Source organism: Ursus arctos, unplaced genomic scaffold, assembly GCF_023065955.2.
Source record: "Ursus arctos isolate Adak ecotype North America unplaced genomic scaffold, UrsArc2.0 scaffold_10, whole genome shotgun sequence".
NCBI lineage: Eukaryota > Metazoa > Chordata > Mammalia > Carnivora > Ursidae > Ursus > Ursus arctos.
This window is the reverse complement of record NW_026622764.1, coordinates 42,168,389-42,312,567: the sequence shown is the minus strand read 5'-3', so window position 1 is coordinate 42,312,567 and position 144,179 is coordinate 42,168,389. Positions and strand designations below refer to the sequence as shown.

Sequence of the window (144,179 nt, the reverse complement as noted above, 5' to 3'; positions counted from 1 at the left end):
TGTCTTGATTATCACTAAAATATTATTCATGCCCCAGAATAGTCTGTAGTTTCCACATTCTTTAACTTCTGCCCATCTCTCCATAATCTGGAACTATACTTTGGTTGGCTAATCAAAAACTGAATACTCATTCTTCTCTATTAGTTTTCACTGTAGTGAGGAAATAAGGTTTTACTACTCAGCCATGATCTCTTTTGGTTTAGTTAGGCTTTTCTGAGCTCTCTAAAGATAAGGAAAGAATAGTCTTTTTTTGTATCTGTTATTCCCCAGCCACTTTCAATCGTGTAAATATGTCACTTTGAGGAAATTTGCCAATAGATTGTAGCATACAAGGTGCTCCTACTCAGGTTTGCCCGAGAGATTGTTAGTATGTGATGGCAAGGAAAGTGACAATAAATTCTCTAAGAGAGTTAAGAGAAATTATGTATTTAATAGTTATGAAATTTTAAAAATAGACATTTCACAACCAAATTGACTTAAATTTTAAGTAAGAGAAAAATATATTAGATGTGTTTCTTGGAGCTATAGACTACTCTTTCATTGTGAGGTCATAATTACATTTAATTAATTTTACATGGTTGTGTTGTTTCTTTTAATCTTGGATGCACCAGAAAGTACAGATTACATTGAGAGATAATATAGGTAAAGACTTTTCAAATATGCCAGGCTGTAATGTTTATTAAAAATGGAGCTATTGACAAAAAACTTAACTTGAAAATTTTCAGATTGAATTTGATAGGACATATTTGCCAATAAAAGAATGTGAATAACCCCAGGATAAAAAAAAAAAAGGTAGCTGTTGATTTTAAATGAAGTAATAAATTCTTTATCAGTTGCTAAAGTAGAAAATTTAATTCATGGCCCAAGAGAGAAGTCTATTAAATATACAAGTTACATTTTTGCTTTTGTTTGATTGCTTTCCATTTGACCAGTCATCTTCTAAAATGTTCTCTCCAACAAGGTGCTATTCCATATTTTCCAAAGATTTTATTATTTAATAAATGTGTGTTTGTATGTGTGGGTATGTGGATATATGGGGATATATAGGGAGAGATAGATAGATAGGTAGGTAATAGATAATGAAACCACAAGGGAAATAACTTGATCATCTTTAATAGTCTTGGGCTATTGATTTCAACAACAAAGATCACTTTTTAGTTTGTCCTGCATGATCACTCATGAGGTAAAAAGTCTGGATACTTAATTGTGGTCTAGCAAGAGTTTTAATTTTATTTTAGTTTTATTCATTCTAGCCACAAGTTGATCACATACAACTCTCCATAATTAGCAGCTCTTCAGACTAGACTGGAACATCAAGATTCACTGTGGAATCTTTCCTTTTGGAATAACTTGACACTAAAATACCCCATCTACCTGATGGAGTATATATTCTCAATCAAACTAGAACTCAAAAATTTTCAAAATAAGAAGAACGGTTCATTTGTGGCAGCAATAGTTTTTTTTTCTTATAAAACAATTTAAAATACTTAAAACATATATTTATCTATGTATAATTTAAAATATTATATTTGTGTTGTCTATTGTTGATTAATAACACTAACTATCCTAAAACATTAGTAGCTTAAAAACAGTATTTTTCTGTAGCAGTTCTGTGGCTTGACTAGGCTCAGATAGGTAGTTCTCTCTTTCATGTGATTGTAGTCAGAAAGCTGTCGGGATGGAAATGTCTGGAGACTCAGCTGGACCAGATTTACAAGATGGCTTGCTCACATGGATGACAGTTGATGCTGCTTGTCATCAGAGACACAGCTGTGGCTGTCTACAGCACCCTACGCACATAGTCTCCTCAGATGTTTTAGGCTCCTTACAGCAAGACAGTTGAGTTCCAAGAGTGAGTAATTTGAAAGGCAGGAAATGGAAGCTGCCAATCTTGTAAAGCCTGGGAACAGAAACTCAGTCATCATCATTTCCACCATGGTCTGTTGGTCAAAATGGACACATTCCCAGGGAGAGGATATTAACCTCACTTTTCCATGGTAGGAGTAAAAAGAATTTGTGGCCAATTTTATTTCCCCATAATATTTTGTTTCTAAATAATTTCAGTAATGTACTATAGCCTTGCTTTTTGTGAAAACAAAGAAAGTACTATCTATGTTTCCCAGTTCCATTCTGTTCCCTTGATAAATCATTTTATTCTGGTAACTTGATTTGCATAACTTGAATAAAATTTTCATAAATACTTTTCTATGAGAAAGACTTAGGAAATACATTCTGCAAATAATAAATGACTAATTATCAGTCTGAATCCAGTGATCAATCTATGATCTAAATTAAACTGTTAAAGGTTTTAGAATGATTGAGCCAAAATTCCATATAAATGTATTGCATTATGACTCTCTGGTAGATAGGTACAAATTAACAGAATAAATTATAAAGAACTTTCAACTTTTAAATGCTTAGTGACTTTTAAATTATTTTGTCTCATTGACTTTATGACAGTTCATTATGGTTTTTTCAGTAAGGGTGAGGAAGATTTTAGTTATTCTTTTCATATCTGAAAATCATCATATCAAATGTCTACGGATTGGTAGATTCTGATCCGTAGTCAGACGCGTTATCCATTGCGCCACTGGCCCACACGTGGATTGGTAGATTCTGAAGAGTAATAATTTGGGAGTGAGCCAAGGGTAAAGTCAAAAGCTATATAAACATTTCAGAATAGATCACTTCTGAAAATTGGTACTTTTTCCCTTCTCTTTTGACATTTGTTTATTATTGTCTTCAATGCATTTCTCTTTGAACACTTTTTTAAAATAAATTTTTAAATTTTTTTAGGTAGACTCCATGCCCAAAGTGGGGCTCAGACTCATGACTCTGAAATCACAGTCACATGCTCTACCAACAGCCAGCTAGGAGCCCCTAAACGCTGGTTGTTTTTTTTTTTTATCCCTTTAACTATCTGTTTCACTGGTACAATAATTATATCATTATAATATAAATGTTTGCATAGTAAATATGATAGATTATTCTAGCAAAAATATTGAAAAGGGAAATTAATATTTTACATTTTTTCTGAAAATAAGAATTTATGTATTTGTGGTTATTTACCTTTTATGAACATATGTAGCTATCAATTTGTATTTAAAATGAGTAGAATGTATATAAAAGGTGATGATTAAATATAATATTAAAAAATCCTCTTGTTAGACATGATACCCACCGAAAAAATTTAAATGAAACAGCAGCAATGTCAGATACCTGCAGTGAGCCATGCCTCCTTTCTTGTTAAATAACCCTATATGTAGCAAATTAGATAATATTTTTTTTTCAATTGACTCCAAATTGTAGAATGTCATAGTACCTGAGCTAACTTTAAGAGTTTCCTTTGGTCGGTTTCCCTGAAGTGATAATTTTCAGAGTCTGTGGGTGAAATGTAATGATAGTTTTTGTAAGTCTCCGCTATAAGAACAGACAACAGAAGAACATGTAAGAAGAACATGTGCTAATTCTAGGCTGCCATGCTATTCCTAGTGTTGATACTTTTTCTCCCTTAGTATTTTGGAACATCAATGATGGTCTCATCTCAAATTCATAACCCATTTTTGCAAGCATAATTAAATCCTTATTATTATAAAAAGAATGTCATAACCTCTTAAAAAGTTTTACAAATGAAACCTTTCAAACATCTATTTGGAGCCATATCCTCCTAAACTATGGCTTTCATGGCCTAATTTAGGTGCAAACTTCTTTGTTATTAAGATATTATATTTTCATATCATTTGAGAAAAAGATTTTGCTTACTGTAGAAAGAAGAATCCTGGACAAAAATTATTGCATAAGACATTACCATAAATCATATCAAATTCATTGTTAAAAGAGAGTTAAAATTTCAACAATTGTGAAATTTTCAAATTTTATCCTACTTGCAAGCTAATAAATTAGACTGCTATAGTTTCATGGATGGTGGTAGAAGACACAAGCACAAGACTCCTGGGTCAGAGACGAAGGACAGTTTATTGTCCATAGCAAGAGCAAGACACAGAGTGTCATCATTTTGTACCAATTTCCGAAACTCCAACTGTCATACAGAAACTGAGCCACCCAGGCACCCTTCTATGTTGGAAGATTTTAAACAAGCCTGTCCTTTCATACTTTTCACTATACAAACATCCTTAAAAAGACAATGTGGATCAAAGAGTAGTCAGTGCTTTACTTTGCTAGATGAGCAGAAATAGAAGAAACCCATGGAGAATTTTTTCTCAACAGTAAAATGTACAATATAAGTGTCCTAAATCAAATGTAAGAAATACATATTAGCAGCATAACATATTGGCTGTTCACTCATAATGCCTCAATTGACTGTCTAATTGAGTAGCAACTTTTCGAGTTTTTTATTTTTACAAGATATTCAAATAGTAAGTTTTAGGAAAATATCAGTCATTTTGACTTTTTCTACAAAATCTAAAAGTGAACAAATGGTACCTCATTTTTGCAAATTTATGCTAGACATTATGGCAGTACCAAAAAATTACATGCTCTGAAATGATTTATGATTTCTTTGGAGAGACATAATGTCCATATAGGAAGCAAACTAGGGAAAAACTTATTGTAGTATATATTGAAATACTAGGTTGTGGACATAGAATTAATATCCTATTGATTAAATTTATAAACCATTTTAGCATATATTGCCTCATTTTGTATCCATGCCTCATTTGTATTATGATATTTTATTGATTTTGCAATTTAAAATTTTTATCATCTCTGAAATAACCATGGATCTTATATTTGATGGCATCTTACAAATAAAATAGGAGTATTTTCTGAGTGGTACAGACAATAATGGTACCTTTTTCATCATTTGAAATGCATCATTTCCATTTGGAGGGAAAGTGAAGCTCAAAAATATTATTTTTCCAGGATAACACAGCCAATAGATGTGACGACATAATTCTAATCTAGGGTCTTTTTATTCTAACACTGTTTAACAAGAAGTGCTTTCTGCCTCATGGCTTAACACCTTACACTATTTCATTATTGATAGCCTTGAGAGTTTCAAAAGAATAATATTTGCTCAGATTAGCTTAATACCAAACAGATCTTTTGTTTCAGTCCCACTGAGAATATCTTCAAAGAGTTAAAAGGTTAAATACAATAGGCCTACTGAGAAAATGAAGCAAAACACTATCTGCTTGCCTGCGACCATCTGATTTGTGTTTCTCTTTCTCTTTACATCTTTTTCTGTATTAGTAACATAAAAACTGTCATAAGTATTTAAAATATTTTTCCATTTTTTAATTTTTGTTTAGTTTTATGCTCTGTCTTTTGCTAAACTGAAATAGTCTGTATTTCAAGTCTTCAATGTAAATTCATAAACTTTTACATAATTGTTTATGCTCTCTTTCAGATGTGTGGTTTGTTTTTATTCTCATTTTTGATGTTGATATTTTTGCTTTTATTATTTATTTGCTTGTTTATTTTAATGAATCACTCTTTTCAGTTTCTTTCATAATTGTTTGAAGATTTGTGAGTCTGAATAAGGTAAGATAGATCACAAAGTAGTCTAGTTTTAAGGATTGGTGAGGTTACTTGGACTCACCATAGGCGACTTTTACTAAATTTATAAGTTAGCATTGCAATACTACAAACGTTTCTATATGAAACATATGAGTGTCAGGATCCTTGATGGATGCCACAACCTGGGCCCCCCCTTCTTCCTCTTGCAGATACTCCAAAAGTTTGGTCTGAATGTGGATGGAGATTCAAGAGTAGTTTGAAGGAAGTTCCTCACTGACAGTACTTTTTAGTAGAAATTGCGGCACAGTGGTAACCCATGTTGCTTAAACCTAATGCACAGATCCCAAATTTTTGCCATTGCAGAGCTATATATTCTAGTTATAGAATGCTTACAAACTCACTATTTTCATATTTTATTTGAGAATTCATCTCCACAGGCCCAGTTATGGTCTCCTACAGTAGGATACTAGGGGGAAGTTAATTATAGGTCTGTGCTTAAGAGAAAGTCTGTAAGTATAAACAAGCCAAAGATATGTGGCCTTTTTGGGGGATTCCTGGGGCCTGATGACTCATAGAAGTACAGGCCATGCTATTGGTCTCTGTAGTCTCCCAGGTAACTCATATTTTTATGCTCTTTTCTTAAAAGGTAGGAAGTAAGAGAAATTCTCCTTAGCTTCATACCTTAAGAAATAGGACTTTTTAATTTTAATTTTTTTCTCTCATTTTTAGATTCGATTTTCATTTTTCTTTTCTTGTTTTGGTGCAGACAGTACCACAGAACCCATATCATGTCATTTCCTAATCACTACTCTCAAAACTAAACACCATATTGACTTTGATTACTATTAATGTCTTGTAAAATTATCTGGAAAGAGAAAGGTCACAGCTTCTTGTTCTCAAACGGATCTATAACCCCCCAAAATTAACTAACATTTTTCTGATAGTGTAATCATTATGATACTATAGTGAATTATTGAAAGAAAGGATTGTGAAAAAGAGCCTCATATTAGAACCACTTAGTTTTAACTTCGTGTATAATACCAGGTACGGCATACTATAAAAATGTAGCAAGCAGGAGGAGGAGGATCTAGAAAAATGAAAGGTATTGATCACCTACTATGTCAGGCATTATAATTGTATTATTTCTAGTTTGGTGATTACTGTGATGCATTTCAGATTCCCAAGACAGTATTTAGAGACATTGTGAAAGACAGCAATTAGGGGCATCTGGATTGCCTTGGGCATGACTGAAACATTTTTATCTGTCCTTTCCGTTTTAGCGAGAGTAGCATCTAACCCTGACTGCCTAGGTAAGAACATTACCAAGAACAATACCAAAATTACAGAGTCTTCATTGCTGTACTTTTTACAGTTGACATTCATTATTTCTGTTGAAATTTCTTAAGTCTTTCTATTTATGCAATATGCTGAGAATTTGTTTTTAGAAGACGGATTTCTTGCCTTAAAATAATCTAGTAATTTCCTCTACAATTCTTCAACCTGGGTGTTTCAACTTGGGTTCATGGACTTTGAGGGGAACTAGAAATGGGTAGACCTTAGGATCTATCATGACTTCCTTGCTTTTATTTATAGTTTAAAAAAGCATGTGTCCATAAACACTCTACTTCAGTTTTTCCTGCTTCTTTTTGTTCTTTACATGACTATAATCATTTAGTATATATTATTTTTTTTGTGTAGCTTAATATTATGAGATTCTTCCATATTGTCATTTTTTTTTTACAAAAAATTATACATTCAGATGAGGCCTTAGTAGTATCCCATGATACTAACTAGCATTTCTCTGAATATTTTCCATCTACATAATCTTCATAACTGTAAGCTTATTGCAAATTATGCTGTTGTTTAATAAAAGAAAGGAAAAAATAAGCATGATGAATAAAGAAAAAAGAGAAAGAAGAGAAAAGAAAAGGAAAAAGAGAAAAAGCAAATTTAGTGATTTACAATAACAAAAGTGTATTTTTCATACATGGTGCTTGGTCATCTTGAGTTGGCTGTGACTCTCCTCCACAGGTTCTACGCTCTAGGACCTAAGCTGATGAAGAAGCCTCATTGTGACCATCGCTTGTCTCATGCCAAATGGGAAAGAGAACCTGGTAGGTACACCCCATGGATGAAAGCTTTTACTCAGAAGTGGCACATGTCATTTTCGCTAATATTTCATTGGCCAAAGCAATTTTCATGGTGAAATCTTTTATCAGTGGAACAAAGAAGAGTGTGAAATTTTGTAAAATAATATAATCTATCAAGTCCTCTTTTGTGAGCTTCAAATCACTTATCCATTTTTCTCCTTGATCAGTTTTACCCCTAACTTATTAGTGCTTTTATTTTGGTTTTGTTGATCTTCCATTGTTTTTTTTTTTCTATTTTATTAGTTCCTTATTTTATCTTTGTTATTTATTTATTATGATCTTTAGTATGTCTTTCATATATTGACTTCTTATGATGCACATTTGGCTTATTATCAACATTCTTGTTTTTAATATATACATTTAACAGTATATATTTCCCTCTGATTTAAGTTGTACTCCACAAGTTTTAACATGTGCTATTTTCATTAACATGCATTTAAAATACTTTAAAAAAATTAAATCATGACTTTTTTCTTTAATCTTTAAAGTTTCCAAACCCTTGAGATTTCCTCATAATCTTTTCTCATTCGTTTTTTAGCTAAATTGTGATCATAGAAATACTTTGTATGGTTTCCATCTCTTCGCTTTAATTGACAAGAATAGGGAAGTCATATAATGAGTGTTCTCTATGTAGAAAAAGGTATATTGTAGTTAATAGTAGGGGAAATGGCCTGCCTGCACATTCTTATAAGATCAATGTACTAAACTCTTTGGTTCAGTATAATATATCAAGTGGTTTGGAAAGCTCAAGCCAGCTTTCCTGAGCCTAATGTGCCTATCTTTTCTGACGTTGGGGTTAATGACAGATGTGGGGAGCTTGAAATCTGCCATGGTGGGAGAAGTAATGCCACAAAAATTAGAAAATACTATAAACCAGGGCTTTCATCCTTAACCAGTTATTACACATTTACCAGCACCATTGGCTATATTCTTATGTGTATGGATGTGCATACATACTACCAGTCATTGAGAGTAAGTATGTTAAAATTTCCCCCAAGATCATGTATAGATATATTCCTGGTAGGTTTGTGAGTGGTTATAGACTTTGAAGCTACATCATTCTAAATTTTAAATTGTTACATCTGACTGCTGAATTGAACCTTTTATAACAATGAACTGTCCTTCTTTAGTGATAGTTTTGCTTTATAGTCTACTTTGAAATTAACAGCAATATCAGAGTTAAAATATTAGATTTTCCATGGAATAAATCTTTCTATTCTTTGCTTTCCATCCTGAATAATTATGTTTAAATATGTCTCTTAAAAATAGTACATAATTGAGGTTTTATTTTTTATCCACTTAACAATCTTGTCTCATAAATGAAGCATTTAGATGATTTACATTTAATATTGTTACTCACATATTTCAGTTTAAATCTCCCAATTTATTAAGTGATTTGTCTTTGCTTCATCTGTGCTATGTCTTGCTTTTTTTGGAAGTGATTGTGTGAATGTTATTGTTTCATTTTTCTTTTCTTCCAACTTAGGAATATTCTTTAAAATTCACTTTCAAGTGAATATGCATATAGGTGTGTGTGTATGTGTATTCAGAAAAACAAAAATTGAAAGAATGTTGTGTCTACTTTAATACAGAGAGAGAGAGAGAGGTGTATTATAATGTTTAGGGAACATTTAATTTTCAAGCTTATAAAAAGAAAAATAAAATGCACACTATCATTCCTGAAAGATACAAGCAAGGTGAAAAAAAAGCATAGGTAAAGCAAAGAGAAATCACTTAATAAAATGGTACACGTAAGTAAAAACATCAAAAGCAAGTAAACTAAATGTCCCATTTGGTTTATATTGATATGAAAGACCAGATTATATTGAATGAAATTTTTCAATTATATTCTGTTTGCAATAGGTTTTACAATTTTTTTTTAAGTCTTTTGCTAATAACTCCAGTATCTGTAGTGCCCATAGGTCTGTTTCTATTTTCTGTTGTTTCTCTGGGTTTTGTTAATTTGTTTCATTTACTTGAATTTCAGATTATTTTTATAGTGTGTTAGACACTGAATTTGCAATATTGTTTATGGAAATATTTGTCTGCTTGGCATGATATTATTCTTCTATGAAGGATTTACAGTTGTTTCTGCCAGTCAGCCTTAGAAAATAACCATCCAGAATCACAGCAATCAGTTTCATATATTGAGTTAGTTGGAAGCTGAGTTGAAGTCTTAGTAGTAGCCTGTCATTTCTTGTTCAGATTTATGCTAAATTTCAGCCCTTTGTTAGTTCAGCCAAAGCAAAGATATTCATTAAGGACCTTTTAAAGAGTCCTTTGATTACACCTCTGTAGCCCTGAGTGCCCTAGTCCATTAAATTATCTCTCAGCATCTCAGCTTCTCAGTTTCTCTCTCTTCAATGGAGGGTTCCAATTTCTTTTCTTACTTCTCAGGGCCTATGTCTTTCTCTTCATCAATTCTTATCAGTTCTTTACCTTATGATATTTTTAAAGTTATCTTTAACACTTGAGAACTTAAAAAATATTTTTCCCGCAGAATACTTGATCCAGTTTTAGTCTATCATTACTGGAAAGTAAGCCCTTAATGTCATGGGAATTTATTTTAATAGCATGATGACAAAAATATATTATCTTTTAAGGCCTTTTCTTTTTTAACAGCTGTTCCAGTCTTTATGAAATCCCTTTTAAGTTGTTGAAGTACAGAAAGGAATTATCTCCATTTTACACATGACATAATTAAGACATAGGATATGAGGCATAAAAATGTTAGTTTATTGTATATCTCACTAACATAGGCATAGAGTTGGGGATTTGAGTAGTTACCTTCTTTCTTAATAAGTAGCATTAGCAATGATAAAGGATCCTGGCTGCAGCTACAGTAGGAGAAATGGCCATATTAAGATTTCTCCTTTTTATTCTACCTACCAAATGGCTGACCTTAAGAATAACACACCTTCCCTAGGCTTATGTCTTACTTAAGTGAAAAGTGGTTGTCATGTAGTAAACACTCAACAAACTTGCTAAAATGGATGTGATTTAATTGCAGTAGATCTTATTTTTTAAAAAATTAATAACCTGTATCCTTTCTAGCATTGTTCTATTGAAACGAAATTCTTTAGGATATCTTTTTTTTTTTCCTTTTTGCACATTAATGATGTTTCATGATATATTCTATAAGAAACAGTTGGATTTCTGGTTACATAAAATATAATACTTTCTATGTGGAACATAAAAATATAAAAGCATCTGCTCATTCATTTATCTGTGGCAACACATTTCACTTGGATATATGTGACAGAGAATGATATTTTAATATGGTTGAGGTTAAGATTTATTTTGAAAGATTAAGAAAAAGCATTTCACAATTGTATAACCTATCTATGGGATCCTAGTTGATGTATGTTACCCACCATAGGTCTTTCCTCACTTGTCATAGCTTGCATTCCCAGAGCTGTACAATAGGGCACTGCTCATATTTCTAGACAATGTTCATCTGGATGAAATCAGGACAGAATTTTTTTCTCGAAAATTACATAGTAATTAAACCTAATCTGGGGAATTTACAACTTCTGTATGTGCAGCAAATTTATCTCCTCCACTAGGTTTGGTAAAATGAAATGAAAACCTGTAATAATGAGATTAACGTATGAATTATTATACATGATTATAGCCATCAGAAGGGAATTGGATATGCATAAACAGATGCACGTTCTAGTCATCCTGAGGGTCATCATATTCTGGGACGTTGCAAAATATTGGTAATGTGATTGGAGTCACTTCATGAGAGTTTTCCCTGTCATATTGAATTTGTCAAAATTTTATAATAAAACTAGTCTAGGAAAGACAAGGAGAAATGAGAAGTCATCTTCTTACTTGTTTCTCTTACTCTCTAATCTGTCCTCCCTTTCCTCAAAGGGAATTCTGACAGGGCTGTCAAAGTGATATAAAAATTACAAATAGCAGCCCAACAGGAAGAAAAATGTAATAACATAGTAGTAATGTAGTATGAATGAAGCAAGAGGTATTGCTACTTTTTGATCTAATTCCATAAAAGAAGGTAATCGCTACTTCCCTGTGCTGTGCGATTATAGAAATGTCAGTACCATTTTAAGGTTTTATATAGCCCATGGGTTTTTAACTTAAATTAGATCCAGCAAGAATAGAAAAGATTTAAAGAAAAGCCAAGAAATAGTCATTTAGTGTGGTAATCAAAGAGGATTCTGCTAAAACTAGAAATCGTAGGAGTAGGATGAAAAATATTTATGTCATTTCCAGTTTAGTGATTAACCAATAATTCACAAAAGGAACCTACTAACATCAGATATTTTCCAAATTTTATGGAGTTTTTTCTGAATAACCTGATAGATGGTGGCTTTTACTGTTCATGTTGCATTTTAGATTCCAAAGGCAGTATTTTAGAGATTTTTACGGGAGAGAGACAGCAATTAGGGACATCTGGATTGCTCCGGGCATGACCCAGACATTTTCTACTTGTCCCCTCCTCTTCAATGAGAATAATGATATTTAACCCTGAGTGCCTTGGTGAGAACTTTGCCAAGAGCAGTAATGAAATTACAAAGTATCTTTTTACAATTAAAATTTAATATCACTATGGAAATTTATTTACTATTTATGCAACATGTTGAGAATTTAGAAGATGGTCTTATTGCCTCTATAATAATCTAATCATTTCTTCCAGTGTAGAATTCTTTTATCAGGGTCCATGGATTTTGTGGGGATTTATAAATGCGATGGACCTCAGGAACGAGAAGCACAGTTTTCTGGAGTTCATGGCTTCTTCACATTCTCGAAGGAATCTTCATTCTCCAAAAGCTAACACTCATTTGGGAGTGAGATCCTTATATTACTACATAGCATTTTGAAAGAAAGCACACAACGAAGAGCCATATCCTAGGATGGTATATTTATAATTAGCACATAAAACACTTTTACAGTGATTAGGGCATTTAAATGCAGATTATTAAAGCCTAGTGAACAGGAAGAGAAGGGTCTAGGTAAATAAAATGCATCAGTTGCCTAGTATATATGTCAGGCATTATATTGTGTCCGTCGTACAGATTTCGTTCTTGTAGAATGTGTTGTATAGAATGTGACGACTCTCTGGAATAAAACTAGTTTTTAAGGTCAACATTAATTATACTTAAATGGAAGTCATTGGATTTGGCAGAAGCTAATGATGGGTGGCCCTCAACCTTTGCTGCATATTAGAATCACCCTGGGAATTTTTAAAGAACCCCAGAACATAGGTCTCACCCAGATTATTTACATCAAAAACTCAGGAGGAAGGGTGTGTGTACTGGCATTATAAAATATCTCCTCAGGTGACTCCATTGTTCAGAGGCTGTTGAGAACCAGTGCTCAACTATTTAAATGAATAATACCTAATTATATCGTCCAAGCAGTAAGTGCGTTCAAGCACAATTTTACTTAATTTATCCTGACAAACTAACAATTCATTCATTCATTATTCATTAAATATACATTTATAGAATGCCTGCTGACAGGTGAGCACTTTGTAAGATGTTGACAATTAGTGATAAATGTTTGGGTTTTATTCTCAAGGACATTACAGACATAAAAGGAAAATGATTATTCTATTTGGGCTTGAATTACCATTCACAGAAAGTTGTTCAAGTAGTTTTGAGAGAAAAGCGGTTTTAAAAAATTCTTTGTGGTTTTGATATCGTGAGGTTTTTCAAATAGACTTCAGACATTATTTTTGTAGTTTTCATTGTTCATTTCATCCAACTGTCAAAAATTTAGCACAGTTTTATAATACTTCCTACACAGGCAACTGAACTCAAATGGAGTAAAACACTTTACCTTTTATCTCTAAATGCAAGACTCTAAAATCTTCTTTGAGTGTTCAGAAGAGACCAGCAGTTCTACTTTATTTACCTGTAAACTAACTTCTAAATTTTTCTCACAGGTTAGAACTAACAAATGAATTCAACCATATTGCAAGCTCACAAATCAATATGCAAAATCAGTTATATTCTATACACTAGCAGTAAACAGTATGAACATGAGAGTAAGAAAACAATCCAATGTAAAATAAGGACCGGAGGAGGGAGGGGGGTGAAATGGGCTTGGGTTTCTTTGTGAGGTGATGACAATGTTCTAAAATTGATTGTGTAGCTGGTTGCAAAATTCTGTTAACATACTAGAAAATGACTGAATTGTACACTTAAAATAGTGGACTTTATTTTAATAATTTCATTAATAAATTCCATTATAAGACTATCACATGTCATCTCTTCTCCCGACAACACCACCTCTATAGTCTTCATTTTTAGCCTAACTCTGGCCTCTTGATTCGAAAGAAAGAAAGAAAGAAAGAAAGAAAGAAAGAAAGAAAGAGAGGGAAGGAGGGAGAGAGGAAAGAAAGAAAGAAAGAAAGAAAGAAAGAAAGAAAGAAAGAAAGAAAGAAAGAAAAAGAAAGAAAGAAAGAAACTCAAGAGCAGTAAAAATGCACCCCTTATTTTCTGTCCTTCATCCCATCTCCTATTGCCTCCTCTGGGTTCTTTGTGGTTTCCTATTCCCCCTGAGATCTCTGCAACGGCATTCTAGATTCCATCCAAGGAACTCCATATATATACCGAATTCCTAGGTAATCACAACCAGTCTCATGACATTTAATACTCTCCGTATACTAATGAATTCCATGTGTATCTCTAGCTTAGTGTCTGTCTGAAACTCGGGAGCTGTCTGTTCCAGCTGCCAGTTCAACATCGAAAACTTCATTTCCAGTGCTCAACTCCTTATTCCATATACTTCCCAAACCTTTATCTTCCTCCGTGCTCTTCCCTGTCTCAGCCAATGGCAACTTTAGACTTCTTTGTGTTTAGACCCAAACCTGTGGAATCCTTCTTGACTTCTTCTCTCACTAAATCTTGCAGATGACTTTTTATTTCCTATGTGGCTACCGTCCTAGTTTCCACCACCATGATAATATTAAGCCTTATTCTGGTGCTCCAGGTGTCAAGTGGGGAAAGGGTGCTTGGGGTATTAACATTCAGAGTTTATTTTTTACTTAATCTCCCTGATTTCAGGACAGCACCTCTGTTCCTAGTGTGGCATATATTCTGTAATACATAAGCCCTGTCGTGCAACCACTGGAAAGTACTCTTCTAGTCTTCTGTGTTGGAGTAGCAGTCCTCCATCTGAGCAAAGACGGAGAGGAAATTTAGGGACCTACTTCCTTTTTATATTATTTCAACCCATATCTCTATACTCAATCCAAAAACTTTCAAAAACACCTGGTCCTATTCGGTAGTGCACTGTTTGAGAGTTTTTGCCCATGGTCAGCAGAATTTTCAGTTTTCCCAGATCTGCTCATTCACTTGCCACTTTTTCAACTTTTTTTCTATATCTAAAATTTTGTAACTGTTAACTTCCTCTCAGACTCTCTCTCTCGATGTTTTTTTCCTTAAATTTTTTTTTTTGTTTTTCTGTCATTGAAGTGCAGTGTCTGGAGAATCAGCAAAAAACAGAGTTTTTAAAACTTGTGTTTGCTCATATACCCATTATCTTTTTAATTCATTTCAATTAAATTTTCATCTTTAATACTCCACTTAAGCTGTTCTTTTCATGGCCCAAAATATTTCAGTTTGCTAATCCAGTGGTCAACATCTCAACCACTTTTAACAAAATTGTTTACTCATCTCATCTTGAAATACCATTAACACTTGGTTTTCACAACACCATTTTTCCCACTCCTTTATGGTTTTGCTTCCACTTCAGGGGACACACCATCCATATTGGTTTTCTTTGCCGGCTCCTATTTCTCTTTTAGGCCTTGATGTATTGGTGAATAGGTTCTGGTCTTAGATTTCTTTTTTCTATCTATATTTTTTAAAATAAGTTCATTTATTTACCGTGGACCTAAAAATTGTTTAAATGCATAACTCCAAGATTTATATACAATCGTGACCTCTTCCTTAAGATTCAAAGCTGATCATATACTTACCTTGTCTACTTAAAAGGCATCCTCATTTCAACATATTCAAAACACATGTCTTAAATCTTCAACACCCCAAATGTTCCACAAGTTCTCTCTTCTAGCGTGGTTAATGACATCACATTCATTAATCCTTTACTTAAATACTTCCTATTGCTTCTCACCATGTTTGTAATAAGAACTAAAGTCTTACCATAACTTGCTTGTATCTTGTTTGTCCAACCACTGCATTCCTTTTTTAATCTCATGCCCTTCTCTTCCCATATCACCTCACCTTCATTATTTGCATGGACATATTCAGGTCAGTTGCCTTGGGCCGTAGGCCTTAGGGCTTTCCCATTTTCTACTCCTTCTAAATGAAGCACTCAAATCATCTCATCGCTGCTCTTTACTTTAACTCATGTGTCAGCACAACAGTTCCTCCCCCAGTATTTCTCTTCATTCTCAGTCAATCTTCTTTTATCCTTTTGGATTTTGCTTATCCCAAACCTCATTTTCTCATGCTTGTCATCCATCTCAGTCAGGATAGTTTCTTCATTATATTGCTTACTTATTTGCTTTCTTCTAAAATTTCAGTCTCTCATCCCTACATTGTATGGTTGAAAGAAAGAATTAATGAATATATCATACAATGAAGGAAGAACATAGTGTTTAAAGAGATGGTGTTTGACACTGAGTCACCTAAATAGCATGGTGTTAACATTAAGATAGCTGCTTAACCTTAGTTTTGTTTTTCTCAAAATTTAACATGCAGCCAATTAGGAAAAAAACAAAAACAACAATGGTCAGTGTTAGTTAATAAGGAGTGATCAGGAAGTTAGTAATACCTGTGAAAGCATGCCGTCATAGGAATCCATAAAGAAATTTCCAAAAAGAGGACATGTCCAACAAGTGTCAGGTCATGCTAAGATGTTAAGTTAGATATGGAATGAAGAGGGGCTTCCTAGATGATGCAAGGGACAAAATGAGAACTGAGTATATTGATTTTCTTGGGTGGTTTTGTTTTGTTTTGTTTTGTTAATGAAAGAAGGTAGAAAGATGGTGGGATATTGGCTGTGAGGGAGTAGTACTCTGACTAAACTCATCTGATAAGGGAAGAGCAGTCAGCATTTGGGGACAGAGGAATAGCTGCCCACTTTCGTCAGTGGGATAAACCTTGGTTGCTTGAGTTCAGTGATAAATATCATAAAACTATACAATATCTTTCTAATAAATTTTAGATAGCCTGCCTGGTACCCCAAACTGGTTTTTCCGTGGTACAGATTCCTTCATTATTTGCTTTCATTCAGTTCTATCTGCCTTGTGTTTATTGGCTAAGCATCCCATATTTTGGCATTAGGTTGCCCTTTACATTTAGTTTTCAGAGTTATGTACTCTGATCATTTTTCTATATATGTGTAGGCATTTCAGTTGGAAGGTTACAGAGATGATTATATTCAGAAGCTACATTAATGCAGAAGTCTGTCAACACTTTCATAAGGTGTCTTGTATTTTTTGTTCTTCAAGTTCTCCCTATTTCTAGTTAGATCATAAAAAATTATGTATGGCAAGTATATTATTTAATACGTATATAAAGTATTATTGCTTACAAAAATGCCTTATCTTCCCTGTTTGTGGAGAGTTGACATAAAAGATATCCATTTGATAATATTTGCTGTGCTTTGGCAAATTATTTGATAAATACATTGGCAAGTATGCACTCTATTGTATAGTAAAATACTGTAACAAGGGAAAAAGATATGTAATAGGACTTCAGGAGTGATCCTCTTCTGATCTTAAGTAGAACATTGTCCATCCAGCTAATGAATATTGTGTTAGAGAAGAATTCCAATCTATTTAGAGGTGCTGTAAACCAAAGAACTTCATGGAGCTCGTTCTCTTATTCACGTTGAACAAGCTATCACACCTCCTCTCAGGAAATGAAGCATGTATCAGAATTGTAAGCATAGAGCAATGCATATGTTTTTAAGATAACTTCTAGCAAAATATATATAATTCCACCTAAGGACTCTACCAGGAAACTCAGAACTAATAAATGAGTTCGGGGAAGTTGCAGGATGCAATCAAGATAGAAAAATCGCTTACATTTCTATACACCAACAACAAACTATCTGAAAGAAAAACAAAACAGTGCTATTCACAATAGCATCAAAATTGAAAGACTTAGGAATAAATTCAACCAAGAAGGTGAAAGATTTATACTAAAAAGAGTAAGACATTGATGAAAGAAATTGAAGAAAACACCATTAAAATAAAAGGTACTCCATGTTCATGGATTGGAAAAATGACTATTTCTTAAATTTCTCTACTACCTAAAGTCATCTATAGATTCAACATAATCCCCATCAAAATATTAATGGCAAGGTTTACAGAGATAGAAACAAACCTAAAATTTTATGGAACCACAAGGATTCCAAGTAGCCAAAGCAATCCTGAGAATGAAGAACAAAGCTGGAGGCATCATGACACTCCTATTTCAAAATATATTACAAAGCAATAGTAATAAAAAAGTATGGCACTGACATTTAAACACACACAGATGAATAGAACAGAATCAAGAACTCAGAAAGAAATCCTCACATATTTGGTCAACTAACATTTGACAAAGGAGTCAAGAATACTCAGAACAGGATAGTTTCTTCAAAAAAGGGTGGTAGGATAATTGGATATTCACATACATAAGAATGAAACTGAACCCCTGTCTTATAACACTCACAAAAATTACCTTGAAATGGATTCAAGATACAAGTGTAAGACCTGACACTGTAAGACTTCTAGAAAAAAAAATAGGGAAAAATTCCTTAACAGTCTTAGCAACAACATTTTTTAAATGACATGAAAAGCACAAACAAAATAGAAAATAAGCAAGTGGAACTACATCGAACTAAAAGCCTTCTGCACAGCAAAGGATGTTATCAACAGAATGAAAAGGCAACCAAAGGAATGAGAGAAAGTATTGCCAAAACATAAATGTAACAAGAAGTTAATATGCAAAATGCATAAGGAAGTCCTAAAACTCAATAGCAAAAAACCCAAATAATCCAATTAAAAAATGGGCAGAGGATCCAAACAGAAGTTTTTTTTCCAAGAAGAAATATAAATGCCCAACAGGTACCTGAAAAGATGCTCGACATCACTAATTATCTGTGAAAAACAAATCCAAACCACAGTAAGCTATCCCCTCACATCTGTCAGAATGGCTGTTGTCAAGACCTTACCTCAAAGACAAGAGGTAGCAAATGTTGGCAAGGAGGTGATGAAAAAGGAACCCTGGTGCAATGATGGTGGGAATGTAAATTAGTGCTACCACTATGAAAACCATATCGATGTTCCTTAAAAAAATAATATAGAACTACCATCTGTTCTTAGCAATCCCACTTCTGGATATACATCTGTAGGAAATGAGATTATTTATCTTGAAGAGAGAATCTGCATCACCATATTTATTGTAGCATTATTCACAATAGCCAAACATGGAAATAATTTGAGTGTCCATCAATGGATGAATGGATAAAGAAAGTGTGGTGGTATGTGTGTGCGTGTAGTATACAATGAAATATTTAGTCATAAAAAGATGGAAATCTTGTCTTTGCTTCAACATATATGGACCTTGAGGGCATTATGCTACATGAAATATGTCAGACAGAGAAAGTCAAATACTGTATGATACCATTTATACGTGAAATCTAAAAGAGCCCAACCTGTAGAAATAGAGTGTAGACTAGTGGTTGAAAGGGCCTAGGGGTTGGGGAATATAGGGAGATGTTGGCCTAAGTATTTAAACTTCCAGTTATAAGATGAATTAGTTCTGGGAATCTAATGTACAGTATGATGACTATAGTTAACAATACTGTATTATATATTCCAAAGTTGATAAGTAAAAGTAGATCTTAAATATTACACACACACACACACACACACACACAGAGGTAATTACGTGAAGGGATGGACATTTTAACTACTCTTATTGTGGTATTCATTTCACAATAATGTGCACATATCAAACCATCACATTATATACCTTTAGCTTACACAATTAAATCAATTATATCTCAAAAAATCTGGAAAAAAAAGTATGTGTTTGTTCTGAAATTGACTTGGAATATCTTTTAAAAATTCTAAGGATTAAGAAATACCAAATAAGAAGGAATAAAACTAAAATGCCAATTTCAGAAATTATTATAAAAATGAAACTGTCCAAAGAGTAAAATGTCAAAAATTACTTAAAGAGATAGAAGATAGATTATTATAAATGATCTGCGGAGTGCAGCGCCATGTTCCTGCTAGAAGAGCACAAGATGTAAGTACTGGGAGGTAATACTCCAAAATGCTTGCTCTGTATCTGTTATGGGTAAACCCAATTATGAAGAATTAAAAAAAAGTCTCAGAATAAATATTCTAAATCATCAAAACATTAGAAAAAAGCCCAGTTTTTTACTGTGACGTTATAACACAACTGAAGACCTTCTTGATAGAACTAAATGATTTCTTTGAATCAGAATTACTGCCGCTTTGAAAATTTTTTACTTTTCTTTTTTTTAGGAAAATAAGCTCAATTTTTTAAAAGATTTTATTTATTCGAGAGAGAGCATGAGTGGGGAGGAGAGGGAGATGCAGACTCCCCACTGAGCAGAGAGCCCGATATGGAGCCTGAGATGGAGATCCCAGGACGCTGGGAACATGACCTGAGCTGAAGGCTGACACTTAACTGACTGAGCCCCCCAGGTGCTGCAATAAGCTCACATTTTTATATTGAAAATGCCAGGTAAACACTTGCCTTAGATTGTATTTGTTATTCCTAAGTCCAGTGGCATGTGCTCCAATAAAAGGCTAAAGTAAATGACCACCTACCTTGAGAAGTAAGGGTGACTGACATTAAAATAATTCAAAGCCAGATTTCTAAAGTGATGTTATTAAATATTAAGCATCATTATAATAATAGTTTAATATAATTCACCAGTTCTATTTCATGTAAAATTAGAAAAATGATTTTTTTTGGATAAAAAGGCAAGAAAGAGCATTATTTTAATCTAGACTTCATGTCATTTATTTAATTGATTCAATTATAGACATATTTCAAGTGATCTTCTGTGAAGGAAATATTAATGCTCATGAAAAGACAAACAAGTGATTGTAGGTAGTGTGCACTATATGCTATTTAAGAGACATATAAAGAAATACACCATTACTTTAGTATGTTCTAATTCAATTACACAGAGACTGACAGGTCCTGGACAGACCGTGGTGGTGCTGAGGGCAAACTCCGGTTCTGTCAAGAGACTCAGACCTGGGGCCCATTTGTGACATAGAGGCATCAGGACGCTCCATAAATGTGAATCTGTCCTGCTTCTATTCCTGGCTCAAATGGAAGCCAGATCTCCCAGTTGGCCACCTGCCACTACTGGTACATCTTCCTGTGTGTGAGGAGTGTGTGTGTGTGTGTGTGTGTGTGTGTGTGTGTGTGTGTGCATGTGTCTTCTATATAACATTCTCCTTTAATCCATACCAAAGATCTGAGAAAAATTTTGTTAGAGAATCACATCAGTCTCTCACAGAACACAGCCTACTTTCCACGTTGCTGTAATACTGAACAAGCATAGATCTCCTCCAGAAAACACGAGCAACAGAAAGCATATCCTACAAAAAACATGCTGCTGATAAAACGCATGTGGCAACCAGATCTCTGGAGATTTGGAGACGCTGCCTTCCTTTAAAATAGATTTAAACTTACAAACAGAAAACAGTGTGAGTTCTGTTCTCCATGTGAACGAAGACATTGCACTTGTAAATAGAATATCTAGGGAGTATTCTTAGGAATGGTTTGCACATTTCAATTCAATTTAATTTTAAGACCCTTTTATAGTGCTTATTCTGTGTCAGGCATTTTTTTTTTTTTGAGTCATGCACTGTTAATTCCTGAAAACAAACTAGGTAAGAAGATATTTTTACTCAATTTTACAGATGAGGTGTATAGAGTACTTTTTTAAAGTGGTTATTATGGTTGTCGTGAGAAGGCATCCAGTATTCTGCTGCTACAGAGAATGCAGCTGAACGAGGGATCTAGGTACTGTACTTTGAAATCCATCCCCGTGTTTGTGCCAAGGCTGCACCTCACGCAGGCCGCTCTAGGACAATGACTTAGTCGGTGAGATCCTAAGGCAAACTGGTTTCTGGCAGACACGTGGCTGACTTTGCCAGACATTCCTGAGACTACCGCTTGAATGGTGGTGCAAGATGCTTCCACTCAACCTTTTCTTTCTTTCTTTCCTTTTAAGATTTATTTATTTATTTATTTGAGAGAGAGAGAGCAGGGGCGGGAGCAGAGGAAAGAATCTCAAGCAGACTCCTCACTGAGCATGGAGCCTGATGCAGGGCTCAGTCTCACAACCCTGAGATGATGACCTGAGCCAAAATCAAGAGTTAGACACTTAACTGACTGAGCAGCCAGGCACCCCTCCACTCAAACTTTTCCAAGCTTAATTTGGCCTAACTGTTCCAAAGGATGAACTGCATGGAAGTGTTTCATTTCGAGATTTTAGTTTGTCCCTGAATTGTGAAAGGTTTTAAAGAATGCAGTGTATGAAGAAAAACCAAATAAAATAAATAAATAAATAAATAAATAAATAAGTAAATAAAATTAATTTCCATTGTATTCAATTTCACTTATGAATGTAAGTGCAGAATCCTAATTAATATGCCTGAAAATAATTCAATACCATATTCAAGAAAAAGCAGAAATGAGTATCAATAGTGTCTTAAAAAATAAGAGATACTACCTCACACCTGTCAGAATCGCTAAAATTGACAACACAGGAAGCAACAGATGTTGGTCAGGATGTGGAGAAAGGAGAACCCTCCTACACTGTTAGTGGGAATGCAAACTGGTGTAACCACTCTGGAAAACAGTATGGAGGTTACTCAAAAAGTTAAAAATAGAACTACCCTGTGACCCAGCAATTGTATTACTAGGTATATACCTGAGGGATACAAAGGGGCACATGCACCCCAATGTTTATAGCAGCATTATCAACGATAGCCAAATTATGCAAAGAACCCAAATCCCCATCAACTGATGAATGGATAAAAAAAAAAGTGTGTGTGTGTGTGTGTGTGTGTGTGTGTATATATATATATATATATATATATATATATATATATATAAAATATCAACCATCAAAAAGAATAAAATCTTGTCATTTGCAAATATGTGGATGGAGCTAGAGTGTATTATGCTAAGCAAAATAAGTCAGAGAAAGACAAATCCCATATGATTTCACTTATGTGGAATTTAAGAAACAAAACATGAACATAGGGAAGAGGGAAAAAAGAGAAGCAAACCATAAGAGACTCTCAACTATAGAGAACAAACTGAGGGTAGGGTTGCTGGAGGGGAAGTGGGTGAGGGGAACGGCTAGATGGGTAGTGGGTATTAAGGGAGGCACTTGTGATGAGCCCTGGGAGTGGTAAGTGATGAATCACTAAATTCTACTTTTGAAGCCAATATTACACTATATGTCAACTAACTAGAATTTAAGTAAAAATTTGAAAAAAATGTGGTGCTGAAACATATTTGCTAATACTCAAAATTCATTCTTCCAAAGAAATTAGACTGGTAGTGTGAGATTACTTTTTTAAATGATAAATAAAACTATCTCATATTGTATTAAGATTTAACATCTTTCTTTTAAATTTGTAAATGGGACAAATCATTTTTCAAAAATAACTGTTAAAATTGCCAGACCTATAAATAGAAGACATAAAATTAATGTAAAAACTGAGGGAAAGTGAGTTTTTAAAATTTTTAATGTAAAGGTATTAAACATTAGCTTAGTTTTTCTAACTGAAGAAAAATCTGTAAATGCAAAACAATTTATCCTTGAGTTATCAAAAGTCCTAAATTTTAAAAGACCATTATATGAAAGCACCTAACATTACCTGATGAGAATGCCTGCAAATTCTAAGTGCTTTTTTTTTCTGTTAAGAAGAAAGAAACCCAATCTTTTGAAAACTGAGATGAAATTCTGGATTTTTTAAATGATTAAAAATCATAATTCAAGTGATAAAATATAAAAGTAATTATTAAGTTACATTATATCATTACATATTCATATGAGAGTTTATAATATGAAATGTGTAAATATATAACATTATTTTGTCATTTTATGCTAGCTTTTAAAAAGTCTCTAAATTCTAGAATGTTTTAAGTAAAATATAGTGCTCATAAAAAAATGTTAGGATTGAGCCATATATTATTTCATTTATTAGAAGTAAGATTTTAGTGCCGTCAAGGTCTTGTGCATGAGTCAACTAACTCTGACTTAGAGCTGCATTCCAAGCCACAGATAGCCTTTTGCAAATACAGTCTATTCAGTTGTCTTCATACTAGATTATAGATGATTTGAGTATAAGAGCCAATATTTAATCCCTTTGGTGTTCCAGTCAAGAGGGAACCAGATATGAAACTGGTTTCTTGAATGAAAATCTGTGTAATACATATTGTATTTATTGAAACTTAGGTGTCATTGATTATAACATGTAGAGCTAAGACAGCAAAAACAGTGCCAATTCCAAGTGTGAAATCCATCTCTATTTTGGAGATGATAAATGTACAAAATTTTGCCTCTTAGAATTCATGAGATACGATACTGCCACCTTTACTATCGATTCTGGAATCCTCCATGGAGCTTTAAAAGAAATGCCCATGGTCTCGAGCCTTGGTCCTCTTGCTTAAGCTCTTGAATTCAGCCAAACCATAATCAGTACCTTTCAGGACTGGAGTAAAAATATTCACAGACTTTGATCCCTTGTGTAACTTAATCTACAAGTAAACCCTGAGTGTTTCGAGTATCTTCTTCTCCCAAATTCCCAGCTCCTATTCTCTATGGGACTATCAGGAGTAATTTTGTTCATCTTAAACCCACCATTTTGTATTTTCATGGTCTACATTCTAGATGCATGCCTCTTCAATCATCTGTTCAACTCATATTGTCTTTTCTTTTGAGCCAGTTTCCCACTCCATCTGTCTCCTAGTTTTTTAACTTGCCTGACCCAAACTCTATTGTGTTTGTGGCAGGTAACATATTTTACTGTTTATATGTTCACATGGTGAAAATGTAACTGTATTTTTCTATAACTCAATTTAACTTTTATTTTAAACATCACTCCACTCAGTAATGGAAAACTTAATCTTGCCAATCAAAGTAAATTTAGTCAAACTTGTTATTTATGTTTAATATGGATTTATAATACAATCATGTTAAAATTTAAATGTACTTCCTTACCCTCCCATAATGAGGAAAATTATAAGTCCTTCTATGCACACCTGTTGCTAGAGGGTCATTGTGGACATAGGACTCTGTAGATTCTTCAGGATATAAAATAGAGCTGAGGTCTTATGCTTGGGCATAAGAATGGTGAGCTGAATGACATTAAAATATATTATTCCATTTCCAATTTGCCTTCTGCTGCTAATGACCCACTAATACATGAGCTATAGCTTCATAGAATTTCCAGTGGGGATGGTCCAGGCTGTACTGGGAAAACCATTTCATGGCAGGCCCAATAGCTCTCTCGCAGTGACCTTCTGTATGTTGTTTGGAGACAGAGCGTTCAGGTTCCAGACAGCATGAGTGATTGCTAGACATCAGAAGCCTTCAAATACTGTACATTTCCTTAATGAGAGTTCTCGTCTCCAGCACCAGGTTTTTTTGTTTCCTTAAGTCCTGACACTCTCTGGGTTACTTCATCATCCAGGTAGTTGATCCAGGCACTACTGTAGTATTGGGGTATTGCCTTCTATCCAGTGACCCTCTTACCCGCACTGTGTAAGCCTCCACCTGCCCTGGGCACACTTTGGACGATGCATTTGGCCAGAACTGCTCCACTTCTAAAATAAGAAATACATTGTTTTGTCTGACCACAACCTTCTAATCTACTCTTTTAGTTTAAATAACTCAATTCGTCCACCTTATTATGTATTCTTAACCTATGGCGTCTTCTGCTTTCTCTGTCTCAGCTCTCTCATCAGAATTGCTTAATGTCTTTCTTAGGTTTTAGTGTTATGTCTACTTCAACCACCCTAGTATCTTCTAGTATCTTCATCTCCTTTGCCCCATTTTTTCTTGTCATCACTCCTATCTCTTAAAATCTGTCTCGGTTGAGATTCCTAGGTCCCCTTTCTCCATGCTGGTGTCTGTGTACATGAAGAGGGATTTAGAAGATCACAATATCATGCCAATTCATGATAAAGCATCCATTGCTGTCCTTTCCATAATTAGCTCCTTTTTCTTTTCCGAAAGTAGTTATTTCAGACATCCTCCACTCTCCACAAACTTCTAACTCTCCCATCTCCCCTTAATTCTCAACAGATGATTTCATCTTTCTACTTCTTTGTACTTCACAGAGAGAATAGGTAATTACTCCTTTAAGTTCCTTCAACCAACTTATAATTTCACCCATTCTACAATTTCACCCATCTTTGGCCTCTACCTCTTCTTTGGATAACATGCTCTCCTGAATTATCTTTGACTTGAGCTCCTGATTCTTCTCTATTTTCTCCTTCTACATCTCCCTTCATATTAATTCCACTGCATCCGATGTTTTTCACAGGAGGCAGGAAGAAAGAAAACCTCCAATCATATACTGCTCTTTGACTTTGCCTTCTATTTCCCCTCTCTCTCAAAGCCACATTCCTTGAAGGGAATTGTCTGCCCCTAGTTTCTGACCGCTCTAAAGTCTGCAATTTTGTCTTCCCTCACACCATGCATTGACACTCCCCTTGTCAAGGCCACAGTGACCTCTTTGCTGCTAAGTCAAATCTAGCATTTTAGAATATACAATTATTTTCACCTGCCTGCTTTTCTTTTAGTATTATTTCAACCTCATAGTATTATCTACATTTTCTGAATAAGAAACTGATACTCTGAAAGCTAATTTGGTCAACATCACAAACATAGCTGTAGCTGGCAAAAGTTGAGCTTGAATCAAGGGCTTCTGACTCAGGATCCTGTATTTTGCAACTATAAAATAAAGTGAATCAATTATATTCTCATATTCGTTATTCCATAGATATTTACAATTTATTTTTTACTTAATATCCTATATTCCCATGGCCTACATTGATAGCAGATGCCGCAGCATCTGAAGTTATTAATAATTTAGTTGACCCAGAAATTTCAGGGAAAAGGGGAAGCTAATGAGAACAGTTTTGCCTCATGAATTTCTGAGCAAACATAAAGACACTGAACATGTTAGAGACAGACTATTCCTCCTATGTAAATTGACTCAAGCAAAAATCTAAAAAAAACAAAAACAAAACAGTGAAAGAGTAAAATCTCACCCATTGTAAGAAACTAGATTGGGCTTAAAAACCAAATATTGAATGAAAGATCTCTGATCTGATTGGGAAAAAAATGTCCTATCTTTTCTTTTTTTCTTTATAAATCTCTTTCCATTGAGAAACTTCTATTTTGGTGATAAGAAAATCATGCAGAATAGTTATAATCCACAAGAATTTTCCGTGCATTGCTATCGTATTGGTCTGTGTGAAATGCCCCGTAAGCAGAAGAAAATAAGCTCTCAAGAGCAGGCTTTTCAGAAAAAATGGCACTCGAGCTAAGACTTAATGGATTGCAGATGTTTTTTCAGGTGGATAAGAGAGGAAAGGCATCTAAGCAGAGGGACCAGCATGTGCAAAATGCAGAAACATAGATGTCCTGTTGTGTTTAGAGAACTACAACCAGTTGTCCCAATGAAGTATTAGTCAAGGCTTTAAAAAATATAATTACCAGGGTGACGATTCAAAATAGTTTGGAGGACTAAAATCAGCAGTGTGGGTTTATTGTTCACACAGTGGAAAGTCTCCAGAGTGGCTGGTTGCAAGCACAGATGGATGGGAGGATTTAAAAGATGCCATCAGTTTTCTGTTCTGTTTCCCTCTCCTGTCTTTCTCCCTTTCCTTCCTCCCTCCCTCCCTCTCCCTCCTTCCCTTCTGTGTTAGCCTGATCCTCATACAGGCTCTTACCACAGAGAAATCAAAACTGCTACCAGCAGTGCTAAGCTAAACGCATTCCCATATTCCTGGATCACAAAGTGTGTATTCATTTTATGACTACTGTCCTGTGCATGAATGCAAATTGCTTGATAATGTGTCCCCTACTGGCCTGTCCCACTTTATTTTCTATTGTCTACCCCTATTTCATTTATACATGGACCAGGTTAAGGAAGCCAGTTCTAGATGAATAGGGAGCCTTTGTCAGGGGTGTAATAAATTCATATGTGAGAAAAACAAGATGACTCTAGTAATTTTAGAGATAATACAGGGAGACAAAAAAATCACTATGGCATTTGTGACAATTCAGACAATTATTGTCTTTACTATGTTTATGTCATAATCTAACCAATTATATATTCATGTAAATATAGGGTATTTTCATTACTATTAAACTCTGCAAAATGTGTGCTCATACACCCAAGTTCGAAGCTATTTTCTTTGGTTATCTTTTTAGAAGCGGAGTGCAAAGGAGAAAAAAAATGCGCAATTTAGAATGTATACATATTGGCCAATAGCCTTCCACAAAATAATTCCCATTTTTTTACTTGCATCCGCAATCTACTTGTTTGAATTTTCCAGCAGCATAGACTCCTTGAAATCATGTACCTTTGCAATTGTCAATATGATATTACAATTCTATTAGAAGAGAATTTCTTTGTGTGTATTTTCACAAAGTAGTGAAAATCTGTCTGTAATTATCTTTATGTGTCCATTTATGGTTTGGTTAGTAAAAGGTGAAAGAGATGGTTGTCTTAGCACGTTTACTGTCTGGTGACTTAATTTTTTTTTTTTAAGATTTTATTTATTTATTTGACACAGAGAGAGGCAGCCAGCGAGAGAGGGAACACAAGCAGGGGGAGTGGGAGAGGAAGAAGCAGGCTCATAGCGGAGGAGCCTGATGTGGGGCTCGATCCCAGAACGCCGGGATCACGTCCCGAGCCGAAGGCAGACGCTCAACGACTGAGCCATCCAGGAGCCCCTTAATTTTTAATCATAAATATGCCAGTGTATCCACCTCAAGCGTATGACAGGTGTGAGAAGGAATTGACAAATCCAACATTTTTACAAAAACAATAGGTTAGCAGTGCAGATTAGAGAGAAAGGAGCCAAATGAAGATGGCATATATTACTGGCACCGTGTCTCAGATGGAAGGGCCAGGAAAACAAATGAGAGAACCATTTGGATGTAATTAGGAAGCAGGAGGCAGGAAAAAGAAAGAAGAGTCTTGTAAACTAAGGAGCAGATGATGCCTCTATAGCCAAACTCCCCAAATCTTTCAGCTCGCCTTTCCTGCTCGTTCTGCTATAACAATGTATGTGGACTCTCACTGAAATGTACTCAGCCTTGAGATTATTAATAATTTTGAAACTGAAACCAGCTGCATACAAAATACTATAGGCCAAATGCTTCAATTGATTCTCCTGGCTTTATGCATCCCCTAGTAAGACATTTATCTCATTAAATTGCAGTTTTATTTTCAGTGTCCTTAACTAAACTCTGAGCTCCAAAGTTCCGATAGTACATGTGAAGAGTATCTCTGTACGTGCCGCATCCTAGATGCTTAATGAGAGTTTTCAGTAAATTAATTTATGAGTCAATTTTCATATGTCTTCATGGGTTTCCCTCCCAACCCCCATTCAAAGCAACTGAAACTCAGCATAAAACCCACCACCTTTTTAGGTTATTTGTCCATTTCAACCAAATATTTAGTGCTAGGTCCTGAGGATTTGAAAATTGGCCTTGGAAATTTCTGTGCCCTTGATGTGTCATACTTTAAATAAGGTGGGGTGGGCAAAAGGGAAGTAAAAAGGAACTAATATTTAAACTGTGTACAAGACCTAGTGTTCTGCACTTACATGCATTATGTCCAATCCTCAGAACAAGATCACGGGCATCCTCCTGTGCGCACTTGGGGAACACGGGGCTCGTAGATACTTATGAAATGTCCTTAAGGTTTTAATACCGGCAGTTGGAAGATCCAGGATTAGTAAATGCCTATTTTCTTTACTTCGTTCAATGTTGCTGATCCTTATTTACTTTCTGGAGCTAGACAGTATTTTTCCATTTCTTTTCAGCCACACAAAATGAGAGGATGAATACTGAGCTTGTCATCAGCACCTCTTTCATTCCCAACAATTAAAATTGATAGTAATTCCATTTTTGTCGCCCTCAGATTTTCATGCCTAAAATAGATTTTCTATATTTTTCTCCTATTCTTCCTTACTAAATACCTCTAATATTGGTAGTTGAAATGGGGTTTCCAGATCCTGGAAAAGACAGCCTCCTGAATAATTACTTTTTTTTTTTTTTTGCCCCAGTGGCCATACATGAGACTTCTCTTACCCACTCCCTCGCTTTTGCATGAGCCAGAACATAAGGTCTGTACGATGATGGCGCAGATCATACCTGTTCTCCCCGCAGACCCTCCTTAGAGTAGCACTCCCAGGCGTAGCTCCTCATCTCTGCTAAATTGTCTTTTAAAGTCAAGATACGATAGTTTTCTTCTGAAGTGCATAATTATTCTAATGTATGTGTGAGGACCACATGCCATTCTTGCTTTCATTCTTTCCACAAATGTTTGTATGAGTCTCTTCTGGGTAGAAGACATTATTTAGGTTCTAGAACCACAGCTTTTTATTTTTAAGACAAAATTGCTGTGCACATCAGGCTTCTATTCCAATAACTGTCCTAGACCAAAATTTCCAGAAGGTATGAGCAGGCATACTAGTTATCATTCTAGCTACTTTGCCTGCTTTTGATGATGATGATGACAACATTCTGATGGGAAAAAAAAAAAAAAGACCTGATTCATGCTAATTTATAGGTTCAGTCTTTAGGGAGTGTTTGAAATTGCGTCTTTTTTAATAGCAGGTTTGGAGAGGATGCCAGTGATGGAATAAATCCCAAATTAGCTGGATTTTAAAGTATCAAGTAAAAATGGCAAATTACAGGAATAACGGGACAACCTGGTGATTCTCAAACTTTGTTTCACATTCAGGTCACCTGGGAGCTTTTTAAAAATCTTGATTCCCATCCTACACCCCATACCCCTTCAATCAGAAAGTTGGTGGGTGGGACCTAGGTATCAGGTGGTTGTTGGTTTTTTTTGCTTTTTGTTTTAACTCCCTGGGTTATTTCAGCATGAAATAAGCTTGAGAGCCAATGATCCAAACACATTTTTATCAACCTTTAATGTACATGCAAATCAACTGGGGACCTTATTAAATACAGATTCTGGTAATAGATCTGGGGGGGGGGTGCTAAGTTCTTCATGTCCCAGGAGCAACCAGATGTGGCTACTGCTGATGTACATAGCACATATCGAGAGGCAAGGCTCTAACCAACATGTCTCAGCTTATCAGGGCTGGAAGAGCTCTGGAGCTAGCCACTAGCCCTGCTCTGGGCAGTGGTTAACACCGTTCAGGACAGTGGGGGCATGTCAGTCTTCCGTGACAAAAACAGCTTAAAAAACTATCAGGGAAGAGATTGTGATGTCATAGGTTTTCTCACAAGTTTGAAAACCTCTCCTTCCCATCCCAAGCCTGAGCAGGAACTGCTGGGACCTACATCTGCAGGTGCTGATCTCCTTCAGGGTCTTTGGGAAATACCGTCATAGGACACGTGGCTCACGTTTACCCAACGGCCAAACCTCCAGAAGAGAAGAAGCAGCCAGGCTTTTCATCTACATGTAAAACTCAGTTCTAGAGCTTCTGCCTGTTCTAAGTGTGTTTTATAAGTGAATAACCCGACTACAAATTGTTCCACAACCTAGTGGGTGGTTAGACAGATGATGGTAGGAAAGACCTGTTCCTTTTGTGGAAGTATAACTTAAAATTGGGAAACTTTTAGAAATGAGCTATTTAGCCCCATGAGTGATCACCCCAGTTTCTTACAAAAATGTGTTCTAACTGATCACATACGGTCCCTTGTCTCTCCACCTCGATTCTTTTTTCTTAACTACGTGGAAATTCTATTCTTGGAATATGTTTTTATTTTAAAATTTTTTAATGTTTGAATTTCAAACATTTCTACATCCATGATCTTATTTGATTACCCCTATAAAGCCATGAGGTATACATGTGTATATATATATATATATATATACATATACCAGTGTCCCCAATTTTTTTCTTAGATTAGAGTTTAGAACAAAAACCCTACAATCATCAAAAATGGCTGACATACAAAATGAAAGAGAAATGTACACATTTAAGAAAGGGACCTTTTTGCCAAATGAAGGATAATGCGACGGCATTTTAACCTTTCAGTCACAGGAGTCCTGATAGGAATCCAAAATATTTGACTGTATTTGCAAAATACTATCATTCTACCAGTACAAAATGTATTCTATAATATAATCCTATTGGACTATTATGTATTGGTTATGCCAATAATAAATGCCCAATAAAACTCAGTGCACACTAAATCAATGATTCTAATGAACTTCATCTTCTGTGAATTTATTGTATAGAGTTAAGCAGCTTTTGAATAGGAAGTGGAGTTGGTAGAAAAGTAGAATAAGAATGTGTGTTTTTTTTAAAAAAAAAAAACCTCCCAAAGTGCTTGTTTTCAAAGAATTAAAGATTACAAGTCACTTCAAATGATCCATCGATTAGAGAGACTCATCCATTAGAAAGGCTCTTTTGTCTGCAATAACAAAAGAAAGATACATTTTAACATGCATCTTTTTTTAAATCAGAGCAACCTTTTACATATGCAATCATAACACATCCACCCACAGTATATCTCAATTACAAATATCAGCCATTCAGTTCATCTCATCCCAAACGGTGTGAGATGAATTCCGCAATTCTGCACTGTTCATTCCAGCTCTAGTCAACCGAGAAAATCCTTTATGGAAATAAAAACACCTCTGGTTTTCTGTTTATTTATGTAACTTCGTAAAAGTAAAATGAACATAGAGTCTAACTGGCAGGGTTTCGCTGACTGGAGCACAATAGGTTCACAATACATGATTTCATTTTCCATATATATTTTTATTGATTATTCTAAGATTTGGGTTTTTTTTTACTTAGAATTAGGTACTTAACGCTCTTGTAAAGGAAAATTCAAACATCTATTGTAAAAGTTGCCCAAAATACAACCAGATTTTGTTATATTCGGTCAACTAAACTCAGCCTTTAATGGATCTGTAATGCATTTTTCAGGATACAGTAGTAATTTCTATTACTGCCTTAACAAATTACCCCAAAATTAGCAGCTCAGATTAACACCCATTTATTAACTCCCATTCCTCTAGTCAGAAGTCTCAGTACAGAGGAGCTCAGTCAGTGCTCTGCTTGGTCTTTGCAGTCCAGAAATCAATGTGTCATCAGGGTTGTATGACTTTCTGAAAGCTCTGTGGATGAATCCACTTCCAAGCTCGTTCAGGTTGTTTGTAAATTCAGTTCTATATGATTATAGGACTGAAGCCCTATTTTCTTGTTGACTGTGACTTAGGAGTCTTTCTATTTCCTTAAGTCCAGATATCTCCCTATTTTAAGATCCATAATGTCAATTACATTTGCAAGCCCCCTTTCTCTATGTTACGTAACATAGCCATAGATTCCATGCACGAAGGCATAGTATCTTTGGGGCACTATTCTCCTTACAGATAGGCTAATAGAGGCATTCTGAGTATTGAGCTTCCCTTATGAAACCCTGACAGGATGGTTGATTATGATCAAGGAAGCTCAAAGGGGAAGAAAACATGGATGTCTGAAGATTCCTTCCGGTTCAATGAGACAGATATTTTGTGAGTTTTTGTATATATTTTACCTGTCTTTTCCAATATGTACCTTCACCACTAAGGGCTTTTAGAAATCATCTCTGGCTGGGCTAATTGACAATCCCCGCCCAGCGGTTTGAATGAGACTGTGGTTATGTCATTGCACCTCACACTGCGTGGCCTGAGTCAAGCAGAAAGCACAAAAAAGAAATTAATCAGATCCACTTAAGTTGTATTGAATCTCTTATTTCAAAGAATCTTACAAGGCAACTTATACTCAGTTATTCTTCACAGAAATCTGTACTTTAAATTGCTAACCACGTTCATAAATGAGATGGGGAAAATGGTATGTTCTCTAGTGCTTTTTGTAGGATAAAGTCTTTTGTGGACTAGATGGAGAAATCAGACACAGGCAGGGTGGTTGGCTTTGCTAAATTTGAATGTTTAGATGGCTCCCTGTAAGTATTTTAAAGATAAGGTAAATACCTGTTATTGAAATTCCTCTCCTTGCAGTGAATGTTAACTGCTATTTACAAAAAAATCTGTAAATAAAATGGAGTTTTTTACTGTCGAAAAATGAAAGGATCATAAATTGAAAGCTGTCTCAAAGCAATAGTGTTTTTTAGCACCTGTTTTATGGTTAGTATTGCCCACATTTATTTGGACTCTGAAAACGTTTAGGATCTTATAATTTAACTACAAAAATGTGAAGGAAACTGATTTCCCCAGTTAATAAGGCAGTGTGGGGGGGGGCGGTGTATGGTGAGGAGGAAGGTGGATGATGTTTTTCAAAGGGAAAATAACTTTTAAGTAATTCAAATTTTTTTTTAGAATTTTAAAATTATTATTCACTTAAATTTTTCTTCCTCTGCCCATCCCACTCTACCTTTAAAATACAATGTTTTTTCCCATGAATTTTTTAGAGTTACCTTCTCCAGAGTATTTTTTCTTCATAATGAAATGGAGAATTCAGAATGTATGTGCAGTAATTTTTATATATTAACATTAAAATGTCCTCTCATCATACATTTCATCAGATCTCATAACTTTGAAAAATACTGTTACATAGTATTATTTGAAATATTTACATAACAATTCCCAAAGTACATTTTACACTCCCATTAAATCAAATTGCCAAGAAAGCACCTTAAGAAAGCTTATTAACACAAAACTATGAATTTGAGATGATTTGAAGTATATTTGCAAAATAGAAATCAGTGCTATTTGTGAAACATGGTGGCAGGTTGCTTGTACATATGTAGAATCAATGAATATCATAGTTACATTTTAATTATTCTAAAATCTAAAATTTATGATCTTTCTGAGAGGAGTAACTGGTTTACAATGCCTATTGCCTTTATTTCTTTAATTTTTTAAGTGAAAGTTTCCTTTGAGAGTTATAGGGAATTCTGATTTTCAAAATGAGCAAAAGAAATATATGTTGTTAAATTCTTTAAATTTGTCTATTCTATTCACAAAACAATTTCTATTTATTAATTCATATACATTGCAAAGATGATATTCCTCCAATAATTTTTATGTTCCCCTTATTAGCTATAGATATCCTGCGTATCTCTCGTTAGCACTCTGATCTGCTATCATGACCTTTGTCTGTCTGGTAGAGGGACATAGGTAAGAGGCACAGGTGATGAGTAGATGGGAGAAGCAACATGTTCATTTCCATATTTGTGTGGTTTACATTAGTTTTTCCCAAACTGGGGAGTAATCTTTTTGAGGATGGAAGAAGACCCTTGTGCCTAGCACAATGTCTTGCTTGTAATAAGCATTGGCTAATATGTTCAGTTAATGTGTTTAGTAAATAAATAATGATAACAATTTTTATCTTCGTTGAAGATTCAGGATATTGTACCTAAATCTATAAGGAGAAGGACAGTAATCCAAAGTTCCTTTGAGGTTGTAAATGAGTTCCTAACATCCAGTCTTTCTGGGTTTACCTTCATCTGCCTTACTATGTATGTCAGCCTGGTCATCTTCACTTTCTTTCTTTTGTTTCTTTTTCTTTTTTAGGGGGGTGGAGGGACAGAGGGAGAAGGAGAGAGAAAATCCCAAGCAGGCTCCATGCCCAGTGCAGAGCCCAATGTGGGGCTTGATCTCACATCCCTGATATCATGACCTGAGCCAAAATCAAGAGTCCGTTGCTTAACCGACTGAGCCACCCAGGTGTCCCAATTCATTGTCAAATCAATCACATCCCTGTATCCACACTTGGACTTACATTTTCTATAATATATTACATGAATTTTACATAAGTAAATATTCATTTCCACATTTTAAGTCAAGTTTATTCCTTCTATATTTCTGTAGGGTTCATAAAATTGTCCTTGATTATTCTCCCTTATTCTCTAGTCTCTTAAAGTTTTACGTTTTCTTACTATTTTATTGCAATTATTATATTTGTCAAATACATAATTGTAGGGGCACCTGGATGGCTCAGTTGGTTAAGCATCTGCCTTTGGCTTAGGTCATGATCCCAGGGTCCTGATCAGAGCCCAGCATCCATTAGGCTCCCTGCTCAGCTGGGAGCCTGCTTCTCCCTCTGCCCCTCCCCACTGCTCATGCTCTCTCTCTCTCTCTCTCTCACTCACTTACTTTCTCTCTCTCAAATAAATAAAATCTTTTAAAAATTATAAAAATAAAAAATATGTATTTGTGTAATTTTCTGTATTTTTCTCTTTATGAGGAGTAACTTTATCTTTATAATTGTGTTTATTTTTTTCTCCCAGTGCATGCAGGGAAAATCATAAATCTTGATAATTCAAATGAATATATTAGTTTTGATTGACTTCATGTTTAGCTGAGATTTCGTCTCAGAGGTTTTTTTATTTTAATTTTTGGTATTGTCTTTATAACACTTTGGTTAACTTTGATGAAAGTAAAATTAAAGTATATGTTTTAAGGGAAATATTTGAAGGAAAAGTTGGATTTTGTTTTCAGTAGGGTTTTGAATATTTTTCCCTTCATGATTCCTGTTTTTTCCTCTAATCCCCTACAATGTCAATTTTTTTTTTCTAGCTATTCTATCTCTTAGTTTCTTCAGCTGCAAAATGAGAGGGTTGGACTACATTATCTCTAAAGTTCCGTGGTCTGACAATTTAAATCAAAGTCCTGGCCTTCATGAGATTTCCAAATGAAAAAGAATATATGAATTCATTGTAAGGAAAAAGGGGGGAAAAGTCAAAGGGCTTAAGAAATGGATAAGTATATTAGATTGCTTTGAGCATATGGGCCTTCAGTCTAAAACAGTATCAGTTTTATGGATTTTTGTTGTGTAGTAAAGATGTTGATTCAGTGAATTTGATGGAAGCATGAGTGAAAACACTGCTAAGACAATTTCATGGCACACTAGTTAATTCCAAAAGCAATACTAATAGCTACTTTTTGTGGAGTACTTCATTTGTGTGGAATATTTTGCATGAATTAATTTATTTGATTGTCAAAATTTCATGAGGAGATAGAGCAAGTTCATCATTTCCATGCAGATGGGTCTTAGGAGGGGCAATTTTTTGGAAGAGAGGACAAATGACTTTTTTCTTGAAGCTAGGACTGCATACGATACTGTTTTTACATCTGCTATATGTTTATTTAGCCTGCGTTTGAAACTTCCACCAGTAAGTACTAGATACTAGTAAATTATTCATTTGCACAAGATAAACTGAGGCATAAGATACGCTGAATGACTTCTTTCATCCAAAAGTGATGTTAAACCTCAAGACCTATGTATTTCTTGGCTATAACTACCCATTTCACCTGCCCTAGTTCCTGGATCTTGGTCAGAATTGCCTGCAACAGACGTATCACTGTTTCTTGATATGCACACAACACTTGAAATTATATTCGCATCTTATATTGTCCATTTGACATTTTGTTGCCTTTTTTCTTAAATTTTTAGTCTGACTCTTCTGCCTGTGGAGATATTTAGTGCAACCACAGGCAAAATATTGCAAATGGGTAAAATATTCTTCATGAGGTCAATGTCATGTTGGAATAGCTACCACATGGGCACACAATAATGTTTGTTAAATTGAATAGAATTGACAGGCATAAATATGAAATAAACTGGGTAAATTAGTGCCCTTTATAATTCCATCTGCATCATAAAACCCAACATTAGAAAGGGGACTATGGCTCCAATGCTTTCATTGCTCATTTAATGTTTCGTAAATGATTTCCCTATCCTTATCAAATTTGTAAAATAGGCTTGAAAGCCAATTATGAAAATTGTGAATTTTCTGGTCTCTCACATGTGGATTTTTAATTTTTAATCACAAGTTTATAGCTTTAGTGTATAGCTTTATCAACTATAAATTATTTACCTGCTGTATTCCATACTGTAATATCTCTCGTTCATATTCCCCGGTTTAAAGCCCAACCTTTCCCTTGAATTATCACTACTACCTTGTCGTGAGTCTTGAGAATCTTTTTCAACAGAAGCTTCATACATGGCCAAAATGATCTTTTTAAAACACAAATTCCCTGGGATAGAATTGCAACCTCCAAGTTTGACAATGAGTCCCTTCGTTATTTGCAGTACACCTACAGTTCCAAGCTCCTATTCATTCTCTTCATCCCTTTGGCCACAAATATGATTCTTCAGTCGTGACATGCTCACTCTCGCCTGCGTGCTTGTACGTTATTTCCTCTTCCTTGAATGCCCGTCTCTCTCCTCTGCCAACTTCCCCTGGCTAAGTTTTTCAATTAGACATCACCTCTTTTGAGAGGGCCCAAATTAGAAATCAGCCCCTTTGGGAAGCCTTCTCCAGTACTTTCTAAGACTGGGTTAGGTCCTATTCACTTGACATCCTGGGAGTAGGCATTTATCCCACACAGTGTTTTGAGATTGATGGGTTTTCTTATTGGCCTTTTGCACCATAATCTAAAGTCTTTAAGGGCCAAAGACTCAGTCTTGCTCTCAGGTAAGTCCCTGGTAATTAAGAGTACTAAAATAATACGAATGGAATGAATGACTGTTGTTGTTGTTTTTTAATCATCCCATGATTAAATATAATACTTTAATACATGATTAGATTTAATACTTCTTGACATTAGTGGGTTAAGGCTTAAAGTTCATCCAGTTTTGTTCTATACCCATAAAGGAATACGTTCCCAATTTAGGGGTTTATCAGAGAAAAAAAATGCTACCATTTTAAAAACAATTTTGTACAATGACTGACATTTAGAATATTATTATAGACTATTTGCATGTATGTATATATTGATCTGAAAAATATGTATTATCTTTTATCAGATGTAGAGACATGTAGAAAAGATATTACAGGGGGTCGTTTTTCTGAGAGATGACCAATTTAAAAATAATTTTTTCCTGGTCCGAGTCTATTTGCATGACTGTCATTTCTCTACCTTTTAATAAAGATTTATTTATAATTCACTCTGTGAAGGCACATGGTGAGGCAGAGATTCACAAGTCAGCAAAATGGTATTTTGCAGTAATTGACTGCTTTCTTGACATGAGCAAATCTACCTAGAGGGAAGAAGATGCTTCGATATCTTAGTCTCTGGCCTCTGTAAGCTGAGACTGCCCAGTGTGGAGTTGAAAAGCACCATATGTTCAGTACTGTCTTTCCTTACATTCTCCATGGTCTATCGAAGGTCAGGACCCCACAGAATCTTCACTTCTCCAACAAGAGATTAGAACCTGAGTCGCCATTGACTCAGGAGAGGATTGCATAGTTCCTCCTTTTACAATTGTTAATTGAGACATTTTCTGGGAGCACAAATTGAAATCCTTAAGAGGTATCTTACTGAAATCAGGTCAACTTCATACCATCCCTAATATTGCTTCAGTGATGTTTTTCATAGCACGATTATGCCCGTTGTCTTCATAAAACACACGCAGAACACCGGAAACACGACGGATTTGGATATTATTTTCATTGTACTCGTACTACTAAAATTGTTTTAAAAGAAGGATCTATTTTTTTTTCCTTTTTAACCACCATTGATAGAAGCATAATTGCCAAGACTTTTTTTTTTTTTTTAAATAGGGTCAGGGAATCTACTCTGAAGACTCAAGTAACCGTAAATTGTTTTTTCTCCTGTAGCTGAAATTGCTATGTTGCTTTTAAATTTCCCAATCCAAATTAATGAACAGTTTTCTCTGTAGTATAAGAATGGCTTTGGCAGTGCAAATATCAGAGCAATCTCTTCTTCATTAAATTGGGCAAAGAGGATTCACTGGTTCTCAAACTGTTAAATGGATATTAGGGTTTTTAATGAATGGAACATTTATTTTTGTGCCAGCTCAACTAACAACATTGACATGATTAGCATACATTTTGGCAACTGTTCTAGCACAAGGTGTTAGTAAAAAGGGGCTTTTATCTTTGAGCTTAATTTACTTTAACTTTCCTTGTTATAAATGCTTTTAATGTGAATGAGATGCTTTTGTAAAAGAAATCCTGGCACAACAAGTTATTCAGAAATATGTCTTTTTATTAATGTTTTAGGCATTTCTCATGCTAGAGACGAAGCCTATACCCCGAAACACATGAACTTTCTTCAAATTTAGAAATAAATAGAATATTTTGTTACTTATGGTGAAATCACTGCACTTAGGAGGATTTTTTTAAATTAATGGTGCTACGTATTTCATATGTAGTTCCTTCCTTTAAAAAAGGGAAAGAGGATACAAAAATGACTGGTAGGGGATGGTTTCCTCCAGGGCTCTACATCAGTTATGAATGAAAAGTTTTGGGGGTTAAATGATCTTAGTTTCTTAGCTCAGGTGCCTCTCATACAAAAGGAATTTCCAATAAAAATATATTTCCTTTTTGTAACATACAGTACTGCCTCCCACACTTATTTTATTTATTCAAATTGTCAAACCAAAGAAAACAAGAAAAATGAGTTAATACAAATTCAAAAGGTCCTGGGTGTTTGCATTCAATTTTTTTTTTTTTTTGCAGTGTATTTTTAAAATGTATTGAAAGCTATTGTAACACAGCTAACAAGGGACTTGTCAGAAGTATGTAGTAAAATGAATGTTTATAGTTGATACTAAGCCAAAAATTAATATGCATGTGTACATGCATGGGTATAAATTTTCATCTGAACTCCTGTCAAACATCTAGGAGTGCTCTCTATTATATTTATATATGTCTCTATCTACACACATATTCAATGATTTACCCAATGTTTAATTGAGTAATGAATTAGTTTAATATAAACTTTAGCAAACAGAATATTTACACTTTAGCCACATTTACCTCTAAAAGCAAACAAATACCAGTAACAGGCACTTCAGTGAAAGAACACACCCACGTTCAAGTATAAATGGTAAAAATGAGAAAGAAATTATGAAAATATATACCTTTAATTTGCAGACATATAAACACGTTTGGTACAGTACAGACACATGAGGCTGAAAAAAGTAGAATGATCCAGCTTAAGCTAACACATTCCTTGTTTATACAGATATTTTGCTATAGCTCTCATATAAAATGAAATTCCCAGCTCAACAGAATGAAGTGAAAGAGATCAATCACTAAGGAACCAGCTCGCTTCATTGCAAAGGATTCAGTAAAAGCTATCAAAGAAATCTGCTGCTGGGCTTACAAATAAACTCTTGGACCTAATCCAAAGCCAAAGAAAGGAAGCCAGAAATGGTAGCCAACAAACCCAAACAACAACAAAAAGATAAGTATAACTTTTATATAAAGGGCCCAACTAAAACAACCAGTAGTGTACACGAGCTTCTAGAATAATTCCATTTTAATATGATTTTTATTTTCTCAGGTAATAAATGAGTTCAAGCACATAAAAGCCTAATATAGAACCCAAGTATGAAGTACTACTGACAAGTTGTCAAAGCACCAAAATGTCGTGAACACCTATGAAGCGACTAAGGATTGAAACAGGTCTTTGCTCCTGGCTGTTTTCCTTGGACGCAATTTCCAGTTACAATGTCTGTAAGGGAGAATATACACATTTCCCCTGTGGTAATAGCAAGTGCAGTGGTAAAGGGAACAGAAAGCATCTGAGTACACACAAAGTGAAACACTGTTCAGCAGGTCAACTCTGTCGCACATGGCTGTGTTTTCACCCTTGCTAAAAAGAAATAGCGCTTCTTTGTAAGGCCTTCGCTTTCACACTACACATGATGTACTTGTGAGGTAATAAACATTCTGTTTACAAATGCATTTCTTTTCTTTCATATCATACATTGAAGTGTGGTGAAATTCAATTTATTTCAATTTCATATCTCTTAAATGTTAAAAACAATATATTTAAAATATACTCTCTCATTAATTTCATGTACAACAACTGTCCTGTACAATACCTCAAAACAGTTCCCTGCAAAGGAGCAGCTGATGCCCTCTTGTGGTTAAAGGACTTTTTAGACCAAAAAATGCAATGTACCATTTTCTTACCTTATTCCCAGCTTCTATCAATCTGCTTGGTGAATGAAAGCTGCAAATCATGTCCAAGCTTTTTTATAACAGTTCTGTTAGTACTGATTTTCATTAAAAAATGCTGTACACATTTTATAACCTCTGATTTTGAATTTAAAAACCTGTAAACAGCTTATTTACAATATAGTACAAGTTATAAATTAGTCGTCCTTCATTGGAACTGTCGTCTACACACTCTTGTTTAGGTGATGAAGACTACCCAAAGTCAGCTAAAACAGCTCTGGGTTATTCCACAATGAAATATCAAATATTAGAAATAGCCATTGGTTTCCTTTCTCTCATATGCAAGTCAATTTTTCCTTTGAGTGGAATTTGTACTTCCAAATTTTCGTCTTCCCTGTGATGCTTTTTCCCCCTCCTTAAACAGATGTATATGCCCATCCCTGTTACAAGTGTGATAGAGCCCAAGCTTATCACAGACAGAGCTACTAGAGTGGGCACACAGGACACAGACTCGACTTTCCTATGAGTTGGTTCTATTGAGATCTGTGGTTCTTTCTCCTCTATATTGATTTCTGGTTCCTTTCTTAAAAGACTCTCAATGTAGCTCTCATTACTGACAGTGTCATTGACAAACAGGTTCACCATGACCGTGGAATGGAGAGGTTCAGGATAACCATGGTCACTCACTTTCACCAGTAAACGATGGAGTCCATAGTCTGTCTGCAGCAATGCCTCTTCCAAAGTAATGTTGCCAGTTTTAGGGTCAATCCTAAAGGACTCAGGCCTAGGACCTCTTCTTCCTATGATGCTGTAAGCTATGACGGCGTTCATGCCTGTGTCTTTGTCAACAGCATAGACCTCTGTAACAGGGGAACCGGGGAGAGTAGAAGGCAGTACCAACAGGTAGGACATGTTGGACTGAGGAAATAAAACCAGAGGAGGGTTGTCATTGATATCTAGAAGGAGAATTGTGATTTTTGCAGTCGAAGAGAGGGCAGGCTCACCCCCATCAACAGCTTCGACCCACAAAGTGTAGGAGCTTTGCTGCTCTCTGTCCAAAGAGACTTTAGCTCTTAACATGCCCTTTCCTGTGTCTATGACAAAAATATCACTCTGGTTCACCACCGAGAGGGCAACCCATCCATTTCGTCCAGCATCGGCATCTGTGACACTAATGACCCCAATTTCACCATATCCTGGAAAGTTTTCTGGCACAAAAAAGCTGAAGTCCTTGTTGATGAACCTAGGGCTGTTGTCATTTTTATCCAGCACGGTGAGAGCCACAGTGGCCACTGATTCTCTGGGTGGCTTCCCAGAGTCAATAGCTCTGACTGTGTACCTGTACTTTTCTTTCTCTTCTCGGTCCAGCTGAGTGGAAACTGTCAGAATTCCTGTGACACTGTCTAAGGAAAAATAAGAGGGGGCATCAGGTCCCAGGAAATAGGAAACCTGGCCTCTCTCTCCACTGTCAGCATCCGTCGCATACAGCTTAGTTAAAAAGGCATTGGGCGCGTTGTTTTCTTCAATGGTTAGTTCCAGCAAGGGTTGCAGGAAAATGGGAGCATTGTCATTGTCATCTAAAAGTTGCACTTTAATAATTTTTTTGACATGGAACCCCTCAGAGTTCCAGGCCACCACCACTATTTCATAGAACTGCTGTAGCTCATAGTCCATCGGTTTTGTGGTTTCCAGCAAATATTCGTTATTGTATGGTTTGTACGGTGATAACCTAAATGGTCCTTCACCGTCCAGGTAGCAGTTCACCTTGTATTTACCTTCTGGATCTCTTATGGTGAAGAATGCAATTGGAGTGTTAATGGGTTCCAGTTCTTTCAGGTAAACAATACCATCTACCTCATTTGCTATATAACGAGGAACAATTTCAGGTGGTCTGAAAATGACTTTGATAATGGTCACCAGGGCCGTGGTCACAGCGGGGATGCAGCCTGGCCCGTTAGCAAGGATGGTGAGCTTGTGCGTTTGCAGAACACTTCCCCCAATCTTACTGAAAAGTTTGATGACTCCCGTGGTTTCATCCAGATGGAATAAATCCTTGGATGCTTGTGGAACTTTCTGGCTGTAAGCGTAGGTGATCTGAGCATTGGTTCCCAAGTCTCTGTCCACAGCCTGGACAGCTGCAACCGGTGTGCCCACTGTAGCATTCCCAAACACAGTGACATTGATTTGTGAGTCTGCGAAGAGAGGGCAATTGTCATTAATGTCAGTTATGCCGATGGTGAGGGTGGCGCTGCCCAGCAGTGGTGGAGACCCACCGTCCTCCGCTATGATGATGCTCACGTACTGGTCCTGGGTCTCCCTATCCAACAGTCCCATGACAATTAGGTAGGGAGTGCGCTCCCCATTCTCATTCTCCTCCACGTCCAGGGTGAACATGCGATGGTAGTCCAGTAAGCGGTAGGTCTGCACCCCATTAGTGCCTATATCTGGGTCCATGGCAGGATGCTCTATGGCGAGCCGGGTGTTTATAGGTGCATTTTCCGGGACCCAAACCGAGATTTGGGGAACGGGGAACTGCGGGGCATTGTCATTGATGTCCCGGATAGCGATTTTCACCTTCACAAACCTAAAGTATTCCTGAGGCAGGACCAGTACATCCAAAAGCAAAAGACAAGAATCAGAGGAAGGGGAGGAGGCGATGGAAATGCTGCCGCCCCAGGCGGCTCCTCCACCTCCTTCAAGACACAGGGCCTCCCGGTCGATCTCCTGGGCAGAAGTGTGCAGCTCGCCGGAGCGGTTGTCCAGGGTCACGTACTGGCCGCTAAGTCCCCGAGAGGCCAGGCTGAAGGAGAGAGGGGGGTCCCGCTCAGCGACGGTGCGCTCCGGCAGCTGCGACAGCTGGTCCTGCCTCCCGGCGGCGCGGGGCACCAGCCGCAGGTCCTCGGCCAAGCTGCCGATGAGCACCCCCGCGGGCAGTCCCTCGTTCAGGCTGTACAGAAGCTCCGTGGCCCGGCTGTAACTCGCGAGGCAGTTGAAGGGTCCCACGAAGAGGAAAAACAGAAACAGATGCTGAAAGTGGGGGGAGGGGAGAGGCTCGTTACACACCCGCGGGAACACGGAGACTGGAGTCAGAAACCAGGGCTACAAGGTCATATTTGCCCCCATCCCCATTACCAAAGGCAAACCCTCTAGTCAGGGAGGAAGAGGAAACTTGCTGCGAAGAAGAGATCTATGGGGCAACATTGTCGCCAAAACTTAATATTTCTGTTCACTTTCTACGCTTCCCCTCCTTTCCCCGCCCCCCCCCATCAGCGCCCTTATTCAGTTAATAATCGGAATCCCAAGCCATAAAGCATCCCTGGAAACACACGCCAGAGTGGAGAGCACTCAACTCAGGACTGCGCAACGCCTCAGGGAAACCACCGGGGTAGGTTATGGAGAGGGAGGAGGTTCGTATTGGAGAGGACTGAGCGATGATGGGCAATTCATCCATTTATTTCCCATTGAAATGTTTCTATCACTAAGGTCCCCGGAACGAGAAATGTGTCACATCTCTTATTATGAGAATACCACCAACAACAATATCAATAATAATAATAATATTAATAATAATATGGAAAACATACTGACATTTTCCCTTCGGAACCCCCCCCCCCCAATTAAACACTTTAGGTCAGAGAAGTGATTTTCATTTTAGCTCTCATCTAGTGTCAAATCGAAAGGATCTGGATCTCCACTTCCTATTAAGCCCTCCCTAATCCCCCTCCCCTAAGGAAAAAGAAGTAAACGCAGAAAAATGCTTACGCAAAAACAATTTCTCAATTACAATGGACAGTCCTAGCAGGTGCTGACAGCGGGAAAGAATCTCCGCACCCCAGTATATCAAGCGGATCGAGCCCCCCCCCCCCATCTGCCTACATTTCTATTTCAGAAACTTACTCTCCCAACCCACGGACTTGCCTATTCCTTGCTAAAATGAAGACATCTTATCCCAAACTCCCTTTCTCTCCCCCAACCTTCCCGTAAAGTTTGGATTAAAGGAAAAGGTTTTAAAAACCATCAGGAGTAGGAACTGCCTCACAGCACTGCAACTTGTCGGGGCTGCAGGGCTCCTGGACCCCAACCCTTACCGGCAGGTTTCTGTGGCTGGTGCTGCTCCTGGGACGACTTAGACGCCCCATATCCGGGCGCGGGTGCCAGGTCGCCGGGCGCCAGCTCACTGCCAGGGCCCGCGAGCTGCGCGCATTCCCTCGGCCGCGCATTCCCAGGAAGGCTGCAGTCAGCGCGCTCCTGACGGGAGGGCGGCAGAAGACACTCCCTCTCTGTTCATGCAAATCGCTGGGGGAACTTCAGCCAATAGTCATTGGCTCGTCAATTAAGGACGGGAGCAAAAGAGGGGCAGAAAGGCGCGGGGCAGAAGGGCACGGTCATGATTTGCTGCCCCGGACGCAGCTAAGTCCAGACCCCGCCGGAGGAGCCGGAACAGGGGACTTGCCTCTGAAGACTGAGACGAGGCGCCACCCGGTCGGGCACCGGAGCGCGTGCCCACCAGCCTCCCTCCTCGCCGCACCAGTCAGAACCCAAGTGCACAGGTTGCGAGCGCGCGAGAGAGATTAGAATCAAGAAACGAGCCTGCGTGTACATCTGAATCTCGAGAGAGAGGAAGTGGGCGCTACAGAGCAGCCACGGGAGCGTTCCCAAACGCTCGCTTTGCCACCCGTTCTTCGCAGAGACTTGCGTCCAGCAGTGTGTGCACAGAGAAAGAAAAGCCACTCTTCTCCGCGGAGGGAAGGAATTTCAAACTCTTTTTAAGGTGGTTTGAGCCGGAAAAGCAAATCTACGAATTCGGTGAGGGTTTTGACCTGCTCTCACGTTGACTCTTGGCTGCTGGTGGTGGCAGAGCTTCTGCTAGTTTCCTAGCTGGAGGCGCAAGGGTCTCTGGGTGTCTGCCTTGTGGTCTTACTTGAGAGGCAGTTGTGGCTTCTGGCCAAGGGAAAGAGCCAAGCGGGAAAGTGGAAACAATTGTGTGGTAACTAACGCAAGTAGTTCTGCCTGCTGGCAATTTTAACATACTTCTCGAAGGGGGGCATTTTCTTTTTTCACTCACTGAAGCCTAGGTTTAAAAATTGGTTACTTTTCAAATTACCGCTTTTTTCTTTCTCTTGGAATGCTTACTGGGAAAGTGGCCTTTCAGAAAGGAATCCTGGAGGGGTGTGGTGCAAAAATGCTTGGCTGTTTCCTTTGACTCTCCCACTAAATGGCCATGTGACCTGTTTCTTCATTTATAAAATCAGGGCTGCTGAGAGACTCCCATGCATTAAGTCTGTGAAACACTGTTTGATCTGCAGGGTGCCATATAAATAATGGAAAAGACCATTGGCCTTTCCCTGAGTAGACATTTCTCTTCATCACTGGGTTTCCAGGTAGCCTCTGCACTGCCCTGAACATAAAATCCTCCCCACTGCATATTTAGTGACTGAGCCCAGAATAGAAAAATCTTCCCCTTGGGTCAGAGAAAGATCTGACATCCTGTGCTTTCCATAGGAACCTTTGGAAATTTTCCTCTTCTACCTTATACTCACTAGAATCTAAATTGGTTGGCTGAACTAATTGTTTGGCTCCTTCCTATTTTCTCTTCATCTCTGCTAATTCTAAGACGTGGAGTCCTAAATATTGACAACATACTACATCAAAACACCTGGTGTGTGTCTAACAGTTGCTCGTTGCGCAAATGGGGCCATACACGGAGCACACAAACAAAACTCCCTGTAATACGTATCTGGCATATGATACAGATCTGATTTATAAAATTAGCTCCTTTGAGCTCTTTAGAATGAAACTGGAGCACTGGCGAAGAGGTGAGCGCACGGAGGAACATGTACCCGTGGGTGTGAAGCCATTATCAGCTGATAAACAAAGCACAGTCAGGGAAGGATGATATGTCTCCCCTTCAGCTGCTAATGCTGCCCTCCAGCTGAACTTTTACCGTAATTGGTAAATATTTAGGGGGGGATTTGTAGTTGAAACACGTCCGACTCCAAAAGTCAGTACCAAGCTGCTTCTGAAATGTGTTTAATTTATGTCTTCGCCCAATACCCACAGCTTCTGGAAGTTTGGGGCACGTGGCCAGAAGCAGGCAATAGGTTGGCTGTGAGAGTACATGCAGGCTGGACCCACAGTCTGAATGAATTTTACATTTGTACAGACAGCAACCGTGATAGCCAGTATATCCCCTCACAGTTCATGCCCTCTCCCATAGGTTACAATCGCTCACCTTTTATTTTGATGAAAACACAGGCATCTCTTTCCTTAATTTGTCCTTTGTTTACAATGACACTACACAGGAGCTGTCATTTATGGAGACAATCCAGTTGAAGTGACATCGCCTCTTTATAATTATTTTGTTGACTGTCTTTAATTTTCCCTGGACTCTTAAGCTCTTTCTTTCTCCACTCTGCAGCGGATACTTCTGGCACAGATGCACCATTTTCGAGTGCCCCCATACCACCTCCCAGCAGAGTTTTGGTTCTGACCATACCACCCAGCTGATCTCTATGGAAAAGGTTAGTGCTTCTCCTCCCCTTCATTAAGTAGGCAAGAAATTAAATCTTAATATTCTAGAAGACGTAGATTTAGCATTAATTTTTCTAGAGTACTCTGTTTCTGAAAAGCATGACCATATGAAATATAATGTAAGTTGAAACACAGAAGTTAAACATTCTGGAGATCATGTTTGGAATGACAGTGATAACTCCCATTGCTTTGTGACTGCAAAGGCCCTGGATGGAAGTTTGTCATCAAAACTGGAAGGACTTGGCACAGTTTGAAGTAAAACCTTCATGTCACAATCCAAACTGTTAACTGAGCTACTTGTTACTATCTTTCCTTTTTGAAGATCTAAGCAGAGGTTTCATACGGGTTACACTGTAATTGGGCCTCAGGAAAAAAAAAAAAAAAAGGCCAAATACCCTTCTTTCTTCTTCTATGCCTTCATCTTGGGTACAGTGAAAACATTCCCAAACTCCTGTTGCTTATGATGTGAGCCCTGTGACCTACCATCTGCTGTCACATATTTCTTTCTAAAGATGACCTGGAGGGCTTCTGTGCTATTCCTCCCTTGAAAATAATAGTTATGAATGTTTCAGATGTCTCAGTTGCCCTGGGCCTGCTTCCCAGGTGTTTTGTAAAAATTGATCTAGAAGAATTGTTAGATTATATGCCTCCCAAGCCTACTTTTTCCATAGACAGGGAAAACAATTTGATACAATAGATGGTAGACTGAGCAGAGCCAGGATATTTGGATTCTCTTCTCTAGGTTGCTGCTAGGTTACTGTGTGACTTTAGGTAAGTAATCACACCTCTCTGTTTCAAATTTCCTATAAATACACCCATACATACTACATGGACTTATATGCATTAAATGGCTTTCCTAATGTCTGTCATTAACAGACACTGAATAATGATACACAGGTTACTTTGATAATTATTTACTGCATGATATCACTGAAGGTTAATAATAATTTGTATTTACTGCAAGGCTTCCCTCCTTGTAGTCTTATCTCTTTATAAATTGTGAGCATGCTTGTAAGTGTCAGTCTTCAAACTTCGTACATGTATCAAACATGCCCTAAAGCTTTAAAAATCTTTGAAGTGCTGTGTTTACCAGGCAACTTCTATAATTGAGCCATTTAAAGTATTTTAATAACAGTATGGCATCCTCAGGTTTCATGTAATTAATACATACACAGATACTTGAACCTATTTTGAATCATAGTTCTATAAATGTTTTAATTAATTGAAGATTGTAAAGTATAAATTTAGAATATGACCTTATTTTAAGGTTACTCCATTTTTGCTTGTTAATATATGAAATTAGCGATCCTTCTAGATGGCTTAGATGTATGTGTATATATTTATGATGTATGTATTATATATGTAAATGTAAATAATAGAAAATATAGGAATATAATATATAATATAAAATAATTATAAATATGTAATTAATATGTTTTTATATATAACATATTTTTTAAAAATATATTCTTTTGTAAATATAAATTATATGTTAATACACATTACATAATATATATAAGAAATGTATGTATGTATACACACACACACACACACACACACATTCTTCTTCTGATCCAACAATCAAGACCGAGAGATGATCATATCTATAAAACCATTACAGTACTTGAAAATAATAATATCAACCATTTATTGAGTGTCACTTATGTTTTGAACATGCTATTGGGTGCTTTATGTGTTGTTGTTTTTTTTTTGCTTACTCTTCCTAACAGTTTTATAATGTAGGTATTATTATTTCAATTTTACAGCCGTAAGTTACGTGCTTGTCAGTATCCGTGGCCCCGATCCTTGGCCTCCAAAGCACATGCTCTTTCTACTCTGGTACACCCTTCTCACCTGAATGGATGCATGTAGGGCCTATATACGTTTCAATGTATTTCAAGCCAACAAACATTTATCACTCATCTACAGTAGGAAAAACACTGGAGGCATAGATTTGCTATATGATGCCTTTTTGAAACAAAAACTTCTTTAGTCAATTACTATGTTCTAGACAGATATACATACAGAAACACAAACTCCTCTGTTTGGCCAGCTTCGCTCTTCTTATGACTTATAGACTTAGAATATATTATGTGTGTAGATTTATTGTGTGTACTTGAAAGTCCTGAAAAGTTCTAAGTAATTTTATGGATTGCCTCGTTACCCTCATTTTATATATTAGTTGAGAGCAAGAGAAGTGGTACATAACTAATTCAAATCTTAAGAACACTCCTATTTCTTGGAGTAGATTTTGGCCTCGGGATTGGATCTGATGTTAGAGGATAACTTAGAAAAAGAGCAGTTATTTTCTTATCATCTATGACTTCCAAAAGCCTTGATCTTAAGCGTTGCCATAAGTCCCAGTTAGTTACTTTATATTATTTTATTTTTCCAAGTTACAAATATGTTTAAGAAACAGTACTGCAGGGACGCCTGGGTGGCTCAGTTGGTTTAGTGTCTGGCTTTGGCTGGGGTCATGATCTCGGGGTCCTAGGATTGAGTCCAATGTTGGGCTCCCTGCTCAGTGGGAAGCCTGCTTCTCCCTCTGCCTGCCACTCCCCTTGCTTGTGCTCTCTCTCTCTCTCTCTGACAAATCAATAAAATCTTAAAAGAAAAAAAAAGAAAGAAACAGTACTGCAGGAGCTCCCCCTTATTTGCAGGGCAGACATTCCAAGACCTCCAGGGATGCCTGAAAGCCCACATTGTACTGAACACTGTTTTTCCTATACATACAGACCTATGAGAAAGCTTAATTTATAAGTGAGGTACAGTAAGAGAAGAACAAAAACTAACAATAAAGTAGAACAATTTTAACAATACACTGTAATAAAAGTTATGTGAATGTGGCCTTTCTCTCTGTCTCAGAACATCTCACTGCACTGTATACTCACCCTTCTCGTGATGACGTGAGATGAGGTGATGACATGAGGTGAAGGGAACGACACGGGCACTGTGACTAGCATCAGGCTACTATTGACCTTCTGACAACATGTCAGAAGGAGGATCACCTGCTTCTAGACCACAGTTGTCTGTGGGTAACTGAAACCCCTGGAAGCAAAACTGAGGAAAACGTGGGTGGGGTGGGGGCGACTGTAATTTCGGTAAATCGTTGTTCAAGTATATCAAACTTTAAAAAAAAAAAAAAGCCTACATTGCATTTTCCGTACACAACTCAGAGATTGTGAGGCTATTAGAAAGTTAGCGTATTGGTTCTTTTGCTAAAAAAGCTGTATAATTTGCTTTAGTAAATAAGTATACTATTTATACTAGTACAAAAGGACACAATTAAGATAATTTACTATAGTACAAACTTGTGTTCTAGAACGTTTAACGCTGAACTGTGCAATTTATGTGACTTTAGTCTATACTAACCAGTACGTTCTCTTTGTTTTAGAAAACTGTGTGTAAATGGATCTCACATTTCTCCTCTTTCCACACATATTCCAATAGAAAGGGGAGAGGAGGGTAGAACAGCTCAGTAAGGTAGAACAGTTCTTTTATTTTCAGAACTTAATTAGCTTCACTTTAACAGGGGTAAGTATAGCTGGGCAAAGTCATCAGAAAACCCCAGGCCTAATTTTAGCTCACATTTTCAACTTTCTCTCCTGATCCTCAAAATAAATTTTAAAAGTCATTTCCAACTCATTTAAATTTCACATTCTTTCTTCTCACTTCTGGTAGAGGTGATAATGAGCAGTGAAATCATCAAAAGAAAGGTAGTAGGATTGAGGAGGAGACAAAATGAAAGGCGTGGAAAATCCACAAAGTGGATCAGCAGTCGCTGAATAATGAACAGTTAACTGAATGCAGTTTATTGATGACACGTACGCCTGACTTCCTGGAGTCAGACCCTGGAAGACTTGAAAGAAGGGAGAGGTATGGGCTGTGAGAGGATAAAGTAATCACAAGCCCTGCAAATTAGCATAGAAATTAGGTCAGGGGCAAAACAAATCCACTGAAGGAGAGAAATCATTTTACGTTTGATTGTGTGGGGCACTGATCCCGTGCCCTGTGTTCTTCAGACACGAGTTCTCCACTCGCAAGCTGAAGTGTTACATTCGGAGAAGCTTCATGACAATTTGTGCTCAGGTAGTGTTTTTACACAGATGGACAGATTTTTTGCCTCGCTTTATAACATCTTTTTTTATCTGACTCTTTGAATCCAAGGTAGGATTGTTAAAACCTGCGTGACCGTTCTGATCTCAGTGTGTGTGTATATGAAAGCGCGGAACTAGTATTACAGGGTCAACGAAAGGCTCTTTCAGTGACGTAAAAAGTCAACATCTTCACGGTGTAGAACTCTGATCACTAGCTTCTGCTTTCTGGGTATCTTTTTAGGAAGAGGGGAGAGATTGCTGACCTCAATTTCATTTACTGCTAACATCTACCAATTACTGAGCACGTAACTTTTGCCAGGTGCACGGGGAGCATTAGCTCTGATCTTCGCAAGGACCCTGCAAGTTAATGATGACCCCATCTTAAAGATAAAGAATCTGGGAATTTCAGCGGGGATGTAGGTTGCCTGAGGTTACACAGCTGGGAAGTGGCCAACCCAGGATTGAACAAGAAAAATTTGAGGTAGTTTATTGTGATGTTGGTGAATCTTTCTCCTATATATTCCCCGAAATAAGCACACATACTTAATATTGTATATGTGCACATTATAAACAATGCATAGAATGTGATAGCAACAGAATCATTAAAAAATACCAAACTTGTAGAAAAATTGAACAATTATTGACAAAATGTAAATGTCATATCTATGAAATAACACATATTTCCTTCTTTATTTGGATTATCAAGAAAAGGAAGTAGATTTTATAAATGAATTTTCATTAATGGTTTGGAGTAATATGCCAATAAGACATTTATTTAGTGAAAGTAATATGCTTCTTGATAATGAAATCATAAATATCCTAAAGGCTATCTAATTCTTAATTATAGATATTTAAATCTGATCAAGTTGGTATCGACTTTATTTAAAATACAATATTTATAAATATAGTTTTTTCTCCTCTTTATGGATAAATTCTCCATTAATTAGATTTTAATGAAGCATCACTAATAATAATTAGCTTTTAATGACAAAATTGTATTATTAACCTTATTTTAAATATTTCTATGTGCCTTTAGTATTTAAAATAAGACAAATGTAGAGAAGGTGACTATTACTAGATTAATATTTGTCCTTACCCAGAATTTAGATTTTGTGCTATTTAACACTCATAAAGGAGAAAAGAAAGCTGGAAAGAAGAAAAGCATAAAAAGAAGAAAAAAAAAGATCAATTTGTGTGGGAAGCAAACTTTTTCTATGGTATTTTTCTCTAAATGGAAAGGATTAAAAATGCCTCGAATGTGCCATAAGCATGACATATATTCTCTATAGAAGCAATTTTTTAAAATTCTAAATGAGGAAATTTATGACGTGTTTTCTTGAAACAACAACAACAAAAAATTGCCACTTCCATATTCCGATACATTTAAAAAAACAACACCCAAATCTATTAGAGTCCTGTCAGCTTGTTAAGCGATTAAGTAATGATTGTAAAAGACATTTGACACACAACCTATACTAGTCATAAAGCTGAGAGACCTAAGATGGCCTTACTAGCTGCGAGTGTGAATATTTTAGCATTTTTGTGGTATTTCTGGATCGAGATTGATTCCAGGTGCCATCTCCACATACCGTATACATGTAAGAGAAGCTCTTCTCGGCTAGACATGGAGGGATCCTTGGAACCTGCATCACTGTCAGTCTGGCTCTCTGAGGCCAGTGATACCACAGCTTACACTTAACCTCTTACTAGTCATCAAAGCAGCAGTGACTTTTTTTTTTTTGTAAAAGGACAGATTTTCACTTCCACTTCCTGTTAATCAAAAAATATTAGCTATCTTGAGTCACCTTTATATTTTCACCCCCAATAGATTTTGGCAAGTAGACAGTGTATCCCCGAGACATCATCAGATGCTGAAGGATAGCAGAAACAACATAGAAGGTGCTAGACTCTTTCTATTGTTGCTTTTGCGTATTTATAGCCCACATTCCTTAACTTTACATGCTCATTCTCCCTTTTCCTGACTCTGTGACACTACGCTTAAGTATGTTTTATATCTAATACCTCTGACCTGCATTGACACTGTTGGATTTCCTCTTCTCACCGTTTAACTATAGGTTTCTCCAAAGATTCTATTTCCTTCTAGTCATTCATTGGGGAGCCCTTCCATTACGATTCTAGTCATCTCTTTCTGTATTTAGGCTTCCCAATGCCCCTAAATTCTACACATCCAAGACTTTTCCTGTCACCAGAAGTCATCTGCAGTTGAAAATGCCTTTCTCTCAGGTGACACCAAAGTTCCTCCCTCAGGATTACTTGCTCCTTCTTATTCAAAGTGGCCCATTCTAGGTCAAATAATGTAACATGTGATAGTGCTCCTAGCACAGAACAGAAGTATCCATGCTTATAAACATACCAATTACTGAAGGGTAGTTATAAATACTATGAAACTAATAACTACTCTTGCTGTTTGTTGAGGGAAGGCAGACTGAGGTGCCCAGTTTTGTTTTCACCTGTCAGTACAGACAGACCTGACTGTTGCTGAAACATAGCAGGTACAGAGTGTGAAGAAGTCACACAGCGGTACAGAGCGTTGTTGCCCGGGGAGAGTCAGCAGCCTGCCTCACAAGAGGCCCCAGAGAGCTGAATTAGAGCAGTAAGGAAATAATAACAGCCACCACTGGACTAACTACACAGTTGAGCCTGAATCAAGACAGGGGTTAGGGGGCTGACCCTCCATGCCGTCAGAAATCCACATGTAACTTTTCACTCCCCCAAAACTTAACTAATGGCCTTACCAGTAAGCATAAAAAATCTACTAACACACATTTTGTATGTGTATTACATACTGTATTCTTACAATAAAGTAAGAGAATAAAATGTCATTAAGAAAATCATAAGAGAAAATGCATTCTATACTCTACTGTAGTGTATTTATTGAAAAAATCTGCATATAAGTGGACCTATGCTGTTCAAACCTGTGATGTTAAAGGGTCAGCTGTTTATGCATATGTGCATATTTACATATATAGACACACACATTTATATGTGTATATGTGCATATGTGTGTGTTGTACATGAATTCTCACAGTAACCCTATCAAATAGGAATTATTGTTTCCAATTTAAAAATGGGGACATTACGGCTTAAAGCTTTATGTACATTATCCAAGATCACACAGCCACATTTAAAGAATTTTTCTTTTGTTTTTAAGTAATCTCTACACCCAATATGGGGCTTGAACTTATGACCCCGAGATCAAGAGTTGCATGCATGCTGTAGTGACTGAACCAGCCAGGGACTCCCCCACAGCCATATTAAAAACCTTCCAAGCATTACCTTAAATCAGGGACTATATATTACTAGGCTATATAGCACTATTCAACACAGGCTGAAAAATCTAATTTTGGGAAGGAGGGGAGACAGAGTATTTTAAAATCTCAGGCTTAACTCCTATTGACCCAGCCTGACTATATGTCCCAATTTCCTAAGTCTGTTTTAGCCTATTGTCTCAGGGCACTGATAATACCCTCTTTCACTCTAAAATACTGTGGTTTAGATAATGAAATATAAGGCTAACTTAAGTGAGCCATATTTACAAGATTGTTGCAGAAACTTGATGTGCAATGAAAATATAACTGTTCACAAAGACGTTCATACTTCTGCGACATGGTCACTGCATTCTTTTCTGAAACAGATCTGAGTGGGAAGCAAAAGAACTAGGAGAATCAAACCATAAAGTGAATCAAATGTGTATTCATGGCAGGCTGAGTCTAGGACTGTGCAGCCAATGGAAATGGGATACTCACAGCCATTTGGCTTCAGTTCCAGGTCACGCATGGCTCAGTAGTTCGATGCCTACGTTCTGGGATGCTCCTTTTGTTGTTTCCAAAGCTGGTTGGTCTCTCTGCTAATGAACACATGCTTTAAAAAAAAAAAAAAACCCATAAATACCTTACTCAGGGTACAACGAGAAGCCTGATGTCTGGGAACCATTCTATTTTCATTAGTGAGTAGTTTTGTGCTTCTGCTCTGATTGTGTGATTGGCGAGAGGGCGTTTTCCTTATGGCCAAGGTACAGAAGGGCATGTCTCTGTAGGAGGGACAAGGGGACCGCATTGTGCCTTTGAGCTTAGACTTTGCGGTCAGACAACCTGGCTTCCATTTCCCCCATTCTCCAAGTTACCGGTGGTATACCTTTGAGTTTTACTAGGAGTTTTGAAGACTCCATTTTTCCATTTGATAAAAATGGTTGAAAGTTATCCACACTTGCCATTTGCCAGGCACTGTCACAGGAACATTACCCATATCAAAGCATTTAACCTTCATGCCAGTCTTATAAGCAGGGGACTGTTAACTGTCGCTATTCTAGTAGGCGGTATGAAGAGGCTCGGTAACTTGCCCAAGATCTCACAGCCAGTGGTGGAGGAGCTGAGATTGGGAACGAGGCAGTGTGCCTCCAGAACCTGCCTCCCCAACCTCCCGGACTTCGTCCGGTAACACCGGAGTGAGAGTTCTTACCTACTAGTGATACATATTTAAATGAGGGGGTGCGTTGAAAGCATGCCATGGTGCCTGGCATGGAGTGAGGCTCGATCAGTGCTAACTGTAAACATTGTAGTTCCAGGTAGTCCTTTCCCTCTCCTTCCCAGCCTCCATTTGCACTCAAGTCAGACCACAGTTATCTTTATTTCCCACACCACATAATTACTGCTGTTTCTATACCTCTTTCTTTAATTAGAGAGACCTATATTGTGTGCTTCGCTTTTTCAAAACATGCTTATTCTTCACAGTCCAGCGCATGGGACCTTTATCATCCTACTTTTTTGGTGCCTTCATCCACATCAGTTTTGATTCTTAAGAGTTTTATTGTAATTAGATTGTTGGAATAAGAAGTCTATATTGTTTTTGGACAGAACAGAATTTACTCATATAGGTTTGCCATGTAGATATACACATTTCACTTATTTCAATATTTCATATTAATATCTTTTCAGTGAGGCATCCTTTATCCACAACTTTGCAAATATTTATGATTATTTAGTATGTTAGTAAGTGTTGGATATGTGTTTTATTTTATTTTTTTTTAATATTTTATTTATTTATTTGTCAGAGAGAGAGAGAGCACGAGCAGGGAGAGCTGCAGGCAGAGGGAGAAGCAGGCTCCTGGAGCCTGATGCGGGGCTCCATCCCAGGACCCTGGGATCATGACCTGAGCTGAAGGCAGATGCTTAACCAACTGAGCCACCCAGATGCCCCTGGATGTGTGTTTTAAATGGGATGTAAAATGTAAGGTTTTCTGGTATGTTTCAGTAAATATATCTCAAGAATTGTTTGATAGTTTGTAATGGCACTTGTAGTATACGAGGGCACTCATTTGTCTGCGGTGATATCACTACTAGATAACATATATTTTTTATTTACTTCCAATATGATAGTTCCAAATAGCATATATTGTTGTTTTTATTGGAATAATTTGAGAGAATAGAAAATTTCTTTTATGTTTTTCATTGTGGGGGGGAATTAGTAGTTTTTCTTATTGCTTTATAGATTTTATTATACAATAGGGGTCATGTTGCCATTTTTTTTCTTTCAAATGTTTGGTAAATTTCTTAATTGTTTGCTCTGTCTTGACTTGTATTTCCCCAATTAAATAATAAGCTCTGTATATATCATGGTTCACACACAGCAAATAGTTAATGTTCAACTAATTTTAAATTCCGAAAGTAGTAATCGCTTAGATTTTAATTATTTATTAGATATTTTAAAATGTCTTTAAGTTTCACTAGCAGCACAGATAATAAATTTCTAAACACAGGAGACTCTGCCTGTTTATGCAGTACTTGCACAGCACTATTTATTTAATTTTAATGAATATAATGTGTATTAACATTAATGTACTTTGACTATAATATGTATTATGTAGTACTCTAATGTGAGCATACACGGTGTAATTAATATTCCTTTACCAGAGTTAAAGTGTAATGTGGCTAACTTTGTTTATTGAAGGAATATGAAATTCTTTCCTTCCAAATTCAATATAGGAAATGTCATATTCCCATTTTCATCTCTGCTGGATGGGACCTCCTAGCATCCAGAGATGGTTGGTCCCGTGAGATCTGCTAATCCTTTCCTTGGTCAATAAATTCTTCCCTAGAGTTCAGCAAAATGACAATAATGTAAAGATAATTTGCTTCTCCAGGAAAAATGTTTCCTTTTTTTCTTTGCTTTGATACACTGTTCTTTTCATTTTTGGCTCTAGTTTAAAACATGAAGGAGAGCAGTAAATGACCAACTGAATGAAAATGAAAACTTAAGAGTTGCTACCCCAGTAGAGTAAATGCCTTTCGGTAAGGAGTGACTCTCTTTTATTCTTCCTGTGGTCTATGGTATATTTTTCTTATCTGCAAAATACAGAAAATAATACTTTTCTCTCATGTCGTGCAGATTAACTAAAACTGTGTCTATAAAGAGCTTAAATTTCTGAAGCAAAAAAAAAAAGGTCCTTTTTTCACTCTTAGGGTTCAAGTAGTCTTCCACCCCAAATCTTGATAAATAAAGCTATCGTCAGAGCATTACAGAAGAATCCTGCAGTAATCTTTTGTACTGCGCTGTCGATTAGTCTTCACTATTGTCTCTGTCTACCCTCCCCTACTTCTCCCTTTTATCTGGCTTATATTTCCGCTGTATAATAGAAAAAATGTATTGTTTCTAAAAATCAAAGGTATCATTAGGAAGTCAGTAACTGGGATATTTCAGTCAACATACAGATATTTCACATAACAAAAGTATTCTATATCCTAGTAGAGCTATTTTCTATTACAGCAGAATTTGAGACTTTGATTTTTTAATTTGAGATGATAGGCATTGCAGAAATGTGAACTCACTGCTGGCTAAATCTGGACTTTATGACAGGTAATATGTTATATAATTTAAAATCTATTAAGTGAGGGTGTATATGAAATACTACTATTGGTAGGAATGAAAAAACTGTATTGATCGGGGCGCCTGGGTGGCTCAGTCAATTAAGCGTCTGCCTTCACCTCAGGTCATGATCTCAGGGTCCTGGGATTGAGCCTCACATTGGGCTCCCTGCTCAGTGGGGAGTCTGCTTCTCCTTCTCCTTAGTCCGTTCCTCACCCCCTCCCCCAACTTGTGCTCTCTTTCTCTCTCTCAAATAAATAAATAAAATATTTTAAAAAAAACCCGAAAAACTGATTTGATCTTATCCTTCAATAAAGTCTTGTTGACAATCATAGAAATAATTAGATGCTGTTATTATTCCAGTTACAGATAAGGAAACTGAGACACAGTGACTATATTAGCCATATTAGGCAAGGTCATGCTGCAGTAACAAATTAATTCCAAAGCTCTCAGCAGCTTCACACAACGAAGATTTATTTCTTGTCTATATTACATGCCCACTGTTGGTCTCCATGTACTCTCACTCAGGACCAAGTTGATGGAATTTCCATTGCTTGTGACCCCTCCATCCCATTTCTTAACTTTGAGGGACACTATATGGGGAAGGAGAAAACCTGGAGAACATATGCTGATCTCTGCCCCACTATACATGTATTTTTTCCACTCATAGGCCATTGGCCAGAACTCATCACATCTCTTCATCTGTAAGAGATAGAGAAATATAGTCCTCCCTTGTGCTTAGGAAGGAGAGGGGAATCAGATTTAAAACCTTAGAATAATTTCAACAGAAAGTTGAAGTCGCTTGTCCAAGGTCCAATAACTGGTAAATAATGGAACTGGGATTTAAATCCAGACAGACCAGCTCCAGACCCTGTACTCTTAACAGCCTCACAGTTGTTGAGATCTGATAACACCTGACGTCATTTTATGACGTCATTCTTGCTCCAAATTATATACTTATTGACTTATTTTGGAATCATTTATTCCGAATATCCATTGCTTTAAAAAACAATAAAGAAATGGCTTCTTAAAAAATCATAGATTTACTCTTATCTAACATACCTCCTCAGTATAGCTATTGAGCGTGTTCTTGATAAATATGATATACATTTAAATTTTGTATATAAGTATCAGATATAATCAACATATAAATATATATGATATTTACAACAAACAACAATAACGGAGACTGTTCCAATGTCTGTCTGGTTTACCAGGCATTTTAAAGAGGTGTACCTTAATTGCTCATTCTCTTCGGATTCTTAAATATCAAACTATATCTGTTACTTTGTAAGGTTACTAATCAAGAAGGAGGACAAAGCATTCAGGACAGTCTACCCATATCCTGGGACTAACAAGATTCTTTTTTTCTCAGTCTACAAAGGAAACAGTATTTTAGTAACTCTAAGCCTGGGCAAACTCTGTCCTAGTGTCCTAAGTAAACAGCAGATGAATTTCATATTTGCTTTATTATAATTTACATAGACTCTGCAAAAGCTATAAATGCTGAGATTGGATTTTCCTACCCATACCTTTAGTCTAGTCAAGGAAAACAAAAAACTAAACACACATTAGATTTCAGAATATCTTCTTGTTATTGCCTGCTCAACAGCAAATAATATGAGGATCATAAAGTCTTGAAGAAGATGCTGAATTTCTGTGGGAATGGATAAAAGTGCTCCCTAGTGTGTTAAATTCATTCTAAAGAGTGCTTACTGGGGAAAGAAAGACATTTTATTGTCAAAGGAATTTAGGTGTGCATAAGGTTACAAATTTGTATAGGCCTGCTAGATAAAGTATGTGCAAGAATGAAATAAAGAATTTAGGATAGTAAAGGTCCTGATTTTTTGAGCTTAGAGACTGGTGTCTTTCTTTTGATTTGGATTAAGTTGTAACTCATTCTAATCAATTATTTTATTACTTTGTCAGAAAATATTGAAATCATTGACAATGATATAGTATGTATATTAAGAATTTAATTTTAAAAATAATAAAATATAAAAGGGGCTCCTGGGTAGCTCAGTCATTAAGCGTCTGCCTTAGGCCCAGGGCGTAATCCCAGGGTCCTGGGATGGAGCCCTGCATCAGGCTCCCTGCTCTGCTGGGAGCCTGCTTCTTCCTCTCCCACTCCCCCTGCTTGTGTTCCCTCTCTCACTGGCTGTGTCTCTCTCTGTCAAATAAATAAATAAAATCTTAAAAAAAAAATAAAAATAAATAAATTAAAAAAAAGAATTTAATAAAACCCTTTAATAAACAAATAGAATAAATGTAGGTAAACTCAGACGTGGTTGTCTTGTACATATTGTAAAGTTAGAATTATCTATTAGATTTATACACATTTAGATGCTTTAGGGCCCAATTCATGTTATAAACCTCTCACTTTTTATATGGAGAAAACTGGGCTCAGGAAGGCGAAGGTCATGCCACTAAATGTCTCACTAGTGGCAAGGTAGAACAAGTGAATTCTATTTACAGTTATCTTACGTTGTTACAAATTTCTTTTTTCTCTTTCATTGAATTTTAGTTCTGATAAATTTTCAGTTGCAGATATTATTATCTGTTATAATTTTAGATGAAGATGCCTACTGTAGATTTCTTAAATTCCACAGAATAAGCGACAACAGCATTGAGGCAATGCAGAAGTAACCTTATATCTGCATAGAGTGAATTAGGCCCTGATTAACTTGACATTATAATGCATTTAGTTGTGACTTTAGAAGGCTCAACTGGCCTTTCACCTTCTTATTCCACATAAGGATATTGCATATTACATATTCCTTCTTATTCCACATACTCCTTCAATACCATTTTAGTTATCTCGAAGACCCTTCTTATAGGGTCTATGAGATTATGACATGAGCAATTACATAAAATAGTTTTAATGCAAAAATATAGTGTAATTTCAAGCTTTTACTTTTTTGTATCAAAGCATTATTAGTGGCAGTTCAAAGTTTTGTTTTTTTATATTTATTTCGGTATCTCTTAGTACTACATTCCTTTGGAGAAATTATTTGTATTGTTCCAAAACAACACAGGACAGCAGGAAGTCTTTCTATTCTAATCAGGGAACAGTTAATATATAACAACAGCTAAAACAGATCTAAAATATTAATAACATATTGAAGTTTATCTCTACCTGCTCACAGATTTCTAATCTTCTTTCTTTGAGTCTGCTGTAAACCAGTTCCAGTTCCGGCTGGCACAGACTCCCGTAGGATGGCTTAGAATCCTGAATTAACAGGAAGGAGATGTGGACTTTAATTCTCTAGCCATTTCTGTAATTGTAACCAGATTATTGACTTTCTTCTGTGTCTCAGTTTTATAGTTTATTTAAAAATGCATTGGGTTAGCATCTCTAAGTTTCATAACTTACATATTCTGACTCTGAGAGTTTCCAAAACAACCTTTATGGATAACAGTGAAACATAGAATAACTTTGTTTTATGAATCAACTACTTTTTCCTTATATTCCACTAGTTAAAAGAAAATTGATCCTCAAGTTCACATAGACTTTGGAGTTATTTGGCTAAACTAATCCCATCATACTGTACCAAGGTCATGGTCCTCTATTGAAAACTTACATTGGATAGCAAGAAGCAACAGGTAGAAAATATTAGTTCTTATGTTAATCGAAGGGCCAATAAAGAAATAGAATTAGCTTAATTAGTAATCAGAGAAATTAAAATTAAGACTTTATTGAGATGGCTTGTTTATACTTGCTAAATTGGTCAAAATTAAGAAGTCTGTCCCAACCAAGTATGGGTGAACATGAGAATCAGTAGGAATATTCACATATGCCAGTCTGCTGGTTGTAGATCAATTGATCCCTCCCACCTTAGGAAACAAGTTAGCACTGTTTAAGGATACTTACATATGTAAAAAACACTGTACTTTTTTTTAAGAAGGGAATTATGAATATGCAATCCAGACTAGTAGTTATATCTGAGAGCAAGGCAGGAGATGGCATAGAAAAGGAACAAAGATTGAAAAATCATGGGTTTTGATCTAGTTAAGTTGGATGGTGGGTTAACTTATTATCATTTTTATTCAGAATTTATTTATATGTGACCTATTCTTTTGTTTGTATCAAGTATTATGCAATGTAAACATTACATAGTAATTATAGCACATGTGTACTTTTATAAACTGAATCTCAACTTTTTGCTAAAATTTTTTCTGGAAACTATAAGAAATTTTATGTAAGAATGAATTAGTTTTTTTCCCAAAAGGAAAAAAATATTACTTGGGGATAAATTAACATTCAGTGGATTGGTATCAAAGAACTTCAAGATCTAGGTGTATACAAAAGTGAGTAATATTCAGACTGCTGGAGGCAGATGGATCAAATGATTATAATATCCTATCACATGAGGAGCACTTGTAAAGTGTTAATGGAAGCACACGAAAGAAATCCCCATTAAGTCTCAGGGAGTCAATGGCATTTAAAAATTAAAAATGTAACAAAAGGAATTTACTAGACAGGAAAAGAAGTAGAGCAAACAGCATGGTCAAAGATGCTCAGGAATACTAAAGCAAAACATTTTGGGGAGAGCAAGTTGCCCAGTGAGTGTGACATTTGGAGGCCATGAAGTCGAGTGGTGGGGATATGTTAATAGAGAGGAAAATCAGGATATGAGGAGTGTGCCCTCCATATTAATACATTTGGATGATAATTGGTAAAGAATTGAGAAAATTTCTAGATGACTATGATTTCTTTCTTTGATAACTGGGGGCGTATTTTATGGGGAAAGAAGACAAATAATCTATTAAACTTGTTAGGTTTTGTATTCCTTATTTGAGAAAGAATGAGAAGCAAGAGTACTTAGACATGCAGGCCAATTTCTGGGGAGAGGTGAGACTTAGAGATGTAATTATATTCTTTAAAAATCAGCTTAGAAGTGGCAGGTGAACCATAGACTGGATAAAAACATCTTGGGATAATGGTGAGGGAAATGAGAGAGTCAAAGGCAGAAATCTGGATTATAATAATCAAGAGGCTGCCATAAGAGGCTGAGAAAGAGAAATCAGATTGGTAGGGCTGACAAAGAGGTAATCATTTCAGTAGGGAATAAAGGGTACTCTTAATAGAGTGCTTAGGTGTTAGACACTGTATTGAGCCCTTTACACACTTTATTTCATGCCATCCTCCCCACACTCTTTAAAGTAATGTGTTATGTTCCTAATTTTAAAAATGAGTTGAATGAAGCAGAAAACAGTTAAATTTGCTTAATGCCACACATATCCAGTAAGTGTTAGAGATGAAGTTCAGACTCTCTTCTGTCTGACTGCTGCTCACACTCTTAAATGCCCCTCTGTACCAGAATAGATTGAAAGTTGATAATGCCCAAAGCCAGAAATTAATCAAATGGAAATTAATTAGAAAATGAAATCAAGATTGAAAAAGAGGCCATTAGATTTAGTAGCTTGTAAGAGCAAGTTTGGTATTCGAATGAGGAATCAATTAAGTGTTGGGGAATTTATGGAAAAATATTTTTTAAAATGTAACTTGGAAGTAAGAAGGTTACAAAGGAATTAAAAGACAAAGATGATAGGCAGCAATGACCTGTATATTTAGACAAACTGAACAATAATGGACAAGTTACTTAATATTTCAGTTCAGTTTTCTCCCTTCTGAAACATAAATAATCCTCGATTTGTTTTAGATGGGTAAATTGAGCAACATACATAAAATCTGTCACTATGAGAGTTGGATAATAGAAGTTTAAATAACATTCGCAATCCCCTAATGTGTGATTTTACTCAGTTCTACTTTTGAAGAATGAGAAGGATAGAAACCAGACCGCAGTGTGTCTATGCCGAGGGGCGGATGAGAATATGGTAGTGGAGATAGAATGTAGAATGTTTTGTAGCATTTGACAGTGGAAAGAATTGCACTAGGGATGTAGTTGAATGGGATGATGGGAATTAAAGGAAGAAACGTTTATAGAATAGAGGGAGAGAGAAACTGAAGATGGAAAAGTGGATGGCTCAGTGCCTTCAAAGAGGCAGGTAGGGTAGTGTTGAATCATGTGGCTGCAAAAGATGAGATTTGAGTGAATCCCCGGATAATTTGTTTCTTTCCCTTCTTTTTAACCCCTTTGAATAACAGGTTTTGGGTCATGTTGCAGTGGAAATTATATTAGACCAATTTTCAGAATATCTGAGGCAGGGTCCTCACTCAAATCTTAGTGTCTGCTACAGACCAAATGTTTGCATCTCCCCCAAATTCATATGTTGATGGTATTTGGAGCTGGAGGGGGGTTGGGAGGTAATTAGGGTTGGATTAGGCCTTGAGAGTGGGGCCATCATGATGGGATCAGTGCCCTTATAAAAAGAGGAGGAGACATGGAATCTTCCATGGTGTGTGACACCAAGGAAAATCTGTGTGAAGGGAACTGACCATGGTGGTACCTTAATCTCTGACTTCCAGCTTCCAGAACCATGAGAAATAAATTTTTGTTGTTTTAGCTACCTAGTTTATATGATCTTTCTTTTCTTTCTTTCTTTCTTTCTTTGTTTGTTTGTTTTTTAAGATTTTATTGATTTATTTGAGAGAGAGAGAGAGAGCGCAAGTGTGCAGGAGCAGGGGAAGAGGGGCAGAGAGACAAGGAGAAGCAGACTCCTGGCTGAGAAGGGCTGCTATCCCAGGACCCCAGGACCCCGGGTATCATGACCTGAGCCAAAGGTAGACACTTAACTGACTGAGCCACCCAGGAACCCCTATATGATATTTCATTATAGCAGCTTCAACTGACTGAAACAGTGTCCCAGGGCTTGCTTGGTTTACCCATTTGTGTAATGAGGCCATTGGACTGAGAATCCTTGAAATCCTTTCCTGTTATTCTGACTTCAGTTCTGACAGTGTCTAAAACAGGTTCTTCTTGAATCTGGTGCTTGTCATCTTTTTCTTTGTTCTTAACCCAACACTAATCCCTAAACTTTTGGGGGAAAAAATCACAGCAGGCAGCCTGAGGCTGTGTGACAGTGGTTAGGGAGGGGAACTTTCAGTAGTTAGCCCAAGGAAGCCCAGAAGTTTATGGGTTACTTATGTACATATCAGGATCAGAACTTTCACTCTGTTTTCTTCTCTCTTTCTCTTTCTCCCACCCTGTTTCTTTCTTTCCTTTCTTTTGTTACAATAGAAAACAAATGGAGACCAGCCTTGAAAATTCCCTGAGCAGACAAAACCAATTTAGTCATACAAATAAAGCTTAGGTTAGCTTATTTTCCAAGACTAACGTGACCTGGGTCATTTCTTGCTTGTGCCTCTGGAAATCATCAGCAAAACTTGAACTCTTTTCCAAAATTGATATGAGGTGACCACTGATCAATTCCCTATCATTGAAGAGAATTCTAATATTATAACCAATCAGCGTGAAGAGTAAACAGTCACTGCTTTCTCACTGTATAAGCTGCTTTATAACAATACCTCCCTGAGCCTCATTCCGTGTTTTGGTCTGAGGGCTCTGGGTTCACAAACTGTCTTTTCGGTGTATGCACAAGGAGCTTTTACTAATTACTACTTCAGTAATTCATTGGTTTTACTTCAGCAATTTCTAATTTTTGATACTTTCTTTTCATTCCTTCTTTTCTTCCTTTTTCCCTCCGCTCCTACTTTTCAAAATGAAATTAGTAAATAGAAAAAATAGCTCTTTTTATTCTATATATTCAAATAAGATAGTCAAACCATTTTGTGGATGAAATATTTTAGATAATTTTGTTTACAGGTATTAAATGTTGATTTACTCATGAATTTTTATTTTAAAATTTGTCCATTTTGCTAAAGAACAGAATAGGAATTTTATAGTACATATGTGACGTGTGTTTCTTCACAAGTCATTTGGAAAATTTGAAGGTCAACATCTCACATGATTTCCTGGACCCTTTCCAGCTTTAAAATTATGGTTACTGCCTATTCTTAGAAGAGCACATCCACATACCTTATACTCACATCCCACACAGACCTGCACACATATGCAGTCACACACAAACACAGACACACACACGCATACACGTCCCAAACACATCCACGTGCATATATAACCACATTAATGCCAATAGATAAAATAAGAATAGTAGTAATACAAATTTTCTAACAAAATTATTTTATGACATTTCTGGAAGATACTGTAAACCAAATGTTTTCAAACATATTTTGATTTGGGGAAGAGTTTAAAGATTACCTTTTCTTTTTTAAAAGAAAAATGTTGAAATCTCCTATCCCATTAGCTTTTTTCTCAATTATTTCTTAGGAAGAAAGTCTTAACATAATAATGATTTCTGTATTGTGCTGGAGAAAAGCGAGGTCTATGATACAGTGCTAATATGATACAGCTGAAATGCTTAATACCATAAGTCTTTCATACCATTTCTTATCACATTAACACAGGGACAGTATTCCTCTCCTGGCCAGCTTAGTCTCTCCATTGCCTCCAACTATTGGAGATTCATGAATATTTAAAAGTTGTGACAAAGCTCTTGTTGACTCCATGCTATGGCTCAACAGCTGAAGTTGGCTTTCTTTTTTCTTCCAGAAGTTGGATTCTCTCAAGGAAGATTCTATTACCTGTGGTGGAGCACAACACCTGGGAGAAAGAGGTAGGCCTTGCCAGATACTTCTCAGAACACAGGAATGAGGATTCTCTGATAGCATTCTGTGTCATCCAATTGACTACATAGGACCAATGGGCTACGGGCAGCATGTGTACCATGTTGGCAGCAAAAGGAGAGGTATGTATGTCCATAGAATTTTCTGTTTCTTCACTGCCAAGCTTCTTGCCGACTTGCTCGCAGTTGCCAGTGTAGCAATTTGACAGTTTACTATTGATCCCCTTTAAGCTGATAGTTTTGCATAAGTACTTTGCATAGGCACTAAGCCATTTCGTGTATCTGACTGTGTAATTGTGTGTTATACCTGATTCCTTTTCACTGAAAGACAAAAAATAACAGCAGTGAATGAATCTGTATTCCCTTGTGACTTCTAATTTGTAAGTTTTTCTTCTTGCAAAGTAGACAGAGAAGACATTCATTCAATACATATAAAATGTGCTGATAATCATCTAAAAGAAGATATATAATTTCTTATGAAAATATACTTTCTTTTTGAATAATCTCTTTTGGTTTTAATAGGGACTTAGATAAAATTACTATGTATTAGGTGTAGGGAAATGGTCATTCAATCAATTCACATTTATTCATTGTTCAGAGGCTTTGGACACTGTCCTAAGAACTAAGCACAATAAAATGAATGTATTTAAACTTGATTAATTTATATTTCTTTTTTGGAAAAAAAATCTATCCTTACTGGAAGAAAAATTTTCAACTTCGATGTAATGTTTCCCTATAATTTTCACAGCTTTAATCTTTAGTCAGTCTAAATTTAGCAGTGAAGACAAGTAAAAATCTTCACCTTCTGACTTTAGTTACTATTTGTTATGAGTCAACAGTAATTTAATATTTATCGTCTGATATTAAAATATAAGATTGTGAATGACTGTAAATGTCCACAAGATTCTCAGTCAAGTTGACTTAAACATTTTTGACACTTACTATCTCCCATGACAGAAGGCCTAGAGATAAGGTGAATTCTAGACAGGCATAATTGGGGCTGTGGTTCTATTCCTCCTTAATGTTCTTCTCTGTACTCTGTTCCTTACATCAGTGTTTTCATCCCCAAGCTGACAAACTTCATGATTAGGTCAAAGCAAAATTTTCACTAGACAAAGTAAAACAGACATCAAAGATCTTACTCAAAGCTATTGGGTGGACCTAGAAGGTATAATGCTAAGTGAAACAAGTCAGAGAAAGATAAATACCATATGATTTCACTCATATATGGAATTTAAGAAACAAAGAAAAAAGAGATAAGCAAATGAACAAAACCCCAGACTCTTAAATAAAGAGAACACAGTCGTAGTTTCCAGAGGGGAAGTAGAAGGCAGGATGGGTGAAACAGATAAAGATTAAGAGTATATTTATCATGATAAACCCTGAGTAATGTATAGATTGTTGAATCATTATATTGTACACCTGAAACTAATATAACACTGTATGTTAATTATACTTCAATAAATAATAATAAAAAAATAATAAAGCTATTGCAATAGGAGAGAGTGGTCAGAACTGAGTTTAAATTCAACAATGGTGAAAAGCGGGAGGATTTTTAAGAGCTAGGGTGGGGTGTATCATAGGCCATCTGTGTGGCCTATCCTGATTGGCTAATGGCTAATTGACTATACCCAAAAGGAAATTAAGCTATCTCTCGTACCTTCTGAAACTACTTAGAGCAAGGGACTGCAGAAGGTAGGCTCCTACTCACCCATGGAAATGGGAGGGAGGCGCTCTATCTTCCCTGATGATTACATTTCAAGGAGATGGCTTAAATCCTTGAAAAAGACAGTCCTGCTTTGTAAAACTGGCAAGAGTCTTTTTAAAAAATCTGTATCTCAAAATGGCAAATAAAGCCAAGTTTTCTAAAGTAAATCTCATAGGAAGGGGAAGTCAAGAGCTGCTGAGTCATGCAGAAACCTGTCTAAAGTTTAATTAAGCTGAGGGGACTATTAAGGCTGTCTTGATCAGTTATAATGTGGTTTTTAGTAACAATTAAAGCAGCCTGTTTCTTTAAGGTTAGTTGGAGAGAGAAAGAAAATGTATCTTCCAACTATGGATTATAAATTCTTCCTCATAGTCCGGTTAGTAAACTCAGTGCTCGTGCTCACTCCTAAAGAGCAATAACGATGAACAGGAGAATGTGCTATGGTGATTGTACTAAAACCAAACTCATGAATCAGTCATTAGAAATAGAGATTTTATTTTATTGTTTTAAAGATTTTATTTATTTATTTGACAAACAGAGAGAGAGAGAGTCCAAGGGGGGCGGGGAGCAGAGGGAGAGGGAGAAGCAGGCTCCCTGCTGAGCAGGGAGCCCAAGGTGGATCTCAATCCCAGGACTCTGAGATCATGACCCGAGCTGAGGGCAGCTACTCAGCTGACTGGGCCACGCAGGTGCCCCAGAAATAGGAATTTTATTATTGGTTTACAGTCACCTTGAAGTTGGCAATGGAGAGATGACTTGAGTTAAATTTGGGTTCTATTGGAGAACAGAAAGGAGAAATGGATCCTGTATAGGCAAGAATCATTGCCACTATGTCTTATTTTAAACATTTTCTTCATTTATGCACATGTTTTATTTGGGAGAGGGGTATAGGTCGTTGTTTAATGGGTATAGAGTTTCAGTCTTGCAAAATGAAAAAGTTTTAAAGATTGGTTGTACAATACTGTGAATATACTTAACGCTATTGAACTGTATACTTAGAAGTGATTAAGCTGGTAAATTTTATGGTCATGCATTTTTAATACAATAAAAATTTTTAAATATATATCTATTTATAAAAGTATTAGAGTAATTGAGGATAATTAAATTAGTCAACCATTTTTTATTATCTAATCATTCTGTTTGTGAAATTTTATTTTTAATTCTTATGAATAGATTTTGCTCTTAAGGATATTTTAATTTTAATTTTTGTTTCATAATGATATGAATCAGGGCAAACACTGCTGCATTGAACATGATTTACTCTCCTGTGGAAATATTACATTGGCCTGTTAGACACATTGGAGTTAATGAGCTTATCTTCAGGACAAAAGGCAGAAAAATAAATGCAGGTATATAAGACACTAGGGTGACACACTTTAAACCCACAAATCATTTAGAAAACTGTAAACTTACTCCTTGTACACATCTAAAACTACCATTGTCTCCCCCGCAAGAATATATACAACTGTTAGCTGTACTGTAAGGAAGTGACTAACTTTTGCTTCTGAAAATAGGACATGGGAAAAGCTTTGATTCTGTTAAGGAAATGATTTTAAAAGTTGGGGATGGATATAAAGAAAGATACATAAGAAATAAAAATCTTATGGATATATAATATTATAGGACAAAGTTTCAGAAGTTAATGTCCTATGAGAAAGTTATTTTGGAACAAAGTAAAGCATGCAACTTTCCTAATCATGATAGATCTTCTAAAATAAATGTGAAATACTTCTCCATTAAGATAAGATTTATGGGTTCTGATTTATGAGTCATTAGTACATGAATACACTTCTTGAATTAAGAAGGACATACACCAGCTTGTTAAGAATTAATAAAATTGGATAATGACTATAATTATTTACTTAAATTTTGTTTTTCTAGAGTATACATGTATGAGTTTATTAACTTTTCAGATATAAACTTTATAAGTTTATTCCACGATTATTTGGAATATTTAGACATATCTGATGTAACTCCATTCAAATAAGGGAAGCATAATTTTACCAGTAAGTTGGTTCTTGACAATTTAATTGGATGGTTTATTTCACAAACTCAATATTTGCCTAACCAGTAAATTAGAATGTTAAAAAGTGGAAGTAGAGTTATATATTATGAAATCCCCTTAACCACCAACCTCAAGCAACAATGTACTTTTGACTATTGGAAACTCAGGGGATAAGAGGGTATTGGGGAGGAGAGGAGAAAGAGAACTCAAAGCCCCCTGGATAAGCTATTGTAAATCCATTTGATAAGATGGTGAAGTTACCTCATTCTCAATCCTTCATATTACTTTTTGTTTTCAAGAAAAACAACTATTTATTTTAAGGAAGGGATTATATACCAGTAGTTACTAGCAACTTTTTTTTACAAATATAAAGTTTGCTATATAAAAAAGTTCAAGAATAAATTTCTATTTAGTTTAAGATACAGATATTAGTATTTATGAATTTGTTTACTTTGATAATTTTTAGAACTGAATTGATGGTGATTATTTGGGATCACTTGGCTTTTCTATGTGTAAAATGACTTACAAATGGAGAATTTTGTCACCATTTCTTGACATTAGCATATTCTTTCTTTTTTAAAAAAAGATTTATGTATTTAAGAGAGAGAGAGAGAGAGAGCAGGAGGGAGGGGCAGAGAGAGAGGGAGAGAGGGAGAATCTCAAGCAGAATCCCTGCTGAGCACCAAGCTGGATACCAGCTTCTATTGCAAGACCCTGAGATCATGACCTGAGCCGAAATCAAGAGTCAGACGCTTAACCGACTCTCCATCCATGCACCCCTGCCATTAGCATATTTCTATGTTTTACTTTAAATAAAACAGCAGCAATACAGTGTGATCAGATAAGAACTATCAAGAGAAATGATAGGAAAAACCCAATAGTTACATCACATCAATGTTTTCCATTTCTCTTTAAATAAAAATTCTATAAGCTATGTAGCCATTATTAAAAGAATACAACTTCAGAAAAGCAACTGAAATGCTAACAATATCACTATTAATCCATCCAAATTTTTAGGAAATGATAAAAATCCAGATATTTAAACCTAACACTACAAGTTGCCTTTACCTTGTGGACATTTGCTTGTACAGACCAAACAGCTATGAAACTGAGCTGTGTTTTTGACACTTTGAAAGACAAAGAGATAAGAGCCAAAAACCAGGTTTTGCACAAGGTAGAGTCTGATACCCTGCCCCATCTTAAGCTGAGACCTGATTGGCTACAATTTCATGGCAAAAGTAATTGGAATTATTAGGACTTCATCAATAATTCAGCTTAGTATTCTGGCTCCTGAATGGTCCAGTGAACTTCACATGTATAATTGGACTAAATGTTTCTTGGAAATATAGTGCCCAAAGGATTCCAGATGAAGCTAATGAAATTCTTTTTTTTTTTTTATTATTATTATATTATGCTAGTCACCATACAGTACATCCCTGGTTTTTGATGTAAAGTTCGATGATTCATTAGTTGCATAACACTGAGTGCACCATGCAATACATGCCCTCCTTACTACCCATCACCAGCCTACCCCATTCCCCCACCCCCCTCTGAAGCCCTCAGTTTGTTTCTCAAAGTCCATAGTCTCTCATGCTTCATTCCCCCTTCTGATTACCCCCCCTTTCTTTATCCCTTTCTTCCCCTACCGATCTTCCTAGTTCTTATGTTCCATAGATGAGAGAAACCAAAAGATAATTGTCTTTCTCTGCTTGACTTATTTCACGTAGCATTATCTCCTCCAGTGCCGTTGATGATGCAGCAAATGTTGAGAAATCATTCTTTTTGATAGCTGAGTAATATTCCATTGTATATATGGACCACATCTTCTTAATCCAGTCATCTGTTGAAGGACATCTTGGCTCCTTCCACGATTTAGCTATTGTGGACAATGCTGCTATGCACATTGGGGTGCATATGGCCCTTCTCTTTACTATGTCTGTATCTTTGGGGTAAATACCCAGTAGTGCAATGGCTGGATCATAGGGTAACTCAATTTTTAATTTCTTAAGGGACCTCCACACTGTTTCCCAGAGTGGCTGTACCAACTTGCATTCCCACCAACAATGTAGGAGGGATCCCCTTTCTCCACATCCTCTCCAACAATTGTTATTTCTTGCCTTGCCAATTTTTGCCATTCTAACTGGTGTAAGGTGGTATCTCAGTGTGGTTTTGATTTGAATTTCCCTGATGGCTAATGATTTTGAACATTTTTTCATGTGTCTGTTAGCCATTTGTATGTCTTGATTGGAAAAGTGTCTGTTCTTATCTTCTGCCCATTTTGTGATTCGTTTATTTGTTTCTCATGTATTGAGTTTGAGAAGTTCTTTGTAGATCTTGCATACCAGTCTTTTATCTGTAGTATCATTTACAAATATCTTCTCCCATTCCGTGGGCTGCCTCTTAGTTTTTTTGACCATTTCCTTGGCTGTGCAAAAGCTTTTTATCTTGATGAAGCCCCACAAGTTCATTTTATCTTTTGTTTCTCTTGCCTTTGGAGATGTGTCATGAAAAATATTGCTGTGGCCGATGTTGTAGAGGTTGCTGCCTATGCTCTCCTCTAGAATTTTGATGGATTCTTGTCTCACATCGAGGTCTTTCATCCATTTAGAGTTTATCTTTGTGTATGGTGTGAGAGAGTGGTCAAGTTTCATTCTTTTGCATGTAGCTGTCCAATTTTCCCAGCACCCTTTATTGAAGAGACTGTCTTTTTTCCACTGGATGTTTTTTCCTGCTTTATCAAAGATTAGTTGCCCAAAGAGCTGAGGGTCCATTTCTGGGTTCTCTATTCTGTTCCATTGGTCTATGTGTCTGCTTTTGTGCCAGTACCATGCTGTCTTTGTGATCACAGCTTTGTAGTACAGCTCGAAATCCGGCATTGTGATGCCCCCAGCTTTGTTTTTCCTTTTCAACAATAGCTTGATGATTCAGGGCTTTTTCTGGATCCACACAAATTTAAGGGCTGTTTGTTCCAGTTCTTTGAAAAATGCCATTGTAATTTTGATCGGGATAGCATTGAAAGGGTAGATTGCTTTGGGTAGCATGGACATTTTAACTATGTTAATTCTTCTGATCCATGAGCATGGAATATTTTTCCATCTTTTTGTGTCTTCTTCAATGTCTTTCAAGAGTGATTTGTAGTTTCTAGAATATAGATCTTTTACGTCTCTGGTTAAGTTAATTCCAATATAACGTATGATTTTTGGTGCTATTGTAAATGGGATGGATTCCCTAATTTCTCTTTCTTCAGTCTCATTGTTCGTGTATAGAAATGCAACTGATTTCTGAGCATTGATTTTGTATCCCGCCACATTACTGAATTGCTCTATAACTTCTAGTAGTTTGGGAGTGGATTCTTTTGGGTTTTCCATGTAGAGTATCATGTCATCTGCGAAGAGAGACATTTTGACTTCTTCTTTGCCAATTTGGATACCTTTTATCCCTTTTTGTTGTCTGATTGCTGTTGCAAGGACTTCTAGTACTATGTTGAATAATAGTGGCGAGAGTGGGCATCCTTGTTGTGTTCCTGATCTTAAGGGAAAGGCTTCCAGCTTTTCCCCATTGAGAATGATATTTGCTGTAGGCTTTTCATAGATGGTTTTTATGAGATTGAGGAATGTACCCTCTATTCCTACACTCTGAAGGGTTTTAATCTGGAAAGAATGCTGTATTTTGTCAAATGCTTTTTCTGCATCTATTGAGAGGATCATATGATTTTTGGCTTTCTTCTTGCTGATAAAATCTATCACACTGATAGATTTTCAAATGTTGAACCAGCCTTGCATCCCAGGGATTGATCCCACTTGGTCATGATGGATAATCCTTTTAATGTAAAGTTGGATTCTATTAGCAAGGATCTTGTTGAGAATTTTGGCATCCATATTCATTAGGGAAATTGGTCTGTAATTCTCCTTTTTGATGGGGTCTTTGCCTGGTTTGGGGATCAAGGTAATATTGGCCTCATAGAATGAGTTTGGTAGCTTTCCTTCTGTTTCTATTTTTTGAAATAGCTTTAGGAGAATAGGTATTATTTCTTCTTTGAATGTTTGGCAGAATTCCCCGGGAAAACCATCAGGCCATGGCGTTTTGTTTTTTGGAGGGTTTTTAAGCACTGTTTCAATCTCTTCATAATTAATTGGTCTGTTTAAAAAAATCAGTGTCTTCCTGTTTCAGTCTTGGTAGTTTATAGGTTTCCAGGAAGGCCTCCATCTTTTCCAGATTGCTTAATTTATTGGCATAAAGCTGTTGATAAAAGTTTCTAATAATCCTTCCAATTTCATTGGTGTTGGTTGTGACCTCTCCCTTTTCATTCATAATTTTATTAATTTGGGTCCTTTCTCTATTCTTTTGGATAAGTCTTGCCAGTGGTTTGTCAATTTTATTTATTCTTTCAAAGAACCAGCTTCTAGTTCTGTTGATCTGCTCTACTGTACTCCTGGTTTCTAATTCATTGATTTCTGCTCTAATCTTGGTCAACTGCTTCCTCGTGCATGGATTAGGCCTGTCCCTCTGTTGCTGTTCCAGCTTCTTGAGGTGAGAATATAAAAACTGCATTTTAGATTTTTCTATTCTTTTGAGTGAGGCTTGGATGGCTATGTATTTTCCCCTTAGGACTGCCTTTGCAGTGCCCCATAGGTTTTGGACTGCTGTGTTTTCATTCTCGTTGGTCTCCATAAATTGTTTAAATTGATTTTTGATTTCCTGCTTTATCGAATCATTCTTGAACAGGATCGTTCTTAGTCTCCAAGTGTTTGAGTTTCTTCCAAATTTTTCCTTGTGGTTGAGTTCCAATTTCAAAGCATTGTGGTTTGAGAATATGCAGGGAATAATTTCAGTCTTTTGGTATCGGTTGAGACTGTTTTGTGTCCCAGAACATGGTCTATTCCTGAGAATGTTCCATGGGCATTAGAATAAAATGAGTGTTCTTCGGTTCTGGGGTGTAGTGTTCTATATATATCTATGAGGTCCAACTCATCTAGTATGGCATTCAAAGCTCTTGTTTCTTTGTTGATTTTCTGCTTAGGTGATCTATCTATTGCTGATAGTGGAGTGCTGAGGTCCCCTACTATTAACGTATTATTATCTATATGTCTCTTTATTCTGGTTAAGAGTTGGCTTGTGTATCTTGCTGCTCCCCGGTTGGGGGCATATATATTTATAATTGTCATATCCACTTGTTGGATACATCCTTTAAGAATAATATAGTGCCCTTCTGTGTCTCTAACTATAGTCTTTAGTTTAAAATCCAATCTGTCTGATATGAGAATTGCTACCCCAGCTTTCTTTTGAGGTCCGTTGGCATGAAAGATGGTATCCCATCCCTTTACTTTCAGTCTGGATGTATTTTTAGTTTCAAAATGAGTCTCTTGTAGACAGCAAATGGACGGGTCATGTCTTTTTATCCAATCTGCAACCCTGTGTCATTTTATGGGAGCATTTAGGCCATCTACATTGAGACTGATTATTGAGAGATATGATTTTAATTATGCCATGTTGCCTGTGAAGTCTTTATTTCTATAGATTGTGACTTTCTGTTCTGTATCACTCTTGGGGCCTTTTTACTTTTATAGAACCCCCCTTAATATCTCCTGTAGGGCTGGTTTCGTGGTTACGAAATTGGTCAATTACTGGCGACTGTGGAAGGTCTTTATCTCTCCATCAATTCTGAATGACAGCCTTGCTGGATAAAGGATCCTTGGGTGCATGTTTTCTCTGAAAGAGCTTTAAAAATGCCCCCCCCCCAACCCTTTCTGTCATTCCAGATCTATGTAGACAGGTCTGACGTAATTCTGATACCTTTGCCTTGGTACGTGAGAAATTTCTACAATACTGTATCCTTGGATCTAATATTTGCGAATTGCACTATGATGTGATGTGGCCTAGGTTTGTCGTGGTTGAGCTTGGGAAGGGTCCCCTCTGCCTCTTGGACATGAATGCTTGTTTCCTTTGCTAGATTAGGGAAGTTTTCAGCTACAATTTGTTCAAATATCTCTTCTAGACCTCTGTTTTTCTCCACCCCCTTGGGGATGCCGATGATTCTGACATTGGAACGTTTCACTGAGTCAGTAATCTCCCGCAACCTACATTCCTGAGTGTGCATTTTTTTGAGTCCAGATTCTATTTTAGCTTTTCTTCTACTAACCCATCCTCCAATTCGCTGATATATTCTTCTGCCTCATTCACCCTGGCCGTCAGAGCATCTACTTTTAACTGCATTTGATTCATAGAATTTTTAATTTCTGCCAGATTCGCTCTCATTTCTGCCCTTAGAGATTCCATATTCTCATTAATGTTTTCGTTAATGCTTTTTTCAAGTCTACACATCATCTTGACCATTGTTACTCTGAACTCCATTTCTGATAATTTGGTTATATCCATATCCATTAGTTCTGTGGCAGAGGCCACAGACTCATTGTCTTTTCTTTGCTGGGGGGGATTTCTCCTTCTCATCATTCTGATGAGGAGAGGTGGCGGGGTTGTCCAGAGCCCAAATTATTTGACCGGGACCCAGGCAGTGTGCACTTGTTTTATAGAGATCTTAGGGATGTGGGCTTCTTGATTTTTCAGCCTACCTTCTGGGGGAGGGGCCTGCCGCGCCGATACTCAGGCAACCCTGTTTGGGTAGAGTCTCCGTGTCCCCTGCCAGGGGGGATGGGGATGGGCACACTGTGAGCTGGTATTTCCAGGCTTTTGTTCTCTGGCAGCTTTCCCTGGCGATTTGCTGTGCCTCTTCTGAGAATCAGAGCAGCAGTAGCTGAATCTCAGCCTCTGTCTCAGAACAGAGGGATCGCAGACTGTTCTCCACTGGGCCCCTCTGGCCACTCTAACTCTGTTTTTGTTGGTGCTGCTAAACCCTACAGAATCCCGGATTGTGCGCCCCACAGCCGGCATCCCAGCCCTAACTTCCAGGGCCCGCACGTCTCTGTCCTTTGTGTTTCTAACACCGCCAGCTGCCAGCCGCCCCCGCGCGCTCCGGAGCCCCGGTTTTCAGACTGGTCTTGCTGGTTCCCTGGCTCACGGTCTCAGTGGGCTCTCGGGGGTGGCAGTCAGCGAGTCCGCCAGCTCCCCCGTGCAGGTGGCTACCACTTCCCGGCGCCCGAACACGGTGGCTCCCTCCCCCTTCCATTTATCTTCCAATATCTGTGCCTCAATACTCAGCGCTGGAGATATTCATTTGTAGAGATCCAGATGTATCTTCCTGCGTCTCAGGCTGACTCTGTGGATGTTCAGGCTGGTCTGGTACCTATCCAGCTTGACTCAGGGGACCAGCTGAAAAAAGGGACCCCTTCTCCTCTGCCATCTTAACTCCTCGAAGCTAATGAAATTCTTTTCTGGGAAAAAGATCTGCTAACCCAGACCTCAAATTACCCCTAAATTAATTTTCACACATAAATCCATAATCATAGTGATTGACTTTATTTATTTATTTATTTATTTATTTATGTATGTATGTATGTATGTATGTATTATCATCTATAACAAGTTAGGGGTTCATTTATTTATAAATAATTGTTCAGTGGCTGCTGTGTACCAAGAACCATTTTTCCCAGCTTTACTGAGGTGTAATTGACAAATACAATTGTAATATTTTATGAAGTGTACAATGTAGTGATTTCATATATGTGTACATTATGAAGTGATTACCCCAGTCAAGCTAATTAATATATTCCTCACATGACATAGTTATCATTGTGTGTGTGTGTGTGTGTGTGTGTGTGTGGTGAAAACACTTAAGATTTACTCTCTTAGCAAATTTCAAATGTATGTTATTATTAACTATAGTTACAACACTGTGCCTTAGGTCTCCAGAACTTACTCTTTTTAAAACTTAAAAAAGTTTGTACCTTTTGGCCAATGTCTCCCCTTTTCTCCCAGCTACCAACCCCCAATTACCAAACGTTCTATATTCTGTTTCTCTGAGTTCAACTTTAAAAAAAAAAAATGGATTTTTCCCATGTAAGTGATGCCATATGGTATTTGCCTTCCTCTTTCTGGTTGCTTATTTCACTTAGATAATGCCCTCCAGATTAATCCGTGTTGTTGCATATGGCAAGATCTCCTTTTTATTAGCTGAATAATATTTATTTATCCATTTATCAGCACTTAGGTTGTTTCAGTGTCTTGGCTGTTATAAATAATGCTGCAGTGAACGCAGGGGTGCAGTTATTTTTCAATAAAGTGACTTTGTTTCCTTTAAAAAAAATACCCAGTAGTGGAATTGGGGCTCATATGGTAATCAATTTTTAATTGGTAGTCAATTTTTTTTTATAAATTTCCATTCTGTTTTCTATAGTGGCTGCACCTATTTATTTATTTATTCATTTATTTTTTAATTTGACACAGAGAGAGAGCACAAGCATAAGCAGGGGGGAGCGGCAGGCAGAGCAAGAGGGAGAAGCAGACTCCACACTAAGCAGAGAGCCCATCATAAGGCGCTATCCCTGGACCCTGGGATCATGACCTAAGCTGAAGGCATTTAACCAGCTGAGCCACCCAGGTGCCCCCTGGCTGTACCAATTTACATTTCCTTTCCCACCAACAGTACATTAGAGTTCCCTTTTCTCTACATTCTCAATAACATTTATTATTTCTTGTCTTTTTGATAATAGCCATTCTAACAGATATGAGGTGATTTCTCATTGTGGTTTTGACTTGCATTTCCCAATGATCGGTGGTGTCGACATCTTTTCATATACCTGTAAGCCATTTGCATGTCTTCTTTGGAAAATTGTCTACTTCTTTCCTCCTTTTTAAATTGAGTTACTTGGATTTTTTTTTTTTTTTTGCCATTGAATTATAAGAGTTTCTTATGTATTTTAGATATTAACTCCTTATGAGATATATGGTTTACAAACATTGTTCCCATTCTGTAGATTGTCTTTTCATTTGGTTGATGGTTTCCATAGCTGTGCAGAAGATTTTTAGTTTGATGTAGTCTAACTGGTTTATTTTTACTTTTTTTTTTTTTTTTTTTTTGAGCCAGTGCTTTTGGTGTCAGATCCAAAAAATCATTGCCAAGACCAGTGTCAAGGAACTTATTCCTATTCCCTATGTTTTCTTCTAAGACTTTTATGGTTTTTCATCTTATGTTTAAGTATTTTATTCTTTTAAGTTGATTTTTGCATGTAATATAAGATAGAGGTTTCATGAATTTGCATATGGGTATCCAGTTTTTCCAGCACCATTTATTAGAGAGACTATCCTTTCTTCGTTGTGCATTCTTGGTGCCTTTGTTGGAAATAAGTTCATGTATTTGTGTTGGTTTATTCCTGGGCTCTCTATTCTGTTCTGTCGTTCTCTATGTCTGTTTTTAGGCTAACACCATAATATTTTGATTACTCTAGCTTTGTGGTGTATTGTGAAATAAGGAGGTGTGGTGCCTCCAGTCTTGCTCTTTTTGTTCAGCATTGCTTCAGCTATTCGGGGACTTACATGGTTCTATAGGAATTTTAGGACCATTTTACCTCTGTTTAAACTCATCTCTATTAGTAATTAGTGTAACAAGCCAAAGAATTTAAATATGTAGAAGATCTAAGAAACATTTTAACAATTTTAACCTAATGGCACATATAAAATATTTCACCCAACAACTATAAAATATAAATATACATGGAATATACATAACATAATTACAAATATTAGTCATGTGCTAGTCCATAAATCATGTCTCAATAAACTTCAAATGATTCATATCATACAGAGTATACTCTTTGACAATGGTATCTTAGTCTAGATATCAATTACAAAAATAATTTAAAGTTCTCGTGTATGTGGGGATTAAAACATGCAAATCTGTATGACCTACTTAAAAGCTAAATGCTAAACTCCAGAAGCTCCTGGGTTGGGGCTGATAGGTGTAGATGTAGGGAAGAAAAAATAAATAAATAAAATTCAATTATATATAAAAGGAAAAAAATGAGAGGTGAAAGAGCACAGACTGATTTTCAATTAATTAATTTATTTCTAGCAAGACTATGAAGTGTGTATAAGGGCAGAGTAAGGCATTTATAAGCATGAAAAGACTTAAAAAATTTATCTCCAGTGCACACTTTATTGCTAAGATACTGAAGAATATACTTTGTAAAAAGAAGTTAGTAAACCGGTTGAGGTAAAAAAACTAAAATAAAGAAACAATGTTAACTGACTGAAGAGAGTAGCAACAAGGAGTTTTGGGATGGGCTGTAAACCCACAGACGAAAACAGATTGGAGGTGGAAGATTCCAGGAGGAAAAGTCCAGGAAAACAAACAAACATACAAACATAGAGAGTAAGTAAATTAATTAATTAATTAAAATTTAGAAGAGAAACTCATGATGCCAGATTAAGAGTTATCACATTACGATTGCTTGGGGAACCCTAAAATGATAGCAATGGCTGGGCATCACTAACAAAGTTTTGATTTAGTGAGTCTGGGTAAGGTAAGTGGTGTGTGTGTGGTAGACTTTTTGGGGGGAGAGGGTACCTCACAGGCAGAGGGCTGAATTCATCACACTCTTCATCTTATAGTCATTGTTGTCTTTGCTCTTGGCAAGATCCCACTCCTAATTTTCTTATTTCCTTTTATGCCTATGCCACACTTCATTTCTTCCACCATGAGACACCATTTTGATATATTTGTTATGTATTGTCTGTATCTATAATAACTGTACAAAATGGGTATTATTTCAAATGCTTGTATTTAAGTAATGTAAGTACTAAAGACTGATACATCTCATTCTATTTCTTTTTTTTACTTTCTTTGGAACACTAAGTTATAAGGTCACTCCGTGTTGTTCTTTGTATTTATTCCATTGTTTCTGTGGGATACACAATTTACATGAGCAACAATGGATTATTGCCTCTTGGGGTTCTAGGGCAGTTCTTCTGCTGGTTGTGCAGGGTCTTATGCATTTGCATGCCTATGTGAGGTCTTTAAGGGTTAGGCTGGCTTGGCCTCTCTCTTCTTGTGGTTTTTCACCTGGGCTTCTTTACATCATGTTGTGTCATGGTTCCCAGAGAGCAAAAGCAGAAACTCCAGTGAGGTCCTTTGAGACCTAATCTAGGAAGTAGAACAATATCATTTCATTCTCATTTCATTGGTCAAAACAAGTCAAATTCTAGGCCAGATTCAGGAGGAAGGGAAGCAGACTATTTATTAATGGGATCACCAATGAATAGCAAAGTTACATTGCAAAGGGCATGGACGAAGAGAGGCATGCTTCACTGGGACTCTTAACTGTTAACTGTCGGCCATGTAAAAAAAGAAAAAGACCCCCAAAAATTGTAAATGAAGGAAAAATAAGAAAATGTAAAAAAAGAAAAAAAAGAATAATTGTAGGCTACTGCTTGGCGCTGAATAATATTTGCATCACCATTATAATACTGTAAATATTATTTGTCAATTTGAGTACAGAGTGTGATAATTTTGGGAAGGCTAAATGGTCATCTGGCATCACAAAATATGAACAAATAATTTATGAAATGAATAAATTAAGGGAATGCAGCATAGTATATTATGTTTAAAATTCAGAATAAATACTCGAAGAAATAACTTGAAGCATTGAAAGTCGGTGCCAGTAGGAAGTGGTTTGTGGACTGGAAAAAACAGGAATTCCTGCTTTTCATCTGGACCTTTTGTCAATGTTGTAATGTGCGTACAAGAATTATTATGATTGAATTTTAAGGAAAATCAAAACTAAATGAAACCCGAACACATAAACAAATAAAAATAATTAAGTTGCTGAAGTTTTTCTTAAAAATATCTCTTGATCAGCCTCCCTGCAACAAATTCTTCCAACAACCAACTAGCGTAAGTAAGACACCTAATAAGGCACACCCTCTCTTATACACTGTAGACTAGGATTTGAAATCGACATGTTTATATTGACATACTTATATTGCCAGACTCCAGGAGGAAGTTTTTCTTACTGCAAGGCTGAGGAAAATGATCTTTTAAAAAGGCACAGACTGTGCTTGAGCACCCAAATAAATCTTCAGAAATTTGAGTGGACTCAGTAATTCAACCTGAAAGCTAGGCAGACGTACCTTCTGATATGATGCCCATGGACCATTCCAGAACAGTTTGAATAAGGGTCCTTGGACTAACGAGGCCTGAATCCATTTCTAGATTGTAACAACAAACGTTTGGCAGGAAATCTCTGTGGTTGTGGGTGACGTGTGGGCTGGAGGAACCGAGGCTCATCACTAGTGCATTACATTTTGCAAAAGAGTCTCGACAATCAAATGCTTTAGGCAGGTCAGAGCCAGGAAAGAAGCCCTGGTATCAATCCAAAGGGTTTTGCGTTTTTGTATTATGTTTTGCATTTAGTTTGTATACAATTCTATATTTCAGTTTTGTTTTTTTATGAGCCCCTTCTCTTTTAAGAACCTAACATACAGGAAAAGGATATCCAATTTCAATTCAGGAAAACAGCAGTAAGAGAAACCCTGTTTGATACAAGGTTTTTAAATGGAAGCTATGCAGCAGATTAACATGCTTGCAAGCTGTAAATTGAAGGTATAATTTATGTAAGAACTATTTTTGAGTACTATTTTTATTGCACTCATAGAAAATACACATAGGAAAATGAATGTAAAAAGATGCTGTATCATGCTTAGGATGACTGTATCTAGGCTGTAGGATTCTGGATTTCTTTCTTTTTTTTTAACCCCCAATTATTTGTATTTTCTGTAGTAACTACAAACTACTTTTATGATAGAAAATAGCTATATTAATTTTTTAAAAGACTTAATAGGGCAGTGACTGTTCTATTGGAAAAATAGGAAAAGAAGAACTAAAAAAATTCTGGATGCAATCAACGTAGCAGAAAGATTGTATTTGATAGTAAAAATAGCAAAAGAAAAGTCAGTTGTTGCATAGGGTGGGCAACTGTCGATTGGTCCTTCTGCTAGCTCCCTCCTCTTTAAATGCTCCTGGCATTCTTGATCGCCATGATTATAACTCCACCCACACTTACTCTTGGCTGGGTCTCTTCTTCTAAGATGTTAGTAAATTCATAATATTCTTATATGCCCATTACTTCCTGATTGCACCCCGACAATGTAAACGAAATCTTGAAGGCTGGGTGTGTTGACCTCATTACATGGTATGAAGTGATTTACTTAAGAGAATTTAAACCTCACACCTAAATGAGGTATACCCGAATACCTAAACATGATGTAACTTACAGTAAAAATGAATACTTAAATGTAATAGAATCTATTTGATACTCTTCTACACTTTCCCTCCCATTAAAGGTGCAGTGTATTTCCCTGCTTGTTGACCTTGGGCTTGGCCACTTGATTTATTTTGGCCAATGAAGTATTAGCAGATATCAAGAAATCAGAAATTTAAACTGTGCTTGTATGCTTGGGCTTGTTCTTATGTCTCAGCCATTGCCATAAAAGGAATTTAGGAAGGTTTTTTTTCACTGGTCCGAAGAGGATAAGAGACATGTGGAACTGAGCTGCCCTCAAATGAGCCCTGCTCCAATCAGTCAATCACCCAGGCATGGGAACAATAATAAATTATTGTTATTTTAAGTCACTGAGTTTAGAGATGCATTGTTATACTGATATAGAAATTGTTATGGATAAGTGGGGTGCTGTAATTATATACACATTTAGAATTGGGAAGTGGTAGGTGAGCAACCTGTTAAAAGATATAAGGACATTGTTATAGGATGCTTTAAAATTTGCAAGCCATGTTACATGTTGTAGAGTAGTAAGTACAGTAACTATCACGGTATGTCTGGAACTCAGAGGTTTCTTGGAATGTGGGACATTCAGTGCTAAAACTGGGAATGTCATGGGCAAATCAGCATGAGTTGATGACCTTATGAAATGTTGAAATATTTGGCAGTGTTGTTGCCTGAAATAACATGTAACATAGTAAACAGACCTTAAGAACTTGTCTACTTGAGTTCAAGATGGTAACCAGATAGATATCAAAATCATCGTAGCCACATGTAATACTATTCTGCAACATGTAGGTTAAGGAAAGAATTGTCCAGTTTGCAAGCAGTGTTGTTGGCTTGGAAGCTAGAACTTTTTCTAATCTCTAGACTCTTCTGCTAGCAAAATTTAAAATAAGGGTACAGACAGTGAGTCCAAGCCAAGGATGTGACCCCAACACCCTTTTGTTAAATTCTCTAGAAGTGATAAAGTGGTCTCTAGTGAACACTTATAGCCAGGCACTAGGTCTCCTAGAAAATGTGTTGGCCAGATATGCCCAAAAACCAAATAATTAAGTCTGGAGAGAAAGCATTTACCCCCAAGACTCGTGGAATCAAAAACATAGAATGCCTACAAGGTATTTGGAAGAAATATCTTACAAGAGTGCCATAAATCTGAACTAAAAGGTACTTAATCCTGCTTTAAATAGTAAATAAGACAAAAATAACACAAAAATATTTCTGGGCCCTGAGCTTCCTGCACGCAAAAAGCATTCTGGGAAATGGAAAGTTGTTTCATTGCTAAAAAAAATTTCATTTTATAATGCCATCTTCAGATATGATGGAGGAAGATGAAAACCATGTGGACCAGCCCTGGACCCACTGAGCTCCGGCCAGGAGCAAGGCTCTGCTTTGCCTATTCACAGATCTGTGAATTCTAAGCCACTTAGAATTGTAATGTTTTGTTACAATCAGCGGTAGCTTTTTCACACAAAGCCCTTTGTTGTAAATGCTCTCAAATCACTGTGAGGCTCCATCCCGACTATAAAGGAAATTTAAAGTTGGTAAAAGTAACAGATGCCTGCCTCCAAGAACTGCATATCTTCTTCTTCTAATTGCAAAATGAATACTTAATACATATTCATTGACTTGGTATACGGCCTAGGGTTGCCACAATTTTGGAATGTGGGATAGATATGCTCTGTATCTTAGTATTATTGGAATATCTGGAGAATGTGGTCCATTCCTTACACGATCTGTGCTAAAAAATAAAGAGGGAATTGGAAATAGTAAAGCATGTGCGATGTAAATAAAAATATTCTGCTGAAATCAATCACATGGCAAATAGCTTACAAACTTGATATGATATGTGGCTATGTTTTCACTGTAGAAAGAATGACTCAATAAGGTTTAGACCTGCCAGTATTATGAAAAATGTCAGTGTTGCAAAAAGACTCAAAGTAATTATAAATTATAGAAAAACTAAAGTTTACAAAGTGAAAAGCAAAGTAAATACATAATTAGATAATTGAGCAAAATGATTTTGCTATGTTTTGGAAAATCAGTTATACATGTGAGTCTTCACTGATTAAAAATACTAATTATTATTTTATTATTTTAATTAATGTTTGTGGTTTATTTTATTCTAGCTACTTTAAAATAATACTCTCTATTTTATATTTCTAGAAATTGCATCTTTGCTGTTTTCAAAGCAGAACTATTTCATAGCAGAATTAAGGATAAGAGATGACCTTAGTTTATATGCAAAAAAGGAATGGGGGAGGTTAATTTTGCCTTTTAGCAAGAAAGAATTTCCCAGTCAGTCAAAACCATTTATTGAGTGCTTACTTGGGGCAAAGCATTGGGGGAATATGTAAATGTTTCCTTATCTTTTTAAATGTCATTTAAATAAAAGAAACAAAAAGAAGTAAAAAAATTGAAACCGCAAATATTAGAAATGTGTTGTACAAATAAAAATTTCATTTGTAAAAACTCACTAAAAGATCCAAAGAGTAATTGGAGTGAATAGAATTCAAGAAAACTTCCTGAGGTTCTCAGAAAATAACTCTGGTTTATAAAAGTAAATGCATTACTGATTAATGCTCTTCACTCTTTTCTTAGACGCCTAATGTACAATCACCTCCATTCCGAGGAAGTAAATTTTAACTTCAGTCTCTAAAAACAGAACTCAGTGCTAACTGTATAATTATGTGATTCAATCAGGAAACAACTTTCTTATCAATTCACTTCTGTTTCTCAATCTGGGAAGCCCTCAACCTTCCTACGAGAGCCGGTCTGTCTCGGAATAGTGAGAACTTGACCCTGAGAAACAAGACGTGGGCCATAGTGGTCTAGAGTTATTGTCCAGAGAAACTTGCATCATTACCACTCATGGATCTGTTTATTGCACAAACCTTCACGTTGGCAATGAAGAAGCTAAAAATAGCCAAACATCCACAAAAATGCTGTTCTGACTTCATAACTCCATTAGTCATCGAGTAAAATGATCTGTCATCACCGTATTGAAAATAAAAAGGGAAATTTTCACTGTTTAGATTTACCATGCCCAAGCTCCACTTTGCCTCCTCTTCTCTCACCTCCTACTTACTCTTCCTCCGATTTTTTTTTTCTTTTGGGAAATGGCATCACGATCTTCCCCAGTGCCTAAGCTGAGGACTTCACAGTCATCTTTGCTCTTCCATCATATCATAGATCCAGGTTCAAATAACTTCCAAATTACCTTTCTATTTTTAACTTTAATCTCCACTGTGCCTGGCACATGATACGCATTCAATAAATGAGAATTGTTAGAGTACACGCTTCAGCAGGGCCCTTTGCTGCAGCCCACTGTCCTAACCTCACCTGTAGCTGTATCTTCTCATGCTCACTGCACTGTACGATGTTTCCTAGACTCACTTTCAAATAGCGATTTTGCACAAGCTAGGAGCTCTCTTTGGGCTGTCTTCCCCAATTTTTCTCACAGGTGAACTGCTACTCAATATCAAATTCCCAGTCTTCATAAATTTCCCTGGTATTTAAGACTCCCTGATTATGTTCCTATCAAGTTTTCTCTCCACTTTTAATATGTCACTTGTCACTTTGCATTTTAGATGTTTGTCCTTGTTTCCTACAGTGGCATCCTGAGAGTAGGAGTCGTGTCTTATTTATTTTTGAATTTCCAGAGTATGGCATAGTGCTTGAAATATTGAAGGTGCTCAATAAGTTGTTTGTATTTTTCTGTCCTCTACACAAGCATTATGAAAATCTTACAATTTACAAAAGACTTGAATGTAGTAATGGTCTCTGTGCCATGCCAGGTGTAGAAATAGTCATCATTTGGAACCACAGATGATGGAAATGTTCATTAGGCCCCTAAGAGTGCTACAGATGCAGAGAAGTCTGCCAAATTCAGCAAAAATACAGGACCTCCAGTTAAATTTGAAGGTCAGAAAGATAATAAATAATTTTTAGTATGAGTGGATCTCAAGTATTGCATGGGACATACTTACACTGAAAATTTATTTATTCTCCGTCTGACCTTCAAATTTAACTGGGCATCCTGTTTTTATCAGGCAATCCTCCAGGTCAAAACAAAGTAGACTGTGTAAAATGGAAGAGAAGCAATAATTCGAGTAACTATAACCCGGGTTTGCCCTTAAGAGGACTGCTTTACATTTACTGTCTTTGTGTAACTTTCCCACTTCATGGTAGTTCCCACTTTGACCCTCAAATATGAGTAGATTTGGACGTGGATCATATGATCACAGCAAATATCAATAGTAGCTCAAATCATTATTTAACAAAGATGACAAGTATAATATTGTGATTAGTTCTAGCAATACATTGTTAAACTTGTAACAAACCCAAACATACAACTGTGACAGCAGAGGAAGCCAGTTGGAAGAGTAACGTTTCTGGACAGTCTGAAAAATGGTGGATGGAATTGGAGACGCTCGTTCAGCTGAAATGTGGGAAGCAGAGTTGGTTACTGCTGGCATGTATATTGTAATGTTGAACAGGGTGTAAATGTATTGGGTGTCACTTTAAGGAGGAGATGGTAGCAACTTTAGAAGTCCCCCTAGGGCCCTAACTGCCTGACCTCCTACCTCTACAGTTTCGCCTTGCAGCATTTCCCCTTTTGTGCAGTTTGCTTCACATACTTTGTCCCTCTTTTGGTTTCTTGAGTGCAGCTGTCTGCCTCCGAACCCACACATCCAATTGTCCTCACTCCGATCTCCAAAGTGAAACAGACTTTCCTCTTCTCCTCTACTCTGGGACCCTCCACTCCAGTCCCCCCAGTCTCCATTTAAATCCCCTCTTCTTATTTCATGCAGCCATACTTTTTTAAGACTGTTTTTTGTGTGAGTGTGTGCCCCTGGAGGACATCAGGTTTCCCAGCTAAATAGTAAGAGTAACTTTTTTTTCCCTTCTCTGCATTTAGTTCAATTTGAAATAATATATTTGTGCTATTATTTGGTGATTCTTTGCCTTTTCAATTGGACTGTAAGTTCTGTGATTTCAACGTATTTGACATATCTGGCATTAAATAAATACTTGCAGCAAGTATGTGTGACTATAGGGAAACAGTTTAGTAGATGTAAAATTTAATAAAGACTCCAGCTGTCCAGATGCAAAATGGGCTGCCTTTAAATTACTGAGCTTGTGATCACTTGACATTTTTAACCAAAGGATGAATGCCCATCTGTCAGTGATAAGGATGTTCCAGAAGGGTTTATACAAAAAATGGAGTGGGAAGTTGATGGCCTCTGAGGTCTTTTCTGACCTTTATATCTGTGACTTACAAATGAACTTTACAGTACAACTTGCTTATAAATTAGAACTGCCAGTATTTTATAAATAATCTTAGTTATTCTGAAATACTAATAGAATGAGACCCACTAATGATTGGACGTTAAATTTCTGATCAATATTGATTAAAACAATGAGAATGAGAGATGATTTTCCTTGTTTTTTCTTTCTTTTCCAGATGAGGCTATGAAGACATACATTAATTAAAGAAGTTGTCAAGTTGAAGTTTGGGATAGATTGAGATTTAGAACTCAAGATTCAGGAAGTCTCCTCTGCATGTTGGATAGTGAGTTTCTGAATTCTTTAATGTTTTAAAATATAAGGAAAATAAGCATATTATTTAGCATACTGAATGATTAGAAATAAAATAATGTAAAAGCATTTTCAATTTCCCAATGAAATTATAATTAAATTCAGAAAATTCTGCAATTTTCATTTCCTTGGTTTCTGATATCAAAAATTATATATGATGCCAACTATTATAATGCATCATATTTCCTTTCCATAAAATAAGTGCTTCAAAACATGCATCTATTTGCTTCTAAAAACTTGTCATGTTATAAAAAAAATCTTCATAAATTAGACATTTCTAATGTATCAGATACCATCATAAAAATACTGTTTTCACTTACTCATAGCAATGCATTCATAACTAATGTTATTTAAAAATTTAAATTATGTGTTATTATGAAATGCATTCACCATTATCCATACGCATGATGTTTATTTTCTTTTTATTTTCTTTAATTATTTTATAGTGCTTACCTAATGGTACGCACATTTTATTTAGTTATTTATTTTTTAAAAGACTTTATTTTTAAGTAATCTCTATACCCAGTGTGGGGCTTGAACTTACAACCTGTGATCAAGAGTCACACGCTCTACCAACAGCTAGCCAGGTACCTTGGCTAATGCTTTTTAAATATTAGCTCATTAAGCCCTGATAAGAACCCTCCAATAGAACCACTTTTGATTTTTAAATTTACAGAAGAGGAAACTAACATAAATAGGTATTTAAGATACATAAATAGATGTTTAGTCAATTGACTAAGGCCATAGGTTGTATGCAGTATAACTAAGATTTGAACCAAGGCAGTCTGGTTGCAGACTGATACTCTTAATCATTATGTGATAGCAACTAAAATATTAACAGTGCAGTCGGATAAAAAATAAGCAAAAATATCTTGCTCCATTCCTTCCTCATATCTTTTACCACGTCTTAAAGGTAAGCATACTTAGCATTCGTAACTATTTCCGGTAAATATCACCATCGCTTTAAACACCTTTAAATACCTTTATTTACTAATTTTTTTAATGTGTAAATTTGAACATATTACTTCTAATTCTTTTTCAACTTCCATGCCTATATTTTTGTTAGTTGTGTTTTGGTTATTTTAGTTTTTGACAAATTATGCTTATGTGATCATTATTTAACTTAGAACCAAGTACTATGAAAGACATATAATCCAATGCCATTAAAATTTGGGATCATTTTACCTTCTCTCCTTATAATTGTTCAGAATTATTCTATACTTTTCTTTGCTTAAATGAAGAACATGTCTTTATCATACAACTTTATGATAAAATCCACAGGTTTTCTGTGTTTTTATTTGCTTTATTAAGGAGGTATTATAATGTCCTCCTGATTCACTGGTCATATATGTCAAATATTTATCAGATTCCATTTTATATGTAATCATTACAACAGAGTTTGCAATATGGCTATTTCCTATAATAATATCAGTATGTATGTAAATATACCTAAATGAATCACTCATTATACTTAAAGATTTCTATAGATAAACATAATAATTATGTATTCGTATAATAGGAAAATTATATAATGTTATTATATATGTAATAAATTTGTGAATTATTCCAATTTGAAATGTGTTAGTATTACATAGGATATATTTTTAGTTTTTTAGTTAATAGAACCATTTATATTCCTATGATAATCTTCTAGTCTCCAAGGAATATAAAGTAATTATACAAAGTATCCTATAGAAAAATTTTAATACTGAGTTACCCTTTCCTTACTGGGTCAGCTACATATATCCTTTTCTGTTCTCTCAGCAAAATCAGTAATTCTGAGACTTTTAAACAAATCCAGTTCAGTTTGCCCAGTACATTAAGATATTATGGTTGCTCACTGTGGTTGTCACTTAAATTTTCAAGGAAACTTTTTAGTATACTCTCATTAGATACAGTTTCTTGTCTGGTTCATACAATGGTATTGAACCAAGTGCTAAATATTCTTAGTGGCCTCGTTGCTGAGATTTCTTTGTTAAGGAAACATGGACATTGCTCACTCACAAGATTATACCTTTCCTACCCCACTTAAGGGGAGGATCCAGGAGAAAAAGAGAAGGGGAGAGACATATCATTAGTAGGATGACAATAATCTAAAGGAAACGTGGGAAATGATGTCTACTGTACTCACTTAGATCTAGTAACAACATGCATATTTTATTCATGTGGAGAATTTTATTTTCCCTGGATATTTTCCTATTGAGGTTCCTCAGTGTCTAATTTTTTAACATTATTGGTTTTGTCCCATTTGAAACACTAAGGTTTGAGCAACTGTACCATAAGAGCATTGAACATGCACATAAAATTAATATTAATATTTTAAATCTCAGAATAATCAGTATGTTCTTTTGAAAATTTCAGTACAAATAATATAAAAGTGCCTTGTAAACACAGTACAGAATATAAGATTGCATGACAGAATGGAAAATTCTACCAAAAGCTTTAAAATAATAGAATGGTAAGTAGAGTTTGCCTCAGAGTTTAACATGAAGATATTCTTATATAATTGCTGTGAGAATAATCATGCTCAAATATAATTAATGAATGTCCATAAATGGAATATCAGTATTCACTGAGTAATCAGGAAACTTTCACATACATACATTTTGGGGATAAATACCTAAATAAACATCTATACTGCATACATAATAACCCAGCTAATGTCTAATATTTTATTATCAATGTATTAAACACTACAAAGTAACAAGTTCCTTGTGTAAAGTTTATGCAAAAATAATGACTTTCACCAAGGCTTGAATCAATGTCTGCAGAGATAGATGTGTAAAGGTGGTACCTATCACCCTGTTCACAATTCAAATCACCTGTACAGCCATAACTTCCCCCAAACTGGTGGTGTTTAGCATGGTGGACATTTTGGGGTTTTACTAAAGTTTTAAATCAATCTATGGAGTAGAAAGAGAACACAGTAAGGTTTTAACCATTGATTAAATATTAAAGTCCTCAAGTTTTTATGGGATGATGCAGTTGACTTCAGTACTGTTCTGGAAAAAGGCAAGGATATGCAAATACTTATATGAGGACAAATGAGAACAACTAAGTTTTATGTATGTTGACTTTGTTAAGAAACAGGGAAAATGTTAGATATATTCTCACTTTGGAAGGAGGTGATTATTTTCAATTTTGGCACTGACAATAGTATTTTCCCATGATTTTAGCCTATCATTCTAAAAAAGTGTCTTGTTTGACAACAGCTATCAACATTTATTGCTAGATAGGATGATAATAGCATTAGGGCGAAACATCCCTGCATCAAACATAGTAACTGGCTAGATAGCATTAGAGCTCTCCATAGAAAAACAAATAGTCTAAAACATCTTTTATATAACACTTTCTTCCTTTTTTTTTTTAATAACACTTTCTTTACTTTGAGGTGAGTTTATCTTAAAGTAACTAGAGTGCTTAAGAAGAACAAGAGAAGGTAAAAAAGTGTTATTCATAAAGGAAATAAACACAATTAAATATAATCAGTTTGAAAAGGAGACAAATTATTCACTTAAGTAAGAATGAAATATAAATAGGCTCCTTTATTGGAGTAAGATGGGAATCTTGATTTCCCTGATTCTGAGAAAATGTTTATTGGGTTAGGGACAATTAATTACGAAGGGGCAGTCTCAGGCAAAGAGTAAAGAAAATAATATTGTGATGCTTATTTTAAATAGGAATCTTACAGAGGAGTGGATAATCAAACAGATCAGTGCCATCTTGTCTTCTTACTTTGCTCTTGGTCTTTTCCTACTAGCATCTTTTGTCATGGGGCAGTTTATGTTATTTATGTTTGATTTTACATGTCTTCTATTTAAAGACCTCAGTGGTTCCTTACTGCTTACAGAATAAGTCTGCAACCACAAAGCAGGGCAATTGTAAATGTGGCCCCAGTTTTCTTTTCAATTTCAGCCTCTCTGTATCACCAATAGGTCCGATGTTGGGGGCACCAGACCACCCAGGTACTCTGAACTGAGCGCCGTTTCCCTGAACAACATGCACTTGTGTTCACACTCTGCTTTGACTTCAGCCTTCAAGGCTCTCAGAACAAATGCTACCAATATCAGACTCTTTCTTGGGTGACGTAATCACTAGTACAATACAATCTATACTGTTTAGAAGATATTTCTGTATCTGTAGTGTGATTAGTCCATGAGGTCCTAGAGGGCCTACCTGATGCTTTATTCATCTTCATGACTCCGTTTTCCAGGCACAGTAGAAATTCTGTAAGCTCTTTTGTAAATGATGGCTGATGTTATAAGCCATTTTGTTATTATTCTGTATCTAAACAGACCAGTTTTGTGTGTTTGTGTGTGTGTGTGTGTTTAATCTTGTGTGTGTTTAATAGTGTGCTTAGATTTTTATGACCATACATTAGTGGATGTAAAGGACTTTAATAAAGATCTATTAATATGTAATTTATTTTTTTAAATATTTGTTTCTTTATTTTAGAGAGAGAGCATGAGCAAGTGAGGGGAGGAGCAGAGGGAGAGGGAGAGAGAGAATCTTAAGCAGGCTCCACACCCAATGTGGAGCCCTACTCGTGGCCTGATCCCATGACCCTAAGATCACGATCTGAGCCAAAATCAAGAGTCAGACACCCAACTGACTGAGCCACCCTGGTGCCCCAAAGATTTATTAATGTGTAATTTAAAAACAAAAACAAAGTTGTATATCCAACTCAGTTTTCTTTTTAAAGGAATGACTGTCAAATTTTGTAATTTAAGGCCAATTAAGGTATCAGAGACATAAGAGAGTTGATGCCATCATTTTTCTCTTTTTTCTTTTGTTTGTTCCAATATATTTATTTGCTTGATAAATACTAGAGATTTTCTTTGTCTAATCACATCAATCTTGCTCATACTATATGCGTGACTTAGAACAGACTATTATTACATTGATTGGAATGATGTTAAGTAACACCTTTAAAAATTATAATGATTTTTTCATTATAAAAATACATATTTTTCATTGAAATGCAAGAAGAGTTTTACTGTAGAAATCAATAGAGATAATCTTCAATTAAAATAACATGATTTTTTTGAAGTAGGAATATTTATTTCCAATTGAATATACATGTCCAAAAGTTTAAAATGTTTTCCAAATATGAGACTAAAATTTTTCCAAACTCACATAATTGAATGTGAGCAAATCAGGAAAGTTCTTAGCACACACATAAACACACACACAGGTACACAAAAATACACACACAGGTACACAAAAAATTTGGTTTTAGATTGTTAGCCTATAAACAACACTGAAATGCCAATAATGAATAAGATACAGCAGTTTGTTAAGTTGAATGTGCAAACATGTATAGTCATAGAAATAATTCATGTGGTTTATAAATTATCTTCTAGAAAATTCATTTTCCCTTCTAATTTTTCTTTTTTAATTTATAGGAGATACTCATGTCCTTATAAGTTGTGTGTGTGTGTGTGTGTGTGTGTGTGTGTATGTGTGTATATATATATAAATAAATCATCACCCAAGTTGTATGTATACATTATTATTCAACACCCAAATACCCACAATTTGTTAGATTTTTGATGAAAGAAAATATATTTTCAGCATAAGGAAATATTTTACAAAGAGTGATTTTGTATCTACAGTTTTGCCTCTAATCACAGATTGTATATTGCTCATGCTCATAATTTTTTAACAATAATTTTGGAGCAGCACCTCTGTATCATGTCATTTGTGTATAACTACAAAGTCTGTGACTACAATTACAGCAATATATTCCACTTAACATTAAAACAGTATATTCTCAGGGAGTTGTGGGCAAGAATAGAGCTTGGTGTGAATGCTCATTCAAAGAAACACTTTCTTCTCTTCTTTTTTTTCTTTTCTGTGTCTTCGGGTAGTGGTAGACTTTGGGTGTCTGTGCTGTTGTTTAGCATCTTCTTTTCTTCCGCATTGTTTTCCATGTGAACCTACCAAGTGTCTGCATGCTGTCACATTTTGTTGTCATATATTTTTCTTAAAACACAAAGCCAACCATGTGACCCCACTGTTGAGAATCCCTCAGTGGTTCCTTAGGACTAAGAGGCCTAACTGGGATAAAAGACTCTGTCCAGGGCCTCCTGGATGGCTCAGCTGGTTAGGCCTTGGACTCAATGTTGGCTCGGGTGGTGATCTCAGGGTTGTGAGATCAAGCCCTGCATTGGGTTCTGCACTCAGTGGGGAGTGTGCTTAAAATTCTCTCTCCCTCTCTCTCTGCCTCTCCTCTCCCCCACCCCACTTTCTTTCTCTCTCTCTCTAAATAAATAAACTCTCCAAAAAAAAAAAAAAAAAGACTCTTCAGTCTGGTCCTGCCTGTCTTTCTCGCCTTATCTCTCAGCTTTTCTTGATCAGATGCTTTGCACTTGGGCCATTTGTGGGTCCTCATTAAGCCATGCAATTTCACGTTTCCATGCCTTGCCCCTTATAAACTTAGAAAACTGTTATACTCTTCAAGATGCAGCTCAAAATGCTGTTACTTGCTTTCTCCCTCTGTTCTATGCATATCTGTATGTGTAGCCCGGTTGCCATGAATCCATCTCTATTTTAGAAGTGGTGTATATATCTGATCACACCTGAGTGGGAATGCCTTTAAATCTTTGCATCTCCTTAGAACAGTGCTGTACTCAGGCAGTGTAAAAAGATAGAATGATTGACATTGGGGTAAATTAAGTATTTAACTTGCAAAACAATTGCTACTGGTAAGTTTGGACATGATTAATTTAGAATATAGGATGTTTGTTTATACTTCTTTTTAATCCCCTACATGTAGGAAGACTCTCTTTAGACTGGCCCAATACCCTCATATTTATGTTTACAAGCTTATAAATTTTCAAATATATAAATATTCCTTCCACTTTGCTGACAATTGTGTTTTTAAGCTCAAATGCAAGAAGTCAGGAGCAATAGAATGATATGATCATAAATATGTATACATAATATATGCTATATAAAATTTAAACAAGTTATATACACATAAATATTATGTATATATAATATATACACATATCAGAGACATATATAGTATATATACATCATATCACACAAAAAACATTTATGTGTATATAATATATGTATATAAATGATAATATATATTTACGTATACATGACTTTCCAATGAATTTATGAGGACTAGATATATTTAAATTAATAAGCTATAAAAATATTCAGGATATAATAAATAGCATGGACTATAAATGTGGAAATTGACAAGCTAATTGAACCATACAGAGGCAGTGCTTAATAGATTGTGAAAATAGAAACACAGATAGATAGATATAATTTGTATAAATATACCTAATACTTTTTCATTATTTTCACATGTTAAAATTCACCATGTTGTTAAAATATTACTAAGGTCTTAAAGATATTTATACTAGAGTTTGTAGCTATAGTCATGTATGATACTGTCTCTTTATTTTAATCCAAACATTCCTCTTCAGTATCTAGATATTTTTCTTAGGTTCACATTTTGAAAGTCAACATAAATAACTTCTGTTTTGACCAATAGCATAAAGTTGTTTTGAGCTAATTATGCAAAACATTTTCAATATTATTTAAACCAGTGGTTTCTAAACGAAGGTGGTTTTACCCTCAAGCAGACCTATAACAAGGTCTATATTGATGTCACAACCTGGGAGCAGGTGCTGCTGACATCTGGTGGGCTGAAGCCAGGGGGGCTGCTCAACATTCTACAACACATAGGACAACCCCCCCCCCACATTTGACCCAAAATGTTGATATTGCCGAGGTTGAGAAACCATGCTTTACACAAGTTGTCTTCAGTCCCTACATTTAGAGAATCATTTAAGATCCTTAAAAGAAGTAGCCCAAATTCCTGTGTGACCTAAATAGCATTAAGTAGAATCAAGTTCTGTTATTATTTTGTATTTCAAAATCATTAAAGAAAAAAAAAACAACTTTCAAAACTTCCATTCAAGTAATGATATTTTTCGTTTCTTTCTATATTTGTTGACTTGGGGCATATAATCATATCTTAATAATTCTTTACATTGGGATCAAGTCCTTTTGTTCAGGACCATGACAGATGCATAGTATAGTAGATTAGGTATGTCTGTGTTGAGAGGGACAGGTTTCCACAGAGCACCCAGAGCCTGTATATTGTAATCCACTCTTTTCTGAAAAGTATCTTGTGAAAAGGGAAGAATAGAACTTGGGAGCTAATCTAGACCCTCTGACCTCTCTAGGCAACATTGTAATTAAATTATGCTATATAGACCCCCCCCCCAAAATTAAGTTATCCTTAGAAGCAAATACTTCCAACCTTCTTTAGCATCCAGTTCAACTCAGTTGAAATGATTGAGGCAGTGTATAGTGCAAAGTAAACCAGGATCACTGACATCCTTAATTTGTTCTCAAAATAAGATGTGGGATGAAAGTATTAAACTAAATGATTTGTTACCATGACACCAAAGTACTGTGAGTGAACTCCAAAAAAGTTGCTCTGTTAAAGTCCATTGCAAATTATGTTCTGTTTGGAGTAAAAAATATGTTCTGAATCTCGCTCTCAGTATATTTATAATTAGCTTCTTAATCAGTTTATTAAATGTGGCTCTGGTAACATTTTAAATTCCCTTTCAGATCTATTTCTGTGAAGAATGTCACATAAAGTCTCATATATATGTCAGTGTGTGTGTGTCCTGGACCATGCATATATGTGACGCATATATGTCTGATATATACTTGATATGTATGTGTGTATGTATATATACATATACTTAAAATGGCTATAAATATAAATATTTATAAATATAAGCTTTACTCTACCTAAAGAATAAGTGTATGATGAGGGAGGCCAAACACTTGTGTTACGGTTATTTATTCCTTTATGGGGAACCATATTCCGAATTAGCAGGGAGGTAGCTTTGTGATATATATTGAGTTACATTTTTGTTTGTTGATTCATACATTTTAATTAAAAAAAGAAAACATAGAAATTATTTTTAAATACTATTATAAAAGCCCAAATCTTCATTGAAAGAAGGATGGTTTTACTTCAGTGAAAACAAACATGTTTAATCCTTATTACCTGCCTTCAAGGAAGACATAATTTGTTGCAGTATATTGTCAACTATTTTAATACAAGTCAGAATAAAGAATGTCTTATAATAGAGTTAGAAGCAAAATACAGTAAGATGGAGTAATTATATCTGATTAGGTTGAAAACAATCATCATTAAGAAAATGACTTTTGGGCTAGGTTTTGAAGAATTAGGAAGATTTCCATAAATAAAGAATAAAGGTATCAAGATGCAGTTTCAGGCAACATATTCTTTCTTACAGTCAATTAAATTTAATTTCTGATAATGCATTTTGTTTTCTGCAAACTTTCAATAAAAATGTGAGATCGTAGTTTATCACAATCTGATCATAACGTTTGAGAGTAAATTCAGATAAATTGTCATAACCTCTGTACTTTAATTTTTAGAATATATGCCATTCCTTTACGTAAGTTAACTCATAGTAAAATTATAAAAATTATAATAATTTCTAAAAGTGGACACTGTTGAGTTTAGTGTTCCGTCACAACAGCTATGTACTTTGTGCCATAGTGTGGTTAGTAAATTTATTTCTCTTTGCTTCCTCATGATCTCTAAGCACATGAAAAAGAGTCTCTACAGTTTCATTCCAGTTTATATATGGTATTGCAGTGCAAAGTAAGGATGGAGTGGGAAATAGAGATCAGACATGCAAGGATGCATAATTCAGTTAAAAAATCTAAAGTTAATGCTCAGCAAGTGGGTGATATTTAGAGCAGGAAGACTAAATAGGAAAATGCTGTCGGGTAAGAGATGGGGTAAGAAAGACAGAGATAACAGGACAGAATATACATAGGAGGTATAGGGAATATAAGTTATGATCGTTATGAGGATAGACAAGTAGGAAAGCAGAGGTCATAGATGACTTTGGGTTTGAGTTTCAGAAGCTGGGTTGAAGCTGGTGCCCTCTGGAAGTAGTGAAAGGAGCAGGACAGAGGGAAACACAGAGTCTTCCTTCTGACATGCTGAAAGCGAGAAATCTCTGGATAGTCAGTAAACAGCAATAGTCAAGTTCAGGAAAAAAGCTGGGCTTGAAATATAGCGGCACACATCATTCACATACAGATGGCATTTGAAGTGGCAGGAATAGATGTGGATGCAAAGGAAAAATGGCGATAGGAGAAGGCAAGAGAGCCTGGTTGGGATGCCCCCAAGCTACACACAATTAGGACCTTTTCCTCCCACTCTCTTTGTCACTTGTTATTTCCTCCCTGGTACACCTTCTCCCCCGGGAAGCACAAAGTCAATATGATATTGCTTTATCGGTACTAAGTGATTCACCTCTGTCTTTCATTTACAACCACAAACTTCCCACTTCCCCCATAAGATCAACAGATGACATGGGGCTGCTTCTACTAGTCGTTGCTAAGCTGTGTACTAATTTATGTGACTCTTCCCAGGTAACAAAAATGTTTTCACCCAATTAATTATGCACTAACAAGTGTCTGTTGTTGGACATTCCATTCCCTGGAGGATGGGCAAAGAGAAGAACTCTGTTTATAATTCCTGTTAACACCTCTCAAATTGTGCTACGATAGAATCTGGCTCCTCTGCCAGGCAACATCACCTGTTCTGCTAAGTGTCAGAAAATATTCCAGCCTAACCATCTGCAAAATTGTAACAAAGGCAGAGAATAGTACTATAATTGAATGTGGTTGGTACTTTGTTCTCATTTATTGCTCTTTTTCCTCCACTCAGAGCACCCACCCCGTTCTTTCAGATTTCCTCCCACCTCACTGCCCACACCATCTCAGTAACTGTGGCTTGTTCCCTTTCCTCTTCCCGAATGGAATTCCTCTCCTCTGGCTACAGTACCCTCTCACTACATGATATTCTGTATCCCCATGGCTTTAAATAGACTCTATATGGTGATGACTTCCAAACGAATAGCCCAAGCTTTTGCCACCTCTCTTCACCACATACTATTCCTTCAAGTTTGGATTCCCACAGCCTACTTCTTTCTTGATGTCACTGTGATATTGATATTGAATATCTGGTAGGCATCTTAGTTGAATGTATCCAATACCTAACTCTTGGTTCTACTGCCCCCACCCATTCTTCCCAATACCAGTAATAGCCCCATCATTTACCTGTAGCTCAAGCCAACATGCCGACAGAATACTTAATTTGTCTCTTTTCCTGTTAACCCACAGCGACCTGCTCAACCTTTGCTATTTATTGCCTCAACTTTCAAACTATAGTCTCAATCTGATACCGTTTCTGTTGGCACAGCCTCAATGCTTCATCTCTTGCAAGGAACTGGAAATAGTCTTCCAACAGGTATCACCTCATCTGCCTCCTACCTACCTCGTGGGGAGGGATATGGCGTCAACATAACCCAGTTCATTTCCTCTTCAGGGCCTTTGAACTTGCTGGTCTATCTGCATAATATTTTTCTCTTTTATATGCTTGCATGGCTCGTTCCCTTATTTAATTCAAGTCTCTGCTCAGATGAGACCACTTCAGAAAGAGGTAGAAGGATTGCCCTTTGTAAATTATCCCCTGCCCTCATCACTTTTTATCCGATGTCTCTGCTTTATTTTTATCAGAGTATTGACGTTTTATTATGTATTTATATTTTTATTTGTTCGCCATTTGCCTCCTTCACTGTTATTTCAGTGCTATGAAGGTAGAGACTTTTCCTTCTCTGCTGCTCTATCCCAAGAACTTAAAATACTACCTACTAATATTCAGAATTATTTGTTTAGTGGATGAATGGAATATTCAAGGGATTTAGAAATTCAAGTCTTTTATGTTTGACATGACTCTGCCTTAAACCTTTCCCATTTCATCGGAAGGAATATAGTCAAAATATTTAAGGATAAAAGGAGGCAAAACATACCAGTATTCTCTGATTAGTTCCACTAATGATCTTACACATTTGCCTGTGAAAAGCCTGCTTTTCCTAAGTGAGCATTCATGTTTTATCTGTTGCCCTTATGTTTGTATTAAGAGTCTTTAAAGAGTGCAGCCAGACTGCCTTCTTCCTAAGAGTTTTATTTCCTCATGCTGAATGTAGGACTTTTATATTTAGAAGCACAAACTCTTTCCTAATTATATACAACCTACTGTTCTAAATTTTGCATGCCACTTTGCAGTTTAGTGCTATGCGATTTGCTTGCTACCAATTTCGGTGTCAGAAATTTGACATTTAGATTGCTTTTGAAAAGTAATGGTAAAGTGGATTTAGTACTGAATGAAACTTAGCATCTGCTTTCTTGGCTTCTTTTTAATTGTTTTTTTCTTTCACTTATGTCTGATGATCCACGCACAAAGTCATGATAATAGGTCAACTACTCATCATGATTTGTAAATTAAGAGAAAATATTTTTAACCCTCAGTAAGCTCATTTTCCTGAGAAATTTTCTCAGAAAATAAGAAAATAGAATACTACCTTTATAGTTTGTTAAATAAACACCTACACATTAATTCACATTTCTTAAAGACATTGTAATTTATAGAAAGAACCTAGAAATGTTGGTTTATTATGAATTTCTGCCATTAGCTAGGTTCATATCGTGGTTTGGAATTTTAACTAACAAATGAATTATCCCTAACAATTGAACAGCATCACTTATGTTTGTGGTCATATGTTAGGTCTCTCTCTCTCTCTCTCTCTCTTTTCATCCATCTATCTATCTATAAATATATATATACATATATGTATACACATACATATACATATATTTGTGATATTTATAATTATGTGTGCATATAAATATGTATAAATATTCAATCAACAAAGCATTAATTGAAGTTCACAACAGTTAAAATGAATAAAAATTCAGATCTTTCTTGTTTTGCTTAATGCCTGTTCTATTCACTAATTCATAAAATTGAGTTTGTGGGCAATATGTTAAAATACTGCAAAGCCTCTATGGTAAAATATGGTAATACCTTTTAATAGGACATAAATAACAATATTATTCAAAATTTCCCTTAGGGTGTTACCTAATTTTAGTTATACTGTGAGGCAGCTTGAAAAAGGGCAAATTCATTAAAGGACTTCATTGTGACTATTTTTCCAACCTGTAAAATAAGATTGAAATTACTTTATTTACAGTTTTGCCTTTGAGCTATATTTTCCTTCATTGTAAAAGAGAGCAGCTGGTGGTATTCCCAAATGTTAGCCTAACTTGAAACATTCTCACACTCCTTTTTGCTTGTTTGATATTATCTTTAGATATCACAGCTACATAATAAGAATCTCCTTTGGCACTTGAAAATTGAAGATGGGAAGGGCTCAAATACTTACACATTTTAGAGTATAGGCAAGTGAATTTCTCTTGCAAAAAGTCATATTTGATATTATTCTTATCTTCCATTAAGTCCATTATTTCTAAGCTAAAACTTTTGTTTTCTGTTTACAGACTGCAATCCAGCTTTGCAGATCACCATGGTCAATTTTAGGTTTGATTTAAATGGGCTATATATGTTACAAATGGCAAGACCTCATTCTTTTTTATGACTGAGTAATATTCCATTGTATGTGTATATAGTATTCCTCTTTATCCATTCATCTATCGATGGACACTTGGGTTGCTTCCATACCATGACTATTATAAATAATGCTGCAATAATATATCTGCTTGAATTAGTGTTTTCAATTTCTTTGGATAAATACCCAGTAGTGGAATTACTGGATCAAAAAAGAATGAGATCTTACAATTTGCACCAACATGAACGAACTTAGAGGGTATAAGCCTGAGTAAAATAAGTCAGACAGAGAAAGGCAAATACCATATGATTTCACTCACATGTGGATTTTAAGAAACAAAACAAACAAAAAAAGGCAAACAAAAGAAGAGACTCTTCAATATGGAGAAAACACTGGTAGTTGCCAAAGGGAAGGTGGGTAGGGGGTGAGTGAAATAAATGAAGGGAATTAAGAGTATACTTATCATGATGAGCACTGAGTAATATATAGAATTGTTGAATCACTATATTGTACACCTGAAACTAATATAATACTGTATGCTAATTTTACTTCAGTTTTTAAAAAAGTATGAATAAATAAATAAATGGGCTATACAATGTTTTTTCAAAGTTAATAAAAGATTTTAGGTTGTTTTGTTTTTACAGAAAAGAATGTGATAACTTGATTATTTCTTTAATAATTTTGTTGCTTGATACATGTTCTTCTCATAATTTCCAACTATCTCAAGTTTTGTATCTTTTTTTGGGAAAGTATCTCTCAGAGTAAATTACTTCAGTTTTTTTTATCATAAAAGTTTAGTGATATAATTAATGATAGTTGGCAATTATCTTCTAAATGTTCAGGTAAACACACAAAACTTAGCCATTTAAATGCCATTAATATTTATGTTTTGTGAATTTTTTTAAATATGAGGAAATCTCATGAAAGATAAAACACATTTGTGTAGTACACTTACCACATCTTTTTTTCATTGAAGTATAGTTGACATAGAATGTTACATAGTTTAGGTATACAACATGGTGATTGAACAATTCTATACTTCACTCAGTGCTCACCACCATAAGCATAGTCAACATCTGTAGGCTCACCTGTAAAAAGTACTATTTCTGGTTTTTGATATTTGGCATGCAAAATGATTATAAAATGATGTTCTTCTTACTGCCAATCTTCTTTTACAATATTTTTTCAAAACATATCAAACAAACATTCAGTAAGTATAAATGCAAATAGAACCCCTTATGGGGAAAATGTTCAGTTGCTTGATTTAGTTTATTATTTTCTTTAATGATAAATTATACTGTCATTAATATTTGTTCATAATTTTTGACAATTTCCACTGCTCTCCTGCTGTAGAATATTTCTCTGTGTCTCATTTCTCTTTGGCCAATTCTTTTTTTTTTTTTAATAATAATTTTTTATTATATTATGTTAGTCCCTAGTTTTTGATGTAAAGTTCCATGATTCATTACTTGCGTGTAACACCCAGTGCACCATGCGATATGTGCCCTCTTTAATACCCATCACTGGCCTAGCCCAATCCCCCACCCGCCTCCCCTCTAAAGCCCTCAGTTTGTTTCCCAGAGTCCATAGTCTCTCATGGTTCATGCCCCCTTCTCTTTATCCCTGCTCTTTGGCCAATTCTTATTCCACATAAACTGCTAATCCTTATAATCAGTCTAAACTAGAAAGTAGAAAAAGGAAGGAAGTCGAATGCATCATCAGTCATACATTCTGTTTTTGTTGTTTTCTATCAAAGCCACCCTACTCAATAGTTATTCCTGAATTTCTGTACAAAATGGAAGCTATACAGATGAAATACAACTTCTTTCTTGCATTAGTTGGGATCTTTTTTGTTTTCTTGTTTTTGTTTTACAAATGCAAGAAACCTGCTTGAAATAGCAAACAAGGACTTAAATAACAGTAATGTCTCATGGTTTATTATGGCTTCAGGCAAGGCTTGGTCCAGTGGATAAAACAATTTCATCAAGTCTTTGTTTGCCTTTCTCCATCTCCTGAATTTGCCTTCACCTGTCATGCCATCATTTGGAGGCACACTGTCTCTAAAGTGGGGCAATGGCTTATGTGGTCCTTATAGCAGCCTGATGTGTATACACCTCCGTACATGGTTCTTACTGCTTAAAGTTTAGAAATTGATTTTAATTGAATAGTTCAGAAGTCTATTAAGAATTTGAGAAAATTGTGTTGGCGAAAAAGCCATGAATTTGGGAGAAAAGCCTTTATGGTGCAAGCCTAACGTCATATGGTGACCCCCAAACTTGCATAAGAAACTGTGAGAACTGGGGCGCCTGGGTGGCACAGCGGTTAAGCGTTTGCCTTCGCCTCAGGGCGTGATCCCGGCGTTCTGGGATCGAGCCCCACATCAGGCTCCTCCGCTAGGAGCCTGCTTCTTCCTCTCCCACTCCCCCTGCTTGTGTTCCCTCTCTCACTGGCTGTCTCTATCTCTGTCGAATAAATAAATAAAATCTTTAAAAAAAAAAAAAAGAAACTGTGAGAACTGTATAATTCCAATGAAATCACATTCACTAAAACTACTTCAGATATTGCCACTGAGAATAATGGATCAAGAAAACTTTCCCGGATAATAGAACAAGGGGCCACATAGATGACCAAAACTTACCCAAGAATATTTTCCAGAAAGCAGAACCACAGGTGAATCAAGGAATTTCTTTCATGTCCATGACAGTGAATTCTTATATCACCTGCCCATCGGGATCCCAAACTTGCTAAATGGTGTGTCTCTAATCGTCCCTCTACCAAACAGAAGTGTCTATTACAGTTATCCTGATCCTACTCTACAGTTAGACCATTTTTCTTTTACTTCATAGATCTTGAAAACACTGAATCCTATGACTCTGATGGGGAAGACTACCCATCTTCCAGAGGGTATAAATATTGAGTTGGATTCAGTGAGTTGATGAGACTTTGGATTTTTTTTTCCCTTGAGGGCAGAATTTATATGTCTTACATGTGAAGAGAGCAATGGGCTATCTGGTGACCACAAAACCAGACTGACAAAAACTGCTGGGACTCATCAACATTGGTGTTCTTGCCTTTTCCTGGACACACAGCTAGATCACATTTTCCCATGTATTTCATCTAGATGGGGCGTATAACTAGCTCTTGCCACTGGAATGTGATATGTTTCGTGTCCAGGATAATGTAACTGAGAGTAAGTATGCGTGCTTTCAACTTTCTCTAGTTTTTTTCTTCTTCCTTATCTGCTAGCTAGATGTAACAGCCATTAAAGAGTGCTAGAAGACCTAAAATAGAAGAAAAGAACAAGGTGCCTCACCTCTTCCATAGAGGAGTGCTGGTTACACACATCAAGCTGTAATGTATGCAAGAAATACACTTGTATTTGTGTTAAACCACTGAGGTTTGGTGTAGTTCATTTGCTTGTTTATTTTACTGATGATCTAGAAACTCAAAGGAAATGGAAAGAAGAAAAATCTAGGTGACTATACCTAGGCATGAGAATAAGGGCATGAAAGAGAGAGAGAGAAAAAAAAGCAATAAAAAAGGGACATATCAACTAAGTCACATTTGTTTCCATGAAAAGACTGATTATAAGATAGAGTCCATTTGGCATTACAGATTATTAAAGAAAGGGAGAAAGGCAAAGAATAAAACATAACTACATAATATGGAGATTTAAAGAGTAATGGATGATACATTTGAAAATCTTGAAATATGACCTAAAACTGTATGTATGATCTGTTGAATCATGAATTAGATTTTCAGTGACAAAACAATACCAATTGTCATACTATTAGCCAATGGTTTATTTTATTTTCAAATGGAAAATGCCATAAACAGTTTTGCTTTTCTGAGTGGAAAGTATTTTTATGGTTTCAGAAGATGTTCTCTCACAAAATAAGAGCATCTTTCTACAGTGCACATTTGAAGGAATGAAAGAAATTTAAAATTTTTACAAATGTAGACAGATGTTGTAGCAAATAAATAGCCATATTTCTCCATCACTGCCTGCAAATGATTATATTATATCAATCAACAATAGATTCAGCCTATAGGATAAACTTGATGTGTTGTGGGAAAGGGAGATGGAAGATTTTATTATTTCAGAGTTTTAAGTAAATATAAAAGTGAATTATACATTTTTCCTGCTGTTTGCCTTTATTCTTTCAGAACCGCTTATTGGAGACCAGCTATATTCCAGGCACTCTGCCACAAATTAGGATATAATATGAGGAAGATACCTGTGCTCGTGACTTCTGCTATTCTCTTCTTCTCAACCCCTAATATGATCTCATGCACATAGACCCTGTTGCTGGCCCAGATGTCTCCTCAGCTAGATGAAAGCAATTACTCAGACGCATGAGTTAGAATTTTGTGACTTTGTGGCATAGCTGTTTGAGTGTGAACAACAGAGTGTAGACTATATTCTTTCATTTCTGTCCTGGCTTACTTACCTTAAATGTTCTATTGATTGTGCTTCATCTCTTCCATAATTTTAACCACTGTGTATCAGACTCCTTAAATGTACCACGTCAGATCCTCTAAATCTGACCTGTCTCCAGGAGTTTTTGCCCATTTTTTCCACGCCAAGTGCACATTCGGCTAATCAACTGTTTGAGCTCTGACCCACTTCCTTGAGGGCAGCCATTCCTGAGTTAGTACATTTCTTATGTCATGCCCCAGAACTTTCTACTAATGATGAGGCTTGAGACACCAGGGGCACTTTTCATGCACAGCCAGAGTTCAGTCTGTGGAATGAACCTTTCACCAATGGGATCACTGCCCTTGCTGTCTCAGGACTCCCTGAGATGTACTCAGTTGGACCTCTGAGAATGAGCGAGCGGTCATGCCTGATGGCAAGCAGTGGTCAGTCCAGTCATAACGACTTTATTGGTTTGGCTGATTGACTCCCCTTTTTACTCCTTTTCCTTCCCTGAGACTTTAGTCCCTAAAATCTCTAAAGTAATAGCATATAAGCCTTAGCCTCATGATGAGCTTTCTAGACAATCCAGATGAAGAAATTCTTCCTTTCTGCTGCTTCTGGTAAATAGATTTAATCTCTGGAACCTAATAAATCCCTCGTCTATCCTTGGCCTCGCCTGACTATTACCACAGGCTGAGTTACCATAAAGCTGTTAAGTTTAGAGCCTTTCACATACACAGCCACTTCGTAAGCCTACTGCCTAATATGTCCACGTGACCTACTGATACAAACTTGAAGTCCCACAGGAACTAGCCCTACTCCAGGCTATTACACTGTCATTTGGCTTTCAACACGGTCCGACTTCTTGAAAATTGCCTACATTTACCACTACGTGCCCTTCCTCAGATGCAACTGTGATATGGTCAAACACGACTGAAACATTAAAATTGCCCTTACTAATTTCACCAGTGAGCTCCTTCTCATCAAATCCAATGGACACTGTTCTGCCCTTTATTTTGCTTTCCTTCCTCACGTTTTAAAAACATAACTAATCAGTTCTTCCAATAGACACTCTTCCCTTGCCTTCTCTAAAGCCATGCCAGCTTGATTTTTCTTACCATTCTTCTCCAGATTTTGTTCTGACTCTTCTTTAGGTGCTTATTACTTCATGGATTTTCATTTTTGTTTTAGTTTTTCCCTTCTTCTCTTCTCCATCCATGTATGAATCCTGTGTGATGTTACATAGCCCCTATGATATTACTATCTATTAAAATGTTGATTCCCAAACAAGTAGTAGAGTTTATATTTCTCTCCTGATTTCTAAATATGTATATCCAACTATTAGCATCTTTAGTTGAATGTTTTCAAATGGAAACATATTTGAATATGACTAAAAGAGAACTTATCCTCTTTGTCCGCAAATCTTTCTTCAGTTTTCTTTCACAGTTAATGGTACTGCTCTCCATCCAATCAGCCAACCCAGAAACTTAGAAATTATTCTTGTGAATTTCGTTTTTTCAGTACTTTCTCAAATTTGGTCAATCAACAGTTAAACTAACTTTGATTTTCTAAACATCTTTCAAATATATTATTTCTATTTTCTTCCAAGTTTAAGTTCCTTGTTATGGCTCATAAAGCCCACCTTTAAACTTTCCTAGTCTCATGTACTGTCACCTCTCCTCACAGACCTGACTCCAGTCATTTTAATATTCTTTAAATTCCTTGAATGTACTGAGCTTGGTAGGCCTTTCAAATGTGTTCTATCTAACTGGAATATTTATTCTCTTTCAATCTCCCTCATCCTTCCACCTTTTCTTGTGGAATATAACATTCAGAAGTTGACTAGAAGTGTACCTCTTCACCGCCATTCTTTTGCTTTTTGTTTTCTTAACCTTGTTGGGCTTACCAATCAAATCTATGGTTAATCAAGGTTGTGGCTTCTCTCATATCAGGACATCTCTTCATGGGAAACTTATTCCCAATATTAACCTCTGCTCCTTCTTTCCCTCTCACAAACGATTAGGAGTATTTAATCTTGTTTCCAATGAAGACACCTAAAATCACATCCAGTTACTGAATAAGCCTCAAGACTAGAATTTAAGTTGATGTCTATTCTTTTTAATTCTATAGCTATGTTATACTGGTATTTTCTACTTTGTGAAGGAAATAGAAAATGCAACAGCCACTGTATAATGTACATGCATAGTAGAGAAGTGAAGTGGAAAGGTAAAAATAAAAATAAGGTATATGATACAGTAAGCTGGGAAATGCAAGAAAAAGCTCCAGTTATATTTCATATAACAGTTATAAGTATAGAGCTGTGTTTGTGGCTTCATTCTTCTGCTATACATACTATCACTATGTCTTTAATATTCAGTTATATTTCAGCTGGTATGTTTCTCTTGCAAGCAGGGTAACCTCAGACTTTCATCTTTAACTCTTGTTGTGTCATCAAGGTTTACTGGACCCAATGTAATGTTGAAGTTTTTTTTTTATTGAACAATGCTAACAACTTATAAAGATTGATCTTTTGCAACTTGTTTACTTTATTGGAAGTCTTCCAAAAAACAAAGAATTTTTTTAAACAAAGAAGAATTTTGAAATATTTTGTGATTTTTTTATTCTAGAAATTATTTCAGCATCACTCATTAATTATTATCCCGTGCTAAAAAATGACCAAAATAATAAAGAAATAAAGAATAGAATCATCCAGAAGGATCATGCAATAGTAAAATAAATCAATACTGCATATCATCAGTAAGTTTTCTTATTGTTCTATCAAGGTATTGCATTATCTTTCACAAAGATACAGATGATGTGTGGAGACACCATGCTTGTAAGTTTTAAAAACTTTTTCTTAGTTTTATTTAACTGTTGAGAATTCAGATTTTTAAAAATTTTCTGCCCATGATATCAATGAGAAAAAAATTTTAAAAATTACAAAAGAAGAAATTTCACAATCATGAGATAAATGCAGAGACCCATAGCAGCACTCAGATTCGAATAATGAAGACGATATTGATTGTATCTTACTAGTGTTCATATAACGCTATTCCAAATGAATTTTCTCAAATGAGTAAAAGTCTGAGGGATTTTTCTTTCTTTTATTTTCTCTGAGAAATAAGAAGGGGGACAGGGAAGGGTAGGTTTTGAGGAAAGTGCGGAATATTTTAAATAGCCATTGAGATGAAAGGGAGAGTAAGAGAAACCGAAAGCAACACAGGATTGTTGGGTTGTTGTCGCTGATCATTAAATTATAGGTATACCTTTCACCCTGTTCTATGCTTTTTCCCCCTGCAAAAATACTATTACAATAATGCCTTTATGCTTATTTTATTAATGCTTAGCTCTTGGGTTCAGAAAAATGGAGTCTGATATCCTCTCCTTACCAGTGCTTTATCTCCTCCTTAGAGGAAGCAGAACATTTGTGTTGTTATTCCCAGGAAAGAAAATTTGTTTAGTTCCAAGAGGAAAGTCTTATTCTAGATTTAAAGGGTCCCTCAGCCATGAAGAATAGAGAGTTGAGAAGTAGCTTTTGATGATTTCTTCCAAATTCTCAGGTACTCGAAAGCTCACACACACAAAAACTTCAGGTCTCTCACACTTTGAGGATACGTTTTTTCTTGTCTCTGCGCTGGTAAGAACATGAGGAGTTAAGATATATTGTTTCTTAAGTTCTTAATTCCTTTCCATAAATCTTGTACTTTCTGATAACTAGGAATTTTAAATGTGGGGGTTTATCTATAGAATGTGCCTAATGTCTTCATGTAATTATTAATAAAGTTCATTCTCATTATCAAAAGAGATATAGTTGGATCGATAAATTATATGGTCAGCCTAGAATTTTTATGGGATTATAGATTCTATAAAATGCTCACATAAGTGTCAGTTCATCACTAGACAGACACCCTCACGATCACTTTAGGCAGAAGGAAATGTAAATTGGACAAACTATTATGCTTATACAATCAGGATTAATGGGTACCTTCTTGGGACAAGTAGTATAATTATCTTCTTTAGTTCAGATATTTCTACACATGGTTGTAATGAAGAGCTAACGATGTTTATTGTAGAAGTTGAGAGCAGCTGAATGGATTAAATTAGATAATTACCAGCTGTTACTCACTTCAGAAATTGGCTGGAACTCAGAAAAGAGCCACTTACAAGGCCTAAGAGAATTGTGTGACATGGTTAGATACTCAGGTGTCACACAGAAATGCAGTGGTTGTGGTCTTTCTCCATATCACAGAAGAGAGAGAAAGATTTATCAAGTGAAGGAATTTGGCTAAGATAATATTCAACTTTTATGAGGATTTACAAACTTCATTTCCAATCCCAGTACTTAGAATCATGGGATTTTTTTGTAATAATCATGATTATTTTGGATTAACAGCTATATGTAAATTGGATAGCCAGCTTTCCAAATCCCTTTATGGACTTAAAATATATATAAACTGTATCATCACTGTATTAAAGACTTATATGATTGTTCTGAACTGCTGGTGATAATGTTTTTATATTTTTGTCATTGGTGATTACGTTTCTCTTTCTTTCTTTCTTTCTTTCTTTCTTTCTTTCTTTCTTTCTTTCTTTTGCATTTATGTATTTCTATCACTGCTGACTATATTTCTAGGAATGCTGGTTATTTCTTAGCACCACTGGTTACAGAAATGTGGGCAATTTGAAGTTTCCCCCATTATAATTAGTTCTCCTTTGATGGTGTATTTTCCACTGTCATTGCTTGTATAGTGTGGCACTTACTTACTTCTTTGAGATGTAAGTGAATAAATTGCTATTCATAAGGAAATGTTCAAGTGCTTCCATTTATGATGTAAATAAATAAGTTGTGAAACAGGATTTTTGGTTGATGATAGTAATTTATTAAATCAGTATGCCATCCATATCTATACTGATATATTTCGAAATAAAGTTTTAGAATCTATCAATTATGCCAATGAGCTTTAAATAATGACTTCAGCTTTATTATATAATAAGCAAGTGTTGTCAGTGTAGGAGGCAGTACTGTTTCACTCATTACCTTAGTAACAAGTTCTCTTGTTTAGTCTAGACCTGTATTTAATAAAGGCTTTAAATGTGGGAGATTTCAAAGTGTTCCTTTTAACTTTACAAATTGTGTTCTGTTTTCCAGAACCACAATTATTTGATTAAAAGGACTTCAACTGGAGTATGCATCAGGGCCAAAAATTAAAATCTGAAAATTTGTCATTTACAAATGAAGACCTAACACAATGCAATTTTTGTTCATTGGGACTGTTTATAAGCTACTGAATAATGGGGTCAATTCTTCTCTCTTTGAAGGGTATGTAAGTTCAACTCTATGGCATAATCAGCCTCACTATTTTTCTATGTTTAGTGTTTCAGTTTTCATTCAAAGAAGTCCCGTTATTTCTCAAATGACATCTCTTCATATAGACACATAACAGCCTATACCACATATCAATTAATATAGGAAAGAATTTAGATAAACCAGATAAAGCATTGACTGTCTTGGAGAGGTGAATTAAGGAAACTTTTCTAAGGCCTTTTTTTTTTTAAATATTAAAAGCATTTTCATTTATATTAAACTTCACAAATTATTTCTTTAGGATAGTATAGCACCTGGGCTTTGGTATAAATTCCTATTAAGCCACATATAGTAAAGCAGAAAGAAGCCCAAAAATTTATGCTGAATTATTGCAGTAAAAAAATTCAAAATATAAACTAGGTCATTCTCCCATATTTGTTTTACAGAGCAAGCTGTCTCTTCCACTTAAATAAAACTAGCATCATGACCCAGGACACATTAAGATATGTCTTGAAATCTCTAATTGTACTTCCAGCTTTAGCTCTTTAAGGGGAGATAACACAATCTTCAATTTATATCAGTATAAATCAATAATCAGTAGATTAAAAATTTTTGAACTTAATATTATAGAATCCAAAGTTTCCATAAGTCAATAAAATCTTCTCTATCCTACCTAATTATGTCACTGTGTGCCCTCTTCCACTTAGACTTGTATTTTGCACATAGTAAGCATATTGGCTCAGGTGTTCTCTCATGATATACACTTATTTATAGTCTGTTTTTATTCACCGTCCATCCGGCCTCCCACTTATGCTGCGAGGCGTCTCTGACCACGTATGTCTTTTAACCTCATTGTGTTTTCCAGCATGCCTATGGAGCCCTGATAGAGATTAGTTTTTCTTCTCTCAATTCCATTGCCTTCAAGTAACTCAGAAGGTGTTCAATGATCTAAAAATGGCCACTTGCTATAAAAATTGGACATTTAAGCATAGAACAAAGAGATGATATTTTTAATATGAAAATCCCTTCTCTTAATCTTCATTTTTCTCTACAGCACTCACAGTAAACCACTACATACCGTATGTATTTGTTTGCTGTCTTTCTTTTTCTATACCTTGTAAAGTCTACAAGTGAGGAGACTTTTATTCATCAGTGATTCCCCTGAGCCTATCATGGTACCTGATGTTATTCCATAGATATTTGCTGATTTTTATGAATGAAAGTCAATAAACATTCCAAGATATTAGACTAAGGAAGGTTGGTTTAAAGATCAACAAAATACATCGCAAAGTACTTCATTTTTTGGCTTCTGTCATTAGTGATATTTATTCCAAGGATGATAAATTATTTATGTGATTTTAATTGTATAGGAAATTAGAAGCCTATGCTCCTCCTCAGATATAGGTTTTACAACATGTTATTTCAAATGTATTTGAGTAATTTTTCAAAAATGATTAAGGTATTCTCATCCTATATTTTATTGATCAGTGAGGTTATGTGATAAGAGAAAATTATTTAAATATTAATGTTGATGCTTACCTTTATTATTTACTAAAAGTTTTTTTTTTTATAAGTATAAGATCCTTTTGAGGGACTATGTCTACTATTCTGATTTTGTTTTGATACTTGAGTTTCTGATCCTATGTGAATTTGTGCAGCATTCCTTTGGGAAATCTGGCATAATTTTTATTATTGCAATTGTCCTTAACTGTGCTTTATTTTGGAGCCAAAGTAAAATATTCCCAAGTTAAGTTCATGTCAAAAATAGAATCTAGTAACCTTATGTCTAGTAACTTCCAAGTAACTTTATACATTAATTAAAATTCTAGTTTCTTCCTTGGAATTATCTGGTTAAATGTAATTTATTAAATAAGAAGAGCAGTTTAATGTTAGTCATATAACTATTAAGGAGTTCCTTAAAACATTCCCATATTGTGATCCTTCCTATCTGATTTTAATCTGGATGTTATGAAGTTAGAGAATAAGAATTATAGGTTTTCCTAAGGGGAGTCATGTAAGGGGAATTGAGCATCATACAACACATACAGATATACACACAAACACACACCCACGCAAGCGTACAACTAAGAGAGTAAGATGCAGTTAGAAACAAAACTGTAAAGTGGAGATCATGGTAATCTTCACAGTAAAGAATTATTTAAAGTTAAAGCCAACAAGCTGAAGAACTTGTTTCTGACTGTCACCCTCCCCCCCAAAAATGAGAAAGTGCAAACACATGATTTAAGTGTGCGTCCATTGTGAGATAGGCCGTGAGTGCTTCATTTTTATTTTTGACTCAAAAGGAAAAACTCAGGTAAGCACATTTGTCTACTTTACCAACCACACCTAAGCAGTGTCTGTGATCCAGGATTCATCAGTATTAGACTCAATGGATACTCTTCGGGTCATATTTCAGGAGAAAGCAGCACATGATTCGAGAAAACTGACTACTGTGATGAAATTTTATATGCTCATTATCAGTGCTTATTCCCAACTTCTCAGTATTAAAATACAAAATTCTCAAATGCCTGAAAGGCAGAATGGAATAGTTGAAATATATGTGAAATTTGAGAGAAACTATACAGTTTAATGATATATAATTGAGTACGTCTACTTTTGAGCAAAAATGAGAGAAGGTGAGAAAAACGCAGGAAACAAAAAGAGAAGAGTGAGAAAGGTTGAGAAAGAGAACATTTAAATTCAAGGGACAGTATCAGCATTTTGGAAACTATGAAGTATGAGAAAACTCATGGATATTATGGAGATGATAATATTCTTGGGAAGACAAGAGGAAAATTGGAACTAATAGATAGCAGTAAAAGATTTTCTGTCAGCACATACCAAAAGGTAGGCTGCTTCAGGAAGAAATTTTTATCATTTTTGTTCATTCAAGTGTTCTGACTTCCTATGACAGAGTCTGGCACATAATAGCTGTTCAAGAATTCTTGAATGAATTTAATGGATAAGTTCACAATCTAAATAAGAGTTTTCCATTGATACATTAAATTAATTGGTTACTTAATTACATAGATTCAGTGGTTTCCAAGGAGAGAGAGATTACCTTGGGGTAATGTGGTAGTATTTTAGATGTGTTGGTAGATTTTAGGCTAATAGACTTCGGATAGCTAGATATGAAGGGTTAGGCATAACTCGTTAATTTCTTGTGTTAGCACATTGATTTAACATTTGTCACGTGACCATCAATATAGTAGGTCCTATGGATACAGAGATAAAAGGCACAATATCTGGCTCTACATAGCCTATATCCTAAGAAAAACAAGAAAAAAAGCAGGCAATACACACAGGCAACTATTTGTAATACAGGAAAAATGATATGGTAGAGATACAAGCATACATAGGACATAAGTGTCTAGTGGGCTCTGAAGATATAAAGAATGTTTGAAGGAAGTGGAAACTTGGATGATCCTGAAAGACCAATGTGTAACAAAAGTAAGGAAGAGAGAAATGCTTTCTAGTCATCAGAAGTGGTGCCTGCAAATGCCTTGGGGTTTAAGAGAGATAGTGCTTCTGGGAAAGTAAAAGTAAGGAAGATAGTTGTAGAGGAATGGCAGGGCATTGCCTGCTGAGCCACAGAGCTTAGATTTTATGCCATTGGCAATAGGAATTATGGAAAGGTTCCATGCCAGTGGTTATGTGAACAGATTTTTCTGAGAAAGGTCACCAACAGAAGAAAGAACTGGATGAGACCTCTCAGAACGTGAAAATGGGTTGAATGTAATTGAGAAAGAAGATGGGGAAACTATAGTTCTGTATTCAGGTAAGAAATGGTGAGTGAGGGACTGAACTAACGTAGGAGCAGTTGGAGTGAAGGAGGATAACATCAAGAAGTAAATAAATTACCATGGCTGATATTTACTGAGTACCTTTCTGTATAGTGTTGATAGTCTGAGAATGACCCGTAATGAATGTGGCATTCTAGAACAGGTAGTCATTCTCTTGGTTAGGATGCTTTGGGCTGTAAGTATCTGGAAGCCTCAAATTAGCTTAACAACAAGAAAACAAACTTCCTCAAATAACAACTTGATGGCAGTTCTCTAGATTGTTGTAACATTTCAACACTGTCATCAAGAGCTTGGGTTTTCTTTGATGTCTGTGCTCTATCAGCCTCATTTTTGGCTCTGCCCTCAGAGTGTCTCTACTAGGGATGATTGCAAAGTACTGCGGCAGTTATAGGTACCATATTAAAATAAGGTAAAATCAGGGAGAGAAAGACATTCGTGTTTGTTACCTCAGATATGTTTTAAAATGTCATTGACTATGACCACAGCACATGGCCAAACTTAAGTCTCTTGTTAGGAAATGGAACCACTCTGATTGGCTCAGTCCATTCAATGTCTATCTCCCTGTCAAGGATGTGGTAAATCTCTCTTGAGAAATGACGGGGAAGGGGTGAATATTTTAACAAAGCTGAAATTTAATTAGCAGGTGTAAAGAGTGGGAATGACTGTTGAGTAAGCAATGAGTGTTTTTTCTACTGCTGAAGAAAAGATAAACCACAAAAAAAGGTCTCAGTAAGAAGGCAGGAGAGGTAAAAAGAAAAGGATAGATTATAGTGGGTCAAGGGAAAAGAATACTCTCGCATAAAGCCTGAAAAAGGATTCATTTTAACTTACACCGAAAAGATGATATATTTTTCTTTTCTTTTCCCTTCTTTTCTCTCCTTGCTTTCTCTTTTTTTTTTTCCTTGAAAAATTATGGTGAGATAAAGTAAAAAGGGGGAAAGCCTGGTTTGAGGAAGGAATGGAGATGAAGAACCAAAGAAGTGTGAAAAATATTATTTTAGTTTCACTTAGAAGGAAGAGAGAAATCAGATGGTAGCTTAGAAAGGCTCTTGAGGGGCTTAGGGACATCAGTGACTATCTTTATAGGTTTCTGATCTCAGAAGTAGTACATATACCTTCAAAAATTCAATGTCTGCTAAAATATATGTTATATAAAGTGATACTCTGCCAGATTACACCCCCAAAAGTGCAATTATTAAGAGGAGGTATAAATTCCTCTTGTCGTGGTTATGTATATGCTTATTCATGTAAGGATAACCATAATCTTTGACAGTTTGCTTCTTTCTAATTAATATATGCTGGATACCATTTTATATCAGTGCAGATAGGTTTCCTGAATTCCTTTTGATAGATGAGTAATGTGCTATCATCTGGCTATAGCATTCATTCTATAACCAAATCTTTAATGGTAGATATTTTTTATTTTTTAATGATATGTTCAGTGAGGCAATCTCATAAATAGCAAACTTTCCTAGAAATCTAACTTCTAGATACAAAATTATTATTCAGGAAATATAACTTTTACCATTTTTGAAGATGTCACCAAATATTTCTCACTGAATATATTTAGAGATGGGCAAGACTTGAAATCTTTCAGTGTCAAGAAGTGATTCTTCCTATATTCTTCTTTTTAATCTTCCCTAATATCACCAGAATTAATCTCTCTACTTTTTTTTTTGCTTACCTACAACATGCTCTTTATATCTCATAAGTAACATGTTTTCTTCACTCAGCATTAGAAGAAAATTAGGATGAACGTGTCTGTTCAGCATTTTTGTCTTTTTCAGCAGCTCGCATATCAAGGACTGTATGCACATTTCACAAATTGACTTTAATAAGTGAGTGAGTAAAAGCCAATAAAGCAAAATGATGGTGGAAAAAATACATACTTTGGGTAAATAGCATAAGTGTGTCCTAATTTGATCGTTCAAAGATGTTAAAAGTCACTCAAATAGGTATAACATTTTAAAGTTTATATTTAAAATGTTCCCGATCTCTAAGCAAGTTGGATCCATCATAAAACTCATGCTGTAAAAATAACCAAAATGTCCTGGATTATTCAAAAAGCAGCATTGATCTTTTGATCATAATGTGTTTAAAAGAGAAATAAATTAAGTTATAATTAGGCACAAAGATGCCCTTTTACAGAAAATGTATATGGATATTAAGCAGTTGCACTATGAAGTATTTGTTAAAAATTGCTTGTGGTAAACATGTTCCACTTAAAGCTGACATTCTCCCTTGATCCCTGGGACTGTGGGTTTGATTACAACATGTCTTGATGAAGCTAATGAAACGTTTCACAAAATCAACTCAGTTGAAAAGTATAATCCAGAGAAATGATGTTTGTTTTCTATTATTAAAGCAGGTTGACCAGTGTCTACTTTTTTTAGCCTGGGATGAGATCAGTACAGAGCATTCAAAAAAGCTTCACAGTGAAGCCTTTTGCTTTATGCTAATAAGTATACATCTTATAATTAAAATGAGGAACTTTTATCATTCCACAAATATTTAATTGTCACAGTAAAATCAAAGTCTGCTTTGTTCAGTTCCCTACAAGAAACCTCGAGTCATTGAGTCAAAGCTCCAGTTGAGACAGCAAATTGTTGTTGACGCTTGATTCAATGACACACTTGTAGCAAATGTCTATGAACAAAACTGACTGTGCAGGTATCCAGGAAACTTACAGACTATCCAAATATCTCTGTTGTACATATTTGTGCATATTGCTTCTAACTAAAGTAACATGAGTTACTAAAGGAAAAATAACTAAAGGAAAAATGTTGTGCTCTATTTTTGTGTGGCTTCATTAGATACAACTTGAGATTATCCGATCAATCTGTAAGGCTATGTGAGCCCACCTGTACTTCCCTTGACCTAGGCGTTGCCATTTACTCTTGTCCAGGCCTTCCTTATGCATCACAGCTGGAATCTGTTACTTGGATTTCCCGAACATTGCTTTTTCTGTTTTCTACTTTATTGGATATAAAAGTGCCAGTCTACAATAGACGGGGTCATATGTCCATCTATGATCCAGTCACTGTAGCTATGCTGTGACAAGCTAGCTCTGAATTATACACTCACCTCTGTGAGTTGAGTCAGCCACATTCTGCATAGCAAAAGACTGTTCTGTAGGGATATTTGAGAGCTATTACTACAGAAGAGGGAATGAATATTATGTCAAAACAAAAAATGCCAACCCTACACCTTGAGAAATGCTATAATATTCATTTTCCAAGCTTATATATTTGTTTTTTTAATTTCTTACATTTACAATGAAATATAATTAGTACACTTAAATGAAAAGATCTTAAGTTGATCAAATAGGAAACTTTTAGGATATATGTACATATATGTAATATATCTCTTTACTCTTGGAACTTCCTTTTTTATTAAGTCACATATTTATGATTGAATTGATTATGCATTACATCATAAAGTTATCCATAAAATCCATTTATGGTATCTAATGATAGGGCACTTTGGATCCTTGATACAAAGAACAAAAACTATATTTTATTTGGAATTTAAATAGCACTTGACATTTCATCTATATTTTACTGTCTTTAATTAGATATTTTCTGCCTAACACCAAAAAACACAATTTTTTGATCAAAAAACATACTTTTGAAGATTAGAGGTATAGGAAGTTTGCTATCTTTCTTAAAACAGTATTAAATATATTACTAAGACTTTATACAGTAAGTTAATTTGTATAAAGTGCTTTACAAAGAACTTTCTCTTTTTTTCTCATTTAGTACTTGTAATTACCCTGAGGGGATGCAAATGGCATTCCTAAATGCAGTTTCGGAACAGTCATATCTAGGATGCTAACAAATGCGGTTGAAGAAATAAACTAAATAAAGCATTGAGCCTCTATCTGACTCAACAGTCCAAATTGTTCACAAAGAATTTTTGAAATATTAAGTTTTTTTTTTTTTTAACTAATTTCAACTCTAGAATAGCACAGTAGAGAAGCACTGGGAAACTCTACCACAAGCTTTATTTACAGAAAGTAATTCAAAGTCTACTTTGAGACCCTCCTGATTCTCAACTTTGAATGATTTCATTAAAAATACTTTTTCAACTCTCCAGCAAATAACCAAATAACATTATTTTTAAAAGACATTGCTTTAATATTTTCCTTCAAACTACTGGTAATTTTTTTAAATGTATAATATTTCATAAGGAATACTATTTTTTGGGCAATCAAGTCATGCACCCTTTTTTTCCATTGAATCAGAGAAGACATTATGGGATCAAAAATAATTTATTTATGTTGGTGCTACCTTTCCTGATAGCCCAGACTGTGTGCTTCCTTAAGGCTGAGATCAGTCTCAGGAAGTAGGCAAATGGTCCTAAACACAGAAAAGCTGTAATAGTCATTTTGGAGTGGGGTCAAAGTATTTTTGGTCAGCAAAATAAATATTTCTTCTTGTGTGATGACATTGGGTAAGAATTGGGAGAAAAATCAATACATCTATGAGGGTTTTGACCCTTCAGTAATTTGTAAGGAAATGAGACACAGTTTTCACCATCTCTCCACTTCTTATTGGATCAGTTTTCTCTCTTCCACATTGTTTTTAATGAATTCTGGGGAAAATAACCTTTCCACTAATATCTGCTTCAGGTTTGATGTGCCAGAGTTAGACTGAGGATTTCCCCATGTGAAGAGGCAGAAGATTAGTCTCTGGTAGACACGGATTCTTGGAGCTGGGTAGTGGGAGGAAAATGCCAGGCACTGAGGAGGTGGAAAATTAGAGTAAGAGGGCTGCCATCAGGCACACTCCCAACTTCAACACAGAATTGCCTCCTTCCCATTATCCTCCTCTCTCCCACAGAAATACATAATAAAATACAGAATAATAGATGGAATCAAACTAGCAATATTTTCATTCTTTCTGAACCCTTAGCAAAAAAAATGTTGAGAAAAAAAACGTTATGATTACCAAGGTTCAGTATTAAAAGCTTTATTTAAAAGAAAAATAAGCCCTCAACGTCAGGGCATTCTACGATTGTAATAAGCTTGTATTTTGGGTACAAAACAGTAGTTTACATGACCTACTAAGCTATTAAAAATGTGATTCTATTATTCCACTACCATAAAAAGTGAAAAGTGCCCACTTCAACAGCCTTTATCATTTTCAGTGTACCTAAAAGCTGGATGGCCACACTTCTGAGGACTCAGGCAATGTGGGGATTCAGAAAGCTCTCTGTAAAAGAGAGCAGACATGCTCTTCTTCCCCTCACTCCATGGCTCAGAACTGGGTGTGATTTTGGAGGAGTGACAGCCATCTTGGACTATAAAGGAAAGGGCCACTGCCTCAAGTGACACGGCAGGGAAGGGAAAGTAGCTTGTGTCCCTAACGGTTTGGGGGGTGCCTAGCAGGTTATAGACTGCCCAACCTCCAAATGTAATTAATGGGAGAACTAAGTAAGCCTTTCTCTTGTTGAAGCCAATTATTTGGGTTTTCTCTTATATGTAGCCAAACCCCTAATCTTTATAAATTACCTTATCTAGAAATAGAGAATTACTGTGTTTTTTTTTTTTTTTAAAGCATGGCTATGTAGAAGTCCTGAGTGAATCTGATTTAATGACATGTTAATAATATATCTTTAGTATCTTTCCAATTACATGTCTGTGAGTGTCTTTAAAAGTTGACAGTGTTGTAAAAAGGTTATTTTAATTTCGTTTCTTTTTAAGTAACAATTATTTCCTTGGCAAAATCATTTACACTACAAATTCACTCTGTAAATAAAAGAGAAACTTAAACAGGCATAAATTTCAAGACATGGGGCACGCCAACTGTCACCAAATCGGAATTAGCAAAAATTGAGTATCACTAAGATTTTCTGAAGTAATTATTTTCCAGTTCTTTTTCTAAAGCAATTTACTGTGAGATATAGAGTATACAATTATTTTCCTGTATCACCGAGTGTGGTGGTGTTGATGAGAGTTACTACTCAAGTAGCTTGGGATGACTGCAAAATCTGCTATTTCTTCCACAATGCTCTATACAATAGTCAGTGGAAGATATGTTCTAATGAGGATCAGCACTGTTGAGAGTCCCAAAACTAAGTGGGACAAAATCAGTTTGAATCAGTGCGTTTCCAATAGAATTCTTTTGAAGAAATTGCATCTACCTCACTCATAGCAGTTATACTCTTATTTCTAAAAGAATTTCAGACATCGAACAAGAAACTATTCCATTGTGGGGAGAGGGGAGTGGAGTGTCTGTAGTACACTTCAAGGACCATGAAACACAAAGCTAGTCTTTCTTCAGCATTCTTCTGACTGCCTGAAATCTTTAAGATATTAAAAGCTTTTTTTTAAAACATCATTATCTTATTTTCTCTAGCGTAAAAGGCAAGCGAACTTCAATTCATTTATTTTGCAGAAATGACAGCATACAAATTATGTAGTTGATTCTAGCAATATTTAAATATTAAAATCATCTTAAATAATTATCTGAAGTAATTGAGAAAATTATTTCTGTTTTTCAATACTTAAGAATACAAACTCCAGATTAATGCAGGCACAATTATATCCCAAACTTTTGTAACAAGTTCATGACAAAGGGTAATTTTGCACCATACCTGTGATGTTCTATAAAAGCAGCAAATACAGACGGCAATTCTGAAAGTCAAGACAATGAAGTCAATGCTATGGCACCATATTTGATATGTTTGTTATAATAATTCATGTAGAAATCATATGTAGTTGAGGAAGCAAAGCTGTTCTCTTGGTTTTCAGGTTTGCACAGAGGAACAAAATGCGAAGAAATAGCAAAGTCAGAACATAATTTCTATCTGTATATGTCACAAACTTCTTCAAACACATGAGATATTACTTTGTGCAAAAAAGGACTGTTTACATGAGCATATTTAAAAATTTTTCCACTATTATCAACTTTGTGGTTGATAAATATCTTTTCTAATAAATATATGTACAAGCTAGTAATAAATATACAGATTTATTCATTAATGACAATAGAACCAATAGATTATTACTCCTATAGTTGTGAGCACAGAGGCAGAACACTTGTGAGTAAACAAATGATTAACACAATCATTTTTTCAATTCTTTTTAGAATTCAAAAACAATGTGGTTTCTATTGAATTCTAACTATCATAGAACTCAGAGATTTATTTTTCTAATTTTCTTAAACCTATAACGATAGGCAGAAACTAGTGTTGGGAGCCTGTGGGACGGAAAGGCAGACTTGTGACTTGTGAGGATAATGGAAACCAAAGATTTCCGTGCCTGGGAGGGGCCGGAGACATACTCAACTTCATAGAACTAGGAGCCAGGATGGGGCTCATTCACCTGTGAAATGAGAGTGTATAAAGCAATTACTGACAATAAGGAACGACCATATCTATAAAGCTGCATATCTGCAGTGGTCAAAGGAGAGAGAAAACTTCCCTTTCCAGCATCTGCTTTAAGGCTCAGTGGATCCCAGTTTTCTCTGGGGCAAGAACCCTGACCTACCACTTTGAGAACAGTTTCTGGATGGGCAACTTAGGACTTTAGGTCCTAGTTTTCTACAAGAACACCAGTGAAGAATGAACACACGGAGTAAAGAATACACAGACTTCTCATTAAGGTGAGCCTGAAAACTAACAAATCAAAGGACATGAGGAAAATGTTAAGCAAGAAAGATTTTTAAAAAATTAATTATAAGGAGGTAGATACACACCCAATAAAATTAGAACAACCATGAAAGATACTATATTCAATATATGTATCCGTTTTCAAAAACACTCACTAAATAAAGAAAAATACGTAAAAAACAAGGACTTCTAAAAATGCATGTATGAATCAAGGACATGAAGACGTGAAAACTAAATCATTGCAAATTGTGTGTGTATTTTTTCATGGTAATTGATCTATAAAACTTAATGAATTAATATGTGGCACATTTTCTACTGAACAGAATCAGTTAAAAAATGGGTGACTTAGGTGTTGGTATTGAATATTTGGTGACGAAAGCTGCATGGAGATAAAACACATGAAGAATATGAAGACAACAATGTTAAATCAAGAAGCCCCAAGTAGTTCTAAAACACATTTAAAAAATAATAATAAAAGAAAAAAGTGACAATTAAACATAAAATCATTAAGAGCTTTCTAATATTACAAAAGTGCAATATTTGTGGTGATATGCAGCAAGTACCAAGCAACATTAAAAAATAAATTCTACTGTTAAAAACAACTAAATTTAAAAACAGAATAATACAGAGGGGATAGAACACAAACAAAACAAATTTGAGGTCTGATTTACTACTTACTGACCTCAACAAATAGATGTATATTCTTTGGTCATTGACCACATCCAGGTGAACTGTCCCCAAGATGTGGTGCAGAATTTACAGGCTCATGGCTGGATGAACTCACACAGGGGCCATCCCTGCCACATCGAGATGATCCTTACTGACAAACTGCAGATTGTTCCTAATCCAGAAGAGGAGGTTGCATAGAAGAAGAGGATATCCCAGAAGAAACTGAGGAAACAAACACTTATGACCCAAGAATAAATTTATCATATCACAAATGCAAGTAGAAGTAAAAGCAGGAAAAACCCCCACCTACACTAACTGTAGGGTGACTGGATATCTGTCAGTATCAGGTTGGGGGGGGGGCGGTTAAAAGTTAAGAATGTTTACCTTGTGTCCTCAATTACTTCATTTAATCTTTTCTTCTTTCCCAGGGTGTCTAGTCCAACTAAGTGTGCATTCAACATCTGGGGTAAGATCTGTAGAAATCAGATGAAATATGTTTTTCCATTTCTTAATTGGTAGTGGAACCGAGAATGTTGTTAACTTAATACTATAACTTTCACTTAAAATGCTCCTTTCCTGTTACAATATATTAGAGATATTTTTCTGAAAATAAATCTCAACAAATATATTATATTCTAATAAAATGTTATGCCATCATTTATTTTATCAGTTACTTGTTTTTGGACATTAAATTTGTTTAATTTTTTATTGTGAAGAATGCTGGGTAAACAGCCTCAAAATTACATCTCATCACATAATTGTGATGATTTAATAATGAATTCATAGAAGAATGATGAATAATAATTTGTGAATAATTAAATAGAAGCTAAGAAGAAAATGGGAAGTGGGATTAGAACATATTATAAAAAACCAGATCATGATAATAACTTAGTTTAAGTTGAATAAAGAAAGAAGACCAAACAATTGAGAAGTATGTGTCTGTACATGGCTTAGCATAAATGTCAATGCATAATATGAACAATCAAAAAATTAAGCAATATTAATATAAGCATATCATTTAGAAATATGAAAATATATATACCGGGGGAAAAACTTGAACTAATGGAAGGAATCTGCCTCTGAGGAGTGGGAATCAGGAGTGAAAAGGATTGGAACTGAGAAGCTCCATTTCTCTTATAGGCCTTTTAACCAGCCTTTTTGGCTTAATTTGTTCTTTAAATAGATAAAATTAAAAAGAAACTGGAACAGTATAACAGGGAGTCATACATTTTAGAGTGCCCTGCCCTCCTGGAGCATAGAGAAAATGTTCTAGAAATCAGAATGAGGTATGTTGTTGACATACCAGAGAGACATGGAACTAATATCAGTATATTTGTCTTCTATTGTCAATTGGATTCTTGAATAAGATTGCAAAACTGTATTCAACTTTTAATGCTTGGGTTTTGTTTTAGAGTTTACTGAAAATAAGTGAAGACTTCACTCTATAAACACAATTATGATAAATATAATTTTTCTAAATATAATTATATTATAAATATAAATAAATATAATTATATTCTAAATAATAAAGTTTGCCATAGGCATATCAAGTTCTTCCTTTTCAGTAGCATTTGTATTACTCTCTCTCTCTCTGTGTCTCTCTGTTTCTGTCTCTGTCTTGCACACTCACATAAGCACATATACACATGCACACCCACATGCTAGCCACGGTGTATCTACTGGTTTGGTTACTTATATATTGTGGTATAATATAACATTAAATTACTCTAGTATTAAAGAGAAAGTTATTCTTAGAAATGCAAACAGATGACAAAATAGATCAACACTGGTATTATGTCCACTGATTTAAGATCATACAAAAAGTTCTAAATGTCCTTTGTTTTTAAAATGCACTGAAATAGGGGCACCTGGGTGGCTCAGCTGGTTGAGCATCTGCCTTCGGCTCAGGTCATGATCCCAGGGTTCTGGGATCAAGCCCCACATTGGGCTCCTCGCTGAGCAGGAGCCCTGCTTCTCCCTGCTTCTCCCTCTCCTACTGTCCCTCTCCCCACTTGTTCTCTTTCTCTCAAATAATGTCTTTAAAAAAATAAAATAAAATGCACTGAAATATTTATATCTAGGTGTATTAGTAGTCATGATTAAAAAGATCTTGAAATATGAAAAACCTGACTGTTGCCTTGTACTCACCTACCCTAAAAATACTCAAATATGCAAGACTGTGTTTCCTATTGCTTCTTGTCTCCAAGCCTTACTTTTATTTTTCAAAGAAACCAAGAAGGTTTTCCTGTGGTGCTATAATATCTGATTATTATTCAACATAGATACCTAAAGAAATATGTTTTAAAATGTGCATTTTTAAAAAACTTACATTTTGAACTTTTTATGCTAATATGATTAATCCAATCTCTCTCTCAAGTAAGAAAGCAACAATAACCTTCTAAAGTGCAAAATACTTTAGGAAAATTCTTGATTAGCTTTCTGCTGTTCAGTTGAATTTTCATTTAAAAGATACAGCTTTAGAAATCTATGATTTATTCAAACTTCAGTTAAGTTGCATTCTACATATATAGCAATATATTACCCCGAGGAACTACCCAAAGAATTAAGGGGGGAAAAAAGCCTGTCAGGAGTGGATGATAGAAAAACATCCTTTTCAGGAGAGGTATGATATTATTCACACTGTGAAGTATTTATCACTGTCATCAAGATATCTCCAGGGAAACTTTTCAAATATATTTTGATACATATTTTTGAATGGAAATAAAAAATGATATAGGTGGATTTCAAATCTCTACTACATTTATTTTACTAGTAGACATTTTAATGAGAGCCAGGCCTTCAGAGGTATTTATAATTTGTTGTTAATGAATATAAAATGAGAGCTCTCTCTGTGTCCAATCGGGTGACCTCATTCCATTTTCATCCTATCTTACCACTCTACAGTATTTAATTCTCCGACCACACATTTTGCTGGAAATTATCTCCTTAGTTTATTTCCAGAAACTACTTTCTTCTATTTTTTCCTATCTTTCTGACAATTACTTTTTTGGGTATTCTTAAAATTTCTGATTTTTTACACATTAAATTCCTACATGTATAAAAATATTATATCACAAGGTATTTCTTAGATAATACAAGTTCCATCAAATATTATCTATGTTAATATAAAAAATTAAGAGTCCAATAGCAAAATAAACTTAGAGAAAATATATTTAAGTCACGATACATGAGTTTTTCTATTGCAGGGCTTCTTAGAGACTGACATTTTGAATTATCAAAAGATATACTTCTTTTTTTTTATAATAATTTTTTATTATGTTATGTTAGTCACCATACAGTACATCCCAAGTTTTTGATGTAAAGTTCCATGATTCATTACTTGTGTATAACACCTTCTAAGTAAAATAATAAGCTGAGAGAAGTGCAGTATACAGGAGTAACAAGTGATTTGCTCTTTCTTCTTTGTGCTTATCTGTATACTTCAAATTCTCTGTAATAAACATGAATGAATTAGTAATCTGCTAAAATGTATCCATGGATATTAAACATTGCCATTCTTAGGATTTCCTTTTCATATTTTCTCTAAGGTAAAGTTTAAGAAGCATTTGAATACCTTATCTGTACCAGGCACTACAGTAATTATTGATGACAAAACAATGAATAAGACATAGTTCTTATATTTATGTACTATAAATATATCATGGTAGGTGCTAAGAGAAAACTGATCACAGGTAGTATTGAAACACTAATAAGCAGGCCTCGTCCAACCCAGGAGCTCAGGAAAATATTACTGCAGGAATGATATCAGAGTTAAAATTTAAAGGTTCAATCATAGTTCACAGGGATACGGTAGAGATAAATCATTTCAAGCTGAAAGAAAAGCATAAAGGCAGACAAGGAGCCACACGACAGAGGGCATTGTAGAAATATGAGAAGTTTCTTATTAAAAATTGAAAGAAGAGAGGCAGTGACTGATGGGTAGTAAGACTGGGGAGATACCTAAAGTTAAAGTAATAGTGACTTATTTAACGTGTGCAAAAAAATGGAAATGTAGTCTGTTAGGGAAAACAACATTTTAGAAGCAGAGATTCTCATTTTAGTGCTTCTCAGCATGTGTCCCCTCTATTTTTCCAATCTTATTTTATAAAGAATAATTAAAATTTTAATCTATGACTTGTGTTTCTCTCCTGAGCTCTAAAACTGTGTTTTTCAGCCAGATAGCTAGAGTAATCACCTCCAAATCCATCAAACATGTACATCTGATGGGAAGAATAGCAATAATTCTCTGCCTACCACCCTCCTTTGTGCTGAGTGCCATCTCAGTTTATGGCATCTTCAGTCAACTCCTCTTCAAACAAGAAGTCTTAAATTCATTGTGTCTCAATACCTTTTCACCTGTCCTGCCCATTTTCTTCTTCTTGACTTATGAATTGATGTCCTCCTCTGATTTCTCATCGCTATCTTCTATACCTTCATTAATCCTAGCCCAGATAACACGAATGACACCTTAACTGGTGTGCACAACTCCATTCTCTTCAATTTTGTTTCATTTTCCAGATTGATGCTCCATTGTATCTATAGTTCCAAGTGTGTTACTTACTACCTTTAAATTACTTTCCAATCAGTTACATTATTACGATTATCCTACTATGATGCTTTTACCTCTTATTTCTGTTTTCACAGAATTAGCCTTACACCTCCTTATTGGTTTTTGCTATTATCAATGGAGATAACTGTGTCTTCTAGTACCATATTAAAAATGCAAAATGCATCAGTAACATTTTTTTCTGGATCATCTACTTTAATCATGTTTGTAATCATGTCCACACTCATGGTCTTGCTGAAATGAGGCTTAAGGATAGCGTTTCACATCTCTTGTTATGAGAAAATTTTTCATAAAGCACTTATTACTGTTTAAGATTCATAAGAGTGAAGAACATGTATTCCTTGTTCACCTTTGCTTCCTAAATATATATGACAGTATGTGGTGCATAGTAGATGTTAACCAAATATTTGTTGCATGGATAAAGTATTTTATTTTTTCTATCTTATCGTCTTTGAATGAAGGAAAACATCTCCGTTCCAAATTGGTTTTATCAAGAGGCAGCACTTGTAGGTTGATTGTTGGTATCATCTTTTGTGTAGGCGACTTCATATTCCGTACTACCATGTAGAGCAATTTAAGTGGAAGATGTCTACCAAATTCTCTATGTTTCACAGGCTTTGCCTAATGCTTAACTCAGTCTTTTTTGTTGTTCTAATTTTCTAAGAATTTGAAGAGATAGAGGATATAAGAAAATAAAAGTCCTATGTATTCTACCCTCCTAACAATGTGGCTATTTTCCCTTCTTGTCCATTTGTTTTTGTGATTTTTAGGCTCAGGATATAGGAAGAGAAATCATTCTGGCAATGAAGATGAAAGCAGCAGGAAGGAATTCCATTTGTCTCAAAAAATTAAAAAATAAACAGAGATTTTAAACCAAAGGAATGGGTAAGCAATGTTTTGTTTGTTTAAAAAAAAGCTGTAGAGACAAGGGAAGAGGAAGAGAATAGCTGGGGAAGGGATCAGTAATCATTCTTGATATCAGCATAGGACACTTCAATCATAGTTTTTCATTTATGTACTACCATCCTAGAATTTGGTGCAAATTATTCTTAGATTCTGGTGGAATATTAATTGCACCATTCATTTGCTCACTGAACACACATTTATAGAGTGCATGCAAACCGCTGTATGCAAGTCACTGAATACAATGTAGCATTACAATGGTGAAATAGACACATTTTCTGCCTTCCCGGGTCTGTAGTGAGGCAAACAATACATGGAGAAACCAAAGGTAAGAAGTACAAGTCCTTATAGATAAAGAGGCCACAGAGGAGTAAAATCAACAATTTCAGAGATAAAAGAAAGAGTGGAGGATCTGTCATGGATTGGAGAGTCCTTCCTTCTTCACTGATACAGCTGCTACTCACGTCTATGCAGTTCGTTTATAAGAAGCGCCAGGCCACTGGTGTGAGATTTTCTGGGGTTTAAGTAAAATCAGAAATCAAGATAATTATGTGAAATTCCCTAACTTTAAAATATTGCCAGTACATGTGATTTTTTAAAAATATGCTGTTCTAGGTAACATTGACTGTGGCCTAAGAACACTCATTGTGGGGCCCTCTTTGTCACGAAGGTCCAACCTTTGAAACAACACACAAGCATATGATAACACCATCGCAAATCAAAATACATGTCTCTGAATAAAGAAAGAGAACGCAGTACCAGGTATACATAATTAAAACAGAGCTGTTATAGAATGGTTCTTAAGAAGTTGAACATTATTCCGAGACTCAAAATGAAAAAAAAAAAAAAAAAAAAGCCAAACATTGTAAAGGAATAGGAATCAGTTCCTCAGGCAGAGGAGGGGATTGCCAAGGGCTAGGGGATTAGAAAGAGTTTATGAACTAGTGGATGAAGGAGAGAGTTTAATGAGATGAGAATCAAGGTTGGAATGGGGACCAGATTTTAATCGACATTCACGTCCCTGTTTGAAGCCAAGATGATTCATGTACAGGGGGAAGTCATTGGAGGACTATAAACTGGGAAATGGCTCTAGTTGACTTTTACTTTAATTATCTGTATTACTACATGCTTTAAACCTCACCTATTCATTATAAACATTTTAAAGGGATGGTGGAAGAGGTTATTTGAGGAATTAATAGCCAGATACTTTTTAAGTGGGAGCCTCCAAAAAGTCAAAATGAGAATTCACTCTTCAGGAATAAATGAAATTGTGTAGAATTAAGGGGTGACATTTCTCTTTGTTACTCAAAATGTGGCCTCAGTCTATTTCTCTGTCCTCACAATAGACATAAAATTCTCTCTCCAAGTAATGCATCACCTTGATTTTTTTCTGCTTTGTTTAAGCCAATCAGAAACTCTGAGGAGAATGGGATATATTGCACCTGGGTAGAAAGAAATTATGTGAACATTTGGAGCCATTTCATGTGCTGTAGTAATATTGCCCTTGTGCATGATGGAGAAAATGTAACATTTGTTTTTCTGTTTAGTGAAAAATAAGAATGTGCCTTACCAAAAAAAAAAAACAAAACCAAAAAAACAAAACAAAACCAAAAAAACAAAAAACTGCTGTCTGCTTATAAGTGGGCATGTTATCTTTATATTCTGAAGATGTGATAGAGTTAAACTGAAGTTGTCTAAAACCCGCTTAGATAAGTTCTTTTGCAAGTATTAACAGCATATATCAGAATAAGAGGCAGGATCAAATGAAAATTTATAGATAAAGAAAAAATGCCATCGATACAGAAAAAGATGTAAGCCCATTATGCTGAAGGTTACTTATATTCTGTCTTGGACTCTGAATCTACTGTAAGTTTCCATTACTTAACCTATTTAGATAAAATGTTCCAGATATTAAGAAAATGACTCTTTATTTTAAATGTCAATATCTGTATTAGCATATTTCCACTCTACTTCTCAATGCAATCTATATAGACAATTAATCTAATTTGACTTTTGAATACTTATGTTTTCCATTAGCTTATACTTATTACTAGTTTCCTAATTTTAGATCATGCCTTCTAATTCAGCATTCTTTTAAAGTTTTATGTGTATTTTATTTGAGTCAGTTTTGTAGTCTTTTTGATCATATTCAAAGCTTTAAATATGTCACCAGAAACACAAGACAGCTTTATTTGCAAAGGCTTTCAATGATGCCCATTCAGAAATATTTACACATCACAGTGAAATAAATATCTTGATTGAAGTGACAAATTGCATTTTTTACCACACTTTCTAAATGAAAGCAGAGCTGTAAAGTATTATATTACTGTCAAGAGAGTTTAATGTTTTAAACAATTCTCAAAAAGTTTATGAAGATTAAATAAACATTATGCTCTAATAATTTGAACAACATTGACCCTCTGGAAACAAATTTGATGTTGCCTTCCACTTGAATATTTGTTTAAAATGTGAGGGAGAAATATTAAAAAGAGGTATTTATTTTATCATATGATAAATATTTCAGTTGAGATGATAGCATCTTGGAAGAAAATTCTTGGTTGGGTCTGATAGCAGCCAGCCTCTCATTCTCCAGTTGTGTATATTCTCTCAATTTTAGATAAGCTTCAGAACTTGCTAAGATTTTAACTTTCCACCTCCATAGCTCTGGGCTGAAGCACAGTGTCTACTGTGGCTTTTCCTTTAAGCTACATGAGAAGTCCCTCAGGGAGTCCTCACTGAGAAGTGGCTCGGAGGGATCCTCACCAGCTTCAGGCAGAACAGTGTTTGGGCTTCCATGTTTTTGAAGACGAGTTTCGCATAGTATATACAAAATCAAAAACATTACTCTAGAAGGTATTACGGTGACACAGGGAATTTGAATGCCAAATAGTCATATATGATAAGAGATCACAAATTCTATTTCAGCTCCTCTTCTTCTGTTTAAGGGAGAATAGTATCCTTTATAGTCAGTCTCTTTCAGTTAGGGATTTCATTTTACCACACATGTAAAGACATGACTCATACACATGGTAAGTGAAACTGTGTCAAAATATTTTACTGAATTCATTTTTTAAGGCGGTATTAGAGTAAGGGGTTAAAAGCAATTCCAGGAGAATTTGACCTTCAAAGGTTTATTTTCTCTATTGGGCAAAGTTCATTTGCATTGCTACAGGTGAAAACATTTGCATTACAATCATTTTTCTATAAATTAATTTCTATTCCTACAGAGTTGTAAAATGGACTAGTCGATCAAAATCAATCAAAAATACACAGCCCCACAGAATTAGAAAATGCCCAGAGGATGCACGAGGCACTGAAGATCCCCGGATGCCACTTACAGGATGCGGTAATCTCTTTTGCCCATTTACAATTCTTTGACATTTTGTTCCTGACAGGAACTACGAGAGAGTCTCCCCTCATGTCATGTAAAATAAATGTCTAAACATATGTGAGGCTAATACTTTAATTTTTATATTTTTATATAATCTATTGAATATTATAGACATATAATTCACAAGTTGATTGCCTTTTGGTTCTTTTATCCTTTTTTGTCTTAATATAAAGAAGCTAAAAATGCCTTCTGATTGCTTTTAGGGTTTTGGCTTATCTTTCTAACACATTTATATTCTGCCATTTAGTTTATTTTAAAAGAGGAATTAAGGAATTTAAAAATCCACTTTTTTATAACCTTTGTATTTCTGTAATTTATTACTCCCATTCCTGCTCCTGTAACAAGCATTCTGGCAGAAAGGAAGCAAACAAGAGGCAGGGAGGATCGTGAGAAGCAAGAGTAAAGAAAGAGAACAGGACTGTAAACGCATTCTGCTTATAGAATATTCAGTATTAAATTTGGTGTTTTTTTTAATTTAAAAAATTAATGGAGCCAAAAGGAATAACATGCATACAAGATAAAACAGAATACAATAAGAATAAAATTGTAGGTATTTGCAAAATGAAGAATCTCATGGACTATTCTATTTGAAGGTAGGAAAAACAAATTCAGAGGCTTATACAACAAAACCTCCAGGTGGAAAGTATGAACTTATTCTAGTCCATCCTCTAATATATTTGTTTCATTCAATGGAATAATGACTAATCTTAGTAATACTGTAAAAATAAAATAGTGGAAACTGAGAACTTTATTCAGGTGGGAGATAGAAATCAAGGAGAAAACAAATAAAATGTTAGACACAATTTTCCAAGAAATAACCTGGATTTTTTTTGAATAAGATATTTACTTAAGTGAAATGAATTAACTCATCCTGCTATAGGACATGAGATCCTGAGGCCTTGAAAGGTGATCCAACATTCACATGGTAATTGAGATAGTTTACTTGCTATGGAATCAGGCTCTTTCCGTTTTTATAACAAGGTGAATTATTTTAATAGGATTACACAAAGAATTATTGTATTTACACCATAAGTGAATTTCTTTAAACAGGATTATTCACACTCCTGTAATTTGTAATTCTGTACACTAGATTGTCTCCCTACGATATAAAAGTGTTCAAAGAAACATTTTTTAACTGGTTGACATTTTAAAATTTAATTCCTAGGAAATTGGTGGAGTCCATTATATTTACTTAACAGATTATCATTAATACTTCAAAAAGAGGTTCATGCATACTACATAAAGAATAAGTTAAAAATCAAACAATGAAAATATGACTGCATTTATTCTAGAAAAATTTTAGGAGCTTAAAAATACAATGTGGTCCTCAAAGTATAGTGAAATTTTTTGATTACATAGAGGAATGTCACCTTGCCATATAAAGGAGAAAATCTGAGTTTGCCAAGTGATATTTAGGGTACAAATAGTCAACAACTCCCAGAAAAGGGGTAGATTTCTGAAAGTTAATTTTTAACAATCATTTTTTTTGAAACCTGGGGTTTATTTCATCATATGACCATTACCCTATAAGGCAGTGTAGTTCTCACATTAGTCAGGGAAAGCTTGTATGTATCAGAAGTAGAGAACCAAAAATAGTTTCAACTGCAGGCCATCATTTTGAGTTCTGAAATTTATGAGTCTCCTTAAAAAAAATAGAAAATACATATAATCTGTATTCTGAAATTCCAAATCCCATATCCTTTCCACTTGAAATTTGTGTCCTTTTTCTACCTCCCATGTCACATTTGCCCATTGTGACTGATTCCTCGTCCCAAACTGGCTTCTGCCCAAGAGAACTGATGGATTAATTTGTGTTGATTATAAATCAACTACAAAGATACTGAAAGCTCTTTTAAAAAGCAGTATGATACTAATGACAAGTGTGGTCCCTTGTGTTAGATTTAATGAATTCTATCCCCTGCCCTGCCACTTACTTACAGTGTGAATTTGGGAAAGTTGCTAAACTTATCTATGCCTCAGTATCTTTTTCTACAAAATAAGAGAAGACTCACTGTGAGTTATGAAGTACCTGAAACTGCACATAATATGCCCTCAATTAATATCAGCCTACTAAACTTTTTGATTTAGGAACAAATCAGACTTCTGTGTTTATCTGATACATACCTTTATTAGATTAAGCATTCAAATTGCTGTATTCCAGGTTTTTGGAATTATTTAAGTATTTGTCCAGCAATATAATGTATATTTCTCCCAATTAACTCATATAATGCAAAAAAAGGGCATATCTTCTAGTTCTTTTGTAAACTAAAAAATGATAAATTTACAAATTTAAAAGATGGATTACTTTTATCATTTTATAGGGCCACGCATCCTCAATAATTGCATATGTTATTACTGAATTGAGTGAATATAACAAAACATATATAGAAAATAGCATATTTTATTAACTTAGTTAAGTATCTTACAAGGAACATTTTTCATGTAAAGGAAAAACTACATTATTTTGCTTACTAAATACCTAACTGTTAGAATTTCAAATTTTGCGTCTATAATATTTTAGTTAAAATACTACTAGAAATAGTAAATATGTGATATGTGTATTAAAGGAGACAACTGACACTTTATGACTTTTGCAAATTATAATACTTTAGAAAACTCAAGGGCACATGGGTGGCTCAGTTGGTTAAGTGTCTGCCTTCAGCTCAGGTCATGATCCTGGAGTCCTGGGATTGAGCCCCATGTCAGGCTCCCTGCTCAGTGGGAAGTTTGCTTCTCCCTCTCCATCTGCTGCTCCCCTTGTTCCTTCTCTCTCAGCCTCTCTCTCTCTCACTCACTCTCTCTTAAATAAATAAATAAATAAATAAATAAATAAATAAATAAAATCTTTAAAAAAAGAAAACTCAAGATTATTCAATCAATAGTACAGTTCAATATGAACATATAATCATATTTTCAAAAACATTGCTTAAATTTGCCAAGAGTTCAAAGTGTATTGAGTATCCAAAACCAAATCCAAGTCCTCATCCATCCAATGAGGATAAATAGCACTTCAGTAGATAACTGGAGTGTAAGTTGTCTATAGAAATAGAAACCACTGATGTTATTTATATATGGATGAATATGCATTTATTGCATCATATCCAGAACAAAAAGGGATTTTGTACTTTTACTTGTGATCATCGTCTGTTTTGTGAGCTACAAATAGCTAATCTAAGTTTTCTGAGTTAAAAAGATTAAACATTAATTATAGTTACTTAACTTGAAAATAAACATAATAAGGCTATTCATTAAAATATAGATTTAAATACATTAAATTTGAAACTTTGCTGAGAATGGGACACATGTGGATATCTAAAGAATTGCAAATAGTTATATTAACAAGTGGAAGAAAGACCTATTGAGTAACTAAATTTTTAAGTGGAAGGGATGATGTTGTCTGGAAGATAACTTTAAGAATGATGAAATTGATTAAATTACAAAGTAAATGACAATACGTTATATTCTTTCATAGTAGTTGGCACTGTGGGACTCTCACTAATTTGTTACTGTAATTTGGCATGCAACCATTATATTTCATGAGAATCATGTCTGGTCCTGTCTTCAGTCTCTCCATCATGTATACTCATTATTATTTGTATATATAATTATTAAAATTGCTAGAAATGATGCTAAATTTCATTCTATAAATTAATATTAATCACATTAGTTTAGAAAATATAAATTTGTAATATGTTATTAAGATATACCAACAGAAAGGATAATTATTTTTAAGAAGAAATGCAAATTTATGTATCTTGACAACTACTTATTAATTTTTAATGAAAATCTGGGTGAGAGGACAAAGCTCAGTCCCATACCCCATTTAATAATTTGAAATTATAATAGTTTATTAAATATGTGTGTGTACACGTGCATGCATATAGTGATATTGAAGAAATGCTTTGTTGTGGAGAATGATAGAATAGTTCAGTAGTTCAGTCTAAATGCTCTCTTTTTTAAGGTTTATATTAACATTGCCACTTACCGGTACCATGTTCTAGTCTATTTCTTGCAGTTTACAAATTCTTTTCTGTAGGTTTAAAAAGTTAATTGTAATTTATGGTCTCTGAAAGATAACTAGGCTTTGAAGTAATTTACTTGCAATTTAATGTGGATTTGCATTTCTAAATATAAAACTAAAAAGTGAAATTTCTTTCTGTCTTTCTATTTGTAGGGACCCAGGGCAGGCCGCCCCCAAAAGTGCCACAATGGCATATTGATTATTTTGAATTGAATCTACCTGGGAAACAGCTGGTAAAAGGACACTCAGACCTTCCTCTATTCCCCTAAAAGCAGGAAGCAAATCTCCCACATGAAAAATACCCTCTGTGCATAAAGAAGTAAAAAGACAACCTTATCAGTAGAGGTAGGGACTTTAGAGTGGAGAAAGCTGTAGAAACAAACCAATTTTTTTAATCCATTACTACAGCCTCTGTTCTGCTTAGAATTCCTTACTAATTAAAGCTCCCAAACACTTGCTTTCTTTATCCTGCCAATTCATCACAAATTTATTGTCTCTTGTCTAAAATGTATAAAAACTACCTGCTTTGGTCATTTTTTGGGGTCTCAATTTCATTATGGGGCCTCTGTGTGCACGTAATGAAACTGGTTTTTTCTTGCTTAATCTGTCTCATATCATTTTAATTCCTAAATGTACTAGAAGAACCCTGGGGTGCGGGTGGGGTGGGGAGAAGGAAATGTCTTTTTCTTCTAGGTTTTTCTACAGAGAACTGTAGCAGAACAAAGTAATTATACTTTTCTTAGTAGTTGTGAAAAAAATTTAGTTTGTGGATATGCCAATTTGGTTTTTGGCATTTCATTTATTCTTTTTCCTCCATGTTTTCAAAAAGGAAAGAGGAAATTTGCATCTTACAATTTTGCAGGTAGGGATTTTTGCAGAGATATTGTGAGAGCTGTAATTTATCATTGTTAAATCAAATATTACATAAAAGTGGAAATTTATTAGTGCAAAATTAGCCAGGTTTTGTTACATGTTTATCTTGATTTATCTGATCATTATCTCTGTCCTTGACTATTCAGAGGCATTCATGCAGGTTTCCAAGTTTGGGAGCAAATATATAACCAAGCTGTTTCTGTGCATGTAAAGGTGGAAAATTATTTTCCAGTATAAACTTTAAATTAGAATGTAATGCTTTGGGGCGCCTGGGTGGCACAGCGGTTGGGCGTCTGCCTTCGGCTCAGGGCGTGATCCCGGCGCTATGGGATCGAGCCCCACATCAGGCTCCTCCGCTATGAGCCTGCTTCTTCCTCTCCCACTCCCCCTGCTTGTGTTCCCTCTCTCGCTGGCTGTCTCTATCTATGTCGAATAAATAAATAAAATCTTAAAAAAAAAAAAAAGAATGTAATGCTTTATCCTTTAGTAGCACTGCCTAATATAAACTTCTGTGATAATGGAATTACATGTCTGTTGAACACTTGAAATATGCCTAGTGAAGCCAAAGTGATTTTTAAAATTTATGTGATTTTAATTAATTAAAATGTTATATTTAGATATCCACATGTGGAATGTGCCTACCATGTTAGACAATATAGCCTTAGAGTTTTATTATTACTCTTTCATTCATTGTACCTAAAATTTAAAAAGAATTTTTTAAAAAAGATTTTATTCATTCATTTGAGAGAGAGAGTAAGAGCAAGAGAGCACAGCAGGGGGAGCAGCAGAGGGAGAGGGAGAAGCTGACTTCCCACTGAGCAGAGAGCCTGATATGGAGCTCGATCCCAGGACCCTGAGATCATGACCTGAGCTGAAGGCAGCTGGTTAACCAGCTGAGCCACCCAGGCACCCCTAAAAAGAATATTGTTTTAACATTTGATCTTCACAGGAAATTAGCATGGTAAACAGTTTGCTTTATTTTTAAGTTTACACAATTTAATTTACTGTGAAGGTATGATAGAAAGATACAAGCAAGTGGGAATTTCTAAGGGAGATGTTTCTGTTTATCATGTTCTTGATGTTTCTAGACTTTTAAAACAATCAGCCACAAGTGCCAGTCAGCTGCTCTGTTTAAGGCAGCAAGGTACTTTTTTACACCATTCACTACAATGTGGCTCAAGTCCAGGGACAAGCAACGTGGTGATCTCCTGCATAGAGAATTCTCTGGAGCATTCTGGACTAATCTGGGAATTCTGGGGAAACTGAAGTCTCATAATTTACTAATTAGAGTATGGAAAATCTACCACAGGGGCAGGTGGAAAGGCAGGTACAAGCTTTTATCCATGACATTTAAACAGTTTGACATAGAAGCAATCTTATAATCATGACTATTGGTCCTATTTGTATTTGAACTTATTACAGAAAAAAATATAACATAAAGAGTGTGCAATGATGACCTTACTCAGAAAGTCCATTAGATAGTTTTGAGTTAAAACATAGATACAGGTATATGTGAAGAAATAAGGTATAATTAAAGAATTGCAGTGTTGTGTGTTCAGGGAAATGAAATCAGACAGATTCTAGGGTATTAAGGAACAATGGCTTCATTAGAAATAAGAGTACAATTTAAAGCTGTATTGAATTGGGTGGGGTAAAACTGGAACAGAAATAGAAGAACAAAACAATTAAAGTTACTTCAGTTGCACTTCCTTAACAGGTGGGATAATTACTCCCCGAGCAGCATTTCAGGAAAAGACTGAACTTAATACTTGATCCTTTCATCTGCAAGTATGAACAAGATAGAATAAAATATAATCACTTTTTAGTATAGAAAATTAAAACAAATTTTTTGTTAAACGTTTTTGTTTTAAGCATAAATTTCGTGCATATAAAAACAAGAAAATTAGGAGAGGAAAATAGAATCATGTGGTTAAGGTGGTCCTGTTTTGGAAACCAAGTGTAGGCAGAAATGCTTCAACTTTAGAAAATAGAAGATGATAATTAGTACAATCAAAATAAGGTTGATTATTGAGTTTATGGTTAATTTTTAAAATTAATTGACAATTTTGAAAAAGGATAAATGGAAAATCAAATTTGTATTTATTTTAACAGCGTGGTTTTGAGTTTCAAAACAGGCAGTTATAATGGAAGGCTGAGTACGCAGGTAAAGATTGAGTGGCAACTATTTCAATGAAAGTACACCAAAAATTCTAACAGATTCTAGACATGAAAGATTAGTATTTTGAAATATAAGTAGAAAGATTTAGAGATGTAATGAAATAAGGACAATAAATTTGATACCTTATCACTTGTTAGCCAATTATAATACTCTTTGTTAGCAGATGTAAAAAATAATTAAGTGTCAAGTATTTATTATTAAAACATATGCAGATACCCGTAAGAAATGTTTTATTTTATCAGGTTAGAATCGTGTAAAAGCTTAATAATACACACAGTTGTTATAACTGTGAGGAAACAGCCTCTTGAATACATTGCTGCTACAAAGGCAAATTAGTTTTTAAAAAAAGAAATGCAAATAAATTGCAAACATTAATGAGGGCAATGCTTTTCTTTTTTTTCTTTTTTTTAAAAAGATTTTATTTTATTTATTTATTCGACAGATAGAGACAGCCAGCGAGAGAGGGAACACAAGCAGGGGGAGTGGGAGAGGAAGAAGCAGGCTTATAGTGGAGGAGCCTGATGTGGGGCTTGATCCCACAACGCCAGGATCACGCCCTGAGCCCAAGGCAGACGCTTAACCGCTGTGCCACCCAGGCGCCCCGGCAATGCTTTTCTTAATTCATTCATTTTTAAAAAATTATTTCCCCACCATTATTAAAATACTATTGACAACATGTAAGTGTAAAGTGTACAAAGTAGGGGCACCTGGGTGTCTTAGAGGGTTAAGGGTCTGACTCTTGATTTCGGCTCACATCATGATCTGAGGGTCATGAGATCTCATCCCACATGGAGCTCTGTGCTCACTGGGGTGTCTGGTTAAGTTTCTCTCTCCCTCTTCCTCCTCCCCTACCCTCTCAAAAAAATAAATAAATAAAGTGCACAAAGTGATGATTTGATACACATATATATTGTGAAATGATTACCATAATAGGTTAGTACTTCCATCCCCTCACATAATTACCATTTTTTGTCGTGATAACTTTTACTCTCTAGTTCCTCTCTTAACTTTCAAGTACATAATATGTATTAGTAATTACAGTCACCATGTTGTACATTAGATCCCCACAATTTATTCACCTAGTAACTGGAAGTTTGTTCCCTTTGACCAACATCTCCCCCATGACCCAGCCCCTGACAGTCACCATTCTGCTCTTTGAGTTCAGCTTTTTTTAGATTCCTCGTCTGAGTGAAAACAATCAGTATTTGTCTTTTTCTGTCTGACTTAATTTTCACTTAGCATAATACCATCAAGTTTCATCCACGTTGTTGCAAAAGGCAGATTTCATTCTTTTTTATTGCTGAATAATATTCCATTGTCTGTGTATCTCACGTCTTTATTCATTCATCCCTCATGGACACGTAGGCTGTTTCCAGGTGTTGGCTGTTGGAAATAATGCTGCAGTGAACAAGGTGGGAGGGTGCAGATATATTTGCCATACAGCAACTTCATTTGCTTTGGGAAAATACCCAGAAGTGGAATTCCAGACCATATGGTAATCAGTTTTTAATTTTTGAGGAAGCTCCATACTGTTTTACGCAGGAGTTGCACCAGTTTACTTTCCCGCCATTAGTGCACAAGGGCTGCAGCCGCCAGCAGGCACTGGGGTGAGCCTGGGGCCTTGGTTTGAGGGAGGCTGCTCGGAGTGGATGCCTCAGAACCAGCCTGGCGCCTCCGGAGCGGCCTGAGGGCAGGTGGTGGGCGGCCTGGAGGGGTGGGGGCAGTGGGGGCGGGCTGAGGAGGGGGTGGGCCGGGATGCTCAGCTTCCGGCCAGGAAGCTCTGGTGGAGGACGCTTCCTGGTGTGCCAGGAGGCTCCTGGGGGTGTAGGAGCAGGCAGGCCGGGATGTGCCGGGGGCCCCGGTTCCCGGAGCTAGCCAGGAGCCTCGTGGCACCGGCTCTGTCTGGAGTTGCAGCCGCCGAGTGCCGGTAAGCCTGCGGTCCGTTCCAGAAACCTGCCGAGCCCTCCAGTGGAGGGCTCCTGGACCCTTGGCAGTTGCCTGGAGTGCACTGGAGCCCGTAGGGCCCATAGAGGGAGATGGGTTTCGTGTTGAAGTCAGGTGTTCACACTACTCTCCTCCCACGGGGAAAAGTGCCTCTCTCAGCGCTGGGCTGCCCGGGCTTGGGGGAGTAGTGAAGGGGGCAGCGTGACTCTGTCTTTCCTATACTCCTCACAGCGTCTTTTCTTAGTTCTGGACTTCACCAGCTGCTCTAATCGCTACCTGTAATTCTTGGCCCCGTGCAAGTGTTCCTGCGTTCTTGCAGAGTTGTTCAAATTGATGTTTGAGGTCGGGGAGGGGGGCGAGTCCTATCAAATTTTATGCCCCCGCTTCACTGACGTCACTGGCAGTTGGGTGAAAAACTAGAAACCATAACTTTAGGCCACATCTTGGGTCAACCCTTCAATCTGCTTGGTGGTAAAGGTGAGTATGAGCTGTTCAAATTCATATGATTTAGGTTGTTTAAGGACTACTTTTCTAATGATTTTTGATGGTTTACACATTTTTCCAGTGTATCATAAAAATATTTTCCAGGGTATGTTATGTTGTTAAACTCAGGGTGGGAAATATGGGGTAGTGAAATAAGA

The 144,179-nt window shown here is 35.7% G+C and overlaps 1 protein-coding gene and 1 long non-coding RNA gene across 2 annotated transcripts; one reads left to right on the top strand and one right to left on the bottom strand.

Moving 5' to 3' along the window:
• Positions 1–40,686: 40,686 nt before the first annotated feature.
• PCDH20 (protocadherin 20) lies at positions 40,687–46,617 on the bottom strand. Its single transcript, XM_026493385.4, has 2 exons — positions 45,836–46,617; positions 40,687–44,774 (listed from the first exon to the last, which is right to left on the bottom strand). Exons 1-2 carry the CDS (start codon positions 45,965–45,967, stop codon positions 42,048–42,050), a joined length of 2,859 nt encoding a protein of 952 aa, XP_026349170.1. The 5' UTR covers positions 45,968–46,617; the 3' UTR covers positions 40,687–42,047.
• Positions 46,108–139,879, top strand: LOC113251406 (uncharacterized). Its single transcript, XR_008957907.1, has 9 exons — positions 46,108–46,553; positions 48,166–48,268; positions 67,792–67,987; positions 90,214–90,321; positions 113,419–113,589; positions 126,089–126,126; positions 130,998–131,112; positions 134,358–134,476; positions 138,696–139,879. It is a non-coding gene; the product is annotated as an uncharacterized LOC113251406 (long non-coding RNA).
• Positions 139,880–144,179: the final 4,300 nt, after the last annotated feature.

What these genes read in the sequence shown, in the direction of transcription:
- PCDH20 (XM_026493385.4), bottom strand. Translation starts at nt 45,967, where the DNA reads ATGCGCGGCCGAGGGAATGCGCGCAGCTCGCGGGCCCTGGCAGTGAGC. An exon ending in CCAGCCACAGAAACCTGCCG is followed by an intron (nt 44,775 to 45,835) that starts GTAAGGGTTGGG and finishes CCCCACTTTCAG; the next exon opens with CATCTGTTTCTGTTTTTCCT.